The sequence below is a fragment of the Crocuta crocuta genome, unplaced genomic scaffold, assembly GCF_008692635.1.
Source record: "Crocuta crocuta isolate KB4526 unplaced genomic scaffold, BGI_CrCroc_1.0 scaffold26, whole genome shotgun sequence".
Taxonomy (NCBI): domain Eukaryota; kingdom Metazoa; phylum Chordata; class Mammalia; order Carnivora; family Hyaenidae; genus Crocuta; species Crocuta crocuta.
This window is the reverse complement of record NW_027532249.1, coordinates 3,868,687-4,012,865: the sequence shown is the minus strand read 5'-3', so window position 1 is coordinate 4,012,865 and position 144,179 is coordinate 3,868,687. Positions and strand designations below refer to the sequence as shown.

At 37.9% G+C, this 144,179-nt stretch overlaps 2 protein-coding genes across 5 annotated transcripts in view; both read left to right on the top strand.

Moving 5' to 3' along the window:
- The window catches only part of ANKRD12 (ankyrin repeat domain 12), a 123,081-nt gene extending 88,409 nt beyond the window's left edge, over nucleotides 1-34,672 (top strand). For all 3 annotated transcript variants that reach the window (XM_077778170.1, XM_077778167.1, XM_077778169.1), the window contains 5 exons: nucleotides 12,400-17,102; nucleotides 25,229-25,327; nucleotides 28,962-29,105; nucleotides 32,752-32,847; nucleotides 33,405-34,672. In XM_077778170.1, the coding sequence (XP_077634296.1) occupies nucleotides 12,400-17,102; nucleotides 25,229-25,327; nucleotides 28,962-29,105; nucleotides 32,752-32,847; nucleotides 33,405-33,590 (5,228 nt within the window). In that variant the 3' untranslated portion in view covers nucleotides 33,591-34,672. The remainder of the gene's footprint in view (nucleotides 1-12,399; nucleotides 17,103-25,228; nucleotides 25,328-28,961; nucleotides 29,106-32,751; nucleotides 32,848-33,404) is intronic.
- Nucleotides 34,673-59,219: 24,547 nt separating this feature from the next.
- TWSG1 (twisted gastrulation BMP signaling modulator 1) lies at nucleotides 59,220-133,959 on the top strand. Of its 2 annotated transcripts, none has more exons than XM_077778224.1 (5): nucleotides 59,220-59,487; nucleotides 61,178-61,331; nucleotides 101,088-101,187; nucleotides 127,829-128,095; nucleotides 130,688-133,959. In XM_077778224.1, exons 2-5 carry the CDS (start codon nucleotides 61,209-61,211, stop codon nucleotides 130,867-130,869), a joined length of 672 nt encoding a protein of 223 aa, XP_077634350.1. In that variant the 5' UTR covers nucleotides 59,220-59,487; nucleotides 61,178-61,208; the 3' UTR covers nucleotides 130,870-133,959. The 2 variants fall into 2 exon arrangements, with proteins under 2 accessions (XP_077634350.1, XP_077634351.1); XM_077778225.1 differs by lacking the exon at nucleotides 59,220-59,487 and adding an exon at nucleotides 59,679-59,914.
- Nucleotides 133,960-144,179: the final 10,220 nt, after the last annotated feature.

The following is a 144,179-nucleotide window of genomic DNA, read 5'->3' as shown; positions in this document are numbered from 1 at the left end:
CTTAGGACTTTTTAATGCACTTATTCATATCTAAAAAAATAACACATATAAGCAAACACCATTCCAAATGTAAAGTTTAATTTTTTTTAAGAAAGTATTCCTTTGTCAAAAGAATACTTAGTTTTGGTTAAATACATTACACACATGCAGCTTTCAACATTGTAGAGATTTTGGTAATGGAAATCAAGTCATAAAGCATTTTTTCCACTCTTTTTGAAATGGCTGTTCAGTAATAAAAGCTGAGATTTACTACTCCGTATTATCTAGGTTCGATCCCTGAATCTCTAATTGTGAGCAAATTTAGTTAACCTTTATGTACTAAGTTCTACATCTGTAAAATAGAGACTGAAATGCAAACTTTATGAAGATGACATAAACAAAGGTTAAATAAATGAATACATGAGTGCACATAGAATATCAACTAGCAGAGTTAAACACTTGATAAATGTTAGCTTTAAAACTAGTGAAAATCTGAAATAAATTGTTTATCACATTACACATGCCCAATTATTTAAAATTAAATATTGAGAATCATATAATATTACAGCCTTGTAATCTCTAAATTGAAAATGTCACTTTTGGGGTGCCCAGTTCCTTCAGTCGGTAGAGTGTGCAACTCTTGATCTCAGGGTTGTAGGTTCAGGCCCCACATTTGGTGTAGAGATTACTTAAAAATAAAATCTTAAAGAAAAATGTAAAATCAAGAACATCATTTAAAAAATAAAAACTAGAATGTCATTTGTATTTACCATTATAAGGATGGGAAATCAAACCAAGTTCATAGATTTATAGTCATATAAGGTAGTTGCAGCATGGCTGCTTTTATTTTTTATGTCTAGCTTTATTGAGATAAAATAGACTTACTAACATTGCATAAGTTTACAGCATACAATGTAATAATTTGATATATGTGTATATTTTAGAATGATTACCACAATAAGGTTAGATGAGGCATCCATAACCTCACCTAGTTATAGTTTTGTGTGCATGGTGTAAACTTTTAAAATGTACTTTTAGCAACTTCGAAATAGGTAACAGTATTGTTAACTATAGTCATCATGCTATGCATTATATTTTCAGAATTTACTCATAAGATAACTGAAGTTTGTACCCTTTGGCTATCTTCATTCCCCATCCTCTTTTTTTCTTCTATAAATTGTGTTAATAGTCATGAGTGAGGTATTTTTAATCTCATTTCATATATTTATGGAAAATAAATCAAGATATTGGTATCTAAGATGTGACTATTTCAAAATCAAGTAAAGAATAGATAGCAGTTCATGTTTGAAATTCAACTTTAACATCAGGTGGGTATGTTTAATAGCACTATGTTATTTTCTTAATTTACATCATTTCCATACAAATTAACAGTAAGTCTCATTTAATATATGCTTTATTGTAGAGCCCAGGTTTTTGTGGCAGAGTTGTTTTCTTGGTGTACTCAATCATGAAATAAACTTAGAAGTAGAAGGTATTCATATGAATACTTACAGATTATGACATAGTTGTACTGGGTTGTTTGTATAGTTCATCTTGACTATATTTAGAGTTTTTTATATACTCAGAAGTGACAGCATGATGGTTGTGAATACCATTATTAGAGTCAGAGAAACTTGGGTTTGAAGACCTAGCTCTGCCACTCATTAGCTGTATGGTCATGGATAAATCTGTTATTAATTAACATTATTACATAGTATCCTAGACATACAAGGTGGATACAGAAAGAATGAGACATTTTATAGATTTGCGTTAAATATGGTGTTCATTTTAAGCTTTCTCAAACATGGATTATTTTCAGTAAAAAGTTCTCATCTACTTATTAAGTTGTAGAAGAAAAGAAATTTTTTAAACATCGTATACTGGCATTAAGTTGCAATTAGCAAATGAAACGGTTTATATCATTGTGTCTCTTCCTACTGCCACCATCCCTGTTCCATTTTCCCCTCCCTTCTTGGGGAATACTAAAAAATACTTTACATAAAGGGTTGTCAATTAAGACTAGTACTTTTATGTTTAAAAATATAAATACCATCAAGCACTAATATAAGATAGTTGTTGCTTGGTTCCCTCTGTTTCTTCTTTGAACCCCTCACTGCCTCCACTTGCCCCTCTTCTTCCCCCCAGGAGAAGTCTATGCATATGTCCATTTTTTACTTGAAAGACTGGTGGTTTCCATTGCCCTCATTCTAAAGGACCATATACCTCTGCTGTAACCTTGTAATAAGTGAAATAAGGGCCTTAAGTCAGCTTGAATCTTTCTATCATCAGTTTTCTGATACTCAGTTAAATAATGAAAAGTTATGGGATTTAATTTTGGCTTTTCAAGTTAACATACACTTTATTGAATTTGGCATGTTAAGTGTACATTTTTATTTAAGTGCTTTCTAATTTAATACATTTTTCTCTTTTTAAGCAATGAATGAGTTAATATTTATCATATGTATGTTGTGTGCCAGGATATACTAGGCACATGTGTAAATTTATTTAGTACAATAGCTCTGTGAGTTAATCCCTAATAATAGATTTCTGACCTGTTAGGTGGCAAAGATTCAAACTTAGAGCCAATGACAGACCTTGTATACTTTTTCCATTATATCTTTCTGATTGTCATTGGGTGTGAAGAGTTCAGAGTCTGATGATCCTGATACAGCATAAAATCACAATGAATTTAGTGTATGTTTGTTTGACTTAATGGTAAGTGTTACAGTATGTGCCATGACCAAACTCGTATCCATTATGTTTGAGGGGAGCACCTTCTGTTAGCCAGAAAGGGTTCCGAAAAGGAAATAAAATAGCTAGTGTTTTTTGCTATAGAGTCTGCCATTCACTAATTAAAAATCTTTAACGAAAGTTTACATTTTCATATATAATGTATTGCTGAAAATGTGCTTACGTGTTACCTGATTTTGTACTAAAAAAATTAAGAAAATTATTTGATTAAAAAACTGCTTAAGATATATGTTTAGGGTTTTTATTCTGTATATTGCATAATGTTTTTGTTTTAAAAAACCTTTTAAAATATAATGTAATTATAAGAAAATTAATGATTTTACCCTTATTATCAAATTTTTCATATATATGCAAGAGTAGAAAGAATACTATTATGAACCCATAGATATTTATTAGCCAGTTTTACGGATTACCACCTTCTGGCTAATCTTGTTTGTCTCTCTCCATTCTTCCATACCCGTCGTTTAGAAGTCAATTCACTGGAAAATGTTTTAGTAGGTATCTATAAAAGGATAGGATTTTTTTTTCTTTACTTTAAACATAACCATAATACCATTATCATACCTAAATTAACTAAATGTTTCTTACTGCTAAATATCCAGTCACTGCTCCAAGTTGTGATTGCCTCATAAAATTAAAAGGTTTTTAAAAAATTTTTTCAATCAGAATCCAGACAGAATCCGTATATTGCAAGCATAGTCCATATATTGCAAATTGGGTGATATATCCAAGTATCTTTTAACCTTATAAATATCTCTTTCATTTTTTGTTAATGTTTGTTTATTTTTGAGAGAGACAGAGTGTGAGTGGAGAAGGGACAGAGAGAGAGAGAAGGGAGACAGAGACTCTGAAACAGGCTCCAGGCTCTGAGCTGTCAGCACAGAGCCTGATACGGGGCTCAAACTCAGAAACGGTGAAATCATGACCTAGGCCAAAGTCAATCACTTAACCAGATGAGCCACCCAGGTGCCCCCCTGTTTCATTCTTATGTTCTTACAATTTTTTATTGAAATAACCAGATCATTTGCTGGTAAATTTTCACTTAGTCTGGATTTTGCTCATTGCATCTCCATGATTTCATTTAGGGAAAATTATTTTTCCAAGTATTATTTTCAAATTTTCTTAGTTTACCTTCAGTGAGTTTAATGGTAAGCTGACTTTAATGTTGAGAAGGAAAATTACAAAGAAATTTTGCTGGAGATTGAGCACATTATTTTAATGTTTCTGATCATTTTTTAAATTTTTGTCAAAATTAGGCTTCTTTTGAAACTAATTTCTGGGGCACCTGGGTGGCTCAGTCAGTTAAGTGTCCGACTTTGCCTCAGGTTATGATCTCGCAGTTCGTGGGTTCAAGCCCCACATCGGGTTCTGTGCTGGCAGCTGAGAACCTGGAGCCTGTTTAGGATTCTGTGTCTCCCTCTTTCTCTGCCTCTCCCCCGCATATGCTCTGTCTCTCTTTGTCTCAAAAATAAATAAAACTATTTAAAAATTTCAACAAAAGAAACTAATTTCTAGCAGTATTGGCATAAACTCTTCATATAAATTATTAAAATATTTTACATCCTGATTTTGTCCATAATTTTAAAATCTTATTTTCATCATTACTTTTCAAAATGTCAATACATTGTACATATATGTAATAACTTTATATGGGTTCTCTAATTTTCGTCACAGTTGAACAGTCTTCATTTCATTGAGCTGCTGAAGGAGGCTAAAGATTTGCTACTTTCATTACATCTATTCAGTTTCCATGTTAACTGTGTTATTACCAGTATCGGCAGTTTTTCAGTTTGCATAAAATACAAACAAAATGCATAACTATTATAAATGCTATATGAAAATTGTGCCTTGCTTAAAAGTAAATTTCTGGCTGACTAAAAAAGTTCAGCAAATGATGTGCAAGAGCATGAGCTCTATATACGCATGTGAATGACATATTTGCCACCTCTTCAAATAGCTGAATTTAAAGGTGACACCAGCAATGAATTACCTACATAGTAGTCAGTGGCAACATCATTTGCCCCCTGGATACTGTACAGACTTGTTGAGTGGATAAATTTGTATTGTATGTTTACATCCCTTTCTACAGTCCTCCTATTCTACCCTGTGCACCCACCCCCACTTGATTACTTGATGTCGTATAATTCTAAATTATCCTATTTGTATATTTATTACACATTAATTAAGTACCTAGTATATGCTAGTTACCATGTAAGTTCGTAAGTATAAGTCATGGACTTAATATTTGAAGTATCTGTTGAATAATGTGGAAAACGAGCAGAAAATTACAGCTACCTCGCTTAAGGTTACCTTCCCACAGAAGACTCTCAAATTCCATAAGTTGGCTTTTTTTTCCTTCAGTAAGCACGCTACCCTTCCTACTGTACTGTATTCCACAAATATAAAATACAAAAGTTTTTCATTCTCTGGGTGCTATAGATTTAGGTAGATGCTGTTAATAAAGTCATAGATTTTTTTAAATGTTTTATTTCTTATTTTTTATTTTTTTAATGTTGGTTTATTTTTGAGACAGAGAGAGACAGTGCAGAGAGAGGGAGATACAGAATCCGGGGCAGGCCCCAGGCCCTGAGCTATCAGCACAGGGCCCTACGCAAGGCTCAAACCCACGAACCGTGAGATCATGACCTGAGCCAAAGTCAGACGCCCAAACGACTGAGCCACCCAGGCGCCCCTAAAATTTTATTTATTTCTGAGAGACCACATGAGCAAGGGAGGGTCAGAGAGAGAGGGAGATACAGAATCTGAAACAGACTCCAGGCTCTGAGCTAGCTATCAGCACAGAGCCGGACACGGGGCTCAAACCCATGAACTGTGAGATCATGACCTGAGCTGAAGTCCAACGCTTAACTGATTGAGCCACCCAGGCACCCCAAGATTTTTGAAGGTTTACAGGTTTTGAATCGTGTGTGTGCATGTGCATGTATTTAAGCACTTACTAATCTAGAATAGGTGGTATGCATTGAAGATTTGTGGGACAGGTAGTCTTCCCTTTGCCTCTTGCCTTTTTTGGGAAACATACAATCTTTAACCTCCCATATCCCAGTGATGAGAATAACAGAGACTAAAAATCACTCCTTTGGAAGTGAATTCCCAAAGGATACATGAGAAGTTAAATTTATCCGCTTCCAAACCCCTCCAAATAACCATGTAATCTCCATAAATACCAATTCAGATAGCCTCAAAACACATCCCCTATCCAATACCCTCCCTATAACAGGCGACTACCCCAAGCCCATACTATGTATAAATTCTTGAAGTGCTCCTTCCCCTGACCATTAATCTAAAATATCTTCTAGTTAAGTAGCTGGGAAATAATAAAGAGCAGCTGATCAGAATCAATGTAAATATGCATGTAAATTTGAGGAAGAGTGAATCATATACTGATATGGCTAATGTGAATAACAAGCAAGAAGAAATGAGAGATGGGAGACAATGTAGGAAATGCTATGAAGTCAGACAAAAGAATCGTGGGCTATATTCCTAAGAGTGAGGTAACCTTGGACAAGCTACTTCCTGGATCATACTCTGTTTACAGGTCTCTGAAATAGGAATAATAATTGCTATTAGGGATGATACCTAATCATCTCTGGAGTTTCTACTTTATCCTAGAGTAGGGAGCCCTCAGACGAGATGAGACCTAATATGTTCTATAATGTTGGCCACGTTGTGGTTTAAGGTGAGAACTGATCTAGGCAAAAATAAAAAAAAATGATGAGACCCTGAGCTGGGACAGTGGTAGTGGGAATATAATATAGATTTAAGAGATAGTCCAGAGATAGAAACTCTGAACAGTTACTGTGGAAGTTGAGGAATTGAGAGTGTTAAAAATAGCTCTGAGGTTTTCATTTGAAGAGGGTTGATTGGTATGCTCCAGAAATGGGAAATAGTGGCTTAAAGCAGCAAGAGGAAACAGCTCTGGAAGAGAAGGTAATGAGTTGAGTATCTTCAGTTTTGAGTTAGGATAAAAAGGTGTCCAAGAAGTCCAAGTTAGGCAGCTGAAGCTCAGAGGAAAAGTAGAGACCTGGACTTGAGTATAAAATCAAGTTTAGGGTCATGGTGCATCTAGTTTTATAACATCATCATCCAGTCCCAGAATATATGTGACCTTAGAATAATTATATTTCCTAAAAGTTAATATAATCATAATTCAAACCATTTTAAAAGCCCAGCCTTAGTGAATTTCTTTTTAGGCTTATGAGATGTAATTGGTTTGTCAAATGCACAGTGATAGTTTTGCAGATTTGCTTGATAATACTATCATCTCCGTGTATTGGTCACATGTGCTCTGTTTGCTGCCTTTTTTGGATACTATACAAGAAGAGATGGAAATCTCAGTAGTCTCAGTAGGGAAAAAAGTCAAACCTAAGGGTAATAGTGACCTCAAATAACTAACATTTAGCTATTCTGTAACTGTCACTAGCATTTGTTGTAAATATCTAAATGTAGTTTGAGAAGGACTAGAGTGAATTTCAAATGTATTTAAGTGTTTTTCGTCAATTAAGCTTTTTTTATTACTTAGCATTTTTTTTCTTTCATAGTTCCTTGTCAAGTTGGTTTCCATATACCACCCAGTACTCAGCCCAACTAGTGCCCTCCTCCATGCCCATCACCCCCCCTTCCCCTCTCCCCCATCCCCATCAGCCCTCAGTTTGTTCTCACCATTCAAGAGTCTCTCATGGTTTCCCTCCCTCACTCTCCCCAACTATTTTTCCCCTTCTCTTCCCCCATGGTCCTCCGTTAAGTTCCTCCTAATCCGCCTGTAAGTGAAAACCTATGGTATCTGTCTTTCTCTGCCTGACTTATTTCACTCAGCATAACACCTTCAAGTTCCATCCATGTTGCTACACATGGCCAGATTTCATTCTTTCTCATTGCCATGTAGTATTCCATTGTATAGATAAACCACATCTTCTTGGTCCATTCGTCAGTTGATGGACACTTAGGCTCTTTCCATGATTTGGCTATTGCTGAGAGTGCTGCTGTGAACATTAGGGTACATGTGCCTCTGTGTATCAGCACTCGGATGGTATTTATCCCTTGGGTAAATTCCTAGCAATGCTATTGCTGGGTCCTAGGGGAGTTCTGTTGTTAATTTTTTGAGGGACCTCCACACTGTTTTCCGGAGGGGCTGTACCAGTTTACATTCCCACCAACAGTGTAGGAGGGTTCCCGTTTCTCCACATCCTCACCAGCATCTATATAAGTCTCCTGATTTGTTCATTTTTGCCACTCTGACCGGTGTGAGGTGGTATCTCAGTGTGGTTTTGATCTACATTTCCCTGATGAAGAGGGATGCTGACTATCCTTTCATGTGTCTGTTGACCATCCGGATGTCCTCTTTGGAGAAGTGTCTGTTCATGTCTTCTGCCCATTTCTTCACTGGATTATTTGTTTTTCGGGTGCGGAGTTTGGTGAGTTCCCTATAGATTTTGGATACTACCCCTTTATCTGACATGCCATTTGCAACTATCTTTTCCCACTCTGTCAGTTGCCTATTAGTTTTATGGATTGTTTCCTTTGCCATGCAGCAGCTTTTTATCTTGATGAGGTTCCAGTACATTTTTGCTCTTGATTCCCTTGCCTTTGGGGATGTGTCAGGTAAGAAGTTGCTGCAGTTGAGTTCAAGAGGGTTGTTTCATTTCCTGCTTTCTATAGGGTTTTGATGGTTTCCTGTCTCACATTCAGGTCCTTTATCCATTTTGAGTTTATTTTTGTATGTGGTGTAAAAAAGTGGTCTAGTTTCATTCTTCTGCATGTTGCTGTCCAGTTCTCCTAGCACCGTCTGTTAAAGAGGCTGTCTTTTTTCCATTGGATACTCTTTCCTGCCTTGTCAAAGATTAGTTGGCCATACATTTGTGGGTCCAATTCTGAGTTCTCTATTATATTCCATTGGTCTGTGTGTCCATTTTTATGCCATTAGCATTTTTTTATGAAGAAGAAAAATGCTTTAGTGAAAAGCTGCTTGAATGATTGCTTAACTTTTTTTTAAAGGAACTTTTATCAGAAATAATTTGATAAATGTTTTAAATACAAATTCAAATTTAGTGATTAAATAGATAATTGAAGACTGAAAGATTGGTACAAAATTGAAAATAACAGGATAATGATAGCCATAGTAATTTTCACTATGAGAATTTGAGGAAGTGATCATGTCTTAAGAAAGGCAAAACATTTAAGTTACTACCACACTACAGTCGCAAGACCAGCTTGCTCTGTGTAAAACAAAAGGTTTAAGGTTGCCTAGGGAAGCACAGAGATGTCAGCCTAGTATGCAAGTGAAATGATGTCATGAAGGTGCAGTACCTTTGCTGAAATCAGACTCCCCAGCTTCATGAAAGCGCCACAGCGTTTTTGCCACCAGCTCCTGAGAACCACCATGGAGCAAGCCCAGTGACCACACACAACTCAGCAACCAGAGCCAGGTTACAGTCCTTTACTGGAGTAATTCTGCCCTCTCATCATGGACATTAATTAGTGTTAAACTAACCGGACTCACTGTAAAACTGACATGTTTTCCTTTTAAAAAAAAAAAAAAAGTTGTCTTTGAAAAAGAACCATAGGAAAAAAGTGTTAACTGCATTGAGGAGTGTTGCTTAATTTAGGTGATGAGTCAGGAGCACAAATGATAAACCTAGGGTACACATGTATTATGTGTAATTCCCTTAAGGAATTTGCATTTAACCTTGGTAATGCAGTTGGTAAGCACTATGATATAATCCAAACATACATGAGATTATTACATGTAGTGTAATTTGAGTCATGTATTAATATACATAAACAAAAGAGCAGGATAAAATTGGCTTAAGAAATTATAAAGTAACAGTACACAGGAGAAAATCCAAACATGGCAAAATGAGCCATACCAATAATTTAAAAAATAGTGATACTATTTTATATCTACTAGTGAACTTTTTAAAAAAAATTTTTTTCTGATTAAAAATAGTATCTGTTATGCTAGAAATTGGGAAAACAGAAGCTTGAAGAAGAAAATAAAAATACACACACACACATAAATTGATACATTGCTGCTGTCAAGTAATGGATAACAAATTTTTTTGCTACATTATTAGGTTATCTGTAATAATCAAGTAATTGGAAACAATCCAAATGTCTCAGTAGAAGAATCCGTTTAAATGGTTACAGATTAATTCAATGTAGTATGTAGCCTTTAAAAATAGTAATGGAGAAATTTTAGTTGCAGAAGAAAATGTGATCTGTTCAGTGGATAAAAGCCATATATAAAATGGTATAATGCTGTGTTTGGATCTGCTTGTTTATGTCATAGTACTTTCCATGCCCTGAAATCATACCTGAAATCCCTGTACATCTTTCATGCCTCAGCTTCAGTGCCACTTCTTTGAGAATCTTGCTTTCTTATCTAGTTCACCCAAGTGCACCCTTTCAACCTAGTATCCATTGCTTTTTTTTTTTTTTCTTTAGCAGTTATCAAGTTGTATAACTGATAAAGAGGTAGGACACTCTTTTCATCTTGTCACCCCCTAGCACCTTGAACACTATGTGCCTGGTGGAACAAAATAAACATTTGTTGAAGACTGATTTCTTCGTGTGGAACTGAGGGTTTGAGGGATTTACAAAGGAAAAACAATCCTAATTTCCAATAAAACTAATCATCTGATGAGAACTATAAATAGGATAGTTACATATACCCCACACGGGCTGGGAACTCACAAAGCCGTGAGATCGTGACCTGAACGGAAATCTAAGACTGTTGGCCAACTGAGCCACCCAGGTGCCCCCAATATTTGTTCATATATATATATTTGAAATAATTCCGTAGTTACAATTATTTTATGTTCTCATTTTTTTCACGTAATAATAATGTTTTCATGTTGGTTAGAAACAAAAAAGATAGTTACATATAAACCATAATGAATTAAATCCATGAAAACTACACATAGACATCAGTCCTCAAGAACAAATAATAAATATAAGTACATATTCTTGTATTACCTTAATCAAGACCAAAATAAACACTACTCCCAAAATATGTGTTCGTTTTTGCAACATAAAAGTTCTGTAGTTTGATACTATGTATTGAAATATTGGTGGGTAGGAATGGAGAGCATTTTCAACATCTGTACAACCAGTTACAATTCCAAAAGTTCTTTTTTATACCATGTGTCAGTGTAAGCATATCATTTAGAGTATTCCCACCTCATCTGCAAAACTAAGATTATGATCTCTCCAGAGCTCTTATACAGTGTTTCTGGAATTTGAATTTTTATGAGAACATTTGGGAACTAGATCATTCTATAGAAGGCTTAATGTATTAAATTAACAATTCTAATAAATACGTAGCAAATAAAGTGTTTATCATTTTTTATCTTTTTTTTAAGTTTGAGAGAGAATCCATGTGAGAGAGAGGGGCAGAGAGAGAATGAGAGAAAATACCAAGCAGGCTCTTAGGAACTGTGAGATCACGACCCGAACCAAAATGAAGAGTCAGATGCTTAACTGATTGAGCCACCCAGGTGCCCCTAAGTGTTGTCTATCATTTTTATAGTAAGTTTGGTTTTAACCCTTGGTAAGAGGCCTCAGTTTTCTTTACTTTTAGGTAGGAGCCTGAGTTTTCTTTTTAGAGAAAGGCCTATTGTATACAACATACATTTCAGCTAAGGAAAGATGCCCACCTAGGAAGAAGAAAAAATCTTGTTCTTAAAAATGATATAATGAAGTAAAATTTAGCAGTGTTTTGGCTACATTTATACAAATTGGATTCAACTAAACTTTTCATGTACTTAAAAATAATTTTAACATACTTAAAAATGTAGAAATTGGGATGTCTGGGTGGCTCAGTCAGTTAAGCATCCAGCTTTTGATCACAGTTCAAGTGTTGATCTCAGGGTTGTGCGTTTGGGCTCCATGCTGGGCATGAGGCCAACTTAAAAAATATCTAGAAATTGAGCCCATTATTACCTCCATTGTATTAGAGTATATATTAGTATCAAGTCTAAATTAGAGATAAGAAAACTTAGGAACATAGTAGCTTTCTTCAAATTACTTATGTATTCAGTTTATAATCTTGATTACGTAATTGTGGGATACATCTCCTTTTAAGATTTTTTTTAAAACCAGGTAGTCTGTATCTTGTATGGACAAAACTGTTCACCTTTAAATTACTATACTTCATGAAAATCACTTGATTCCTTATGATTTACAAGAATTCTGAAACATAAAACTGATATTTACTTAACTAAGCCCTCTGTTTTTGCATCAGAGAATCTTACTTAGATATTCTTTCTCTGAAAAAAATGTACATATATTAAAATTTTACATAACATTAGCAGCCAGTGTTTCCTCTGAATTCAGTCCCCTGGATTATAAACCTCTGCTTTATATTATACATTTTTATATTATATTATGTATCTTTGATATATGAATTGTGAATTCGTATATTGTTTGCTTTTGGAAGTATCAGGAGATCTCATTTTGAAGCGTATTATTATAAAGGTTTCCCACAGTACTGTAGCAGAGTTCTTAACATATTTTTATTGCAGCATTCTCATATAATTCTGAAATTTTCTTTCTGAATTGAAATAGTTACTATATATGCTATGTTTTTCTCATAGCCTTATTCTTCTGACAGTTGTCTCTTAACCAACAACAGATTTTCTTTTCTTATTCTAGATTCTGAAGAGGCTCAGTCTGTAAATCCTTCTAGTGTTGATGAAAACATTGACTCTGAGACAGAGAAAGACTCTCTCATCTGTGAAAGTAAACAGATAATTCCCAGTAAAGCACCTCTTCCATCTGCTCTTGATGAATATGAGTTCAAAGATGATGATGATGAAGAAATAAATAAAATGATTGATGACAGACATATCCTTAGGAAAGAGCTACGAAAAGAGAATGAAGCTGAAGTAGAAAAGAACAGTTTATTTGCAAAACAGGAGAAAGCTTTCTATCCTAAATCATTTAAAAGTAAAAAACAAAAGCCATCTAGAGTTTTATATTCAAGTTCTGAAAGTTCAGATGAAGAAGTTCTTCAGAATAAAAAGGTTTCTGCTCCATCTTCTGTCCCTGAAACATCAAATTCTGACGCACAAACCAAAAAGGAATATGGAGTTTCAAATGAACACAAACAAAAAGGCAAAGTTAAAAGAAAATTAAAGAACCAGAACAAAAATAAAGAGAACCAAGAGCTGAAGCAAGAAAAAGAGGGGAAAGAAAATACCAGAGTAACAAACTTGACAGTTAATACTGCACTCGATTGTTCAGAAAAGACCAGAGAAGAGGGGAATTTTAGGAAATCTTTTAGCCCAAAAGATGATACTTCGTTACATTTATTTCATATTTCCACTGGTAAATCTCCTAAACATTCTTGTGGACTAAGTGAAAAGCAGTCAACACCACTAAAACAAGAACATACTAAAACATGTTTATCACCAGGAAGTTCTGAAATGTCATTACAGCCTGATCTTATTCGGTATGATAACACAGAATCTGAATTCTTGCCAGAAAGTTCAAGTGTAAAATCTTGTAAGCATAAGGAAAAAAATAAACATCAGAAAGATTTCCACTTAGAATTTGGTGAGAAGTCAAATGCCAAAGTAAAGGATGAAGATCATAGTCCAACATTTGAAAATTCAGATTGCACACTGAAGAAAATGGATAAAGAGGGTAAAACATTAAAAAAACATAAATTGAAACACAAAGAAAGGGAAAAAGAAAAGCATAAAAAAGAAATTGAATGTGAAAAGGAAAAATACAAAAATAGAGATAGTGCTAAAGAGCTGCAGCGCAGTGTAGAATTTGATAGAGAATTTTGGAAAGAGAATTTTTTTAAAAGTGATGAGACCGAAGATCTGTTTTTAAATCTGGAACATGAGTCCCTAACATTAGAAAAAAAATCAAAGTTGGAAAAAAACATAAAAGATGATAAATCAACCAAGGAAAAGCATGTTTCAAAAGAGAGGAATTTTAAAGAAGAACGAGAGAAGATTAAAAAGGAAAGTGAAAAATCTTTTAGGGAGGAAAAAATGAAAGACTTAAAAGAAGAAAGAGAGAATGTACCCGTAGATAAAGAAACAGAATTCAGTTCTTTAGGAACAAATGCCATTGAAGAATCTGTAGGGTTACATTCAATGGAAAAGGAAATAGAAATTGAAAAACAAGAAAAGCATATAAAAGAAATTAAGGAAAAATCAGAAAAGCGGTTTCAAACTAAAGAAAAGGATGTTGAAAGAAAAAATTCTGAAAAAGAGAAAAAGATCAAACATGAACATAAGTCAGACAAAGACAAATTAGATCTTAGTGACTCTGTTGACAGAATAAAAGAAAAAGACAAGCTGTATTCACATCACACAGAGAAATGCCATAAAGAAGGTGAAAAGATAAAAAATATTACCACTATTAAAAAAACAGATGATAGAGATAAAAGTAGAGAAAAGGATAGAAAACATGACAAAGAAAAACCTGAAAAAGAGAGGCATCTAGCAGAAAGCAAAGAAAAGCACTTGATGGAAAAAAAAAACAAACAGTCAGAAAATACTGACTATACTAAATCAGAAAAAAGCAAAAATAAAGAAAAAGACAGGGAGGTAGATAAAAAGGAAAAATCTAGAGATAAAGAAAGTGTAAATATAACTAACTCCAAACACTTCCAGGAAGAGAAGAAGTCAAATATAGCAGACAATAGTAAAGCACAACATGAGAAAACATTATCCCTTAAAGAAAAAACAAAAGATGAGCCTTTGAAAACCCCTGATGGAAAAGAAAAAGATAAAAAAGACAAAGATATAGACAGATACAAAGAACGAGACAAGCACAAAGATAAAATTCAACTAAATAGTTTATTCAAACTAAAATCTGACGCAGATAAGCCTAAACCCAAGTCATCACCAGCATCAAAAGATACTCGACCTAAAGAAAAGAGGTTAGTGAATGATGATTTAATGCAAACAAGTTTTGAACGAATGCTAAGCCTTAAAGACCTAGAAATAGAGCAGTGGCACAAAAAGCATAAGGAAAAAATTAAGCAGAAAGAAAAGGAGCGGTTGAGAAATCGTAATTGTTTAGAACTTAAAGTAAAAGATAAAGAAAAAACAAAGCATATACTAGCTGAGTCTAAAAATAAAGAACTTACTAGGTCAAAGAGTTCAGAGTTGACTGATGCTTATACCAAGGAGAAACAGTCTAAAGATGCAATAAGTAACAGATCACAATCTGTTGATGCCAAAAATATAATGAATTTAGGGAAGTCCTCTTTTGTTTCAGATAATAGCTTAAATAGATCTCCCAGATCAGAAAGTGAAAAACCAGGTCTCAGCTCTAGATCTGTATCCATGATTTCAGTTGCTAGCTCAGAAGATTCCTGCCATACTACAGTGACAACCCCCAGGCCTCCAATTGAGTATGATTCTGACTTTATCTTGGAGGGTTCAGATTCCCAAATGTCCTTTTCCCAGTCACCTTTTTTGCCAATTGCCAAATCTCCTGCCCTTCACGAAAGGGAATTAGATAGCTTAGCCGAACTGCCAGAGCGGATTAAGCCACCGTTTACAAGCAGACTTTCAACATCCCATCTCCGATCATCTTCTGTAGAAGATGTTAAACTAGTGATAAATGAGGGGAGATCATCTGTAGAAGTTCGAAGGTGTAGCATGCCATCAGTCATTTGTGAACATACAAAACAATTCCAAACAATATCAGAAGAAAGCAATCAAGGTGGCTTAGCTGTGCCAAGAGATAGCTGTCCTTCTCCCAAACCTGAGGTGTCCTCAAGTGTGCCTGAAAGAGAACTTTCAAATTTGTCTAACATACATTCCAGTTTTGCAGCCTCTCCAACTAGATCTGTAAACAGCAAATATATTTCATCTGATATAAATGTTATCAAGAGTACTGTTCCAATGGGCACTTTAATGGACAGTCCCGTGCATTTAGAGCCATCTAATCAGGTTGGTGTGATCCAGAGTAAATCATGGGAGGTACCTGTTGATAGTAGACTGGAATCCTTAAGCACTAATGATTTTATCTGCCCAAATTCTGGTACACCTGATCAAGATTCTTCTGTTCAAGGCTTCTGTAATTCTGAAAACAAAATATTGAAAGAACAGAACACTGATTTTTTATCCCTGCACCAGACGGAACTGCCAGGAAACTCTTGTGCTCAGGACTCCGCGTCCTTTCTGCCTTCACAACAACCTTGCTCTTTCCATAGCCAATCACTTTCAGATGCTGATAAACATATGTCTGTGTCATATGTTGCCAATCAAGATCCAGGTATTTTACAACAGAAAAACGCAGTTCAAATTATCAATTCTGTTTTGGATACTGACAGTGAATCTACAAAAGAGATGGAGAATACTTTTGTCTTAACAGATGTTCAAAAGACAGATGCCTTTGTCCCGTTGTACTCTGAAAGCACTGTTCAAGAAGCATCACCAAATTTTGAAAAAGCTAATACTTTGCCTGTATTACCATCAGAAAAAGACTTTAGTGGAAATGATGCCTCTTCCCAGCTAAATACACATTATGCATTTGGCAAATTAATGTATAAGTCTTCCAATGGCCACGAGGTTGAGAGCAGCACTTCTGATATTCATGTTATTTCACATGAGAAAGAAAAACTGGAGAGTTTGGTATTAACTCATTTGAATGATAAATGTGATTCTGATTTATGTGAAATTAGTGCAGGGATGCCAAAAGGAAACCTAAATGAACAAGATAATCCAAAACATTGTCCTGAAGGTGAAAAGTGTTTACTTTCCATTGAAGATGAAGAATCACAACAAAGCACTTTATCAAGTCTGGAAAACCATTTGCAACAGTCCACTCAACCAGAGATGCATAAATATGGTCAGTTAGGTAAAGTAGAATTAGAAGAAAATGCTGAAGATGATAAGACTGAAAACCAAATCCCTCAAAGGATGACTAGAAACAAAGCAAATACAGTGGCAAATCAAAGCAAACAGATTCTTGCTAGCTGTACACTACTATCAGAAAAAGACAATGACTCTTCATCTCCTAGAGGAAGAATAAGATTAACTGAAGAAGATGATCCTCAAATTCACCACCCACGGAAAAGGAAAGTGTCCCGTGTACCTCAGCCTGTGCAAGTGAGTCCCTCTTTACTACAAGCAAAAGAGAAAACTCAGCAGTCTCTGGCAGCCATTGTAGATTCTCTGAAACTAGATGAGATTCAGCCATACAGTTCAGAGCGAGCAAATCCGTATTTCGAATACTTGCACATAAGGAAAAAAATTGAAGAGAAGCGCAAATTGTTGTGTAGTGTTATTCCTCAAGCACCTCAGTATTATGACGAATATGTGACATTTAATGGCTCATATCTGCTGGATGGAAACCCCTTAAGCAAGATTTGCATTCCGACAGTAAGTAACATCACTCAGTATACATCTGCAGTGCTGTCAATAGAAATATAATGCAAGTCGCTTTTGTAGTTTTAATTTTTTTAGTAGCCACATTTAAAAGGTAAAAAGAAATAGGTAAAATTAATTTTAACATTTTATTTAAACCCAGTATACTCAAAATACTATTTCAAACTAAATCAACATGGAGGCATCTGGCTGCCTCACCTGGTGGAGCATGGAATTCAGGGTTTGAGTTTGAGCCCCACGTTGGGTACAGAGAGTACTTAAATAAATCTTTAAAACAAACAAAAATAAATGTAGAAAAATTGTTAATGGATGAGACATTCTGTGTCTTTTTGTACTAGGTACTTGGAATCTGCTGTACTTCTGATATATCTCAGTTCAAACTAAATGTGGCTAACATTTCATTAAGTGTTCAATAGCCATATGTAGCTGTTGGCTACCCTAGTGATCAGCACTGGTCTACAGTATTTTCTTTTTCCTTTTGTCCCAAAGGAAGTATGCTTTTCTATCTTTGAAGGGTAATTCATGTACATGTGCATTATCTCCCCCTATTAGCCTTTTTTGGCCACCCACTCCAAACATATTTAGGTCTCCTTCATGCTGTGGAAAAGAAAGTTATCCCATGACTATGCCAGTTTATCAAACTCTCCCTCTCTTTCTTTCACCACCTGATGCTTTCTCTGTATCACTTCTGATCATCTCTTAAACCTTCTACACTGCCACAGATCACCAGTGAGCCTGTAATGACAGATTTGTTGGCCTGTTTTTCTTTCTGCTTGATCTTTGTCACATTTGACATTGTGACCATCTTGTTCATGAAATTTTCCTCTTCTTGGTTTCATGATGGTGCTCTTTTCTGGTTCCTTTGCTCTTTTTTGCTTTCTTTTAATGACTCTTCTACCCACCCTTAAGCATCAGAGTTCTCTAGGAATCAGTTGAAAAAAGTCAACTTTTTGTCATGGTGGTCTTAACCTATTCCTGTGGTTTTCGGCAGTCTTCCATGTGCCAGTTAGTCCCCCAAATTCTTACCTAGTCATGTCCTCTCTGATGACCTCCAGAATCAAATGCAGGTGCCTCCAGGCAGCATACCTGTCATAGGTTCAGTTCTGCAGGAAGTGGACCCTGAGACTATGCACAAGAGGCTTATTGGTGAGTGCTGTCAGGAACAATGCAAGTGTATGTGTGGAGGAACCAGAATTCAGCAGAGCGAGAAGTGGAACTGAAATGTAGTTGCAGCGCTTCTATCAGCTGAGCCCACAGAAGGTCTGGAGTGGGATGGCTCTTCTGACAGGTCGCTTGCACCCAGGAAGGAAATGAGGCCTGGCACATTTCCCTTCCAGTGTTCCTGCTGCCATTTCCTAGAGAGGAACTCCAGTGAGAGCTGCCAGCCTCCTAGGACCTGGGGATGGGTGCCTAATTCCTGAAGGAGGAGTCCTTGTGCCAAGCATCTGCTCCAACCTCAGACTTCCCCAGACCAAAAGAAATTTCTCTCACTTGCTCAGAAACCAATTTTTTTCAATTAGTGATGACACCAGAGTAGTATCCTATCAGTTACCAAATTCTAACCTTTCTACTCTGCAACTCTCCAGAATCTGTCCCTTCTACCACTGCCTTGTTTTAGGACCCTCATCATTATCTCTCACAACAGTGCAGCCACTTCTTCGCTTTTTTTTCTCTACTCTCTTTCTGCAGAAGCATTCTCTTTTGTTTTTAAACTTCTACCCTTTTTTTTTTTTTTTTTTCTAGGAGAGAGAGAGACAGCGTGAGCAGGGGAGGGTCAGAGAGAGAGGGAGTCACAGACCGAAACAGGCTCCAGGCTCTGAGCTGGCAGTCAGCACAAAGCCCAACGCGGGGCTCGAACCCACGAACCGCGAGATCATGACCTAAGCGAAAGTCGGACGTTTAACCGACTAAGCCACCCAGGCGCCCCAAACTTCTACCCTTTTAAAAACAATAAAGGGGTGCCTGGCTGGCTCATTTGGAAGAGCCTATGACTCTTGATGTCAGGGTCCTGAGTTCGAGCCCCACCTTGGGTATAGAGATTACCTAAATAAATAAAACTTAAAAAAAAACAAAAAAACCTGTTTCCCTACTTAAATATCTTAGCTGTGATTAGCTGGCTTTCCGTTGCCTACAGCTTAAAATCCACATATAGTCATGGCATAACCATTCATTTTGTAATCTGATCTCAATCTACCTTTCCAGCTTCATTTTCTCACTACTACCAAACTCACCCAATAATTCAGCCATATTTAATTCACTCTTCAATGGAAGTCTCGTGTTTACTACTTCTGCTACTTAGTACTGTACCTTCTACCTGAAATAATTGTTCTTGCCAGGCCTCTTTTTCTATCCTCTTCCATGCCTTTGTTTCAGCTGTGTTGTCACCTCTGTGCAAAATCTTGTCAAAGCAGAATTGTTTGTGTCTTCCTCATACCTCCCACACGATATCATAGTTAACTATTTACATGTCTACCTGTAATCTGATTAAGGGCTAGGACACTATCTCTTGTACAATGAATCCCAAATTAACTTCAGCTCTGAATACACTAGTGATTTCCATAACGGTGTTTCTAGCTGCTTGTGAACATCACCTGAGTGTACCACAATATCCATAAAATCATTAAGTCCAACACTAAGCTCATTTATCTTATCTCAGAAGTGCTTTTTTTGTCTCCTCTAATTTACTTACTATCATTACCTGCTCTTTCATTTCCCAGACTGGGAACCCAAAATTCAACCTCCACCTCTTCCCTTCTGCCTTCCCACCACATCAGTCACTAACTCATGTTGATCCATCTCACTTTCTTTCCCCTTTTCTCTCTTACCAGTGCAAGGGCGACATTAGCTCCATAGACAATTCACTCACATATGTGAATATTGCATAATTAAATATTCACAACATTACATATTCAGGTAATTTATAATCACATGCTAAGCATTGTGATAACTAGATATCAGAAATCAGCAAAGTGGGCACCAGGGTGGCTCAGTTGTTTGAGCATCTGACTTGATTTCAGCTCGGGTCATGATCCCTGAGTTGTGGGATCAAGCCTCATGTTGGGCTCCATCATGGAGCCTGGTTCATTTTCTCTCTCTCCCTTTGCCCCACTCCCCCACTTGCACTATTTCTCAAAATAAGAAAAAAAGGGGTGCCTGGGTGGGTCAGTTGGTTGAGCATCCGATTTTGGCTCAGGTCATGATCTCACTGTTTGTGAGTTTGAGCAGCACATTGGGCTCCGTGCTGATAGCTGGAGGCTGGACCCTGCTTTGGATTCTGTGTCTCCCTCTTGTCTGCTCCTCCCCAACTCATGCTCTGTCTCTCTTTCAAAAATAAATAATAAAAAAGATTTTTTTAAGAAATCAACAAAACCAGCATTCTGAATAGTTGTCATAAGTTCTAGTCTAATCTCTTATGTCAATCTAGCCTTCTTACTGTCTAGGTACCTATGTATACCTCAGATCTGATTATGTGACTACCTGGTTAAACATCTTTAGAGACTGAATTTTCTAAAGACCAAAGTCCCCATCATTGTCTACAGGTCCTCCCATACCTTTCTAGGCTTTTCTAGGTAGTTACTATCCTACGATACATGATGCTTCCCCAGGATATTCTGTGCTGTTTCACATCATGCCTTTGCATATGTTCATTCTTTCAAAGCCCAGTTCAGAGAAGAACAAAAAGTTAGGAGAAAAGGTAGGTCTTCAGTCCCACATCCATAGAACGTACCTGATGCTAGCTAGTGCCCTTTAAATCTTGAAAGACAGAGATTTTATTACTCTACTACTAGTAAACAGTAATAGTAATTTTAAAAAAATTTTTTTAGTGTTTTATTTATTTCTGAGAGAGAGAGCATGAGCAGGGGAGGTTCAGAGAGAGAAGGAGACACAGAATCTGAAACAGGCTCCAGGCCCTGAGCTAGCTGTCAGCACAGAGCCCGACGAGGGTCTCAAACCCACGAACTGCGAGATCATGACTTGCGCCGAAGTCAGATGCTTAACCGACTGAGCCACCCAGGCTCAGTAATAGTAGATTTTAAAAAATAGAATTGTAAATAAATTTGTCATTTTTCAAATTTTTTCAGCAAAATAATTTAATAACTTAAAGAATATAAAGCTAATCATTTTCTTATTTTCTTTGTTTCCCCTTACAGGGTAAAAAATTTGAATTGAAATATGTTGTATCATAGGCTTAAAATATAGGTAAAAACATAAAGAACCTATTTAAATTAAACTTAGCATACATACATACATACATTTATCTCAGAAGTGCTCTTTTTGTCATCTCTGATATATACAATTTAAATTAAACTTAGTATACATACATACAAAGTAGGTCACTAAAAATAATTCTAATAAGTCATGTCAGGTTGCCTTTTTAGTGCTGCCTATTGAGATATATATGTGTATATACAGTATGACACACATACTTGTATATATATTTTGTGTGCTTGTGTTTGATTACCTTTTCTTATTGCTTTGAAGATGATGTAATACAAGTTTATTTTCCTTATAGCAGTTCTGGGGATACAGCTTTGATTAAATCAGAATTTTGTTACAGTAAATGTATCAAAAAGGACTGTAAATAGAGCTGAGAATTTTTTCTGAGTGTAGTAGGTTATTTTTTGTTCGTTTTTAATGAGAATTATTAAAGAAACACACAGCACAGAATAGTACAAAGAGCAGTAGATTTCTAAGTAGTATACATAAGTTTGTTTGGATTTTGCTGCAAAACCAGCCGTGTGATCTTGAGTAATTCCTTCATTTTTCTGATTCTTAGTTTTCACATCTGTAAAACAATGCCTACCCTACCTCAAAGCGGGTTGAAATAGTATATGCTGTAACCCATTAAAAATTTTTAAACATTATATAGATTTAAGAGGTTACCGTTATTTTATCCAGCTCAAAATAAGTTTAAGGTTCATACTTAACTAGAGTTAATATGCAGCCCCCCACCTTTTTTTCATAAAAAGTTACTTTTGAGTTTATTGGACTAAAACTCATTTGTTCAACACTTAGTTCTAAAAAGTAAATAAAGAACAGGATAACAAAGATCACTTTTATATACATTATTTGTGGTAGTTTCCAATATGATTTTATTCGATTGTTTCCTGTCAGCTGATTGCCATCTTATTGAATTTCCACATTCATGTGATCTGTTTATAGAACCCATTAGAAATGTAGTGAAACATGGGGCGCCTGGGTGGTTTAGTCGGTTAAGCGTCCGACTTTCGCTTAGGTCATGATCTCGCGGTTCGTGGGTTCGAGCCCCGCGTCGGGCTCTGTGCTGACTGCCAGCTCAGAGCCTGGAGCCTGTTTCAGTCTGTGACTCCCTCTCTCTCTCTGACCCTCCCCTGCTCACGCTGTCTCTCTCTCTCTCCTAGAAATAAAACATTAAAAAAAAAGAAAGAAAGAAATGTAGTGAAACATCTCTAAAGTCAATTTTAAGTGTTTGTTCTTCTATCATATATTTTTATCATAATTTAACCAGAATGCTGCTGTTTTTCCAGAGGAAATCAAAGGAAGAGAAGCAAAATCATAGGTCAGGTTCCCAAAAGGCAGATGAACAGGGGGGAAAATAAAAGAAAAGACTTGTCACATCCTGGTATCCACTGTGGTCACTAGTGCCAACACACAGAGTCGGGGGGCGGGGGGAGTGGATAGAAAGAGCATCCCTGGAAACTGTTCAGAGATTTTATATCTTAGAGACTCCTGGGACTCACAGATCCTAAAAGGCAAAATCTCTAAGCATGATTTACTTAAAGATGAGGAAAACAGCAAAAGGAAAGTTTCCTCAGAAACCCTCTGTATATTCCTTTGGTGATTTTACCATTTCTCTGTACATCAGTAGTATGTTGGAAATCTCCAGATTTATGTATTCTGCCCAAACCTCTCTCCGGCTGCTTTTTTGCTAACTGGCTAGCTCCACTTGGATGTCCATGAGTTCCACAGACTTAACATGTCAGCACTGAATTTCTCCAAAACCGTATTTCTCTTTCCTCTTTTCTCCTCCTGAGATATCTCTTCACCAGCCATCCAGCCCTCATGCTGAAGGACCCACAAGTATCCTTAGCTACTCCCTCTCTTTTATTCTTAATCACTGTATTTTTAGACCCCATTCCTTCTATTTTCTTCTTCTCACACCAGTGTCACAATGATTTGCTTCCTTAATTCCTTGCCTGCAATCTTGTCCTCCTAATATCTATTCTGCAGACACAGCAGTGAGCTGTAAGATCTTTCATTGATTCCCCATCACATACAAAATTTACACTGTGTTAAACATACTATGTTTCACAGCATGTTAATTAAATACATGGGGCTGGGGCAGGGTGGGGAGAGTTCATGGTCAAATAAATTTGGAAAATGAAACACTGTTAATCTAAAATAGGTTTCTTCATTCCAGAACTTCTCAGAACCATTTAATTTGTTAATTGTGAGACACCTAAGTGAGTACATGTGTACAATGTTTCTCAAACCTACTTGTTCTTAGAACCATTTCTTATAAGTCATCTTCATGGGTTCAGTGTTCTCTGGAACACACTGTAAGAATAGCTAGTTAAAAAAAAAGAAAAGGTTTATAGAACCACAATTACTTTGCCCTGCTGATCTCTCCCTCCTCGTGTCCCACCATTTCTTCCCTCAAAATTGATGTCCCAGGAATTCAACTTGTAGTTGTCTCCTGACACCCTCCTATCTCTTTGTTTCGTGTACTTGATTATGCCATCTTCTGGCAGTTACCCTCCCCTCTTTCCCTTCTTATTTTCCCCACAACTCATTTCCCTTAACTCTTGATTTTGGCTCTTTAAGATGCAGCCTCAGGCACTAACCCTCTCCAAGAAAGTTTTTCTGACACCCCAGGCTGAAAGGAGTAGATACTCTTCCTCTGGGCTATATAAAGAAGGTCTTAATGATTTTGGAAAACTTTAAAACCATAGCACTAAACTTTACTGTTACTCTTGTTAAATTTAAAGATGGTTATAAGACATAGAATCAAACAAATGTATTATTGCAGTTAGAGGCATGAGAAATAACCCACCCCAATAATTTGTCCTGTAGAATTTTCCACCACATTGATTCAATTGAGTGACTCCTTGTGATGTGATTTAACATCTTTTTTGGTTTCCCATAATTCCTGTAAATTGTTCACTGATGATAGAGTCCCAGGGAGATCCAAGTTTGATTCTTTGGCTAGAGCTTTCTGTATATGGTGTTATATAATTCCTTTAGCACCACATCAGGAAGCACATAGAATCTGTGTGTCCCACCTTCTGAACAGTCAGAAGAATCAACTAAGTTATCATATGGTGCCAAAACATACTGAGATACCTTACCTTGCCCCAAAATGCTGACAGTAGTTAGAAGCTGGTCAGGGGTAGGGAGAGGAATATAGATACTCCAAGGGGTAGAGAGAGAATATTAAAGGGATCACAGATGTTGCTTTGTTTTAACAGTGGTGCACATGCATAGAGGGAGTTGGCTTCCTTAACCTCCAGCTTCTAACAGAAAGCAGTCCACTTTAATAGTCAAATAGAGATGAACCAACCATAAGATTTTTGGAGTGTATAGACAAAGTGGGTTATTGCATGCAAATAAAGAAGTTTGAAAACCACAAATCTGTTAGAAAATAATACATCTTTTTATAAAGGACTTAATTCAATAAATGTAAAAGCTCAGCACTTTAGCATTTGATTTTTATGTCTACAAAGAGACTTACTATACTGAGACTCAGACTGCTGTAATCCTTACGACTATTTGCTTGGTGGTTTTTATGTTTTTGTGACCCCACCCCTCCCTGTATGTGAGCTGTCACTTATTGATGCTCTAAAATGTGTCTCTGTAGTCAGAAACTTGCTTAGTCCTTCTCATTTGCTCTTTGAAACTTGTTCTTGCCTAAAAATTAAAACATCTGTGCTTACCAGATATTTATGTTCTGCTGTGTTTCAGACCACTGAAGTTGGGAAGTAACAACCAGTTGTATAATCATTACTGTATTATCTAATTCAGAGAACATCAGAACTCATGTTTTCATTAAATGATACACTAAGAAGTTTAATTTTATAAGAATAGCTCATTGTTGTAAACAAAACCTAATATTTTTAACTATATATATATTTTTTAATTAGATTACACCACCACCTTCACTATCAGATCCACTTAAAGAGCTTTTTCGGCAACAGGAAGTTGTAAGGATGAAACTACGTTTGCAACACAGTATTGAAAGGGTAAGAAATGTTTAAATTTACATTTATGCTGAAAATAACATTTATGTTTAAAATATTTTAACAATAGATTCTAATGACCTACATTACACATATACATATATACACATGTACACAAAACACCCACATACACACACCCAGTTTTCTCAGGAGATTTTCCTTATTTAGAACCATTTTTGGGAAATGGGGGATTTTGTTATCTTGTGCCTGTGCAGGTAGGTGGAGAATTTTTAAACCTGTTTTAGGTTAGCTGCTCCTGTGTTATGGTTCACTCTTAGTGTATTTTTGATGTATAAAAATCTCTAATAATTTCTTGTTATCATTTGTTGAACTAAAGCAGTGAATTCCTAGTAAGACATTTGAATTCCAGGTTTTAGAATTGTTGCTTGGTACCAGCTCCTTTAGTGCAGAATACTTTAGACAGCTGTACTTAGTGTTCCTTATAGGTCTCCTTTCATATTCTAGTTGTTAGTCTGGGAGTAGAATGACATGAAAAACCTGCCTATTTAGAGAAATCATGAAAGTCATGAATTTCACTTGAATTGACAAAAATATAATGCCTTCTTAATCTTTTGGGAGGCTAAGGACTTCTGGAACTTGAGACGAGCTGTAATCCTTCAAAGAGGTATATACATACTCATACGAACAAAAGTATGCAATCTCTTTGATTAACCCATGATTGATTTCCTGGGACTGAGGTTTTTAACCTTTTTGTGTCATGGGACCTTTAGCATTCTGGTAAATATAAAACCTTTTCTCAGAATTATATGTTTAAATTCGTAAAATAAACTTCTAGCATTGCAAAGAGAACAATAAATAAAAGAAGCACTGATACAGATCTTATATTGTGCATGACCTGTGTCAGTGAGTGGTTTGTTCTCAATAAGAAGTTAGGTCATTAACATGTCAATACCTGTTTGAACCATCAAGTGAAGCCACTTGATAACATATTTTCATCTCTGTATCTATCTATGTTATAAAAGCCATGCTGCCTTACAGAAAATTAAGAATTCTCATTTGAACAGTACAATTTTCCAAACTTTAACAAATAGTAAAACATGACTCACATCCTTTCATTTATTGACCAACAAACAATTTAGCATTGCAGAGTACTAGAAAGCAACTTAAAATGCCTGACCAACGTGACAGCAAACAGTGATACCATTTGGGGGCAATATCTGCAACAATTACGAATTGAAAATCCTTGTGATTTCTGTGGATGGCAAAGTTGCAAATACTTCTGAAATTACTGTGGTCTGTGGCCTACGTTTATAATGGAAAGAAATGCCAGTTGGCAGTTAGTAAAAATAAAGATATAATTTTTCCCATCTGAGTTCATAGAGGACCCTCTAGCCCCAGTCTATCCACAGGCTTCTTGGGAATGTTAGAACCCCCGGTCAGGAACCTCTGTTCTAGGGTCTTTTTTTCCCATCAAAAATTGTGATAACACTTGATGCTATACTGAGTGAATGAACACATCTTATACATCTTGGCCCTATCCTCATGCCCTACTCTGCACTTTGGGACATACATAATGCATTCTCTAAAGACATTGTTTGAGAAGCTGTATTCCAGAAGTTCAAAGACAAAACGTTAAGAACAATGGCCTATAGTGGAATATTTAGGCTATCATTCACATAGCATATCTCTGTTAAGTATTTTAGGAGAAGGTGTCTGCCTTCAAATAATATTTTTCTTGGGACACCTGGGTGGCTCAGCTGGTTAAGCATCTGACTTCAGCTCAGGTCATGATCTCATCATTTGTGAGTTCAAGCCCCACATTGGGCTCTCTGCTATCAGCACAGCACTTCAGATCCTCTGTCTCCCCCCACCCCCATTCATTCTCTCTCTCTCTCAAAATAAATAAACATAAAAAGATAATATATTTCTCATATAGTATTAAGGGATTTTTGGTTATTGGTCTTAATCTCTGTACAACTGCAACCAGTTTTTTAGGAAGCCTTTTCTTCTAGCTATGTTTTCTTAGTATCTGATCATTTTTGGGGGGTTGGTTATTTTATCACTTAAAGTCCCACCTTAAACTTGTACTTAAATTAATCCTGAGTGTTAGACTTACCTCTTCTCTTTTGAATATCATTTGTCACATAGAATTTAAAAGAAATTAAATAGGTCTGTGTTTGTCTTTTCACTAAATTATAAATACAGTAAAACTCTACAGCAATACATATTTGTATATAATGAGACCTGCATGCTCCAGTAGGGGAAGGATAAAATTCTTATCATTGTTAAGTTGAGGGAGAGTGGGGAACATGGTGGGAACAAGACCAGCCACACCCTTGATATTCCCTCAGGCCAGCCTGCCAGACAGAACCAACAAAATGATAGACATCTTTTAATGGGAGGAGTCCTGGACTCATTACCTCTGTCCTTGAAGTTCCAGCCATCCACAGGTCCCAGAGTTGTCCCCATTGATGTTTAAGCCAAAGAAGACCATTACCACCAGATGGCACAAGTCTATAACCAGTATCATGATGGGTTGGGATCTGTAGCTACACCCTAGGAATTCCCAGTCTCCTAAATGCAAAAGATCACCTACATCATTTCATTAACTTTATGATAGGGTGACTCTGTATATTACATAATTGGAAGTTTTGCACCCCACTTAACACATTTTAAATCAGGATTGTACTGTCATTGCTAGAGGTTTAAAAAAAGCATCAAACTACAGTGTTCGTTCCTGTGAAAATATTTATTGTAAAACACAAGCTCTTACCATAATGGCAGACCACTTCACACTCATTAGAAAGGCTATAATTAAAAGATAACAACAAGTGTTGGCAAGGATGTGAAAAAATTGGAACCCTCATACATTACTGGTGGCAATATAACATGAAACAACTGCTGTAAAGAACAGTTCGGCAGTTTCTGTCCAGGTTAAGCATTAAACTACCATATGACCTAGTAGCTCTACTTCTAGTTAATTACCTAAAGAAATAGAAAATATGCATCCAAACAAAAACTTAGAGCATGAATGTTCATGGCAGCATAATTTGTGATAGCACAAAGGCAGAAACAACCCAAAAAACCATCAGCTGATGAATGGATAAATAAAATGTGGTATGTTTGTACAATGGAATATTATTTGGCCATTAGATGGGATGAAGTACTGATAGATGCTGCAACACAGATGAACCTTGAAAATATGTGACATGAAAGAAGTCATTCATAAAGTACCACATATTATATGGATCCATTTGTAAGAAATGTTGAGAGTAGGTAAATCCACAGTAACAAAAGTAGAGTAGTGGTTGCCAGGGGAAGAGGAGGAATGGGCCATGACTGGTGATGGATATGGATTTTCTTTTTGGGGTGATGAAAATGTTCTGAAATTAGTGGTAATGGTTGAACATCTTGATGAATATACAAAAAGCCACCATTGTGCATTTTAAATAATTTTTAAAAAGAGACTGGCATTTTTGTAAAGAATATTTACTTAATACTTTTAGAACACTTGGAATTCTCAAATCACTCAAGCTTTCTGTAAATAAAAACTTCTCTGAGATTCAGGTTCTTTAGTACATATTAAGAGATTTTATTTTATTTGAAAAACAAGTGATTGAAGAATTGTGTGGGTTTTGTTCTGTTTTTTTTTTTTTTTCATTCTTGGTTCAACTAGGAAAAACTCATTGTATCCAATGAACAGGAAGTTCTACGAGTTCATTACAGAGCTGCAAGAACATTGGCAAATCAAACACTGCCATTTAGCGCATGCACCGTTTTACTGGACGCAGAAGTATACAGTGTGCCACTGGACGCTCAGGTAAGGTGCCAGTGATACAGTTAAATTTTTCCTAAACACAACGTAAGTGTTTTTTAATCTATTTCCATAGAAGAAACTTGAATTCAGCAATCAGTAAAACTCAAATGAGAAAAATACAAAATAAAGCACTTCCAGATCACCTGATCCTCTATTTTCCAAAATCCTCTAAACATTAGCCTTATCTTATAAAAGCAGATATTTACAAAACTGATATATGTGTTTGGAATAATGCCCTTGAACATAATTTGTAATTTGTTTCTAAAGTGGATGTTTACATCTTCAAGCAACTGGAAGACTACTACAGGCAGATTAAATATCTAGATTGTGATGGTGCTAAAATAGGGCCAAGCTTCTGTTTCAATCTTGAATATTGCTGGAATAAATAAATGTAGTTGTGAAGAAAACTGTAGCTACGTCTTGAATAAAGTTTAATGCCACATCTAAATTATAGGAATTTAAAACCAGACATTTCAGTGGTCACAATTTTTTGTGCCTTTCAAACCAGAATGAAATTCATAGGTCATAAGAGAGAATATAATGATTAAAATAAAGAGTATAGTACAGAGTGAAATAAGTCAAGCAGAGAAGGACAGATACCATATGTTTGCACGTATAGGAGGATTAGGAGGAACTTAATGGAGAACCATGGGGGAGAAGAAGGGGAAAAATAGTTGGGGAGAGAGAGGGAGGCAAACCATGAGAGACTCTTGAATGCTGAAAACAGTCTGAGGGCTGATGAGGGTGGGGGAGAGGAGAAGGGGGGGGTGATGGGCATGGAGGAGAACACTTGTGGGGATGAGCCTGGGTATTGTATGGAAACCAACTTGACAATGAACTATTTTTTAAAAAAAAAGACAAGGATTATCACAAAAAATACTAGAAAATGCTGTTTTAAGTCAGACATACTAGAAATACAAATGATACAGGGTATATTACAGAGAATATTGCTTAGTTCTCTCTGGGCTTTATTTTTCTCAGCTGTTTAAAAATAAAGATTAAACTAGATCAGATTTCAGAGTTTCTTAAGTCATCAACCATTTTTATCCAAATGAACTTTCAAATTCAGAGATATTTGAAAAAGCTATTAAGAATAATTGGATCTTAAGAAAGAACTGTTTGAGGAAGTAAACACTGGAAAGGCCACTAAGAGACTGTACGTAATACAGCTTTAATGAATTTAAACGGAAGAATGAGTGATTTTTTGAAACATTTTTTAATGTTTTATTTATTTCAGAGAGAGAGAGACAGCATGAGCAGGGGAGGGTCAGAGACAGAGAGAGATACAGAATCTGAAACTGGCTCCAGGCTCTGAGCTAGCTGTCAGCACAGAGCCCGAAGCGGGGCTCAAACCCACGAACCATGAGATCATGACCTGAGCCGAAGTCAGACGCTGAACCGACTGAGCTACCCAGGTGCCCCAAGAATGAGTGATTTTTAATAACTGAAATGAGCAGTTTAATTGTGTTACTGAAGACTGAACTAGACCATCTAATATCTTGAGGTCTTTTTAAGTTGCTTGCAATTACAGAGTAATGAAATCGATTTAGGAATGAAATCAATTTAGGACAATGTAAATCAAGCTACAAGGAATGTCCCTTGAAGATTTCTAGTTCAGAATGGTTGGGTAAACATACCTGTTTATTTTTTTATTTCTCCCAAAACTCATTGAAATGACAAAAGACATGTCAAAATAAAAACCAATCCATAGCAAAACTGGAAATCAAGATGGAAGGCCACTGGACCAGAACATAATGACATTTCTGATAAAAAGACAGATGAGAGGGGCACCTGGGTGGCTCAGTCAGTTAAGCATCCAACTCTTGATTTCAGCTCAGGTCCTGATCTTGAGGTTCATGGAATTGAGCCCCATGTCAGGGCTCTGAGCTGACGGTGCAGAGCCTGGCTGGGTTTTTCTCTCTCACTCTCTGCCCCTCCCCGACTTGTGCGTGCACACACTCTCCCAAAATAAACAAACAAAGACAGATGAGAACATACTGATAGTAAAATATAGCAGTGTTGAGGAATCTATACCCTAGATAGGTTATAAAGAGAACTTCAAAAATGAGTGAATTTTCCTAGTAAACACTTAAAATGATCCCAAAATCAGAGACTAAAAGAGGATCAGGCCATAATCAGCCTAATAATTAAAGGACAGAAGAACATAATCATTCTCTTGAGGAAAACTATGAAACTCTTATCTGTCCTTTTACAACTGCCTTCAGAGTAGTAGTTCTGTCAGCTGGGTAGTAGGCTTCTATCAGAATAGCCTCCAAAAAACAAAGGAAAAGGGAAATAAACAATTCTGCCTTTCCTGGCTAGGGGCTTGGATCATACATTAGCCTGTTTTCTCATCATACTTCTTCCTTTTCAAAGTAAATCTGTAATATTAATAAGATTCAATAATAGGNCACTTGTGGGGATGAGCACTGGGTGTTATATGGAAACCAACTTGACAATAAACTATTTGTAAGGAAAAAAAAAAAAAGATTCAATAATAGGGGTGGCCTGGCTGACTCAGTCAGTAGAGGATGCAACTCTTGATCCTGGGATTGTGAGTTCAAGCCCCATGATGAGTGGAGAGATTACTTAAAATCTTTTAAAAAATAAAAAAGTTGAACAATAAAATTTTAAATACACAAAAATCTTATGAAGGATCTAGGAGGAAGGGATAGTGGCTGAAAATGTGAGCATCCACCTGATGCCTGCATGGCACTTGGATGGCACTGGTGGTGATAATAGCAATAGTAGTAATTACTGCAGATATTTAGTAGAGTGAGTGCTGCCTGTATGCCCAAGCATTCTGGTGAGGACTTCAGAGACTCTTAATCTTGTCAAAACAAGATTAAAAGAGGTAGGCATTTTGAGGTGCCTATGTGTAGCTCATTCAGTTAAGCATCTGACTCTTGTTTTCAGCCCAGGTCATTATCTCACGGTTCGTGGGATCAAGCCCCCATGTCTGCCGTTAGTTCAGAGCCTACTTGGGATTCTCTCTTTACCTCTCTCTTTACCCCTCCCCTACTTGTGCACACACACTCTCATAATAAGTAAACATTTCTTAAAATGTTAAAAGGTACTCCTTCCATTTTACAGAATAGAAAATTGAGAGTACGTAATTTGTTCAAGATCACACAATAAGACACAAAGCTGACATTTGAATATGGCCTATCTTAATTCCAAAACTGGTGTTCTTAAGAGTTGATCCAGAATTTCTTTATGATCACTCCAAAATATTGGTCCTGGAAAAAATGTTGGCCTCAAAATCCTGCCTCCCACCTTAACACTTTCTCCCTACATACAGTAAACGTTAACATTAAAAGGAAATAAGAAGTTAATTATACTTTAATAAGAATGTCATAGGTGTAATACTTAATATGACATGCCTTTTTGAGAACCATCTTTGACTCACAAAGCAGTAGGATTTAATAACTAAACTCAGCATCCTAGAAATCCTAATAATCTGTCTATTTAATATAGAACTAAATGCTTTATCAAGTTTCTTAAATATCCAAAATATAAGATTATCATTTTTCAAAATCTGTTTCCATCATTCCGTCCGTCATTCTATCACACCATAGAACAGTGGGATGGCGTATAGGTTTTAAAGTGGGTTATTGGGTAGTATTAACTTCTTAACGTTCTTTTTCAGTCTGATGACAGTAAAACCTCTGTGAGGGATCGCTTTAATGCAAGACAGTTCATGTCTTGGTTACAAGATGTGGATGATAAATTTGACAAATTAAAGGTATGTATGTTTAGAAATTCAGTTTAAATGGATGCTTCCCCCTTAAACAGAAATTGCAGAGCTCTGTTAGGAGTGACTAGGGAAAGGAGATAGCAAAGAGGCGTCCTCACCCCAGCTACAGTCAGGAGGTAAAAGAAAAGACCACATGTCCATTTTTCAGGACCAGTGTAGTAAAAGGTGAAACTGTCACAGAAGCAGCTTCTAATGGGCATCTTCATGCTTACTATCCAAAATACAAGTCTGGCTTTAGTTCTAACATGTGAAAGAATGGGAGAGCAATAAGGAAAAGAGAACATTTTGCAAAGTAGTTCATAAAGAAAATTATTTGTTTTGATAATTTGAAATCTCACTATTTGAAAGAGCAGTTTCAAGTTAAAGTCTGTGAGATAAGACAGTTGTGAAGTTGCAGACTCAGAAATAGCATATAGATATAGACCAGATAAAGCAGAAATGGGTGTGTATCAAAAAAATCCCTAAAGAATCTATGGATGATACTAATTTTTAAACAAAGCATATTTAACAGAGTAATCTATTAACTCTTCTCTTCTTTCCAATAGACCTGTCTTTTAATGAGGCAACAACATGAAGCTGCAGCTTTAAATGCCGTCCAGAGATTAGAATGGCAGCTCAAACTCCAGGAACTTGATCCTGCCACCTATAAATCTATCAGCATTTATGAGATCCAGGAGTTTTATGTTCCCCTCGTTGATGTTAATGACGATTTTGAATTGACTCCTATATAGCAGCCGTTACTTCCGGTGGTGTCGTCTTAAACTGATGTGGCTCAAGAGTATTAAACTGTGGAACACTGCCTTTTGAAAAAATACTGATAATTCTGCCTTTACAGTTGTTTAGTAAAGTTTGACTAAAGTTGGTTATGTAGTAAACACTGTCATTTAATAAACAATGAAAAGAATTATTTTGGATCCCAGATCCAAATAGTTTCTAACTGAAATCTATTATTTATATTGGTGAGAGGTAACTATTGCATTAGAGCATGTTGGCCGACTGTGGGAGATACTTTAAAAGTTGAGAATCTGCTGACAGCACTGGAAGTTGTTAGCACTCCTAAGTAACAAGGTAACCACTAGTATTCAAATCTCTTTCAAGTTTTATTAAAATGTACCGGTGAACTAAAAGGTTCAGTTCCTACCAAATAGTTTCTAATGTGGAAGAAAAACGTGGCACAAAATTTCTTCAGTTTATTTTATCTGTAAATTAATTGTACAGCTTTCTTTTCAAAAGTTTTAATATTGTCTTCCTTTTTAATAACTTATTTTATACATATTGTGCAGATGTAAATCTTGTAATTAACGGTCAAAATGTATACAAAGGGATTGGTAGTCAAAACATGTGCAAAGAAATAATTGTAAAACTGTTTTGTCTGATGTTTTATTGGACCAAAGTTGTAGTTTGTATGGAGTGTAGTAGTAGTGTGTTCACGTAGCAAAACTTTTAAATAAGGCATGCGTGTGTTTGAGTTAGCTTGTTTTCATCACCATAACTGTAAAGGTTGTGACTTAGTTGTTCTGCATGCTTCCTATAATTTAACTCTCTTCATAAGCGATGCCTAAAGTAGCGTAGGGTGTTTTCATGCCAGTCTCCTGGGATAGTACCTATGACTCACTATGTTGGACATATTATTTAGAATTAGTCATACAAAGAAACAGCTCTTTTTTCATCTCACAGTAGAACCTATTCCCCTCTCCCAAAATGCCTTTGAATGAAAATTCTGAAATTGTAAATGTCTATTTTAATACTCAAGTATGAAAGAATCTGTGAATATATGTAAATATGTTTAATAAATTTTATTGGTCATGTTAAATCATTGTAAAACTTTTTTACATTGCTTAAATATAAGGTTTTAAGCTTAATAACCTTTGCACTTTTAAAATAAAAACAGAGTACTCAAATCAAAAAAGAGATGCTTGGTAGTCAAAATAAGTACAAGAAACAGGCATATTCCGATCAATCTCTGCAATGTTTATGAAAAATTGATTAATATGTTGTATTTTTTTCCTTGTATCAAGATGCAAAACATAATTTTCAGAATTTTATAATTAAGATTTGGTATGCTGTTTTTAATAAAATAATTAGCAATATACTTAGAAAAAGTCCAGTGTCTCCTGTACAATGAGGTAGATTAAATATTCAGGAATATTTCAGATCTGAAATCTGCTAAACTTCTTAAACATTTTTGAAAGGAAAATTAGGTTAAATGTAAAAGTGAACATAAGTGTATGAGGTAAAATTTACAAAACTTTCCACAGTACTTTCTTGAATTATAAAATAATACTGGATGTTTTTTACTCTGATAGAGAAAAGTAAAAAGAATATATGAGGAATAAAGTGACTTAAACTCAGCATGCAAGTTGGAAATCCCAGCTAACGGGAGAGAATGTAAGAATTGAAGTTTTTGAGTGCAAAGGTATATATTAAGCTTAGAGGTTTTTGAATTTTTACGTCAATTTATATTTTAATTCATACTGTACTTGGCATGCGCAATAAAGCAGCACGTGTAAAAAGTACACAGTGCAAGGACTTTATTATAAAAGTTGGATGTAGTGTTCTTTAGAAATTTAGATGAGAGATTTGGGCCTTTTTTTATTGGATAAATGGGGCCAAGAAAGGCAGGGTAGATTTTGAAGCACTGGTTTTGTTGAAGTTAAGTTTATTAAGGCTGGGAACATTAAAAGCTAATTTATAAAAGCAATACTTTTTAATATGAAAAACGTAATGCAAATTTTGTGTGTACTTTTGCCTAAAAATAAAAAACCAGATTATTGAGCATTGAAGTCATAGAAAATATGAGAGGGATAAATGTATTTTGTTCTGAAGGTCCACCTGGAAAAGGGGGAGAAAAATCACCACTCGGCCAAACAGAACAAGCTGCAGTAGAGAAAAAGCAAGAAAGCAGGAATCTGGCATATTTTAGTTGTCCCAGCTTTTTAAGTACTAACTCCAGTTCTCACCCTCTTCCATGGTACCTCAAGTTGCTGGAGCCTCTCTGCCATGATTCTCCTTCTGCAGGTTTCCTTTGTAAAGTGACTCAAAGCTAATCGGATATAGCTTAAAAGAAAAGTGAATGTCTTCTTGGTGGAAATTTATACCTGAGTAGTTAAGAGCTTTGATATTAAAGATTTTTCTGAAGCTCTGAAATGCTAGAAAAAAACTTGGGGTATATACCTAAAAAGACTTAGGATTCTGAAAGAGAAATAAAGGATGGTTAGTTTAATCAGTGATTTTTTTTTTAACTATTCAATATCATGAACAAGATACTAAATTGTACCTAAGGATTTGTATTTCTTTAAATCTTGTTCTAAATCATATCTGTTTAATAAATGACTAGTTGATATTTGTGCATGTTATTTAATAAAGAGTTATATTTTTATAGAAAAATTAAGAGTGAAATGTGTGCTAAATGTTTTTTACTTTCCATTCCCATGTGACTCTAAGCCAAACACCAGTGTTTACCTGGACAGTAGCAAAAATGCAGAAATACTCATTTTGGGGAAACAGGCTTGGAAGAATAGTTCATGTCTATTCAGTAGTCATGTCTCAAAAATGAATTTTAAATGTTAGATATGCTGCAAACGTCATAACCACAAAAATCTCAAGGAAAGCCCCATGTGGCTCATTTTAATTGACTTAAGAATTACAAATTATACATTTATTCTAGAAATTGAGTGCAGTGCTAAATATATATTGTCCTTAGTTATCTAGAAAGTTAGCAATATTTTTTATTCTATCTCTGACACAAAACTCCAAAATGTTTTATAATAGGAAACTGACTTCAAAACTCATGAGATAGTCTTATCTTTTACTCTTTTAAAGAGGGTATTTTCATGATTTTTTAAAAAGTCCTCAGATATTTAAGGCAAATAAACTGTTAGTCAGTCATCTTTGGGAAAGCTTGTGTGAAGTTTAATAGATTAAATATCTTGTGGATTCATTTTCTTGGTGGTTCTTTGACACTGTAGTTCCCATTGTACCTAAAATGGAGTTACAAAGCCTCTACAGTAGTAGTTTCCAAAAATATTTCCAGTCAGTAAAACCGGAGTTCATAGGACAAACTGAGGCAAATACAATTTAAATAATTCTCTTCATCAAAATAGCAAAAAAAAAAAAGGAACCCTAGAATTATAAGTATTAGCATAAAAACTGAAAAGTGCATCTAGAGAGGTGGATTTTTTTCCAGTGATTAAATGTTAAATACACAGTATCTGCAAATAATGTAAATTTTTATCCGTGTGCATATCTCCGTAAGAGAAAATAGCATAAGAAAATTATTTACTTAAAAGTAAACACAGTCTTCGTTGCAAGAGGACTCAGTTTTATTAGATGGGTTAGTTACACAGAATTTAAGATTATTTATGAAACGCATTTAACTCTATTGATGACTTTTTCAATGCCTTAAAAAAAAGCTATATGCTATATCAAAATATCTGAGTAGTCCTAGATAAAAAGCTCTTAGGTGGCCACCTTTTTCTCCACTTGTAAAGAAAACTCTGCTATTGATACACAAAATTAGGCATATGTAGCATATGTTTACCGACTAAAGAGCATCCTTGTGTGCCCATCACTCAGCTTGAGAGATCATTATCAGTACGCTTCTTCTGCTTTTGTTTTTAAACTGACTTAAATCCAGTTTAAAAAAAAAAAAACATCTTAATTAGGCAGTGTGTTTTGAGAAATCCTGACAAATGTATACAGTCTTGTTACCATTGCCCAAATTGGGATTATTTCCAGCTTCTTTCCATCACCACAGAAAGTTCCCCTGTGCGCCTTTTGAGTCAGTGGCTCCCTACCCCAGAAGCAATCACTGTACTTCCCATCACTATATATTGCTTATACCTGTTCTTGAACTTCATATAAATGGAATCAAACAGTATATAGTACTTTCTTGTGTCTGCCTTCTTTCTCTCAACATAAGGTTTTGAAAATCATCCATGTTGCATATACCAGTAATCTGTTCCATTTTCTTAATGAGTAGTAGTATATTGTACAAACTTGTTTATTCATTCTCTTGTTGGTAGACATTTGGATTGTTTCCAATTCAGGGGCTGCTGTAAATAAAATTGTGAACATGAAAATATTTTTGTAGACATATTCTTTCTTTCTTGGGTACATACCTTGGATTGTTAGGTTATAGAGAATAGTTGTATGTTTAACGTTATTAGACACCAACAGTTCTCAAAAGTGATTGTACTGTTTTATACCCCTGCCTCTGAGAGACCCAATTGTTCTGAATCTTCATCAATAGTGGGTTGTCAGTCTCCAGTTTTAGCAATTTTGGTGGGTGTGTGGTGGTACCTTGTGTCTTTAATCTGCAGTTCAATGATGACCAGCGAGTTGAACATTACTTTCCATATGCCTTTTGACCTATACATATTTTGTGAAATGTCCTCAAGTGTTTTTGCTCATGTTTTATTGGGTTGTCTCTGTTACTGATTTGTAGGAATTCTTTATATATTCTGCATATAAGTCCTTTGGTCAGATACATTTGTCCTGTGGGGCACTTGGGTGGCTCAGTCAATTGGGTGTCTGAGTCTTGATTGTCTCAGGTCATGATCCAAGGATCATGGGATTGAGCCTCATGTTGGGTTCTGTGCTGGTTGTGGAGCCTGCGTGGGATTCTCTCTCTCCCTTTTTTTTTGTCCCTCCACCCACTTCTGCGTGTGCTCTCTCAAAACGTTAAAAAAAAATTTTTTTCAATCTTAAAATCAAACTGATTCCAGGTAACTCAACTGCATGACTGAACCTAATCCATCACTAAAGGAATACAACAAAATCCAGTAACCAACAATGGAAAAGTGACAATGTCTAGCATCCAACAAAAAATGATCAATCATGTAAAGAAGCAGAAAATTATGACCCTTAACTAGAAAAAAATAGAAACTGAACTAGAAATAAAAGCGGTAGAACTGGCAGACAAGTTTGGTAATAAAACTATTATAGTCTTTATGTACAGAAAAGTAGAGGAAAACATAACCATAATAAGGAAAAAGTGGACATAAAGTTTTAAAAACCCAAATCGAAATTCTTGAGAAATGAAAACTATACTAGGTGCGATAAACTGATGAGACACTGCAGAAGTAAAGATTATTATATTTTAGAACATAGCAATAAGAAATTGCCTCAAATGAGAAATGGAAAGAAAAAAGATTGAAGAAATGAACAGAGCATCCGTTAGCTGGGAGGCCATATCAAGTGGCCTAATGCATGTAATTGAAGACCCAGAAGGAGAGGAGAGGGAGTGGTAACAGAAAAAGAATTTTAAGAAATAACGGCTGGGGAAAATCTCTATCAACCTAGAATTTGTATATGCCAAAAATATCTTTGAAGAATAAGAGCAAAATAAATTTTTACCAAAGCTGACAAATTTTGATATACACAAAGGAGTGAAAACATCCAAAATCGTAAAAATGTTTGTGGGGATTAAAAAACTTTACAGCATATGTAAAAGTAAGATGCATGACAATGGTACAAAATTGGTTGAGGGGAATAGAAGTATGGTGTTGTAAGTCCTCATAAAATGAATGAAGTGGTGTGATATTAGTTGATGGTAGATTGTGATACATTTTAAGAAGTACACTGTAGGGGCACCTGTGTGGCTCAGTCAGTTAAGCATCTGACTTCGGTTCAGTTCATGATCTCATAGTTCTTGGGTTCAAGCCCCACATCAGGCTCTGCACTGACAATGCAGAGCTTGCTTGGGATTCTCTCTCACTCCTCTCTCTGCTCCTTCCTGACTTGTGCTTTTTCTCTCAAAATAAATAAAAAAACTAAAAAAAATTAAAGATGTACCCTGTAAATACTAAAGCAGCCACTAAAGGGAAAAAAAGACATACGACTAATACGATAATAATTGAGATTAAATGGAATCACACAAAGTATTTCATCAAAAAGAGAGAAGGAGAAGGGGGAAAATGAAAAACAGGAGAAAATAGGAAAGAAATAGCAGGGCTGCAGATTTAAACTCAACCCTATGGATGATCACATTAAATGTGAATTTATACTTCAAAATTGAGATAGTTGGAGTAAGTAAAAAAGCTAGTCCCAACTATATGTTGTCTATAAGAAACTCTAAGTGTAATGACAGACAAGTTGAAAGGATGAAAACAACAATGAGATGTCATTACACACCTATTAGAATGGTGAAAATCCAAAACATTGACAACAAATGCTGGTGAGAACGTGGAACAATAACTCTCATTCATTGCTACTGGGAATGCAAAAGGGTACAGCCACTTTGGAAGATGGTTTCGTGGTTTCTTACAAAATTAAGCATACTCTTACCATATGATCCTTAGCATTTACCAAATGAGTTGAAAGCTTAAGTCCACGTAAAAACCTACATGTGGTGTTTATAGTAGCTTTATTCATGATTGCCAAAACTTAGAAGCAACCAAGATGTCCTTCAGTAGGTGAATGAATAATCTGTGTTACATTTAGACAATGAGACATTATTCGGAACCAAAAAAAAAAAAGTGAGCTATCAACCAAATGGACATGGAGGAATCTTAAATGCATATCACCAAGAAGGAAGCCAGCCTGGAAAGCTACAGGTTGTATGATTCTAATTATATGACGTTCTGGAAAGGCGAAACTATGGAAACAGTAGATCAGTGGTTTCCAGGGATTTGGGGGGGGGGAAGGATGGGGGAGCACAGCGAATTTTTAAGGCAGTGAAACTATTCTGTGTGATACTATAATGGCGGACATAGGTCATACATTTGTCGAGATCCATACAACACACAGGGTAAACCCTAATGAAAATAATGGGCTTTGGGTGATCTTGTCATGCATCAATCAATGTGTTGATGTTGGTTCATGGATGGTAACGAATGTACCTCTCTGGAGCAGGATGATGATGATGACGGGGAAGAGTGAGTGGAAGTGGTGGCAGTGTATACAGAATGATACAGAAGATGTGAGCAAGGTCAACCAACTTTCTCTAATGACATTGGTAGAACATACCCAATAATAAAACAACACACATTCTTTTTAAGTACACATAGAACACCTGCTAAAGTTGACTGTATTCTGGTCATAGAACAAGTCTCAATAAATTTAAAAGGATGGAAACCATACAATGTATAGTCTATGAGCATGAGAAAATTTAATTAGAAATCAATACAAGCGAGGCTCAAATTCCTAATGGTTGAAAATTAAACAACACACTTCTAAATGATCCCTGTGTTAAAGAAGATACCACAAAGGAAAATTAGAAAGTATTATGAACTGGATGAAAATGAAAACATAAAAATTTGTGGGCCACTAAAATATTTAAGGAAAATTTATATCATTAAACATTTTGTTAGAAAGGAAGGAAAAAAAAAAGGAAGAAAGTACTGAAACCAATTATCTAAGTTTCCACTTTGAGAAACTAGCAAAACAGAAAAGGGGTATCTGGGTGGCTCAATTAAGCATCCGACTCTTGATTTCAGCTCAGGTCACGATCTCACATTTCAGTTTATGAGTTTGAGCCCTAAGTCTCATCTCTGCTTGGGACTCTCTCTCTCTCTCTCTCTCTCTCTCTCTCTCTCTCTCTCTCTCCCCGCCCCCCTCAATAAATAAATAAACTTAAAAAAAAAAAGGAAACTAGAAAAACAGAAGAAAAGAAATAATGATAAAAGCCCAAATCAGGGGCGCCTGGGTGACTCAGTTGGTTAAGCGTCCAACTTCGGCTCAGGTCATGATCTCACCGTTCGTGAGTTTGAGCCCCACATTGGGCTCTGTGCTGACAGCTCAGAGCCTGGAGTCTGCTTCGGATTCTGTGTCTCCCTCCCTCTTTGTCCTTCCCCTACTCATACTCTGTTTCTCTCTGTCTCAATAATAAAATAAAACATTTTAAAAAAATTTAAAGCCCAAATCAGTGAAAGTAGAAATATGGAAAATAATAGAAAAAAACCCCAAAACCTGACTCTTTCAAAAAGCTAAGATTGATAAGCCTCTAGCCAGTGATCAGGAAAATAAGAAGAAAAGATACAAATAATCAATATTACACATGAATGACCAGACATGACTACAGAGTCCACTGACATTGAGAGGCTAACAAGAGAATATTTTGAATTTTATGCCAATAAAGTCTATAAATGAACAAATTCTTTGAAAGATGCAATCTGCAAAACCTCACTTAGGAAGAAATAGATAACCTGAATTATCCTAGATCTATGTTTATGATTTATGATTTCCATTCTATCTAGCAAACCCAGAGCAGACAAGTCCAAAGGTAACTTTTAAGATGCCTCTGAGCTGAGTTAAACAAAACAAAAACAAATACAAAAGAAACTGTTCAAAGAATCTTGGGTATGTGGGATCTGGTGGACTGTATTTTCCAAAAATGGCAGCTGCATCATCTCCCATCTTACACGCCATTCTTACAATGACATGCCTTTCATCTAGGAGTGCTTGGGACACAGCACAGCTCTGTGACTTCCAAGGTCAGGTCATAGAAGGGTGTGCAACTCCAATCTAGTTCTCCTGAAACACTCATTTGGAAGCTTGAGCTGCCATGTAAGCAGTGCAACTGACCCTAGGCCACCATGTTGTGAGGAAACTGGAACTAACTCACATTAGCATTCACCTGAGAGAATTTGAGACTCCAGAAAGCAAGAATAATGCCCAGCCCATGTCCAGCGGCCCCAGCTCCCCAGCTCCCCTCCCTTCTCCTGACTGTAGCCTCCATCTGTGGTACCAGCATGAAAGACTCTGAGATGGGAACCACCCAGCAGAGCCCTTCCTGAATTACTGCCCAGTAAGACATCTGACACAACAGAATGATTGTTGCTGCTTCAAGCCACTGAATTTTGAGATGATGTGTTATGGAGCAATAGTAACTTGAACATGGGACATGCAAGCAAGGAAATCTGAGACGCTTCTGAAAACTGAAGTAAGATGGGGCTAGATTGTCCTTGACCAGAGATTGATTTACTAACTAAAATTAAAATGCTAAAACTCTTTACTGTTACCAAGGTTTTGTGTGTGTGTGTGTGGGGGGGGGTGTTTTGGCTTTGTTCACAGGCTTAAATTATTTTCCAGATTTGGACAGGGTTCATGTGTGTATTTGTAGAGATTTCAGTTCATTAAAATACTTGAGTAACCATCTTGTATCAGGCTCTGGGCTATATAATCATGTTCTCAGTATAGGATGTAACATTCCCACATTTTTGTACCTATATTCTGGTTTATTCAGCTTAAAGATATAAAGAAACCAAAAAGGTAGTCAATATAGTTTGGAGGGTAGGAACTACCATCAGGCTTGGCCCAGAGAAATGATTGTAATGTGACATTTTTGGTTTGAAGTAAAAAAGTCCATGTACCAATATGATTCTGAGATTTTTTTAAATTATATTTTACTGTCAAGGTGGTTTCCATATAACCCCCAGTGCTCATCCCAACAAGGGCCTTCCTCCATGCCCATCATCCATTTTCCCCCTCTCCCCCACCCGCCATCAACCCTCAGTTTGTTCTCAGCATTTAAGAGTCTTTCATGGCTTCCCTTCCTCCCTCCTCTTAACTATTCTTCCCCCATCCTGTCCCCTGTGGTCCTCTGTTAAGTTTCTCTGTTCCACATAAGAGTGAAAACATACAGTATCTGTCTTTCTCTGCCTGACTTATTTCACTTAGCATAACACCCTCGAGTTCCATCCACGTTGCTACAAATGGCCAGATTTCATTCTTTCTCATTGCCATGTAGTATTCCATTGTATAGATAAACCACATCTTCTTGATCCATTCGTCAGTTGATGGACACTTAGGCTCTTTCCATGTTTTGGTTATTGTTGAGAGTGCTGCCTGCTATGAACATTGGGGTACATGGGCCCCTATGCATCAGCACTCTTGTATCCCTTGGATAAATTCCTAACAGTGCTATTGCTGGGTCATAAAGGAGTTCTGTTGTTAATTTTTTGAGGAACCTCCACACTGTTTTCCAGAGGGGCTGCACCAGTTTACATTCCCACCAACAGTGTAGGAGGGTGCCCGTTTCTCCACATCCTTGCCAGCATCTATAGTCTCCTGATTTGTTCATTTTCGCCACTCTGACTGGCATGAGGTGGTATCTCAGTGTGGTTTTGATCTGCATTTCCCTGATGAGGAGGAATGCTGAGCATCGTTTCATGTGTCTGTTGGCCATCTGGATGTGCTCTTTGGAGAAGTGTCTGTTCATATCTTCTGCCCATTTTTTCACTGGATTATTTGTTTTTCATTCATAGCCATGGTTTCCTTGTTGATTTTCTGCTCAGATGATCTGTCCCTTGCTATAAGTGGGGTGTTGAAGTCCCCTACTATTATGGTATTATTATCAATGAGTTTCTTTATGTTTGTGATTGATTTATATATTTGGGTATTTACACGTTGGGGTCATAAACTTTATAATTGGTAGATCTTCTTGGTGGATAGACTCCTTAATTATGATATCGTGCCCTTCTTCATCTCTTGTTACAGTTTTTATTTTAAAATCTAGTTTGTCTGATATAAGTATGACTATTCCAACTTTCATTTGACAACCATTTTCATGGTAGATGGTTCTCCACCCCCCTTGATTTCAATCTGCAGGTGTCTTTAGGTCTAAAATGGGTCTCTTGTAAGCAGCATATAGATGGGTCTTGTTTACTTATCCATTCTTATATCCTATGTCTTTTTATTGGAGCATTTAGTCCATTGACATTTAGAGTGAGTACTGAAAGATATGAATTTAGTGCCACTGTGTTGCCTGTAGAGTTGGTGTTTCTGGTGATGCTCCTTTCTAGTCTTTGTTGCTTTTAGTCTTTTTTGTTTTGTTTCGTCTTTTTTCCACTCAGAGAACTCCCCCTTAGAACTTCTTGCAGGGCTGGTTTAGTGGTCATGAACTTCTTTAATTTTTGTTTGTCTGGGAAATACTTTATCTCTCCTTCTATTTGGAATGACAGCCTTGCTGGATAAAGAATTCTTGGCTACATATTTTTCTGATTCAACATGTTGAATGTATCCTGCCACTCCTTTCTGGCCACCAAATTTCTATGGACAGGTCTGCTGCCAACCTGATCTATCTTCTCTTATAGGTTAGGGACTTTATTCCCCCTTGCTGCTTTCATGATTCTTTCCCTGTCTATGTATTTTGTGAATTTGACTATGATATGCCGTGGTGATGGTCGGTTTTTATTGAATCTAATGGGAGTTCCCTATGCTTTCTGGATTTTGATGTCTGTGTCCTTCCCCAGATTAGGAAAGTTTTCTGTTATAATTTGCCTACCTAAACCTTCAGCCCCTTTTTCTCTCTCTCCCTCTTCTGGGACTCCTATGATTCAGATGTTGTTCCTTTTTAATAAGTCACTGAGTTCTCTCAGTCTTGTATCATGTTCTTTTGTCTTTATTTCTCTCTTTTTTTCTTGCTTCATTATTCTCAATAATTTTGTCTTCTGTATCGCTGATTTGCTCCTCTGCTTCATTCATCCTTGCTTCATGGAATCTATTTAAGATTGCATCCGGGTTTTAGCATTTTTAATTTTGTCCTGACTAGATTCTTTTATCTCATAGAAAGAGATTCTATGCTTTTTTCAACCCCAGCTAGTATTCTTATTATTGTTGTTCTAAATTCTAGTTCAGACATCTTGCTTATTGATAGCTGTATTGATTAAGAACCTGGATGTCATTTCTTCCTGTTCATTCTTTTGGGGTGAATTCCTTCATCTTGTTATTTTTGAGGAAGAAAAAATTAGTTAAAAAATAAAAATTAAAAATTAAATAAATGAAAAGCAAAACAAAAATCAAATAAAGGAAGCTAGATCCTAGGTGTCTTTTGGTCTGCTTGTTGAAAGAAGCTTGATGTAATAGACAAAAAAAGGTAAGAAAAAAATTAAAAATCAAAAACATTTTATATAATAAAATAGGATAAAATGAAATAGAATAAAAAATGTAAAAAATAAAAACTAAAGTAAAAATTTTTTAAATAATAAAAAGAAAATTAAAAAAGAAAATAAAAATAAAACTTTCTCTTTCTGCTTCCAAGACATAGGAAAGGAAGGGGGGAAAAGCAGGGGAAAAAAACAACTTAAACAAAAACAGAAGCAAAAAAACCCGAACTAATATTGGATCCAGCAAACAGAATGAAACCTAAATGAAGATACATCTAGTTTCCCCTAGAATTGAAACTATGAAGCCCTCTATAGCTCATACACTAATCTGGTGGAGTGGCTTGTGCTGGTCTTCTACTGGATACGCTTGAAGGGCAAAATTGGGCACGGGTTGGTGTAAAGCCTCCATTCTCCACTAGATGGCACTGCTTAGCTTACTGGGGTGGATCAGTGTGGTACTTCAGGCACGTGTGCAGAAGAGGTGGAAATGGCTTCACCCAGCTCCCTAGTCGCTGGCACAGAGACTTCAAGTTCTCACAAATCTGCGATCAAACACTCCTCCTTTGTCTCAGGCCTCTATCCACTCCCCGCCTCTACCCTGTCCGTGTCTAAGCTGTCCACCTGCCAGATGGCACCTCCCTCCAGAGTTTTATCTCAGATGGGATTGTATTTCAAAACTCCACACTCCAGAGATTCCTGTGGCTTGGACCCATGCTGACTCTCTGGAGGAAGGTCTCTCTGAGCAATGCCTGGGTACCTGCCATGCTATGAAAAATCATAACACAGCTGGAAACAGGTTTCTCTGCACTCTGGTGTCTTTGTCCCAAGACCAGCAAATGTGACTGCTCTCTGGGGTCTGCTGGGGAGGCCATATGACCTCTACCCAATGCACTCAAAACAGGGGAACCACTTCTCCCCATATAGCATGCAGGCCCCTCAGACCCTGCTACCTGCTCCTAGGGATTTGACCTACTTCCTCACCAGAGCACCGCCTGGCACTGAGCTTTGAAACTCCAGACTCTGTGCTCCACTGTTTATAGAATCCTGGTGGTATGGACACCCTCTTCTTTCTTCCTGTCAATGGTTTGGAGAACAGATTTCTTGTTCAATTCCCTGCGAGTGTTTTCACTCTCTCTCTCTTTCTCTCCAGCTTATTTTTGGGGGAGTGTTTTCCTGCACTCTCCTGATGCACTGCACTCCCCACCTTTCTCTGTCCTCTCTATGTAAAAACATCTCCCTTCCCTCGTGGCTTTTCTCTCCCCCAGTGCACCTCTCTGTGCCGTGTACCTGCCGAGTTCTGTGGGCTCAAGTTATGCAGAGTGTTGTGTTAACCTCAGATCAATGTTTTAGGTGTGCAAAATGGTTTGGTGCTGATCTAGCTGCCTTTCAGGGATGAGACAAGCTTAGGGTCTCCATACTGCTCTGCCATCATGAGAGAAATCCCCATTCTCTCCTTTGTTACCAGTTATTATTTGTTTGTAGCTCTCTCTCTCCCTCTCTTCGTTCTCTCTCTCCCTCACTCCCTTTCTCTTTTTGAAATTGAGATACAATTAGCTCTCTGTCCCCTCTTGTCATCTTCTGTGCCCCGCCTGCACAAGACACATAGTTGGTGCTCACTGAGTGCTTGCTGAATGAATGAAACAGCATTGGGAGGCCTGAATCCCACCGCTATGTTTACCACAACATCCCCCAGCATCCTGGGGGTCCACTTCCTCTGCTGCGCAGTGAAGAGTTTGGAGGCCCCATCAGTCCTCATGCATTTGGAAGCTCGCCATGAAACCATCCCATCGCTGTTCTGATTACGGTGTGAGTGCTCCTGACACGCCTCACACATCTCTGCACTCCTTCTCACCTGCTTCACCCACTCTTTAGGCAGTGCTGCTGTTTGCACTTTCACTGGAACGGCTTCAAAGCCACCCCTTTTCATTGTGATAAATTGTAGTTGGAACCATTGTTAGGAGGTGTCTGCTAGCATTTGCATTGGAGCCAAATCATCATAGCTGCTTTTTCTGATGATACAATATCCACTATCATGTTGCTGACATCAGGAGCATAACTCCAGATGTGCACTTCCCCAGCAAATGTGCAGAAGGGCTTGTCGAAGGGCTTGTCAGCCATTACTGCTGAGCCCCAGAGCCCTGATTTCCACGTGCAGGATTAAAGCCACACGTGGGATGCTCACAGCGAGGCAAGTGGTGACAGTAGGAGCAGCTGTCTCCATAGCTTTGTCTCTAGCTTATGTTCCTTCCAGTGTCTTTTCCTTATTCCCTTTTTTAATGTTTGTTTATTTTTGAGAGAGAGAGACAGAGTGCAAGCAGGGGAAGGGTGGAGAGAGAGGGAGACACAGAATCAGAAGCAGGCTCCAGGCTCTGAGCTGTTACAACAGAGCCCGACACGGGGCTCAAACTCACGAACTGAACCGGGAGATCATGACCTGAGCTGAAATCAGGTGCTTAAGCGAGTGAGCCACCCAGGTGCCCCTCCAGTGTCTTTTTCAATGTCTTCCCCATGTAGACCTGGGCTTTTAAAAAAAATAATCAACCTGTAATGTGAGCTAAGGAACTGATCTTAAGAAAGTAGAAGACTCAGTGGGGCGCCTGGGTGGCTTAGTCGGTTAAGCGTCCGACTTTCGCTTAGGTCATGATCTCGCGGTTCGTGGGTTCGAGCCCCACATCGGGCTCTGTGCTGACTGCCAGCTCAGAGCCTGGAGCCTGTTTCAGAGTCTGTGTCTCCCTCTCTCTCTGACCCTCCCCTGCTCACGCCGTCTCTCTCTCTCCTAGAAATAAATAAAAATATTTAAAAAAAAAAAAAAAGTAGAAGACTCAAGTATAGAGAACTGAATCATCTGAGTCACATTATTTTGCCCCCTCAGGGAAGAGCTCTATTCCTGTGATGGTTAATTTTATGGGTCAGCTTCACTGAGTTAAGGAATGCTCAAAGAGCTGGTAAAACATCATTTCTAGGGTTGTCAGTGAGGGTGTTTCTGGATGAGATTAGCATTCGGTTGAGCCGCTGGAATTGAGCTACTCTTACCTGTGTGGGCAGACTCCTTGCCACTGGGGGTCCAGAGAGAACAAAAAGGTAAAGGAAGTGCAAATTCTCTCTCTTCTTGAGCTGGGAATTCCATCAACTCCTGCCTCAGACACTGGGGCTACTGCTTCTCAGGCTTTCAGATTTAGGGACTGAAACCAACAGCCACCTCCTCTTCCTGGATGTCAAGTCTTCAGACTTGAATTATTCCACCAGCTTTCCTGGCTCTCCAGACTGCAGACAACTGATTGTGGGACTTCAAGTGTCCCTAACCGTGAAGCCAGTTCCTGTAATACATTTTTTCTTTTTCTTTTTTTTTTTTTAATGATTATTTATTTTTGAGAGGGGAAGATAGGGGCAGAGAGAAAGGGAGACAGAAGATCAGAAGTAGCCTAGTAGGCTCTGTGGTGACAGCAGAGAGCCCGATGCAGGGCTCGAACTCATGAACCGCAAGATCACGACCTGAGCCAAAGTTGGATGCTTAACCAACTGAGCCACCGAGGTGCCCCGATAAATTCTTCTCTTATTGAACCTTGAACAACATAGGTTTGAGTTGTGCGGGCACTTACATGGGAATTTTTTTCGATAAATATAGTAAAGTACTGGTAAGGTATTTTCTTTTCCTTAGGTTGTCCAACTTTAGCTCAAGTCATGATCTCACGGTTCCTGAACCCCACATCAGGCTCACCACTGTCAGTGCAGAGCCCTTTTCAGATCCTCTGTTCCCCTTCCCAGCTTGCTCTCTCTCAAAAATAAATAAAACATTAAAAAATTTTTTCTTTTCTCCAGCTTACTTTATTGTAAGAATACAGTAGATAATACACATGGCATACAAAATATGAGTTCATCGACTGTTTATGCTATCATTACGGCTTCCAGTCACCAGTAGGTCATTAGTAAAATATTTGGGAAGCGTCAACAATAAGCCCACTTGCCAATCAAAGGAGGGACGCGGAGACTCCGAGCACAACGAAGAGAGGCTTTAATCAAGGCTCTTGCAAGAGCGGGTGTCTGATGGACAGGCATACTTGGGGCAGTTACAGCAGGCAATTTATCTCCTAGCGTGCAAGTCCCTCCCCTGATTCCTCATTGGCTGCGTACAACAGAGGTTACAGCCTTACCCAGAAGTCACCTATGCCCATGTAAGGCCAAAAAGCAGTCTGATTGGAACAAAATGTATATCCCCTGAGGTTCTGCAGAGACTTCAGTTCTTTGGCTCACGCTCACCACGAAGCCCACAAAAAATAAGCCCGAGAAATGGAGAGGGGAAGGAGAGCCAGGAAGTGAAGTGTCTAAGGGTTTGGGACTCCATTGTGGGGAGGAGGGGGGAGGAGAGGTTTGTACGTATTTCCAATAGATTGCGAATCTATTGTTAACCACCACAGCTTTTACTTGGTATTTCTGAAAATGGATCATCTCACTTCTTTCTCACGGGGACTCAACAGTTTTTGTGGTGGAGTCTGCACCCCTAACTCCCACGTTGTTCAAGAGTCAGCCATATGCCCTCTAGATCTTCTATTAGTTCTATTTTCTCTGAAGACGCCTGACCAATGTACCCCTCTAGTTAGGAATGCTTTCATATTTTAGGCAAGGAACCAAGGAAAGGGTCTGCAAGTCATGTAAGGATCCTGAATAGGCTCCTCCAACTTGCCATGACCCATACTCTTGATCTCCTCTCCCAAACCTGCTCTTTTTACCCCCTTCACCAAATGGCACCACTCACAGTTCGAGCCAGAAACCTGGGACTCATCCTCTATCTTCTTCTCCCTCTGCCCTACCTTTTCTCATTTCCGGTTTGTCACCAAGTCCTATTATTACTGCTCCAACATATACCTTACGTCCATCCACCTCCACTGCCACCACTGCAGTCCAAACCAGCCTCAGCTCAACAGCGTGACTGTTTTCCCTACTCTGTCCTCTCCCATTTCAAACCCAGTTCCCACCGACGTATACATACCGCTCTGCTGTAAAATCTTCAGTAGCTTTCCCTGCACTTAGACTCCTTGCCAAGTTTCCAAACCCTGTGCGATCTGACACCTCCTGTATGACTTTTTAATCACACATCCTCTTTCTCATCTTAGAGCCTCAACACATGCTATTCCCTCTGTCTAGAATTCTGCCCCTTATGCTGCACATGGTTGACTCTGGCTTAAATACCTCTTCACAGAGAAACCCTCCTTACCACCTGGTCTGAGTGCCAGTCTCCCTTGTTATTCTCTCTTCCAGCATGCTTTTAAGTTCCTTCAGTGAGCTCATCATGTTTTGTAATTATAGATTTCGTTGTCTATTTGTTTATTTTCTGTCTCCTTCCTCCCCTGACACGCACTGAACTTTAAGCCTCAAAGAGTAGGTAGCGTCTTCATCACCATTGTAATGACATTTCTTGAAGCCTACTTTGTCCCAGGAGCTTGATATTATCTTATTTCACCCTCAGAGCAATCATATCAACTACATACTATTTTTTTTGGTTACAAAGCAGGAACAATTTCTTTTCTTTTTTCCCCAAATTTTTATTTAAATTCTAGTTAGTTAACATATAGTGTGATATTGTCTTCAGAAGTAGAATTTAGTGATTCAGCACTTACACACAACACCCAGTGCTCATCCCAACAAGTGCCCTCCTTAATGCCCATCCCCCATTTAGCCCATCCCCCCCCCACCTCCTTCCACCAACCCTCAGTTTGTTCTCTATCCTAAAGTGTCTCTTATGGCTAGCTTCCCTCTCTCTCTTTTTTCTCCCCTTCCCATATGCTCATCTGTTTTGTTTCNATAAAAATACTAAGTAGTATATATATATATATATATATATATATACCCATATATATATACCACTTCTTCTTTACATATTCTTCAGTCGATGGACACTTGGGTTCTTTCCACAGTTTGGTATTGTTGATAAACTGTGCACTAATCTTATTTCCATTTTATAGAGGAAGACCCTGAAACATGGAGAAGTTAGGCTACTTATCCAGAATCAGAATAATCATGAATAATAGTCCGTGCTTAACCTAGAGCTCAGCACATAATAGATCCTCAACCTATTTGCCCAATATATATTTCTGTTGAATCATTCAGTGCATTTTTTTATGGGAACCTATGGGAGAAATTTCTCTCAAGCATGAATATTAGATAAAACAGTATTCTAGTTCATTTTTATCCTACTAGTACCATGGATGTTCTTCCTTTGCCTTCACTGTGAGAATGCTTAGGATCAATTTGTTGCCTTTATCTCAGCGAGTCATTTTGCGCCACTCTGTGCCCAGTGTTACTCTCCTTCCTTTCAAAGTCGCTGTTTATTTGACGCTTGCTGTATCATTCATATTTTTGTAAGCTTCTTCCAATCCTTCCTAGAAAAAGCGAGACATAAGTACATGAAAAAAATAAACAGGCACAACAATGAGATACCATTCTGTGCCCACTGGGATCCCTATAATCAAAAAAATGGAAAATACAAATGCTGGCAAGGATGTGGAGAAACTGGAGCTTTCATACATTGCTGGTGAGAATGTAAAATGGCACAGCTGCTGAGGGAAGCAGTTTGGTAGTTTTTCAACAAGTTAACGACAGAGTTACCGTATGACCCATTCCACTCCTACTTATATACACAAAGGAATCAAAAACAAGTGTTCAAACAAAAATTTGTACATGAATGCACCTGGCAATACTATTTACAAGAGCGAAAAGTAGAGACAACCCAAATGTCCATCAGCTGATGACTAGATAAACAAAATGTGGCATATCAGGGTGCCTGGGTGGCTCAGTCAGTTAAGCGTTCAACTTCAGCTCAGGTCCTGATTTCACAGTTCGTAAGCTGGAGCCCTGCTACAGCAGAGAGCCTGCTTCAGATCCTTTGTCTCCCTCTCTCTGCTCCTCCCCACCCTGAGCTGGCTCTCTCTCAAAAATAAAAATAAAAACACTCAATAAAAAATGTGGTGTATCATACAATGAAATATCATTCAGCCACAAAAAAGAATGAAGTTTTGATAGATGCTGTGACATACAAACCTTGAAAACATTATGCTAAGTGAGGAAGCCAGATACAAAAGGCCACATATTGTCTGACTCCATTTATTTATTTTTTTAAATGTTTATTCATTTGTTTTTGAGAGACAGAGAGCACAAGTGGGGAAAGGGCAGAGAGAGGAGGAGACACAGAATCCGAAGCAGGCTCCAGGCTCTGAGCTGTCAGCACAGAGCCTGATGCGGGGCTCAAACCCACAAACCTTGAGATCATGACCTGTGAGCCGAAGTCAGACACTTAACTGACTGAGCTACCCAGGCACCTCTGTCTGACTCCATTTAAATGAAATGTCCAGAATAGACAAACCTATAGAGACAGAAAATAGACTAGTGATTGCCAAGGTAGGGGTGAGGTAGGGGGTTGTGATGGCTAAATGCATGCTGGGTTTCCTTTATGGGATGAGAGAAATGTTCTTGGAATTTGATAGTGGTGATGGTTGCGTAAAATTGTGACTATACTAACTGCCACCAAGTTGTATACTTTTAAGTGGTTAGGATGGTAAATTTTATGTTACGTGAATTTAACACACACACAGAGCATTAATTTCCTGGGTACTTGGAGCTCCTCACTTGTAAGGTGGTGTGGCTCTGAGGTTCTCTTGGGTGGTCTGCTGCTAGGACATCCCTCCTCTCAGGCAGCCACCCGGCAGTCACTCACCTCCCCAAAGTCTTCCTCTCTACCTTTGCAGGTCTGACCTCCCCTTCTGACCAAGCAAAGCTTTCAGGAAGTCTTTCTGATTATTTTAGCCCCACTGATTTCTGCTTTTCCTTGTTTCTTAATTACTTTAAGCTCTTGACTCTATGCAGCCTTATCTTTTTCACTAATTGTTTTTCACCTCTTCATTACTATTGTCTTTTTTGGCTAATACAGATGAAGTCACAGGTCCTAGTTTTCTTTTTTTTTTTTTTTTAATTTTTTAATGTTTTATTTATTTCTGAGAGAGAGAGAGAGACAGCATGAGCAGGGGAGGGTCAGAGAGAGAGGGAGACACAGAATCTGAAGCAGGCTCTGAGCTGTCAGCACAGAGCCCGATGCGGGGCTCGAACCCACAAACCGTGAGATGATGACCTGAGCCGAAGTCGGGCGCTTAACTGACTGAGCCACCCAGGCGCCCCCACAGGTCCTAGTTTTCATGGACCTTCCAAGAGCCTCAGAATCCATGCACACAGTGAAATGATACATTAATGACATAATTCCTGCCCTAAAATTAGTTAAGGAAACAAAACATATATGCACTAATTGTGAAATATCAGGGCAAATAAATGCTTTAAGAGCTCAGAGCTATTGAGGACTTGAGCCAGGGAAGCCATTCATTTAATCAATTATTCACTGAGGACTTACTATGTGCCAGGCACCATGTGTTGAACCATGGAAGGTGATTTTTGGTATCTGATAGAGTAATATTTGAACAGGTTTTAAAGAGTGGGTAGGATTTATGTAGCTGGAAAAAAAATAAGAATCCTGTTCTGAGCAAAAAGAATGTGCAGAAATACAAGATTGGAAAAGTATGAAGTGTGAAAATAGACCAGCTTGACTTATGGAGAGGATTTGTGGAGCATCAAAAAAGATATGCATATACTGGCATGAAAAGATGGTCTAGATATGCTAAGTGGAAAAAAGCAACTTGTAGTGAAGTATTCCTAGCATAATTTCATTTTTTTACAAACATATATTAATGTATGCTACTAAAAAAAGACAGAAGGGGCACTGTCTGGGTGGCTCAGTCGGTTAAGCATCCAACTCGTGATTTCAGCTCAGGTCATGATCTCATAGTTTGTGAGTTTGAGCTCCGCATCGGGCTCTGCACTGACAGTTTAGAGTTTGCTTGGGATTGTCTCTGTCTTCCTCTCTCTCTGTTCCTTCCCTGCTTGTTCTCTCTCTCTCTCTCTCTTTCTCTCTGTCTCAAAATAAATAAACTTTAAGAAGAAGACAGAAGAAATATACACAAAGCTAAGAGCAATTGCTAGGGGCTAAAATGGTCTTATGAAGTCCCATAACTTAAAAAATTTCCCCACCTAAGCATGTATTATTTCTGTGGTGGGGGCAGGGAAAGTAAATGAAAGTCAATTAATAAATATTTTAAATAAATAAGCTACAGAGCTTGGACCTAATTTGGTAGGCAAGTGTGAGCCTACTAATTACACTTGTAAATATTGAATTTTGGGAAGCCTTAGGGGCTTTTGAGAACATTTTATAAATATCTCAATAGCTCTTGATAGTCCTTTGCAAATCTCCTCTGGAGAAATAGTATCTTCTTCCAGCAGATATGGTCGGCAAGCTTCNTCTTTTCTTTTCTTTTCTTTTCTTTTCTTTTCTTTTCTTTTCTTTTCTTTTCTTTTCAGAGAGTTTGTGTGAAAGCGTTGGGGAGGGGTATGGTGGGGAGAGGAGCAGAGGAAAGAGAGAATTCCAAGCAAGCTTCATGCTCAACCAACTAGCTACCCAGGCACCCTCTTTTTGTTTACAACAGGAAGAATTGAGAGGCCTTTACAAGAAATCCATTTCGTTTCTTCATTCTTTAGATAGTTTTGCAGTAGACCATAACAGACCAGGGAGGAAGGATGGAAGGGGGAGAGAGTGATGGACAAAGGAGGAATCTCCTCAAATGGGCCTTCCATTCTCAGAAGACCTTCCCTCCCAAGAGCAAGCTGGCAGACGGATGAACTGCGGCTCACTTAAATTCAAATCTGTAAAACCAGATCAGCTTATTGAGTTGAGTTACCCAAGTTGAGAGACATTAAGAATGGGATAGTGGGCTCCAAATCAGAATCTTCAGACCCCGAAGTGCTGGCCCTTTGGCAGACAGCCTGCTTTTCCTGTGCCCACTGGGCTGGAAGGTGCACAAGATGGGAGCCTCCTCCCGCCATGCCTGAGCTTCCCTTCCTGGGCCCTTGCCCGGCCTCCCGCCCGTGAAGACAGGGGCCCCACCCACTCTCCTTTAGGGAATCAGCAACGTGAAACTCAGAAGTGGAGAATCCAAATCAAACTGGGAGGGGCACCGAAAACCTGTGCGTCAGGCTGTCTCTTTGCTCCTTTCTTCTAGGGAAGATGCGCAGGGTGAGGCGATGCCCAGAGGTGAGAGTATATAACCCACTACATAAAGGATGAGTTCTGGACCAGAAGTTTACAAATTATAATTTTCCTGGTTATACCTCTGTGTTGGGCAGAATAATGCCCCCACCCTCCCCTGCACACTACACCTCCCCAGTCCAGTCCACAAAGATGTCCACATCCCAGTCCCTAAACTCTGTGGATGTTAATTACCTTCCACAGACAAAGGAACTTTTTGCAGGTGTGATTAAATTAAGGATCCTGAGATGGGAAATTATCCTGAGTTATCCGGGTGGCCCCAGTGTAACCAGAGCGGGCCTTACATGAGGGATTCAGGAGGGTAAGAGTTAGAGAGGGAGATGAGACTATGGTAAAAGAGAGAGACACAGAGAGAGGAAAAGAGAGAGAGAGAGACAGAGAGAGAAGGGAGGGCTATTGACTCAAAGATGCCATGCTGCTGGGCACAAAACAAGGAATCAGGTGACTTCTGGAAGCTAGAAAGGCAAGGAATGGATTCTCTCCTAGAGCCTCCAGAAGGAACACAGCTCTTCTGATTCCCTGATTTTAGGACTTCTGTCTTCAAGAACTGTAAGGTAACAAATTTGTATTGTTTTACAGCAGTACATTTATCGTAATTTGTTAAGGCAGCAATAGGACACTAATACATCCCTTTACTGCAGTTGGCTGAGAGTCATATCTGAGTGAAGGTTAGGTGATTCAGTGATATTTGACCCTTTAATCAAGCCCAATTACGGGCTTTTAAAAAATGTTTATTTATATTTGAGAAACAGAGTGCAAGTTGGAGAGCGGCAGAGAGCGATGGAGACAGAATCTGAAGCAGGCTCACAGAGCCCAACACCAGGCTCGAACTTATGAGCTGTGGTGAAATCATGACCTGAGCTGAAGGAAGTTGGATGCTTCACCGACTGAGCCACCCAGGTGCCCAATAACCCAACTAAGAGCTTTTATTGCACTGATTATAAAGGCTTCTGATAAAATAAAATAGCCACTGCAGTATAGGTCTCAGATTCCCAAACTGCTAACCACAGAGCCAGAACCACTTGATGTTCACCTGGGGGCTCAGTCACCATTTGACCTTTTAGGATGTAACAAAGAGGATCTTTAACTTAAATTAAAAATAACTAAATTTGGGGGGCTCCTGGGTGGCTCAACTGGTTGAGTATCTGACTTTGACTCAGGTCATGATCTCATGGTTCGTGAGTTCGAGCCCAACATCCAGCTTTCTGCTGTCAGTGCAGAGCCCCGTTTGGATCCTCTATCCCCCTCTATTTCTGCACCTCCCCTGCTTGCACACTCTCTTTCTCAAAAATAAATTTAAAATGTTTAAAAACCTGTATTTTTAAAGATCATGACCAAAGTAACAGAAGCAAAGACATCAGAAAATGCAGATGAACGACAACAACAAAAAAACACATCAACAAAAATCATTTGTAATCTCACCAAGAAATAACCAATGCTAACACCATGGTTCTTTTTCCAGACCTTTTTTAATAGCTGTCTAACATTTTTTAAAGTTTGTTTATTCATTTTGAAAGAGAGAGAGAGAGCAGGTGAGGGGCAGAGAGAGAGGGAGAAAGAGAGAATCCCAAGCCCACTCTGCATTGTCAGCTCTGAGCCTTACTCATTAGGGCTTGAACTCATGAATCATGAGATCATGACCTGAGCAGAAACCAAGAGCCGGTCCCTTAACTGACTGAACCACCCAGGTACCCCTGTATACACAATTTTTAATATTAATCGTTCTAAAAATATGTATACCACTTTAAAATGTTGACATATAACGAATATCTTTCCATGCCAACAATATTCATCTGCAATAGTAGTACTCGAAGTGTAATCTAGGGACCCTAGGAGCCCCAAGACCCTTTCAGGGGGTTCATGAGCTCAAATTTTTATTTTAATTCTAATACATTATTTACCTTTTTCATTCTCCTAAGTTTAGAGTAGTCCCCTAGAGGCTACATAATACATGATATTGCAGCAGTTTGAATGCAGAAGCAGATATGAAAATCCAGCTGCCTTCTATTAACTTTGACATTAAAGAGAATAGCACAAATGTAAAATAATGCCATTTTTCTATTTCTTTGTTTTGGAATACATACTTATTTTTCATAAAATATGTCTTTCATGTTACTTTACAATAGAGTCTATTATTTTTAAGTGAAATAAATGAATAAATAGTTCTTAAATTTCTCAGTTTTAATTTCAAAAGTTTTGACAGATGTAGCACATATAAAACCTCCTTGGAGCCCTCAGTACCTTTCAAGAGTGTAGAGGGGTCCTGAGACCAGTAAGTGTAGAACTTCTGACCTACAATACTATGTTTTAATAGCTGACTTAGTCCATTGCACTGGAGTGTCATAATTCATTTAACCAGTAAGTAATGCCAAAGGATAAGACCTTAAAGTTAAATTTGTATATATTCTCAATTATTTCTTTAAGATAATTTTCAGGGATGGGGCGCCTGGATGGCTCAGTCAGTTGAGCATCCAACTTCAGCTCAGGTCATGATCTCGCAGCTTGTAAATTAAGTTCGAGCCCCGCATCAGGCTTGCCTTTGTCAGCACAGAGCCTGCTTCAGATCACCTGTCCCGCTCTCTCTGCCCCTCTCCCACTCATGCCCTCCCTCTCAAAACTGAATAAGAACATTTTAAAAAGACAAATTTCAGGGGTGATTTTTTAAATGCATATTTAGGGGCGCCTGGGTGGCTCGGTCAGTTAAGCGTCTGACTTCGGCTGAGGTCATGATCTTACAGTTCGTGGGTTCGAGCCCCGCGTCGGGCTCTGTGTTGACAACCAGCTCAGAGCCTAGAGCCTGTTTCTGATTCTGGGTCTCTCTCTCTCTCTCTCAGAAATAAAACCTTAAGAAAACTTTAAAAAATAAAATAAAATGCATATTTATTTACTTACTATACAAAAATGGACTAACATCATTAATGTAATCCACGCCCTTGGCCAATCAAGTCTTTCCATCCGTTATTTCCGTTTTCTTCCAAGCAACAAAGGGGAATATAAGGCATTTAAGCCTCCTACTAGCTTAAAACTCTTATCACTACTATGTCACCATTTCCAAAGGGAAAGTGCCTTGTGGATGATCTAGCCCAATGGGCTCCAACTTAATCACTGGAATCTTTTTAAAAAGCAAATTCCTAGGGTTGTTGGAAAAATCTGAGCGCAATTCCCAAATGCCTTCCTGTACATGCTAACTGTTGATGGAAGGAATTCCTTTTCTAAAGTACAGGCTGAAATGCGTGCTGCGTCATCCATGCTCAGGGAGCCCTCTCCTACTTGGGGTGGTTCGCTGTAACCATTTGTCTAGCTGTCTGTCCATCCTCTCCCAAGCCCAGTGGCCTCCTTCCCGGCCAGCACCCGCCTTGCCTCCTCTCTTCTATTTCCAGTGCTAAGCACAGTGCCAGGCACTCGCCAAGGACGCAGCAAAATTCAGCGAACTGCTGAACGAAGGTTCTGCCCTAGCAGATCCTTATTCAGCAGGCCTGAGACAGAGCCCAGAAACCTGCCTTTTTAAGAAGTCCGGCCTCCGACGTGAGATAACAAGAGTTCGAGTGTCAGCTCTGCAACAGCGGGCTGGGCTACTCGACCACTAGGTGCCTCTGTCCTGCATCCCCAGAGCGGGACAATCACAGCTGCCTCCTGTGGTTGCTGTGCAGTCTCTGAGCTCTGGTACGTCAAATTCTCGGCTGCGCGACATGCACTTGCTAAGCCCGGAGACTGGGCCTCACAGAGGGGCCAGGTGGGCGGACAAAGAAGCCTGAGATGGGGGCGGGGNGGGGGCGCCGCCCGGTGGGTGCTGGGCGCGGGCGCGCAGGCTGGCGGCCCCCCTGCGGCCCCGTCCCCTGCCTCGCGGGTCAGCGGCGCGTGGGTGAGCGAGGGTTGAAGAGCCACGGTGGCCTCTGCCTCCTCAACCGGCAGCAGGGGCTCCTTCCCGCGGCACAAAGGCTGCTGTCAGTGCCGTCCCCCTTGGGGACCACACACAGGTCGCCAGAGCCTGAGAAACTGGTCCCGACGCAGGAAAACAGTTTCGATGCGGCATCGTTCCTGACTCCTTAGGGAAAAAGGAGAAGCCCTTTAAACAATTGTTACCTGCTTTGTACGTGCATTTACTTGAATACTTTTGCCAGTAAGGTTTGGGGAGTAGGATGAAGACAACCATATGAGATGGGGGGAAAAATCCCATTTTTAGTGAGTGTAGGATGAAAACTAGTTCTGGAAAAAAAAAATCACGTTTCAAAATACCTTCTTTGGCCTCTACGAATATGTACTGGCGGCACCAGAAATCATCCGACTGTTAATATGTGCTGTTAAATAAATGAGAAAATTGGGTTATTAACGGTCTTTAGGAACACTTTGTGGGCCTCAGTAACCATCGCCAGGGCTTTCTCTTTCAAAATTGAGTCATACCGGGTGCAATGCTCTTTATTCTTGTCACATTCTTATTGCTTTTGCCTTATTGTATTTTGTAATACTTGGAGTAAAAGTTTACAGTAATCATAAAGGCACCATAAACTCACCTTTTATCTACCTTACATCAGTAATCATTTATTTTAACTGATTCTATGGGGGGGGGCTGTGTTAACTGTAAGAAGTTACATCTTTTCAAAAAGCTTACTAACCATGTTCGCTTAACCACTGTTTAACCACTATCAGGATTTGTGCTGGTCTTGTTTTCCTTTTCCTTTTTAAAATGTACCCTCTTCTTAATAACATTGTAGAATCTGTGGTACCTATGGTATAGGATTAAAAGAATATCTTCACATTTTAATAAATTACTCAGAGTTCTTAATGCAGTTGGTAATTTACTACCCCCTGTGTTATTTGCTAAGTTATTTAAGAAGTGACTGGCAACTCTACTTCTTTCTCTGAGTTGCTTCAGCCCATAGCTTCTGGACAAATATGTGAAGACATAAAACGAGATAGTCATAAATAATCATTAGAAAAATTTTTTTAAATTTGTTAAGTGTTGTATATTAGACTATATTAATAGGGTTTATATGGGTTTAAAGTTGAATAATGGGCCTAAAACTAAAGTTGAATAGTAGCGGTGCAGTACTAAAGCTAGTTATTTGCTTCAGTAACCTGATGGTTTAAATATGTGTGTGTGTGTGTGTGTGCGCGCGCGCGTATTTACAGTTTGCTGACAAGACATTACTATATAAAAATTGTACTTTGTTTTTACTGTTTAACCATTCATTGAAAATGTCCTTTAAATGATCACTCAAAAGTCATTTAATACAAATAATGAGTCTTGGTTTATTTGTTTTGCTTTTTATTTCTGTATTTGTTCTTAACCTAGCCCTCGCCTTTGAATTAAAGTTTTGTTTTGTTTTGTTTTTCTTTTTGTTCGTTGGTTTAGCTTCCTGGGAGTTGATTGCCTTTGAAGAATCATGAAGTCCCACTCCGTTGTTATGCTTTCTCTAGCCATTCTGGTGTTCCTGACTTGGATCCCTGAGTCACTGAGCTGTAACAAAGCACTCTGTGCTAGTGATGTGAGCAAATGCCTCATTCAGGTAGGATTAAGCATACTTTTTATTAATATTAGAAGGTGGGGGCACCTGGGTGGCCCAGTGGGGTTGAACATCTGAGTCTTGATTTTGGCTCAGGTCAGGGTCTCACAGTTGTGTGATTGAGCCCCGAATCAGACTCAGTCCTGAGTGTTGAACCTGCCTGGGATTCTTTCTTTCCCTCTTCTTCTAACCCTCCCCTGCTTGTGCTTTCTCAAAGTAAATAATAAACATTTAAAAAAATGTAGAGTAGATACAGAATGCATCTATACAAGTATAGAGCATATGTATATTACAGAGTATTACAGAGTAAGGCCTGAGTATTGGGTCTGAGGTATTGAACCATGTCACAGAGTCTGGGTTTTTAGCCCCATAGTTTTCTTGCATATGAGCAATGTCAGATTCAAGAAGTTTGGTTTTGAAAATAATATCCAGCTTCATAATATGCCATTACAAAGTGATGAGCAGACCGTTCAGATAAAGAAAAGGGTTCCCTTGTATTATCTAATTTATATACCAAAGAAGTTCAATTGCTATATTTAGAAAAAAAAATAGCTAGTCAAATAATAGACACATTTTTCCTTTATATAATAGTTGTCTATTCTGTGCAACAAGTTACCCAAATGTAGCAACTTAATGCAGCAAACATTTATTATTTCCAGCAGTGTCTGAGGCTTTGGAGTCTAGGAGCAAGTAGCTGGGTAGTTCTGGCTCAGGGTTTCTCACAAGGTTGTAGGCAGATTGTCAGCTGAGACTGGAGAATCTGCTTCGAAGGTACTCAGCAGTTACCTCTCTTTCAGTCATCAGGATAAGCCTAGTGGTGTAGCTACTACTTTAATTTTTCTGAAGAAAAAAAATGAGGTTAAGTAATTTGGTTAGGTTCGTATAGCTAGCAAGTGGCTGTAGAACCAAGTCTTTGACTCCAAAGCCCGTGGCCTTCCCACTAAACATACTGGTTATTACTCCATAAAGTTGTGTTAATTAGTGGTGAACTTCACGTCTTATATAGCTGTTCTCTTTTTCCCCCCATCTTATTAGGCCGTCAGCAGTCTTGTGCCTTTTGTGTGTCTGTGTTTATTAGCCTCCTATTCAGTTATTGGCTGTTGGCTAAGAAATCCAGTAACCACACATATTAGAATTCTGTGTAATGTATGAGTCAGCTATGTCTTGGCTATGATCCCAACATGGAGCAGTTGGGTGTATGTACTCGAAGAGGTAGGGTTTTTATAGATTTGAGGCATTTTGTATTTATTTTGGATATTTTGGTCCTTCTCATTAATAGTTGAAAGTCTAGGAAGCCTGGCCTTTATCTGGGTGTAGTTTGCCATTGTCTCACACTCTCTGCGTTGCATTTCAAACCAAAACATGTAAATATAGAAGTTGTTGGGTTTTTTTTTTTTTCAATTTTTTGACTGTGGACATTTTCAAGCATAAGTAGAAGAGAGGAGTATAATGCACAGTAGTAACAGCAGTCATTAACTCAGGGCTGCCCTTGTTTCATCTGCATTCCCCTATACTGCCCACCCCAGCTACATCTTAACTTTAGGCAAATTCCTGGTACTATTTTATCATAATTCTAATCTCTACATTTTAGAGCTAAGAACTCTTTAAAACATGTAGCTGTTTTAAGGGATGCCTGGCTGGCTCAGTTGGAAGAGTATGTGACTTCTTTTCTTTTCTTTTCTTTCTTTTTTTTCTTTTTCTTTTTCTTTTCTTTTTCTTTTCTTTTCTTTTCTTTTCTTTTCTTTTCTTTTCTTTTCTTTTCTTTTCTTTTCTTTTCTTTTCTTTTCTTTCCCTTTCCCTTCCCTCCCCTCCCTTCCCCTCTTCTCCCTTCCTTTCCCTTCCCTTCCCTCTTCTCTTCTCTTCTCCCTTCCTTCCCTTTCCTTCCCACCCGACCTTAAAGCAGACTCCACACTCAGCACAGAGCCTGATGCAGGGCTCAATCTCATGATTCTGGCATCATGACCTGAGCCAAAATTAAGAGTCAGACACTCAATTGACTGAGCCACTCAGGTGCCCTGGAAGAGCATGTGACTTGATCTCAGGGTTGTGAATTTGAACCCCATGTTGGGTATAGAGATTACTTAAAAAAAAGTTAAAAATTAACAGTAATTTTAAATATCATCTAATTTTTATACATGCAAGTTTTGATACTGTATGTCTGCTTAGGCTTATGCTAGCAGAACATTTTGTAGCCTGTACATGAAGTCCAGCTTTGTGCTCTGGTCTGATGGGGAAGCTGTGCTGCTACTTCCCAGGTTGTTTCAATGTAGCTTCATAATTGATCATTAGAAATAGAGTCTCATGGGGCATCTGGGTAGCTCACTCCTTTAAGCATCCAACCCTTGGTTTCAGCTCAGGTCATGATCTCACAGATCATGGGATCGAGCCCCACATTGGACTCCGTGCTGACAGTGCGGAGACTGCTTGGGATTCTCTCTCTCCCTCTATCTGTGCTCCTCTCTCTCTCTCTTTCAAAATAAATAAACTAAAAAAAAAAAAAGGAAATAAAGTCTCTCAGTGATTGTTATAATCATGTTTAGGTGGAAATTCACTTAAATCCCAAGTTATTTTTGACTCGCCAAATCTATAATTTCCATTAGATCAAGTGATTTATTTTAAAAACATTTTTAACATTTCTTTATTTTTGAGAGTCGGAGACATAGTATGAGCAGGGAATGGGCAGGGAGAGAGGGAGACACAGAATCCAAAACAGGCTCCAGGCTCTGAGCTGTCAGCACAGCCTGATGCAGTGCTCTAGTTCATAAACCGTGAGCTCATGACCTGAGCCAAAGTCAGACGCTTAACCGACTGAGCCACCCAGGTGCCCCAGTTCAAATAATTTAAAATTGGTTTTTAATTAAAATGAATTGCTTGGTAAAATAGTATTTTTAAAAGATACTTTTGGGTGCCTGGGTGGCTCAGTTGTTAAGTATCTGCCTTTGGCTCAGGTCATGATCTCATAGTTTATGAGTTTGAGTGCCACAGTGGGTGAGCCCAAGGCCCCGCTTCAGGTAAAATACAAGCCCTGAGTGAGCCCCACCTCTCTCTCTCTCTCTCTCTCTCTCTCTCTCTCTCTCTCTCTCTCTCTGTTTGCCCCTTGTGAGATTTTCTCTCTTTGCTCCTTGTGGTCTCTTTCTCTCTCTGTCTCTGGCTCACTTATACCGTCTCAATCAATCAATCAATCAAAAGATAGCTTTTGGTTGATATTGAGAAACACCATCAAAGGTTTTTGGTTTGTTTCTTTTGCTTTCAGGTTTAAAAATATGTAATATAGGGGCACCTGGGTGGCTCAGTTGGTTGAGCATCTGACTTCAGCTGAGGTCATGATCTCACGGTTTGTGGGGTTGAGCCTCACGTCAGGATCTGTGCTGACAGCTCAGAGCCTGGAACCTGCTTCAGTTCTGTGTCTCCCGCTTTCTTTCTGCCCCCTCCCCCCACTCATGCTCTGTCTCTCTCTGTCTCTCTCAAAAATAAACATTTAAAAAATTTTTAAAATATGTGACATAAAATACTTAAAAAAGTAAAGGGTACTGTGTGAGTATAAAACTGGAAAATCAAATGAGCTTCACCTGTTAAATGGTGACTCTAGTAAATTCACCAGAAAGAAGCTAGGACTTGTTTGCTTTACCATTGATTTCACGATGCTAACATTTCTCAGGATCTTATTCCTTCAGAGCCATTGATTTCACGATGCTAACATTTCTCAGGATCTTATTCCTTCAGAGCCATTGATTTCACGATGCTAACATTTCTCAGGATCTTATTCCTTCAGAGCCATTGATTTCACGATGCTAACATTTCTCAGGATCTTATTCCTTCAGAGCCAGGAATCATCAAACCTTTTTCTAGAGTAGCAGAGACAACGCTTCTGGTGCACAGTGGCAAGTATTTGAAATTAAAAATATTGTGGGCGTGGGGCACCAGGGTGGTTCAGTTGGTTAAGTGTCCAACTCTTGATTTCAGCTCAGGTCATGATCTCATAGTTTGTGACTTTGCACACTGCATCAGGCTCAGCATGGAAAGCCTGGTTGGGATTCTCTATCTCCCCCTCTCACTGCCCCTGATGTGCATACTCTCTTTCTCTCTCTCAGATATAAATAAATAAACAGTTTTTAATAAGGTAAAACAAAAACATTGTGGGCTCAAGAATCGGGCGTTTTCTTGTTCATTTATTCATAAGCACTTATTGGACTTTGAAGTAAAATGTGGTTATTCCCAATATTTGACTGATTTTGTGGACTCCAAAACTCCAACAGATTATTCACATTCTGAGCTTTACTTTCCTTGTATTTCTCTTATTATGGCTCTGTAACAAACCACCCCAAAAATCAGTGGCTGAAAACAACATTGATTTTGGCCATGAATTTGCATTCTGCAGGGCTTGATGGGATAGCTCATCTGTGCACCACACAGCACTATGGCAGATTGAAGACTGGGGAACGGAGTTATCTGAAGCAACACTGTTCTCTAAAACGTTCTACAAGATAGAAACAGTCTAAACCTGCCCTGTCCAGTGAAGTAGAAGCTAGCAGCTATGTGTGGCTACTGAGCACTTGAAATATAACTCGTGTGATTGAAGAATAGATTTCTAAATTTTGTTTCATTTTACTTAATTTATATTTAAGTAGCTACATGTGACTGGTGGTTGCTGTACTGGATCTCACAAATCTGAAGGCTCACTGATAAGCCTAACACTTGGGCTAGAAAGATTCTTCAGCATGCTCATTCTGTCTCTCTCCCTCTCCCTCTCTCTCTTTCTCCCTCCCCCTCCCTCTCCCCCTCCCTTTCCCCTTCCCCCTCCCTCTCACTCACTTTCAGTTCTGTCTCTATATGACCTCTCTAGTGTGCTGGTTTAAGACTAGCCAGTATCTTACATGTTGGCTCAGGGCTCCCAAGGTATGTGTATCATAAAAGAGAGCTGGAGGAATCTGTATTACCGTTCGTGGCTTCAGCTGAGAGGTTCCGTACTGCTCCTACCATAGTCATAAGTCCTCCTGGGTTTAAGTGGAGGAAACACAGGCCCTGCCTCTGATTGAGGAGCATAAGAAGTACATGGATGTGGATGGCATCCACATGGATGCATGGGCATCTTTGGATGTATTAAGTGTAAAATAAATTGGCTGGCTAGGAGATCTCAAAGTTTTCTTCTAGTTCTTTTTTTTTTTAAGTTTATTTATTTATTTTTATTTTGAGAGAGAGAGAGCACAAGCAGGGGAGGGGTAGAGAGAAGGAGAAGCAGAATCCCAACCAGGCTCCATGCCATCAACCCAATGCAGGACTCTAACTCTCCAACTGTGAGATCATGACCTGAGCTAAGATCAGGAGTCAGATGCAATTAGGTGTCCCAGTGTTTTAAGATTTAATTTAATTTATTTTTGAGAGGGACAGACAGAAACAGAGTGTGAGTGGGGGAGGGGCAGAGAGAAGGAGAGAGACAGAATCTGAAGCAGGCTCCAGGCTCTGAGCTGTCAGCACAGAGCCCAACACAGGTCTTGAACTCATGAACTGGGAGATCATGACCTGAGCTGAAGTCAGACACTTAACCGACTGAGCCACCCAGGCACCCCCTACCCTCCACTTTTTAAAAAAATCAGAGTAAGAAGGCCTTTTCCCCCTCTTTTTCTTAATCAAAGTTTAATTGACATACAGTGCAGCATTAGTTTCAAGTGTACAACATATCAATTTGACAATTCTCTATATTACTCAGTGCTCATTATGATAAGTGTAGTTACCATCTGTCACCATACAATGTTATTACAACATTACTGACTATTTCCTATACAGTACTTTTCATCTCTGTGATTTACTTATTTTATACCTGGAAGTTTGTACCTCTTCATCCCTTTTATCTCTTTTGCTCCCCACAACCCTCTCCCCCCATTAGTTTGTTCTCTGTATTTAAGAATGCTTATTTTGTTTGTTTGTTTGCCTTGTTTTTTTAGATTCCACATGTAAGTGAAATCATATAGTATTTGTCTTTCTCTGTTTGACTCTTTTCACATAGCATAATACCCTCTAGGTCCATCCATGTTGTTGCAAATGGCCAAGTCTCATTCTTTCATAAGCCTTAGTAATAATATTCATGTGTGTGTGTGTGTGTTTACATACTTCTCTTCTTTATCCATCTATCTGTGGACTCTTAGGTTGCTTCCATATCTTGGCTTTTGTAAATAATGCAGCAATAAATATGGGAGTGCATATAGTGTTTTCCTTTTCTTTGGGTAGTGAAATTATTGGATCATATGGTATTTCTATTTTTAACTTTTTGAGTAACCTCCATACTGTTTCCTACAGTGGCTGTACCAACTTACGTTCCCACAATAGTACATGAGGGTTCCTTTTCTCTACATCTATGCTAACGCTTGTTATTTGTTATCTTTTTGATGATAGCCTTTTTGACTGGTGTGAAGTGATATCTCGTTGTGGTTTTGATTTGCATCCCCCTCATGATTAGTGACATTAAACATCTTATCATATGTCTGTTGGCCATCGGTATGTCTTCTTTGAGAAAATGTCTCTTTAGGTCCTCTTCCCAGTTTTAATTGGATTATTTGGGGGTTTCTTTTGTGTTAAATTGTATGAGTTCTTTATATATTTTGGATATTAACCCCTTATCGGATACACTATTTGCAAATATCTTCTCCTATTCAGTAGGTTGCCTTTTTTTGTTGGTGGTATTTTCTTTCACTGTGCAGAAGCTTTTTATTTTGGTGTAGTCCACTCGTTTGTTTTTGCTTTGTTTCCCTTGCCTCAGGAGAAGTATTTAGAAAAACGTTGCTAAGGCTGACGTCCAAGACATTATTGCCTATATTTTCTTTTAGGAGTTTTGTAGTTTCAGGTCTCATATTTAAGCCTCACGTTAAGTCACATTTATCCATTTTGAGTTTACTTTTATGCATGCTGTAAGAAAGTGGTCCAGTTTCATTCACATGTAGCTTCCAGTTTCCCCTGCACCATTTATTGAAGAGACTGTTTTTTTCCACATTGTATATTCTTGCCTCCTTTGTTGTAGATTAATTGACCATATAAGTGTGGGTTTCTTTCTGGGCTCACTATCTTGTTTCATTGATCTGTGTGTCTGTTTTTGTGCCATTACCATATTGTTGGGATCACTACAGCTTTGTAATATTATTTGAAGTCTAGAATTGTGGTGCTTTTCTTTTTCAAGATTGCTTTTTCCCTTTGCTTTTCTTTTTCAAGATTGCTTTGGCTATTGAGGGTCTTTTGTGATTCCCTACACATTTGAGTATTATTTGTTCTAGTTCTGTGAAAAATGCTGTTGGTATTTTGATAGGGATTGCTTTAAATGTGTAGATTGCTTTAGGTAATATAGACATATAACAATATTTGTTCTTTCAGTTCATGAGCATGGAATGTCTTTCCATTTTTGGTGTCTTCTTCAGGTTCTTTCATCAGTTTCTGATAGTTTTCAGAGTATAGCTTTCTCACCTCTTTGGTTAAGTTTATTCCTAGATATTTTATTCTTTTCATGTAATTGTAAGTGGGATTGTTTTCTTATTTTCTTTTTTCTTCTACCTTATTATTAGTGTATAGAAATATAATAGGTTTCTGTATATTAATTTTGTATTCTTCAACTTTACAGAATTCATTTATGAGTTCTAGTAGTTTTTTGGTGAAATCTTTAGGGTTTTCTGTATATAGTATCATGTCATCTGCAAAAAGTGATTTTTACTTCTTCCTTACCAATTTGGATGCCTATTCTTTCTTTTTCTTGTCGATTGCTACACGTAGGACTTCCAGTAGTATGTTGAATAAAAGTAGTGAGAGTGGACATCCTTGTCTTGATTCTGATCTTAGAGGAAAAGCTTTCCATTTGTCACCACTGAATCTGATTTTAGCAGTGGGATTTTTATATGTGGCTCTTTTTATGTTGAAACATTTTCTCTCCAAATCCACTTTGTAGAGTTTCATCATGGATGTACTTTGTCAAATGTTTTTTCTGCATCTACTGAGGTAATCATATTGTTTTTATCCTTCCTCTTGTTGATATGATGTATCATGTTGATTGATTTCCAAATAGTGAAGCACCCTTACATTATTGGAATAAATCCCACTTGATTGTGGTAAACTATTGTTTTTAATGTATTGTTGAATTTAGTTTGCTAATATTTTTTGAGGATTTTACATTCTATGTTCATCGCAGATACTGGCCTATAGTTTTCTTTTTGGGGAGTATCTTTGTCTGGTTTTGGTAGCAGGCTAATGCTGGCTTCCCCTTTTATTTTTTGGAATAGTTTGAGAAGAATAGATATTAACTCTTCTTTAAATGTTTGTTAAAATTCACCTGTGAAGCCATCTGGTCCTGGGCTTTTGTTTGTTGGGAGTTCTTTGATTACTAATTCAATTTCCTTAGTAGTAATCAGTCTCTTCAAATTTTCTATTTATTTCTGATTCACTTTGGAAGATTGTATGTTTCTAGGAATTAATCCATTTCTTTTTAGGTTGTCCAATTTGTTGGCATATAATTTTTCATACTATAATCCTTTGTATTTCTGTGGTGGTGATTTATCCTCCTTCATTTCTGATTTTATTTATTTGAGCCCACCCTCTTTTTTTCCTTGATGAGTCTGGCTAAATATTTGTTTTTTCAAAGAACCATTCTTGGTTTCATTGGTGTTTTCTGTTGGGTTTTTTTGGTCTCTATTTTATTTATTTCTGTTCTAATCTTTATAATTTCCTTCCTTCTACTAGCTTTGGGCTTTGCTCCTTTTTTAAGCTCCTTTAGTTGTAAGATTAGGTTGCTTATTTGGGATTTTTTTGTTTCTTATGATAAACCTATATTGCTATAAACTTCCCTTAGGAACTGCTTTTGGTGCATTCCAAAGATTTTGGACTGTTATGTTTTCATTTCCATTTGTCTTCATGTATTTTTTGATTTCCTCTTTGATTTCACGATTGACTGATCTGTTCTTTAGTACCATTTTGTTTAGCTTCCATGTGTTTGCAGTTTATCCAGAATTATTTCTTGTAATTGATTCCCAGTTTTCATTGTGGTTGGAAAAGATGTTTGATATGGTTTTAGTCTTCTTAAATTTATTGATACTTGTTTTGTGATTTGTTCTGGAGAATGTGCCATGTGCACATGAAAAGAATGTGTATTTTGCTGTTTTTGGGTAGAATGTTCTATGTATGTTTGCTAAGCCCTTCTAGTCTAATGTGTTGTTCACAGCCACTGCTTCCTTGTTAATTTTCTGTCTGGATGATCTACCCCCTGATGTAAGTAGGGTATTAAAGTCCCCTGAGGTAGTTGTATTGCTATCAGTTTCTCCCTTTATATCTGTTAATATTTGCCTCATGCATTTAGGTGCTTCCATGTGGCATTCATAAATATTTATAATTGTTACATCTTCTTGTTCGATTGATCCTATTATCATTGTGTAGTGCTTTCTTTGTCTCTTGCTGTTTTGTTTGATAAAACTACTGCTACTCTGGCTTTTTTTCATTTTCGTGTGCATTGTGGGTGTGCTTTCACCCCTTCCCTTTCAGTCTTTACATATGTTTAAGTCTGATGTGAGTCTCTTATAAGCAGCATATAGATGAGTCTTGGTTTTTTGTTCATTCAGTCACCCTTTGTCTTTTGATTGGAGCTTTTTAAAAACGTTTTTTATTTATTTTTGAGAGAGGGAAAGAGAACACACATATGAGAGAGAGGAGGGGGACAGAGGATCTGAAGCAGGCTCTGCACTGACAGCAGAGAGCCCCATGTTGGGCTCGAAGCCATGAACCATGAGATCCTGACCTGAGCCGAAATCAAGAGTTAGATGCTTAACCGACTGAGCCACCCCGGTCCCTCTTGATTGGAGCTTTAAAGTAATTATTGATAAGTATGTACTTATTGCCATTTTGTTCATTACTTTCTGACTGTTTGTGTAGTTCCTAAAGGTCTCTTTTTACAAAGTCAAATTGTTAGAAGGATGCATGATGAAAAACAATTCCTTGCATGATACTTTCTACTCTTCATTTTGTTATTCAAGTTGAACCACTTTTAATCTTCCAAGTGGTAGCTTCGATTTTTACTTCTTTTTTTTAATGCTTATTTATTTATTTATTTATTTAGAGACAAAAGAGACCATGTGCATGTGTGTGTGTGAGTGGGGGAAGGGCAGGGAGACAGAGAGAGAGAATCCCAAGCACACTCCATGCTGTCAGCTCAGATCCCCACATGAAGCTCAATCCTACCAACCTTGAGATCATGACCTGAGCCGAAGTTGGACACTTGACTGGCTTAGCCACCCAGGTGCCCCAAAATAAATAAACTTAAAATATATATATATTTATTGGGGCGCCTAGGTGGCTTAGTCAGTTAATATCCATCTTCAGCTCAGATCGTGACCTCATGGTTTGTGGGTTCAAGCCCTGAGTTGGGGTCTGTGCTGACAGGTTAGAGCCTGGAGCTTGCTTCAGATTCTGTCTCCTTCTCTCTGCCCTCCCTTGCTTTTACTCTCTCTCTCTCTCTCAAAATTAAATAAAACATTAAAAAAACAAATTTATATATTTATTTATTTTGAGAGAAAAAGAGTGCACATGCATGATCAGGAGAGAAACAGAAAGAGAGAATCCCAAGTAGGCTCCACACTGTCAGAGCAGAACCCAACAAGGGGCTTGAACTCATGAACGATAAGATCATGACCTCAGCCAAAATCAAGAGTTAGATGCTTAACCGACTTAGCTATCCAGGTGCCCCTACATTTCCTGTCTTGAATGACTATTGTTCTTGAATTTCTAATTGTCTTTTTTGATTTGCATCCTTAATCATTAACATCTTATGTTGTTTTAAATTCTTAGCCTGTTCTCCTCCCAAGGGAGGGAGGCTTCAGTGTTGTTTCTATACTTAACTGATTGCTCTCTAGGTCTGATTCAAACTGTCCTATAGTGCATCCCCATTGTTACTTTCCCAAGTTGGTTTCATTATTTCTTTGATTCCATGTCTTATTCTTTCTAAATTGACTCTCATTTTGTTGTAACAAGCCTTAGAGTATCTTCTAACAAAGGCAATATTGGGAGGTCACATTTTGGGTGCTGCCTCTCTTAAAAATGCATTTGTTCTCAGGGCGCCCAGGTTGCTCATTTGGTTAAATGTCTGACTCTTGGTTTCAGCTCAAGTCATGATCTCACAGCTTTGTGGGTTCAAGCCCCGTATCAGGCTCTGCTCTGGCATCATGGAGCCTGATTGATATTCTTTCCTCTCTCCCCTCCCTCTCCCCACTCACACTGTCTCTGTCTTTCTCAAAATAAAGAAATAAATTTTTAAAAAGTGCATTTATTCTCTCACCTTATTTATAACTGATTGATGATTTGCCTGAATAAGAATTCTATGTTACATTATTTTCTCTGGGAACTTCAAAGACATTTCCTAACTATCTTTATGCTACTGGCATTGTATAATAGTAGTAAGAAGTCTGATACCAGTCTGGTTTTTATTCTCTGTAGGTGACTCTGTTAGTCTGTTTCTTCTCCCTGGAAATATTTAGTTTCATCTCCTTATCCTTGGTGTGAGTCTTTTGTGTGGGCGGAGTGACAGATACCATATGAATTTTTTTAGGGAACAGGGGTTTTGTTTTGAGCTTAAAACTGGAATATTCTGGGGCACCTAGATGGCGCAGTCGGTTAAGCGTCGGACTTTGATTCAGGTCATGATCTCACAATTCATGGGTTCGAGCCCCATGTCGGGCTCAGTGCTGACAGCTAGCTCACAGCCTGGAGCCTGTCTTTGGATTCTGTGTCTTGCTCTCTCTCTGACCCTCCCCTGCTCATGCTGTCTCTATGTCTCTCTTAAAAATAAATAAAACATTAACAAAAACTGGAATATTCCCTCTTATTATTTTTATATACAATATTCTCCTTTTTTTCCTACAATTCTGGTTACTATAAGTCTAAGATAGATCCTCTAAGTCTTAGTTTTTTTAAAACAGCTTTTTTGAGATATAATTCTTTTTTTTAAAATTTTTTTTTAATATTTTTATTTATTTCTAGGAGAGAGAGAGACAGCGTGAGCAGGGGAGGGTCAGAGAGAGAGGGAGTCACAGACTGAAACAGGCTCCAGGCTCTGAGCTGGTAGTCAGCACAGAGCCCAACGCGGGGCTCGAACCCACGAACCGCGAGATCATGACCTAAGCGAAAGTGGGATGCTCAACCGACTAAGCCACCCAGGCGCCCCTACTGAGATATAATTCTAATACTATAAATTTTGCCATTTAAATGTGCAACTCACTGATTTTTTGTGTATTCACTGAGTTATGCAACCATCACCACAATCTACCTTTAGAATATTTTGATCACCCTAAAAAGAAACCTCATACTCATTAGCAGTCACTCCCCATTCCTTCCTCCCTACCCCTAGGCAACCCTTGTTCTACTTTCTATCTTTCTGCATGCCTGTTCTGAACATGTAATATGAATGGAATCATATGATGTGTTATCTTTTATGTCTGGCTTCTTTTATTGAGCATAATTCTTTAATGACTCATCCATGTTATTATAACTATCAGTACTTCATTATTTTATGGTCAAATAGTACTGTACTGAATAGATATACCACATTTAACTAATCCATTCATCAGTTGATGAATATTTAGATTGCTTTCACTTTCTGGCTATGGTGAATAATGCTGCCATGAGTGTTTATGTACAAGTTTTTTAATATGGATATATATTTTCATTTCTTTTGGGTTTATACTTAGGCATGGAATTTCTGGGTCATATTTTCTGTGTTTAACATTTTGAGTAACTGCTAAAGTATTTTCCATAGTTACGTTTCCACCACCGATGTATGAGGAGTCCAGTGAACCTATGCCCATTTTTAAATTGGCTTATTTGTCTTTTCATTGTTGAGTTATAAGAGGTCTTTGTATATTATGGGTACAAATCCCTTATCAGAAATATGAGTTGCAAGGAATTTCTCTGATTCTGTGGGTTGTCTTCTTACCTTCCTGATAATATCATTTGCAATACAAAAAGTTTAAGTTTTGATACAGTTTTATGTGTCTATTTCTTTCTTTTGTTGCTTGTACATTCAGTGTTTTGGATAAGAAACTATGGGCCTAACTCAAGGTCACAAAGATCTACTTGCATATTTGCCTCTGAGAATTTTATAGTTTTAGCTCTTATATTTAGGTCTATGATTTATTTTGAGTTGATTTTTGTGCATCCAAGTTTATTCTGTTCCAGCACCATTTGTTGAGAAGACTGTTTCTTCCCTGTGGAATTTTCCTAGCACCTTTGTTGAAAGTAATTTCACTAAAAGGATAAGAGTTTATTTCTGAACTTTCACTTCTATTCCATTGATTTATATGTTTATCTTTATGTTCTCTTAATTAGTGTAACATTGTGGTATATTTTGAAATCAGGAAGTATGAATTTTCTAATTTTGTTCTTTTTTAAAAAAATGTTTATTTATTTATTTTGAGAGAGAGAGTGTGTGTGAGGGAGGGGCAGAGAGAGAGGAGGCAAGAGAGTCCCAAGCAGGCTCTGTACTTTTAGCACAGATTCGAAATTGGGGCTCCATCTCATGAATCATGAGATCATGACCTGAACCAAAATCAAGAGTCCAATGCCTGACTGAGCCACCCAGCAGCCCCCTCCCAATTTTGTTCTATTAAAAGATTGTTTTGACTATTTTGGGTCCCTGATACTAACCTATGAATTAAAAAAAAATTTTAATGTTTATTTTTGAGAGAGAGAGAGAGACAGAGTGTGAGTGGGGGAGAGGCAGAGAGAGAGGAAGACACAGAATCTGAAGAGGCTCCATGCTCTGAGCTGTCAGCACAGAACCCAACTCAGGACCCAAACCCACAAACCACAAGATCATGACCCGAGCTGAAGCTGGATACTTAACCAACTGAGCCACTCAGACACTCCTACCATATGAATTTTAAAATCAGTTTGTCAATTTCTGCAATAAAACAAGCCTTGGATTTTTTTCCTTAAATAATAGACTTTCTTTTTTTTTTTTTTAATGTTTTATTTATTTCTAGGAGAGAGAGAGAGACAGTGTGAGCAGGGGAGGGTCAGAGAGAGAGGGAGTCACAGACTGAAACAGGCTCCAGGCTCTGAGCTGGCAGTCAGCACAGAGCCCAACGCGGGGCTCGAACCCACAAACTGCGAGATCATGACCTAAGCGAAAGTCGGACGCTTAACCGACTAAGCCACCCAGGCGCCCCTACACTTTCTTTTTTAGAGTAGTTTTAGGTTTACAAAAGCATTGAACAGAAAGTGCAGAAAGATCCAGTATATTCCTTTCCCCTGCACACACCCACTGTTTCCCAATTATTAATATCTTGCATTGGTTGGTACATTTGTTACAAATGATGAACCAGTAATGACACACTATTATTAACTAAAGTCCATTAGGGTTCACTCTCTGTGTTATATAGTTCTGTGAGTTTTGACAAATGCATAATGTCATATATCTGAGGTTACGGAAGAGTTTCAATGTCCTAAAAATGTCCTGTGCTTCCACCTGATCCTCCCTTCCTACCCCTCCCGGAAACCCCTCCCTAGCCCTTGGCAACCATTAATCTCTTTTACGGACTCTATAGTTTGCTCTTTCCACTTTGTCCTATAATTGGAATTATATAGTATATAGCCATTCCAGATAGCTTTCTTTCACTTAGCAATATGCACTTAGGGCTTTTCCATGTCTTTTTGTGGCTTGATATCTAATTTCATTTTATTGCTGATTTATATTGCATTTTATAGATATACCATAGTTTGTCCACTGTTTCCAAGTTTTGTCAATTAAGAATAAAGCTGCTACAAATATTCATGTGCAGATTTTTGTGTGGTCATAAATTCTCAGCTCGTGGTAAATATTAAGAAGCACAATTGCTACATCATATTCTAAGAGTATGTTTACTTTTCTAAGAAACTGCGAACAGGGTACCAGGGTGGCTCAGTTGGTTAAGCATCTGATTCTTGATTTGGGCTCAGGTCATGATCTCATGGTTCCTGAGATCAAGCCCTGGTTGGGCTCTGTGCTGACAGTGTGGAGCCTGCTTGGGATTCTCTCTTTTCCTCTTTATCTTTGTACCTCTCCTGCTGTCTCTCTGTCTCTCAAAATAAATAAAACATTTAAAAAAAAGGAGAAACTGCCAAACTATTTTCCAAAGTGGTTCTATATCCTTATCAATATTTAGCATTGTCAGTGTTTTGAATTTTAGCCATTCTGAAAGGAGTATATTAGTGTCCCCCCCCCCCCTTTTTTTAATTGTCAAATCAACTAACATAGAGTGTAGTCTTGGGTCAGGAGTAGATTCCTGTGATTCATCATTTACATACAACACCCATAGCTCATCCCAACAAGTGCCCTCCTCAGTGCTTATCACACATATACTGTACCCTCCAACCCTGACCCCATCAAACCTCTGTTCTCTGTTTTAAGAGTCTTTTATGGTTTGCCTCCTTCTCTTTTTTTTTTCTTATTTTTCCTTCCCTTCCCTTATGGTCTTCTGTTAAGTTTCTCAAATTCCACGTATGAATGAAATCATATGATATCTGTATTTCTCTGGCTGACTTACTTTGCCTAGCATAATACCCTCCAGTTCCATCCACTTTGTTGCAGATGGCAAGATTTCATTCTTTTTCATTGCTGAGTAGTATTCCATTGTATATCTATACCACAGCTTCTTTATCCATTCATCAGTTGATGGACATTTGGGCTCTTTCCATATTTGGCTATTGTTGATAGCACTGCTATAAACATTGGGGTGCATGTGCCCTTTTGAAAAGCACTCCTGTATCCTTTGGATAAATTCCTAGTAGTGCTATTGCTAGGTCATAGGGTAATTCTATTTTTAATTTTTTTTAATGTTTATTTATTTTTGAGGGCAAGAGAGACAGAGTGAGCAGTGGAGGGGCAGAGAGAGAGGGAGACACAGAATCTGAAGCAACCTCCAGGCTCTGAGTTGTCAGCACAGAGCCCAATGTGGGGCTTGAACCCACAAACCATGAGATTATGACCTGAGCTGAAGTCAGACGCTTAACCGACTGAGTAGTATTTTTTGAGAAACCTCCACACTGTTTTCCAGAGTGGCTGCAGGGATTTGCATTCCCAGAAACAGTGCAAGAGGGTTCCCCTTTCTCCACACCCTCGCCAACATCTGTTGCTTTCTGAATTGTTAATTTTAGCCACTCTGATCAGTTTGAGGTGGTATCTCATTGTAGTTTTGATTTTTATTTCCCTGTTGATGAGTGGTGTTGAGCATCCTTTCATGTGTCTGGTAGCCATCTGGATATCTTCTTTGGAAAAGTGTCTATTCATGTCTTCTGCCAATTTCTTCGCTGGATTATTTGTTTTTCAGGATTTGAGTTTGTTAAGTTTTTTATAGATTTTGGATATTAACCCTTTATCTGATATGTCATTTGCAAATATCTTCTCCCATTCTATCAGTTGCCTTTTAGCCAGTTGAAGTTTCCTTTATTGTGCAGAAGCTTTTTATCTTGATAAAGTCCTAATAGTTCATTTTTGCTTTTATTTCCCTTGCCTTTGGAGACATGTCAAGTAAGAAGTTGCTGTGGCTGAGGTCATAGATTGTTTCCTGTCTCACATTTAGATGTTTCATCCATTTGGGGTCTATTTTTGAGCATGGTGTAAGAAAGTGATCCAGGTTCATTCTTCTGCATGTTTCTGTCCAGTTCTCCCAGCACCATTTGCTAAAGAGACTTGTTTTGTTTTGTTTTTTTCCCATTGGATACTCTTTCCTGCTTTGTCAAAGGTTAGTTGGCCATATATTTGTGGGCCCATTTCTGGGTTCTCTATTCCATTGGTCTATGTTTCTGTCTTTGTGCCAGTACCATACTGTCTTGATGATTACAGCTTTGTAATACAGGCTAAAGTCCGAGATTTGTGATGCCTCAAGCTTTGGTTTTCTTTTTCAACATTACTTTGTCTATTTGGAGTCTTTTATGATTCTATACAAATTTTAGGATTGTTTGTTATAGCTCTGTAAAGAAAGGTGCTGTTTTGATTGGGATTGCATTGGATGTGTAAATTCCTTTGGGTAGTATCGACATTTTAACAATATTTGTTCTTCCAATTCATGAGCATGAATTGTTTTTCCATTTCTTTGTGTCTTCTTCAGTTTCTTGCATAAGCTTTCTGTAGTGTTCAGCATACAGATCTTTTACCTCTTTGGTTAGTTTTATTCCTAGGTGTTTTATGGTTCTTGATGCAATTGTAAATGGGATTGATTCCTTGATACCTTTTTGTTGTTTCATTATTGGTGTGTAGAAATGCAACTGATCTCTGTACATTGATTTTATATCCTGCAACTTTGTTGAATTCATGTGTCTGCTCTAGCAGCTTTTTGGCAGAGTCTTTCAGGTTTTCCATGTAGAATATCATGTCATCTGCAAAGAGTGAAAGTTTGACTTTTCTTTGCTAATTAGGATGCCTTTTATTTTGTTTTATTGTCTGATTGCTGAGGCTAGGACTTCCAACACTATATTAAACAAAAGTGGTGAGAGTGGACATCTCTGTCCTGTTCCTGATCTCAAGAGGAAAGCTCTGTTTGTCCCCATTGAAGATGATATTACTTGTGGGCCTTTCATATATGGCTTTTATGATGTTAAGGTATGTACCTTCTATCTTGAGTTTCCTGAGGGTTTTTATTAAGAAAGGGTGCTGTATTTTGTCAAACGCTTTTGCTGCATCCATTGACAAGATCATATGGTCTTATCCTTTTTTTCTATTAATACGATGCATCACATTGATTTATTTGCAAATATTGAACCAGCCCTGCAGCCCAGGAATGAATCCCACTTGATCATGGTAAATGATTCTTTTAATACACTGTTGAATTCATTTTTCTAGTGTCTTGTTGAGAATTTTCACATCCATGTTCATCGGGGATATTGGCCTGTAATTCTCTTTTCTAGTGGGATCTTCATCTGGTTTGGGAATCAAGGTAATTCTGGCTTCATAGAATGAGTCTGGAAGCTTTCCTTCCATTTCTGGTTTTTGGAGCAGCTTGAGAAGAATAGGTATTAACTCTGCTTTAAATATCTGGTAGATAAGTGTCCATCAACAGATGAATGGATCAAGAAGATGTGGTTTATCTATACCATGGAATACTACATGGCAATGAGANATTTAAAAAAAAAAAATAAAAAAAAAAAAAAAAAAAAAATATCTGGTAGAATTCCCCTGGGAAGCCATCTGGCCCAGGATTCTTATTTGTTGGGAGATTTTTGATAACTGATTCAATTTCTTCCCTGGTTATGGGTCTGTTCAAATTTTCTGTTTCTTCCCGTTTGAGTTTGGGTAGTGTATGAGTGTCTAGGAATTTGTCGATTTCTTCCAGATTGTCCAATTGGCATATAGTTTTTCATAATATTCTCTAATAATTGTTTGTATTTCTGTGGTGTTGGTTGTGATCTCTCCTCTTAATGATCTTATCTATTTGGGTTCTGTCTCTTCTTTTTGAGAAATCTGGCTAGGGGGTTATCAATTTTGTTTATTCTTTCAAAAACTCAGCTCTTAGATTCTGTTGATTTTTCTTTATTCTATATTGTTTATTTCTGTTGTAATCTTTATTATTTCTCTTCTTCTGCTGGCTCTGGGGTTTGTTTGCTGCTCCGTTTCTAGTTCCTTTAGGTATGAAGTTAGGTTGTGTATTTGGGACCTCTTTTGCTTCTTGAGATAGGCCTGGATTGCAAAGTATTTTCCTCTTATGACTGCCTTTGCTGCATCCCAAACTGTTATGTTTTCATTTTCATTTGCTTCTATATATTTTTAAATTTCTTCTTTAATTTCCTGGTTGACCCATTCATTCTTTAGTAGGATGTTCTTTAACCTCTATGTATTTGGGGGCTTTCCAATTTTTTTCTTGTGGTTGATTTCAAGTTTCATAGTGTTGTGATCTGAAAATATGAATGGTATGATCTCAATCCTTTTATATTTGTTGAGGGCTGTTTTGTGACCCAGTATGTGATCCATTATGGAGACTGTTCTATGTGTACTCAAGAAGAATGTGTATTCTGCTGATTTTCAATGAAAAATTTTGAATATATCTGTTAAATTCATTTGGTCCAATGTGTCATTCAGAGCCATTATTTCTTTATTGATTTTCTGCCTAGATGATCTGTCCATTGCTGTAAGCAGAATATTAAAGTCACCTACAATTACAGTATTATTATCAATAAATTTGCCCATGTTTGTGATTAATTGACTTATATATTTGGAATCTCTCATGTTGGGGCATAAACGATTACAATTGTTAGCTTTTTCTTGATGGATAGACCTCTTAATTATGATATATTGCCCTTCTTCATCTCTTCTTATAGACTGTGTTTTAAAACCCATTTTATCTGATAAAGTATGATTACTCTGGCCTTCTTTTGACCTCCAATGGCATGATAGATGGTTCTCCAGCCCCACACTTTCAATCCACAGTTGTCTTCAGGTCTAAAATGAGCCTCTTGTAGACAGCAAATAGATGGCTCTTGTTTTTTTTGTGTTTTTTTTTTTTAATTTTTTTATCCATTCTGATACCCTATGTCTTTTGATTGGGACATTTAGTCATTTACACATTCAGAGTGATTATTGGAAAATATGGATTTAATGTCATTGTCTTATCTGTAGGTTTCATGCTTGTAGTGATGTCTCTGGCCCTTTGTAATCTTTGCTGCTTTCCACTCACAGAGTCCCCCATAGGATTTCCTACAGGGCTAGTTTAGTGGTCATGAACTCCTTTAGTTTTTGTCAGGGAAAGCCTTTATCTCTCCTGTTCTGGATGACAGCCTTGCTGGATAAAGGATTCTTGGATGCATATTTTTCCTATTCAGCACTTTGAATATTTCCTGCCCCTCCCTTCTGGCCTGCCAAGTTTCAGTGGACAGGTCTGCTACACCCTTATGTGTCTACCCTTGTAGGTTATGGCCTATTTTCCCTAGATGCTTTCAGATTTCTCTCTTTGTATTTTGCCAGTTTTGCTATGATATATCATGGTGTTGACCTGTTTTTGTTGATTTTGAAGGGAGTTCTCTGTGCCTTTTGGACTTGGATGCCTGTTTTCTTCCCCAGATTAGAGGAGTTCGCAGCTATAATAGAGAAGTTCTCAGCTATAATTTGTTCAAATAAACCTCCTGCCCCTTTCTCTCTTTCTTCTTCATCTGGAATTCCTATTATATGGATTTTATTTTGTTACATTGAATGGCTTAGTTCTCTTATTCTCCCCTTATGGTCTAGTAATTTCCTTTCCTTCTTTTTTTCAGTTTCATCATTTTCCATAATTTTATTTTCTATTTCACCCATTCTCTGCTTCTTCCATCCTTGCTGTCACTATATCTAGTGTATTTTGCATCTCAATTACAGTATTTCTTAATTCAATGTGACTATTTCTTAGGTCTTTAATCTCTGCAGCAATAGATTCTCTGTGCTAACAGCAGAGAGCCTTAAATGGGGCTCGACCTCACTAACTGAGAGATCATGAATTGAGCCAAAATTGGATGCTTAACCAACTGAGCCACCCAGCTGCCCCCAGAAGTTTTTAATTTTAATGATGTCCAACTTATCCATTTTTTCTTTCATGAATTGTGCCTTTGCTGTTGCCAGCTGGGATTCTGACAGGGACTGCATTGAGTCTGTAGGTCACTTTGGAAAGTCTTGTTGTCTTAACAGTGTTAAGTCTTCTGATTCATGAACATGGAATGTCTTTCCTTTATTTAGATTTTTCTTTAATTTCTTTCAACAATATTTTGTAGCTTCTCAGTGTACAAGTCTTATACTTCTTTTGTTAAATTTATTCATAAGTATTTTATTTTTGAGGGAGAGAGACAGAGTGCAAATGGGGGAGAGGCAGAGAGACAGGGAGATACAGAATTCAAAGCAAGCTCCAGGCTCTGAGCTGTCTGCACAGAGCCTGACATGGGGCTCAAATTCACACACCATGAGATCATAACCTGAGCCAAAGTCTGACACTTAACCAGCCGAGCCACCCAGGCCCCCTGGAATTGTTTTATTAATTTCATTTTCAGGTTGTTCATTGCTTATAAAAATACTGTTGTAGATCTTAAATCTTTTCTCACCTTCCTATTCTGCATTCTGTGAGATTTCCTTGACCTTACCTTTGAACTCTTTGAATTGAATTTTTAAGTTTTAGCAATAACTCTTAAATTTCAAGAATCTCCTATTTTCTACTTGTCAGTTTTTTACTTGCTTTTGAATGCAATATTTTCTCAGATAGCTCTGAGGATACTTATTACAGTTTTTGTTTGCAGAGGTGAAAGTATGTATGTTTCTCACCTCCCTCCCCAGTTTGTTACCTGGATTTCTTTTTCTTCTAAGATTGTTTTTTCTTTTAGTTTAGATCTCTTTCATGTGGCAGGCTTTCCTCAAATGTATGGTATTCCTTAGCTGTCTATTATAGTTAAGAATGAGGCAATAAAAGCCTGGTTGGGAGACTGTGTGCATTGGCAGGGCTGACATACATAGACTGGAGGGTATCACTTCAGGGACAGGGAACCTCTTGGTGCTGGAATGTGTTCTCTGCTCTAAGGCTGATCATTTTCGTGAAAAGAAGTTTTTCATTAGTTAGTTTTGATTGGCTGGTTTTCTTGCTGTGTTTGTGATGGGTGGGTAATCATTTCTCATCTTTTTGCTCTTTTATGTGTGTGTCGGGGGGGGGAGGGTAACCTGACTTGTCTGATAGAAACATGAACTTTAATGTCCTCTTTTATTCCGTTTCTCTTAAGTTGAAGAACAGATTGGCTACTTATGTTTCATGTACCAAGAATTATTAACTGGGGTCATTGGATCCCTTGAAGGCTTCATGGGATACCCAAAATTATATTCAAAATTGTATGTATACAGTTTTCTTGGAAAAAATGTCCATACCTTTCAGGAGATTCTCAAAGTGGCTGATGGCCCTAGAAAAGTTGAGAATTACAGGCATTTTGCTTTCCATTGCACATGCTAAGTTATCATTAGTGTGCTTTCTAATTCAGCACACTACGAGGCATGTTGACATTTTAGATGACAATAGTAACTTTTCTTTTTAAAGTATGGAAGAACAACAGGTAAGAAATGAAGGTGGGAAATAAGTACTCTAAAAGTGGCAATGCTATAGAAGTTCAAAGAAAGATATTACTTCCCTTGTCAAGGGAATTTAGGTACTCTTTTTGTTATTTTGGTTTGGTTTGAATGTCATCTGTAGTGTTGAAATGATGTGCTATCAGGATAAGTCAGAACATTTGTTTATGTTTGAGCCTTCTGCATCTTCAGCTCATGAAATAACCAAGTATAAAACATTTTCCCTGGAAGCTCATGGTCATGTAAATATTTTTTACCAGCATGGTTGCAAGGCAGCATGGTCATTCCTGCCACTCCTACGAGTTGCTATGCAGAAGGGTGGTCCCTATATAAATATTTATTTTTTGCTTCTGGCAGGACAGAAAACTAACTTTAAACGTCCAGAAAGTAAAATTGTTGTCTTGGTGTATTTCCTTGCTCATGTAATGAGTGGTTTAGCTGTACTATTTCAGGGGAAAAAGTGGTCATATAAGATTTTGTTTTTAACAAGATCTCTACTAGTTTTTCTTCTTCTGTGAAAAGAACATTTAAAATTTGTATTCATAGTATGCTTCTACCCCAGTAATCTCAAGACCTATTTTGTATTATGAACAGAAACTCCCTTTTGACTTGTGAGTGCTTTTTGGCTAATATTAATGGTCATATTGGACATGATATAAACATTGTTTCATAAAAATACTCAAACTTGGGGCACCTGGGTGGCTCAGTCAGTTAAGCATCTGACTTTGGCTCAGGTCATGATCTCGCAGTTCGTGGGTTCCAGCCCCGCATCAGGTTCTGTGCTGACAGCCCAGAGCCTGGAGCCTGTTTCAGATTCTGTGTCTCCCTCTCTCTCTGACCCTCCCCTGCTCACGCTGTCTCTCTCTCTCTCTCTCAGAAATAAATAAAAACATTAAAACATTTAAAACAAATACTCAAACTTGTGTTCAGAGATCACTGATGCATTATTTTAGCACTTTACTGGTTATCTGAATATTTTGCACTTTCATGTACTAAGTCAGCAGTATGCTTTTTATTCTAAAAATTGATTTAACTGTCAAATCTTAGATTTTCTGAACTAAGTTATGATTTTTAAATAACTTTATTTTTTTAAAAATTTAATCTTTTTAACGGTATTTTTGAGAGACAGAGAGGGACAGAATGCAAGTTGGGGAGGGGCAGAGAGAGAGGGAGACACAGAATCCAAAGAAGGCTCCAGCACAGAGCATGATGTGGGGTTCAAACCCACGAACTGTGAGATCATGACTTGAGCCAAAGTCAGACACTTAACCAACTGAGCCACCCAGATGACCCTAAGTAACTTTTTATTAATTTAGTTTCTACAAGTGTATTTTGTCCTACATTAAAAATATAAGTAGTTTAGAGACAACGGGTGGCTCAGTCAGTTAAGAGCTGAGACTCTTGATCTCAGCTCAGGTCTTGATCTCAGGGTCATAAGTTCAAGCTCTCTGCTGAGCATGAAGCAGTATTTTAAAATATATATAAATTTACACATACATATATATGTGTATACACACACACATATGTGTAAGTACTTCAGATAACTTCAGGTCTTCTTAATCACAGTAAACTAAAAAAATTCTCTTTCTCTTCCTTGTTTTTTTATTCAGTGCTAAATTCCACATTAGTCTCTTGCTACAGTTACCTTGATTTTTTACTATACTAGTAATATTTTGGTTTTCATTATACAGTGTTTTTTCTTTCCTCAAAAAAAAAATTACCTTATTTCCCTACAGTGTTTTTTCCTCTTCTGCTTCACTGCTCTTAAAAGTTATGGTGGCAAATCATTTTGTACTGTTATTGTCAAGTTAGTTAACATACAGTGTATGCAGTGTGTTCTTGGCCTCAGGAGTAGATTCCTATGATACATCCCTTACATACAACAGCCAGTGCTCATCCCATCAGTGCCCTTCTCAATGCCCATCACCCATTTTCCCGTCCTCCCTCCCCTTATTAAACCCTCAGTTTGTTCTCTGTATTTAAGATCTCTTACAGTTTGCCTCCCTCTCTGTTTGTAACTGTTTTTTTCCCTTCCCTCCCCCATTGACTTCTGTTAAGTTTCTCAAATTCCACATATGAGTGAAAACATATGAGATCTGTTTTTCTCTGACTGACTTGTTTCACTTAGCATAATAACCTTCCAGTTCCATCCACACTGTGGCAAATGGCAAGATTTCATTATTTCTCATTGTCAAGTAGTATTCCATTGTATATATAAACCACATCTTTTTTTTTAATCCATTCATGAGTTGGTGGACATTTGGGCTCTTTCCATAACTCGGCTGTTGTTGATAGTGCTGCTATAAACATTGGGTACATGCGCCCCTATGAGTCAGCACTCTTGTATCCTTTGGATAAATCCCTAGTAGTGTTACTGCTGGGTAGTACTGTTTTGCTTCAGTTAAAACCTTATGGAAATCTTTGAAATTAATGTCCAAAAGTAATGACTTAGGCCCGATGTAATTTAAGTGAAGAATAAGTCATTCTTTCTCTTCAAATGTTTAATGCAGTTAAGAGTAGCTACAAAAATGAACTAAATTTTATTTTCATCAGCCTTTTCACCTGTTGAATTATTATATTAAAACAAAGATGAGGATTTCATTGATACACCTGGAAATGTTCAAATATGCACAAAATAGGGAATATAGTAAAATACCCCCCATACCCAGTTTACTTATCAATCATCTTCAACAGTGATCCACATGTAGCCAGTCCAGTCTCTTTTGACCCCATCTGGATTATCTGAAAGACATTTAGTGCGGTGCTTTTAAAGTAAGTAGGATTAGGGGCACGTGGGTGGCTCATTTGGTTAGGTGTCTGACTTTGGCTCAGGTCATGATCTCACGGTTCATGGGTTCGAGCCCCGTGTCGGGCTCTGTGCTGACAGCCAGCTCAGAGCCTGGACCCTGTTTCAGATTCTGTGTCTCCCTCTGTCTCTGACCCTCTCCTGCTCATACTGTCTCTTTCTCTCGCAGAAATAAATAAAACATTTTTAAAAAGTAAAAGAAAAAAAGTAAGTAGGATTAAAATTTTGTGACTATGTTTCTTTATATAAGAAATGGGTGCCATTAGATATATTTAGGTAGTTCGTGTACATACATAAACTTGTTTGATGATTTATTTAGCCTCTAAAAGAATGAATTCTGTTTCCATTAGTGTTTCACTTAAGTTTCTGTTATTTTCAGGGGAAAGGTTTACAAGTCAAAATTTATAAAGAGCACCATGATAATAAGATTCAGTTTAGATATTTCTGTTCCAAGTTTGAAAGTTTGTCTGATGTCCTCCTTAAAGAGTGCTAATATATTGAAACATTTATTGTAACCTAATAATAATTATGCTTATTCTTTTGAATAAAAATTAATTTTTTGAGAATGTTTTATTTTATGTATTTGTGTTTAAATATCCATTTGTCCTAATAAAGTTTGTAACAGTACTATCAGCATAGGTACAACTCAATGTTTTGTTGTAACTGGGGGTGCTTGGGTGGCTAAGTCGGTTAAACATCTGACTTCGGCTCAGGTCTGATCTTGAGGTTCATGAGTTCAAGCCCCTCATTGGGCTCTGTGCTGATGGCTAGAGCCTGGAGCCTGCTTCAGATTCTGTGTCTCCCTCTCTCCCTGCCCTCCGTCATGCTCTCTTTCTCTCAAAAATAAACATTAAAATTTTTTTTAAAATCTTTGTTGATTACTAATGTTTACATGCTATGCATTTACTTAATTAGCTTTGTTATGTTGCTGGAGGGGTATTTGCTATTTTTATAATTTTTTTAAAGTTTAATTTCAGTATAGTTAACATACAGTGTTAGTTTCAGATGTACAATATAGTTATTCAACAATTCTGTACATTACTCAATGCTCATCATGATAAGTGTACTCTTAACTCCCCTTCAACTAAATCACACCCCTCACCCACCCACCTCTCCTCTGGTAACCATCAATTTGTGCTCTGCAGTTAAGAGTCTGTTTTTTGATTTGTCTCTTTTTTTATTTGTTCATTTGTTTCTTACATTCTGTGTAGGAGTGAAATCATATGGTATTTGTCTTTCTCTGACTAATGTATTTCACTTTGCATTATATTCTCTAGATCTATCCATGTTGTTGCAAATGGCAAGATTTCATCATTTTTATTCCTGAGTAATATTCCAGTGTGTGTGTGTGTGTGTGTGTGTGTGTACTGCATCTTCTTTATTCATTCATCTATCAGTGAACACTTGGGTTGCTTCCATATCTTGGCATAAATAATGCTGCAGGGGGTCCCCTGGGTGGCTCAGTTGGTTAAGTGTATGACTAATTCAGGTCATGATATTATGGTTCATGGGTTCAAGCCCTGTGTCAGGCTCTGTGCTGACAGCTTGGAACCTGGAGCCTGCTTCAGATTCTGTGTGTCCTGTCTCTCTGCTCTTCCCCCCCTACTCTTGCTCTGTCTCTCAAAAATAAATAAATGTTAAAAATATTTTTTATAGTTAATTGTCAAGTTGGTTTACCTATAACACCCAGTGCTCATCCCAACAAGTGCCCTCCTCCACGTCCATGACCCCCTTCCCCTCTCCCCCACCTCCCCTCTGCCCTTAGTTTGTTCTCAGCATTCAAGAGTCTTTCATGGTTCGCATCCCTCCTTCTCCCCAACTATTTTTCCCCTTCTTCTCATGCTTCATCCTCCATTAACTTCCTCCTAATCCACCTATATGTGCAAACATATGGTATTTGTCCTTCTCTGCCTGACTAATTTCGCTCAGCATAACACTCTCTAGTTCCACCCGTGTTGCTACACATGGCCAGATTTCATTCTTTCTCATTGCCATGTAGTTTCCATGGTATAGATAAACCACATCTTCTTGATCCATTCATCACTTGATGGACACTTAGGCTCTTTCCACGTTTTGGCTATTGTTGAGAGTGCTGCTATGAACATTGGGTACATGTGCCCCTATGCATCAGCACTCCTGTATCCCTTGGGTAAATTCCTAGCAGTGCTACTGCTGGGTCATAGGGGAGTTCTATTGTTAATATTTTGAGGAACTTCCATACTGTTTTGCAGAGAGGTTGCACCAGCTTACGTTCCCACCAACAGTATAGGAGGGTGCCCGTTTCTCCGCATCCTCGCCAGCATCTAGAGTCTCCTGATTTGTTCATTTTAGCCACTCTGACTGGCGTGAGGTGGTATCTCAGTGTGGTTTTGATTTGTATTTCCCTGACGAGGAGGGATGCTGAGCATCGTTTCATGTGTGTGTTGGCCACCTGGATGTCCTCTTTGGAGAAGTGTCTGTTCATGTCTTCTGCTCATTTCTTCACTGGATTATTTGTTTTTCCTGTGTGGAGTTTGATGAGTTCCTTATATATTTTGGATACAAGCCCTTTATCTGATATGTCATTTGCAACTATCTTTTCCCATTCTGTCAGTTGCTTACTAGTTTTATTGATTGTTTCCTTTGCCATGCAGAAGCTTTTTATCTTGATGAGATCCCAGTAGTTCATTTTTGCTCTTGATTCCCTTGCCTTTGGGGATGTGTCAAGTAAGAAATTGCTGCGGTTGAGGTCAAGGAGGTTGTTTCCTGCTTTTTCCTCTAGGGTTTTGATGGTTTCCTGTCTCACATTCAAGTCCTTTATCCATTTTGAGTTTATTTTTGTGTATGGTGTGAGAAAATGATCTAGTTTCGTTCTTCTGCATGTTGCTGTCCAGTTCTCCCAGCACTATCTGTTAAAGAGGCTGTCTTTTTTCCATTGGATGCTCTTCCCCGCTTTGTCAAAGATTAGCTGGCCATACATTTGTGGGTCCAATTCTGAGTTTTCTATTGTATTCCATTGGTCTATCTGTCTGTTTTTGTGCCAATACCATACTGTCTTGATGATGACAGCTTTGTAGTAGAGGCTCTCTTTTTGGTGCAGTTATAAATTTTCTTAATTTCTCTTACTTATACTTCATTATTAGTGTATCAAAATATAACAGATTTCTGTATATTGATTTTGCATCCTGACACCTTCTGAATTCATCTATCAGTTATAGCAGTTTTTTGGTGGAGTCTTTAGTGTTTTCTATGTATAGTATCATGCCATCTAAAGAGTAAAAGTTATACTTCTTCCTTACCAATTTGAATGCCTCCTATTACTTCTCTTTCTACTCTAATTGCTGTGGGTAAAACTTCCAGTACTGTGTTTGAATAAAAGTGGTGAGACTGGACAACCTTGTCTTGTTCCTGATGTTAGGGGAAAGGCTCTCAGTTTTTCACCACTGAGTGTGATGTTAGCTGTGGGTTTTTCATGTATACCCTTTATTATGTTGAGATATATTTCTTCTCGACCTACTTTGTTGAGGGTTTTTATCATGAATGGATATTGTACTGTGTCAAAAGCCTTTTCTACATCTATTAAAATGCTCATATGGTTTTTATTCTTTCTCTTGTTGATGTGATATATCATGTTGATTGATTTATGAATATTGAACCAGCCTTATATCCCTGGAATAAATCCCACTTGATCATGGTAAATAATTTTTTTAATGTATTGTTGGTTTTGGTTTGCTAATATTTTGTTGGTAATTTTGCATCTGTGTTCATCAGAGATACTTGCCTATATTTCTCTTTTTCTGTAGTGTCTTTATTTGGTTTTGGTATCAGGGTATAGCTGGCCTCATAGAATGGATTTAGAAGGTTTCCTTCATCTTTTATTTTTTGGAATAGTTTGAGAAGAATAGATAATTAACTCTTCTTTAAATATTTGGTAGAAATCACCTGTGACACTGTCTGGTCCTGGACTTTTGTTTGCTGGGAAATTTTTGATTACTTGATCCTGTAATCAAGGTTGATTCCTGGCTTCCTAGCATTGTCGTTGGAAAAGATGCATGTATGACTTAAATCTTTTTTAATTTGTTGAGACTTGTTTTGTGGCCTAATATATGATCTGTTCTGGAGAAAGTTCCATATGCACTTGAAAAAAAATATTATATTCTACTGTTTTAGGATGGAATGTTCTGAATATATCTTTTAGATCCATCCAGTCCAAAATACCATTTAAAGCCACTGTTTCCTGGTTGATTTTCTGTTTGGATGGTCTATTCATTGACTTCTCTGGGGTATTAAAGTCACCTAATATTATTGTGTTATTATTCATTATTTCCTTTATGTTTGTTATTAGGTGCTTTATAAATTTGGGTGCTCCTATGTTGGATGCATAAGTATTTATAATTGTTGTATCTTCCTGTTGGATTGTTCCCTTTGTGATTAAATAGTGTCCTTTGTCTCTTGTTATAGTCTTTATTTTAAAGTCTATTTTGTCTGATATAAGTATTGCTACCTTGGCTTTCTTTTCATTTACATTTGCATGATAAATGCTTTCCCGCCCTTTCACTTTCATTCAATCTGCATGTATATTTAGGTCAGAAATGAGTGTCTTGCAAGCAACATGTAAATGAGTCTTGCTCATCCATCACCCATCATTCCAACACCCTATGTCTTTTGACTGGAGTGTTTAGTATTCCATTTATTTTCAAAGTAATTGTTGATCGGTATATATTTACTGCCATTTTGTTTCTTGTTTTATGGTTGTATTTGTAGTTCTTCTCTATTCCTTCTCTTACTCTTTCACAGTTTGCTGTCTTTCTTTAGTGAGATATTTAGAGTCCCTTCTCTTTGTGTTTTTGCATATCTATTACTGGTTTTTCATTTGTGGTTATCATTAAGTTTGCATGTGACATCTTATGCATATAGCAGTCTATATTAAGTTAATGACCACGTAAGTTTGAACTCATTCTAAAAGTACTAAGTGTTTCTTCCTCTTCTCCCTATTTTAGGTATATGGTATCATACTTGTCACCCTTTTATTTTGTGAACCCCTTGAGTGATTTTTATTGACATGCTAAATTTTGCTTCTTTTATGCTTCCTACATATCGTCTTTCCTTTCCATTCAGTTAGTCCTCTTTAACATTCCTTGTAAGGTTGGTTTAGTGGTGATTAATTCCTTTATCTTTCGTTTGTCTGGGAAACTATTTCACCTTTTATTCTGAAAGATAGCCTTGCTAGATAGACTATTCTTGGTTGCAGGGTTGTTTTTAAGTTTATTTATTCTGAGAGAGAGAGAACTAGCGAGTGAGCAGGGGAGGGACAGAGAAAGGGAGAGAGAGAATGCCAAGCAGGCTTCACACTGACAGTGTGTAGCCCAATGCAGGGCTTGAACTCATGAGCTTGTGAGACCATGATCAGAAGTGAGATCAAGAGTTGGACACTTAACTGACTGAGCCACCTCTTTCAGCACTTTGACTAACTATATCATGCCATTCCCTTCTGGCTTGCAAAGTTTCTTCTGAAAAATCAGCTGATAACTTTATAGAATTTCCCTTGTATGTAACTATTTTCTATTCTCTTGCTGCTTTTAAAATCCCTTCTTTATACCTACTTTTTGCTATTTTATTCACTATGTGTCTTGATATGGACCTCCTTTGAGTTGATTTTGTTGGGGGCTCTCTGTGCCTTCTGAATCTGGATTTCTGTTTTCTTCCCCAGATTCAGGAAGTTTTCTGCTATTTTTTCTTCAAATAAATTTTCTGTCTCCTTTTCTTTCTCTTCTTTTGTGATCCCAGAGCAGTGTTAACAATGTTTGATGGGGTCATTGAGTTCCCTTAATGTATTTTCATTTATTATTATTTTTATTTTTTCTCTCTCCTGTTCATTTTGGTTGCTTTCCAATATTCTGTCCTTCAGGTCACCGATCTGTTCTTTTGCTTCCTCTAATCTACTATTTATTCTATCTGAAATATTTTTAATTTTAGTTAGAGTACTTCATTTCTGATTAGTTCTTTTTTATGTTTCTTACGTTTTGTATTTCTTTTTATGTTTCTGTCTCTTTGTTGAGGGTCTCACTGAGGTCATCTACTCTTTTCTTAAGTGCACTGAGTATCTTTATGACCATTACCTTAAATTTTTTTTAGTGTTTATTTATTTTTGAGAGAGAAAGAGTATGTGTGAGCAGGGGAGGGGCAGAGAGAGGGAGATACAGAATACAAAGCAGGCTCCAGGCTCTAAGCTGTCAGCACAGAGCCCAACATGAGGCTTGAACCCAAGAATCATGAGGTCGTGACTTAAGCCAAAATCAGATGCTCAATCGACTGATCCACCACGGTGGCCCATTTATGACCATTACTTTAAATTCTCTATCAGGTATATTACTTATCTCTGTTTCATTGAACTATCTTATATGATTTTGTCCTTTCTTTTTTCATTTGGGACATATTGCTATGTCTCTTCATTTTGACTAACTCTTGTGTCTATTTCCACGTGTTAGGAAAGTCAGCTATGTCTCCTGCTTTTGAAAGTAGCAATCTTATGAAGAAGAGGTCCTATAGTGCCCTCCAAGGCAGTGTCCCCTGTTCATCAGAATTTGGTACTTCAAGGGTATCTCCTGTGTGTGTTGTATATGGCCTACTGTTGTGACTGAACCATTTTTATTTCAATCCAGTGGTTTACAATGGCTATCTTTGCCTGTTGTGGGCAGAGTTTGGCCCCTGTGTTGTTAGTAGGCCATTCTGGAGCTGCCTTGGGCTTGAGTTAAGTCAGACCAGACATTTGCCAGAGATGCAGTAGCACCAAACTGCCACATTCTTTTCTTGTGTTGTCCCCTGAGAAGCTTTCGTTTTCTTTCACTGGGGCTGCAGTCTGGTGTGAGGTTATCTTCCCCTCTCCCCTGGGCAGGAGTCACTGTGGAGTGGTGGTGGCCCCTGTTAGGGCTCTTTGCAGACTGCCAGGCTTGTGGCACCATTTTGGATGGGCTCCAGTCAAGGGAATATTGGAGGAGGCAGGTCTGCAGGAGATACAAGTTAGCTGGAGAGTGTTGTCTTATGCTGGTTCTTGCAGATGTCCTTGCAGGTGTCCTCACAGGTGTCCATGCATCTTGGCTGGAGGGAGCTCCAGCTCTTTTGTTCTTGGTGAAGCCTCTCAACACATCAGCTCCTTTTGCACTGGCTCTGAGATTAGTAAACAAATCTCCCTTTCTTATACCCCAGACATTTTTCAAAGCACTGCTTTTTATTGTATCTGTAAGGGCAGCAACTCAATTTCCTATGCCCTTTGTCTTTTTCAGAGCTGACCCCACTGGTTTTAAAATTCCAGATATTAAGCCTCACTAATTATAAGAACTCACAAAATTGGGGTGCATGGGTGGTTCAGTCAGTTAAGTGTCTGACTCTTGATTTTGACTCAGGTTGTGATGTCAAAGTTCATTGGGTTTATGCTGACAGCATTGAGCCTGCTTGGAATATTCTATCTCCTCTCTCTCTCTCTCTGCCCCTCACACCATCCATAGATGCTTTTTCTCAAAATAAATAAACTTCAAAAAAACCTCATAAAATTATGCCCCTCTGGTTTTCAAATCCAAATGTTTTAAGGATTTGTCTTCCCTATGAGGGTTCCCTGTGCCTAGGGTGATTGGCCTGAAGGTCTGTTTCTGTCCCTTCTCCACACCCACAGCAATGCTCCCTCTTGTGGACAGTCTTCAAAGGTCCATTTAGCTGCCCACTGTCTCCCACCCTTCCTGTTCTCTTCAATGTAGCTTCTTCTCTATATTTAGCTGTAGAGAGTCTGTTACGCCAGTCTTCAGGTCATTTTCTGAGTTATTACACTGATGTGGATGTTATCTAGTTGTATCCATAGGATGAAGTTAACTTAGGATTCTCCTACTCTGCCATCTTCCCTGGAAGTCCTGGTGGGGTGGGGGTTCAGATCAAGATATTATAAATTCCTAGAGTTGGCTTAATTTAATATTTAAGAATCTTGGCTTGTGTTCTTGACTATCCTTTGTTTTTTTTATTGTACAAACATTACACTGGCTTAAGAAGTCATAGTACCCAAATAAATTAAATGTTTATTTGCCATTATAAAAATATTTTTATACTCACAAAATGGGAAATTATTTGTGAGGAAATTCACAAAATACATTGAAGTAGAAAAAGGAAAGTAAATCATTCATTGTACTATTTTCCAAACATTGACTATCTTTAATACTTTGTTATAGCCCCTTCTAGGTTTTTATTGTATGTTTAGGTGATCTTTTTTTTAAGATTTTTAAATTTTTAAGTAATTTCTACACCCAACATGAAGTTTGAACTCACAACCCCAAGATCAAGAGTTGTGTGTTCTACCACCTGAGCCAGACAGGAGCACCTGTTTAGGTGATTTTTAACAATTATATATATATATTTTGTGTTTTCCATCTTTCACTAGCGTTGTTTTAGGTTTCTTGTAAAAAGAAAAGTATGTTAATTTAGACCAGTTTCATTTTAGCCTAAACGTAAAATAGAGAAATACGTTTTCAGAGTTAGAAGAACTGTCTTCTCCACTGCTTTTTAAAATACCAGCTTGCATATATTTTGAAATCAGGTTTATCAAAATAAGAAACTTATTGGCCACATTATACCACACTGGTTTTTCAAAGATGAAATATTCTCTTACCTGTATCAGGTTATTGCTGAGTAACATTTCAGTATGTGGATGTGGATGTACTAACCATTCACTAACGGATGCACATTGAGTTGTTGCCAGTTTGGGGTGATTATGAATAAGTTGATATTTACTTTCACTTATAGGCCTTTATGTGGTCATATGTTTTAATTTTTCTTGAGTAAATACCAAGGAGCGGGACTGCTGGGTCACCAAAGCCCTTTGATAGATCTCACTTGGATGCCAAAGCCTATAAGGGAAAATCTAGCAGTCCCATCCCCTTTTTATGACTGAAAAACTAAGACTTGCTGTTACACGCGACAGTTTATGGGTTAGGACTTAAATCTAGATCCTGTAAATCCAAGTCATTTCCTGTCTGTGGCTTTCGTGTTCTCTTCGGTGATGATGTTTCCCAGTGCTAATAGAATTCCAGATCTTGGCAACAGAGAATGGAAATATTTATCAGTATCAACAGCAGGATATAAATAAGATTCTTCCTCAAGTTATTAGCTTTCACTGCTGGCCTGGAAATTTGGAAGTTCGTAAAATAAATTTTAACTCTTCAAGTCTAGTCTTAGATGAATACTACCCTGTCTCCTCATTTATTTTGCATAGAGGATTAAGGTCTCACCAAAACCTTTATTGTGTAGACAATAGACTTGATTGACTCTTGATTGAATAATTAGATAAAAACCTCTGAATTCCGGTGCTCAAAGATTTGAAATTCTCTGAGATATTCAAGATGTTTCTAAAACAGAGGTAATAAAATGCATTTGAAACCATTAGACTCTTTCCCGAAACTTTTCATCCCGCCAGATTTCCATTTCATATAAACTTTTTAAGCAGCTGACCAAATTCTGGCTGAATACTCATGCTGGTCAATATAGGATAGCCTAAATATATACATTTCTGTTTCCTCATTAGTATAAAGTTTTGATTTTTTTTCATCATAAATTTATTGGGCAGTGTGATTATTTTACTTTATGAATATCTAGCACAGTACTTTACGCAGAGAACAGATGTCTTATCCTATGTTACTCTGACTCTAGCACGAGCAGTGCTGGTAGAACAGCCTGGAGTCAGAAGACCTGATGTCAGTGCCCAGTTGTGGGAACTCAGACGAATCGCTAATCTATTCCTTCTCAGCCTTCTCATCTGTACCATGAGCAACATCCACACTTTCTCTGAGACTTGCAGTCTAGGGAATCAGATGATTAACTAGCTGAAGCAACAAAAGAATTAAGTATTAAATTCCAACTCACTGGTTTTGCAACTCTTAGCCAGTGATACTTACTTTACCTTTACAAACAATGATTAAACTTGGGCAATAGCACTTCTAATTGTATTCAGGTAGAGAGTGAAAGATATAATAATGCCTTTGATTGAACATCCTAAAGGATTATCTAAGTTTAATTATGGGTTCATTCTCTCTAAGAAAGTAATAACTATAATTATTGAGATGCTAAATTAATAAGAAATAAGCTTTGTAGTTCTCATTGCAATGTTTAAAAAGCAAGACTAACCAAAACTGGGGTCAAATCTCAGCTTCTTACTATGTGAACAGTATACAAATTTTATAATCTTATTTTAAAGATTATAATAACTGCCTTGAAAGGGGCTTTATGAGAGTTGAGATAATGCATATAAAATGCTTATTAGCACAGTGCCTGTTATTGTCACATAAAACCTGCTTAGGACCTTTAGGGGAGGTAGTACTTCCACTAGTAAGCAAGTGGAAGAACTGAATCAGTCTTTATTTTGGACTTCTGTGAACTTTGTGTTAGGCTGTGATCATATAATCCATTCAATTGAGTGGTACTCAAGTTTGGCCAGGTAAGGTTAGTAAAATATGTAAATAGCCAGTCCAAACAGAAAACTTCCACATCTGAAAAGTCAACCGTATTTTCTGCTTAAGTACCAGAGACTTTAAAATAATAGGAAAATAAAAGATAGTGATAAAGTTTTTGATAAAGAATACGAAATTGGGACCCCTGAAGAGGTCCCACGTGCATTTGCATCTGCATCTGCCTGTGCACTGACTCCTGGGAGCATTGTTTACAGAGACTCCTGGACCTTCTCGACCCCCTTGACCTACATGTGGGGTCATTCGAGGTGTCTGGGCCCCAGGCCGAGCTGCCACGTGGTTCTGGAGGTGCTGCACCCTCGTGGCAGGTATTAAAAACAATAACACTTTAAATTTAAAAAAAAATGAACAAGATGTGGAAGGGATCGGGATTTAAGGTCTATTTCTGAATTTGGGTACATAGAATATAGTGTTATATTAAATTACGCTGCAGAGTATACTGCAATTATTAAATTATATTGACAGATTTTTACAATAGGGAAATGCTTATTGTTTTTTTTTTTTTTTTTACATCAGGAGAGTATACAATCATTATTTTGCTAGAAATGTGTAGGAATTTGCCAGAGTGGGTGGAATTTGGGTGTTTTTCCTTCTACTCTGGTATATATTTTTCAGTCTTTTATAATTTAAAAATGATTAAATCTTTTAATAGAAGTTTTTGGGGAACCTGGCTGGCTCAGTCAGTTAAGCATCAGACTTTGGCTCAGGCTCAGGTCATGGTCTCAGGGTCAGTGAGCTGGAGCTGTGTGGGGCTCTGGGCTGACAGCTCAGAGCCTAGAGCCCGCTTTGCGTTCCCTCCTTCTCTCTCTCTGCGCCTCCCCCACTCACACTCTGTCTCTGAAAAAATAAACAAACATTAAAACATTAAAATCTTTTTAAATGTTTACTTATTTGTTTTGAGGGGGTGGGGGGCAGAAAGAGAAGGAGACAGAGAATCCCAAGAAGGCTCTGTGCCAATACGGGCCTTAAACTCACAAACAGTGAGATCATGACCTGACCTGAAGTCAGAAACTTAACCAACTGAGCCACACAGGTGACCCCAAAATACTTAAATTTTCTTAAAGCATCTCTGTTATCTTTACTGTAGCCTCTTTGGGAAAGCCTTTCTGGTTACTGAAGATTCACTTATGTCTTCATAACTAAAACTGTTAAAGGTAAATGTTTCTTTTTAAGTGAGTAAGACAGCTTAATTTAAATGGAATTTTTAATGGTTTTCTGTGATCCTTGATTCATCACAGAATTACATACTGAGTTGATTTTTTTTTCTTTTGTATTTCTGATACTTGGGTTCAAAGCACTTTAGAAGTGCTTTTTATATTTAGAAACATTCATCCTAACCATAGTTTTCTTGTGCTGTCAAGAAAATTATAGTGTACATTTCCAAAGATGTTTATGACCAAACATTCAATAATGTGATTTTGGAAGACATGTAAAGTGACTAGGAAAGAATAAATTACTTGGTGAGCCACACATGGTTGTTATTCATCATTATTTACACATGGAAAATTCATTGCTGTTTTTCCTTGACTTAACAATAGTCATAAAGCAAATGGTTTCCATATATGTTTGCTTTCTTGACCTGAAGTGAGGTTTTTGAAATCCTAAATGCCATATATTAAATTTGCCTGGAATTTTCTCCTGGAAAATGAGAACTTAGGTCTGTGTTTGAAAATTGAAAAGGTATAAATGCTGAGTAAAAGGTTGGTTTGAGTATCTGATCTCATTTTCTTTATTTTTCAGTCTCCTGAAAAGAATGTTGACATGAGCTACGAAGAATAGAAATGTTTTGATATATTTTGAGCCTATTTGCTCTGTAAAATCTCTTAATTTATGTAATTAAGTTTGTTTTATTAAGACAAGGACTTTTCAGTCATTTATGTAGAAAGATGGAAAGAAAGAAAAATGTTAGCTGGCATATTGTTACTTGGCATTCAACCAATTTTAGCAGTAATTTTTACCAGGAAAGTCTTAGCCTGCATTTGTGTTATTTTAATAGTGCAGAAATAAAGCTTATCTACAAGTTATTTCCCTCATGCTTTGGCTTCCTATAGCCTCTCCCTTTATATTCTATCAGTAAATTATAAATCAGTAAGCATATTGCTAGAGTACCTTATTACATCACACTGACATGTAAAAGTATACAGGCATCTATCTATTAAGAGGGTGTGAAATAGATTTAATCTTGAGGGCTACATAATCCAGGCAAGTTAAGGCAGCTTTCAAATGACTTAGTTTTAGCCTTCCATTAGTTCCCAGTAATCTTAAGGTATCACCACCCTTTCATTCCAGTTTAAAACACCTTGCAGATACCTGGCAGTAAAAAAGCATAATGAATACTTGAATGACTCAGACTGGAAGCCATTACATTGACATTCATTTTCACATTATTTAGCATGATATACAGTAATTCATTTAATAAGCTACTATTTGGAAGCTTCCATATGTAGAAAAAGGAGAGACTTATTCTTTGAATACATTTGTTACTTTCTAGTTTGCTTCTCCTGAACTAAATGGTGTAGATACAAAGGACATTATGCATAATTAAATTAATATTTGAAAGAAGCTTTATTTCTCGTGACTAAGTGGCAACCTTTCTAAAAATAAAAAATAAAAAGTATCCTAAAAACACCATGTGTACTCCGAAAATGTTCTCTCATTCCAAAGACAGGACAGACAGGTTTTTATGGAGAAAGCAGTCACAAAATAGATCTTTGGCAACTCTGATTTTCTAGATTTCCAAGCATATTTGAGCTTTTCTGGACCAAGCATCCCCAGTTCTATAATGAAGCATCTGTACTTCTCAGGAAGTCCCTTCCCTTTCAGTCCTTCTCTTTCTAATAGGCCTAGCAAAGTTACCTAAGGTCTGCAGTAAATGAATTCAATTTGATTGTACAGAGTTCCGAAGAACTAAAATACTACTACTTGCATATATCATCAGGTCATAGGTATACATTGATATCAAACTAATGAATTAATTAGAAAATAGTACAAGTGTTGATTCTTGAAAATACTGTGAAATAGCTAGGGGACTTTTAGAGAAGAAGAAAAATGGAATTAAATATCAATGGTGCAAAACATCATATCATATTAGAATGATGGAGTGACTCCAGTAGTCTAGAAATATAAGAAGATAAATTTAATAGGAATAAATATTAAGTGCTATGTTTAATTTTTTTCAAAATGTATGTGGTATCTTTGGGGCACCTAGGTGGCTCAGTGGGTTGGTTAAGCGTCCAACTTTGGCTCAGGTCATGATCTCATGGTTTGTGAGTTCGAGCCTGCTTCGGAGTCTGTGTCTCCCTCTCTCTCTGCCCCTCCCCTGCTCGCACTCTGTCTTTCTCTCTCAAAAATAAGTGAATAAATAAAAATAAAAATATATATGAGATCTCATAATCCAGAGAAAACTAAGTAGGCAATGGTGGCTACAGGAATTCTCTTCAAGTTGGGTTTGTTTAGGAGTGGTTGTCTGGTAGCAAGGGCTAGAGGAATTACCTTGAAGCTTCATTTGGGAAGCAAGCTGTATTAATTAGCTTTTGTGGAGTAACAAACGACTCCAAAGTTTCGTGTCTTAAAACAATAACCATTTGTTTAGCTCTTATTTCTGTGGGTTGGCCATCTGGGCCTATATCAACTGTATGGTTTTTCTGGTCTCCTTCTTATGTCAGCTGCTGGTTGGTTGGAGGCTAGATGAGAGAGGAAGGCTTCCAGTGGACCGGCTTGCCTATGTGGCCTTCTTCCAGGCTACACATAGCAGCTGGGAAAAGTTCTAAAAGGAAGAGTAGAAGCACTCAGTGCTGTGGAGACCCAGACTCAGAACTGACATGATGTCATTTCCACCAACTTCTGCTGATTAAAGCTAGTCTGGAAATAGACACTGTCCCTTGATCGGAAGGGCTGCAAAGAGGGTGGGTGGACATAGGGAGGAAATAATTGCTGCCTTCTTTTAAATAGTCTTCCACACCAAGCATACTCTTTTAATATGCTGTAGGTCAATAAAAATAGCAGTTTTTGAAAGATGCTTTTATTCATACTCCACATATTGAGAAAGCACAGCTCCAGCTACAAGCTGGCTATTCATTTAATTTGGACAATGAATCTGATAGCCGAAAAGCAGGTTTTGTGCTTGTGCTGAACTATTTTTCAAGGTAACATAGGGGGTAAAGTAATGGGCTATAAAAAGTTTCCTTTGGTTTCACAATAAGATAAAAGCATCCAAAATAGATCACTGAATGCATCCAAAAGAAAATATAAATCTACTTGACATTGTAGATATTTATGTTCTTACAAGGAGTTAATGATCTTGAATAAAAATTGTGTAAAAAGTAAATGACCATAAACGCAAATGGAGGGGGTCATTGCAAAAAACTAACAGTTTAAAATATAGTTGTTTGAAATTTTAAGTTTGCACATCTATCTGTTTCCAGGAGCTCTGCCAGTGCCGACCTGGAGAAGGGAACTGTTCCTGCTGTAAGGAGTGTATGTTATGTCTTGGGACCCTTTGGGATGAGTGTTGTGATTGCGTTGGTAAGTTGACATGCACTAAAGCTTAAAATTTATCACAGAATCCTTGACTTTAAGAGACTTTAAAGAATGTAAGTGTTGGGGGTGGGGGGGAGTGGAAGGGGGAGATGGGCATGGAGGAGGGCACTTGTGAGGATGAGCACTGGGTGTTAAATGGAAACCAACTTGACAATAAACTATTAAAAAAAAAAGAACGTAAATGTATCTTATGTGTATAGACTAGTGTGGGTATAAGTTGTAGTAGATGTATAGAACATTACTGTACTTGCTTGTGTTGAATAGAATTTACAAATACGTGCATTTTTATTTTTATAGAAAAAGGTCTGGAAGGAAATCCAAAGTGCTTTATTTTGGGGAGGTAGGAGTGGAGGAACAATGGAAATTCTTTTACTTTTTATTTTTAATTTTTCACTGTGTTGAATTTTTGATAAGCATGTGTTGTAGTTGCAAATAAAAATAAGTACTTAGTGTATATTAAAAATAGATATCTTCCTTTTATGTAAGCCTTCAATAAAAGATTGTTGAGAAACTAAAAGCTTTTTTTTTTTTTTTAGAAATAAACTATTTTTAAGGGCTTTCTGAGGAATAGTTTCCAAGATGTATTAAGTAAAATAAAAAGCAAAATGTGTGAAAGTGTGTTTATGAAATGATATCACTTGTGTTTTAGAAAGAAAACTTACATGTATAGACTGTTGATAGGAGAAGCATTCATCATCCTCCAACCTGTGAACCCTTTTCCATCCTCTGAAANGAGACAAGATCCACTGTGTTATTCAGATTGTCTGCTTCTGTTGGGTTATGTATTGCTTGCTACTATAATTGTTGTTTTGCATGTCTCTTCTAGCAGTATACACTCCTTCAGTTCAGGGATGGTGTCATATTGATCTTTTAAAATTAACCTCTATTTTTTTTAATGTTTTATTTATTTCTGAGAGGAGATAGCATGAGCAGCAGAGGGTCAGAGAGAGAGGGAGACACAGAATCTGAAAGAAGCTCCAGGTTCGGAGCCAGCTGTCAGCACAGAGCCTGACGCGAGGCTTGAGCTCACGAATCGTGAGATTATGACCCGAGCCAAAGTCAGATGCTTAACCAACTGAGCCACCCAGGCGCCCCAACCTCTGTTTTTATCAAAGTGGGATCTATGCACATAACCTGAGGTACATGCGCTAAAACAACCCCCTGCCATCTTCTTCCCAATCCTTTGATCTCCCACATCAGAGAAAATAGCTTCTGGCTCTTTGGTATTGTTTTATTTCCATAATTTAAAATAAAGTCCTTATGCTGTTCCCTTGATTCTTTAATTTTAGAAACTACTCGCTGACTTCTTATTATGGTAGATGATGGTTTAGCTCTCTTATCTCTTTCTTCCCAGTATAGTTCTATCACTACTTCTAGTTAAACCAGTGATTACTTTAGCAATCCATTGAATAAATTAGTGCTACATATTAGTTTGATGCATGATAGTATGAAAACTCATTTATCAAATGGATAATCCTATTATCTGTCTTTTTGTATTGAAGTATACTTCCTGAATGGTTTCTTAATCTTCTAGACTTCATATTAGTATTTGAAATTTTGGCTATCATTTTTAATTTCCAAGAACCCTTCTCTGCTTGTCCTTTTTGGGAGCACATTTTTCTTGTTTTATTTATTTAATATTTAATTTATTTCTGAGAGAGAGAGACAGAGTGAGCAGGGGAGAGTCAGAGAGAGAGGGAGACATAGAATCAGAAACAGGCTCCAGGCTCTGAGCTAGCTGTCAGCACAGAGCCTGATGCGGGGCTCGAGCCCACAAACCGTGAGATCATGACCTGAGCTGAAGTCGGACGACTGAGCCACCAAGGCGCCCCTATTTTTCTTGTTTTATAGATCAGATATTTTTCTTATCTTCCTGGGACTGTTAATTATAGAGGTCAGCTGTTGTTGAAGTTTTCCCTTCTGCTCTTTGCATGGTTTCCATTTCCTCAAATGCCTGCTGATCCTTGGCCATCTACTGATACATATAAGTTAGGTACTCTAGTGCTAACTGGGAACCTTGTGCTCAGAGGGCATTGAATCTAGTTTGCCTCATCCTCAGATAGTTACAGGCTTTTTCACTGAGAAACCCTCTGCCTCAGGATCTATAGAGTTTTCTCTTTGGCATTATGCAGGTTTTCAGGGGACGAATTTTTGAGTGTCTTGCCTGGGGTAGGAGTGGGTGATATGGCTGGCTGCAGGTGTTCTGGGGTCCTGAGGGGGTGATGTCAGTATTCAGAAAGCAGACTAGCATTCCCTTTCCTTATTCCTTTCCACCCTCATCTCCACCTTGTACAGTTTTTGGTACTCCCGGTCCAAGGCCTCTTTATTTTAACTTCTCTAGGGAATAACTGTCTCATCTTCTCCAGTTGTGGGAGAAGAGAGGCAGGGACCAATTGGGAGGCATAAGTATCCTCAGAATAAGCTTGCTTCTGCCTTACCTGTATGTCTGCAGCTCCTGAGTCTTCCCGGAGTTCTGTGGTGTCCACGTATCTGCCTGTGAGGGAGACTGCTTACTCCGCTACACTGAACTCTCAGGTCCGTCCAAGGTGGAGTTAGCGTTTCACTTTCTTGTTTTTCCTTATTATTTTGTAATGAATTCTGAGAGAACGGGGTCAGAGGTGTCTTTTCCTCTGTGTCTTAGATTCGTCTTGCGATCTCTAACAACTGGCGTAGTGTTTGGCACATAGAAGAAACTCCAGTGTTTTACGACTGTCGAATAAATGAGTTTTACTGCATTATTCTCCCAAGATGGACAGTTTATGCCCTTGATAGTCATAATTTTTTAAATTTTGTCAGGGGAGAAAAGAAGCTTTGAATTATTTTAGAACATTAAATATAAGTTTATTTAATGTACAATAAAAAGTAAAAAAGAGACCACAAGTCTTTTAACCCCTAAATACATATATAAGCATTTAATTTAACATGGATACTAAATACACAAGTACACTTCTAGCATTGCCTAAAATAATGTGTATGTGTATATGTGTGTTGTGTGTGTTTTACACATCACACAGTGATAACAGTGCCATTCATCTTTTTCTTTTTTTCTTTAAAGATTTTTTTTTAACTGATCACACCCAGCCTGGAGATCAAGAGTCATGCTTGGGGCACCTGGGTGCCTCCGTCAGTTAAGGGTCCAACTTTGGCTCAGATCATGATCTCACAGTTCAGGACCTGGAACCAGCTTCAGATTCTGTGTCTCCCTCTCTTTGCGCCCCCCTGCTTGTTCTCTCTTTCTTTCTCAAAAATAAATAAATAAGCACTTAAAAAAAAATAAAAGTCTCATGTTCCACCAGCTGACCCAGCGAGGCACCTCCATGCATTTAGGCTCTTCCTCTAGAAAAAGAGTTCTGTAGTTCTTCTACTGAGAGAGACTACTTATACATGGCTCATATCTCTACAATTCTAGAAGCAACTAGTGTGCTTCTGGGCTAGTTCCCATTTAAAAACATATACTATTTACCTGTAAAGATTTAATAACTAGTGTTAAACTTTGAGTGAATTCATAATGTAACTTTACCTTTCTTTTTTTTTTTTAATTTTTAAAAATGTTTTATTTATTTCTGAGAGAGAGAGGGACAGCGTGAGCGGGGGAGGGTCAGAGAGAGGGAGATACAGAATCCAAAGACAGGCTCCAGGCTCTGAGCTAGCTGTCAGCACAGAGTCTGACAGGAAGCTCGAACCCACAAACCATGAGATCATGACCTGAGCTGAAGTCAGACGCTTAAACTGACTGAGCCACACAGGTGCCCCTACACTTCATTTAAAATTCAGTTAATCTTGGGGTGCCTGGGTGGCTCAGTCAGTTGGGTGTCTGACTCTTGATTTCAGCTCAGGTCATGTTCTCATGTGGGTTTAAGCCCCGCATTAGGATGGTGCAGAGCCTGCTTGAGATTCTTTCTCCCTCTCTCTCTGCCCCTCTCTCCCAAATAAATAAGTAAACTTAAAAAAATTAAAATAAACTTCAGTTAATCTTTCTGCTCTCTAGGAGAAAATTTCTATATTCTAGTTCTTTTTGTACAGCAGCATCTCTTCCTTATAGGCAGTTCTCTTCCATACTAGGCTCTTGTGATGTCCTCAATAAACTTGTGACCGCTTCTCCCTTCTAAGTTGAAACACTCTCCATACTTTACATGGGTGGGGCACAGGCCTCTGAGAGGACCCAAATTAGAGTGCAGCCTTCTCTTACACTCTTGTTCTGTGGACTTTAGCACATACTTTGTCTAGCAGGCTCTCTCCTCCAGCAACCTTGTATAAGAGAATTCGTTTCTCTTTTCCAATTTCCCCTTAAGTTTCCTTAAGAGTAACCACCACATCTCATTTTCATCCTTGCTCTTCAACATATTCCTCAAATCCTGTGGTTTGGGGATCATAGATCCCCTACCTACAGCTTTTGTGTTGTCTTGTTTTCATGTTTGTTTTGTTTTTACTTTTCCAAATACACACAAAACTGGAGAGTGCAATGAACTGCTGGGTACCTGCTCCCCAGCTTCAGCAGCCATATTGGTTTCATCCTTTCATTCATCTGTCTGTATCTCTCGCCGCCTCCCCTCCTCCCTTGCCTTTTGTTGTTGGACTATTATGAAATGATTTCACGACATCTCCAAAGTGCCTTAGTTATACATCTCAAAAAAAAAAAACAAAGAGTAAATTTTCTTATGCAATACAATGTCGTTACCACATCTACAATAACCAGCAATACTTCCTTAACACCTAATACCAGTCCCTATTCAGATTACGCTAATTGACTAAATGTTGTTTATAGTGGTTTTAGTCGAGGCAAGGTCCTATAATCCTATTACTGTATTAAGCTGTTAAGTTTCTTATGTTTCTAAGCAGGTTTCTTATGTATTCTAAAATAATTCTTCCTTCCCTCATCACCTTTTAAAATTCCATTGACTGGGGTGCTTGGGTGTCTCAATCAGTGAAGTGTCCAACTCTTGATTTCAGCTCAGGCTCATGAGTTTGGACCCCACACTGGGCTCTGCACTGATTGTGTGGAGGCTGCTTGGGATTCTCTCTCTCCCTCTCTCTCTGCTCTTTACCTGCTCACTTGTGTTCTTTCTCTCAAAAAAATAGACTAAAACAAAAAAGAATTTTTTAAATTCCATTGACTTGTTGAAGAAACTCGTGAATTATGAAGGAGAATATATCACAGTTTGGATTTGATTGATGGCTTCTCATATTTATTTAACTTCTTATTTTGTCCTATTTCCTATAGATTGGAGATTAGATCTAAAGACTGATTAGATTCAGATTCAGTTTTGGGGAGGAATATAGTGGTGAAGTATATGCCATCATATCTTGTTGTTCTTAAGTGATGTTCAAAACGATTGGTGGGTTCAGATGATGAAAATCTGATCCTTTTGTGGTAAGTTTTTCATCAGTCTTTCACTTGGTAGTTTCACTCTTCAAATTGATAATTATCAGTTTCATTAAATAATGACCATCTATTATTATCTTTCCTTCTGCATTTATTAGCTGAAATTATTCTGTACAGAACTTTCTTAAATCTACTAGAGTCCTTTTGTTACCCTGAGATAAAGGATATATAAACAAAATGTAAGAGAAATACATAATTCTCCATTTTTGTTCATCTTCACAATATTGACTTTATGCCCTAGCAAATTCCAATAGTGTTTAATACATTTTGGCTTTGCTTTTTGTTAGGTTTTGTAGGGTGGGGGTGTTTTAAGTATCATTGTAAACTCATGATTTTTCTGATATATTTAGTGTTTTAATCAGTTGCTGTCATTCTTTTACTCAAATTGTCTCATCTTTGGTTAGTAGGAACCTCTTTAACTTCGCTCTTGAGTCCTTTTGATGATTTTTGTCCTTTTTGTTAGCTTCCTGGGCTGTCCTGGGCTCATGTTATACATCTTCTGCCTCAATTGTGGAATTAGCCATTTCCTGGGGGGTGGGGTGGGGGGCTTTGGTTTCCAATAGAAAAAGATAGTAGGTAGAGACCACAGTCTTGGCAATAGGACAACTTGTTGCTACTATTAACTTTCTTCTAGCCCTTTTTCGTGGACAGAGCTAATACATAGCTACAAGGGAAAACTTTTTTGAGTTTGTAGTAATATTGCCAATTCAAATTTAAGATGATAGGATCTTCTTTTGATTTTACATCTGTAACCTGTGCTGAAATTTTTGGTTTCTGACAACATTAATAGAATTATTTCTATGTTTTATTTATAATACATTAATAAGACTATTAATTGGCAGTTAAGATTGCTTTTTCCTTGCGTATACAATGAAGATGTAAGCCCAAATACTGTCGTCCAAAGTCAGAGTAATTTTCTGAGTGGTTACATGACCAACTTGATATAAAGTTAGGTTCATTTGCGTTAGTTTTCAGTTTTTAGGGATTGTTTATTTCCTTTTTTAAAAGTTTATTTATTTATTTTTGAGAGAGAGAGAGAGAGTGTGTGTGTGTGTGTGTGTGTGTGTGTGTATGAGTGAGCATGGAGGGACAGAGAGAGAGGGAGAGAGAGGAAATCCCAAGCAGGCCCCACACTGTCAGCACAGAGCTTGATGTGGGACTTGAACTCATGAACTGTGAGATCATCACCTGACTCATGCATTTAACTGATTGAGCCTCCCAGGTGCCTCTGTTTATTTCCTTTTTTGAATTTGTTTGTGCTTTGATTATGTAAAATATTTACACAATTAGAAAGACAAATGTATATAACAGTGGCAAAATGGTTCATTTCCATCTCTGTCACTTCCACTCTATTCCTTTCCTCAACTATAGACAAGGTGACCACATAATTTTTTGTCCAAACTCGGACAGTTTTTTAAAAGTTTATTTATTTATTTTGATAAATAATAGGAGAGAGAGAAAAAAATGGGGTGGGACAGAAAGAAAGAGCGAGAATCCCAAGCAGAGCCCTCTCTGTCAATGCACAGCCCAGTGCGGGGCTCAGTCTCACCAATACCAAGATCATGACCTGAGCCAAAATCAAGAGTCAGATGCTTAACCAACTGAGCCACCCAGGCACCCCTCAATTGAAACCTAGACTACGACACTTTTGAGAGTTAAACTAGGGCAGTAGGATAAATCTGAGCTTGAATTGACCTGACTTGGCTTAAGGAAACTGGGATGAATGGTTTTATCCTATCTATAATCATTTTTAAAAGCTTTCATAGGCACTCATATTTGTTAAACAAAACATTAATTTGTTACATAAAACATTATGCTTCATGCATGCTTTTTTCTTTTTGTTTTTTCATTTTTTAAAAGTTTATTTTTTTATTTATTTAAAAAAAGAGATTGAGAATGAGAGATCATTTGGGAAAGGCAGAGAGAGAGAGAAAGGGAGAGAGAGACTCTCTGCTGTAAGGGCAGAGCCTGATGTGGGGCTCGAACTCACAAACCAAGAGATCATGCCCTGAGCCAAAATCAAGAGTCACTTAGCCGACTAAGCCATCCAGGCAACCATCAACTTTTTCATCTTTGAACACTTTTTTTTTAAGTTTAGTATTTATTTTGAGAGAGAAAGAGCGAGTACACTAGAGGGGGAAGGGCAGGGAGAGAGAGAAAATCCCAGTTGGGCTCCATGGTATCAGAGCATCCCACATGGGCCTGATCCCATGAACCGTGAGATCATGATCTGAGCTGAAATCAAGAGTTGGACACAGGGGCACCTAGGTGGCTCAGTCGGTTAAGTGTCAGATTTCTGCTCAGGTCATGGTTCATGGGTTCAAGCCCCGAGTTGGGTCTGTGCTGACAGCTCCGAGCCTGGAGCCTGCTTCGGATTCTGTGTCTTCCTCTCTTTCTGCCCCTCCCTGGCTCATACCCTGTGTGTCTCTCTCTCAAAAATAAACATTAAAAAAGAAGAAAAAAGTTGGATGCCTAACTGACTGAACCACCCAGGTACCCCTCTTTGAACACTTTAAACAAGCGAGATACTAAATATATCTCATGGAACACTGGAATTCAGTGGTGCACTGTTTGGATAATGTTGATTTGGAAACACTAGATTCTTTCTGATACTGAGGGGTCACTTCCAGTACTTAATGAAACTATTATGTGCAAAATAAAACAAACAAACAAACAAAACAAAAGGTGCCTGGGTGGCTCAGTCAGTTAAGCATCCAACTGATTTCGGCTCAGGTCATGATCTCAAGGTCTTGAGATCTGGCTCCATGCTGGGCAAGGAGCCTGCTTGGGATTCTCTCTTTCTTTCTCTCCTTCTGCCCCTCTCCTGCTCACCCTCTTTCTCTCTCTCTCTCAAATAAAAGAAGTGTTACAGGTTCCAAGACTAGGCTGGGAAGCCTGCTGAAAAACTGCTTACTAACAAACAACTCATTGAGTGTTAAATGCCACACCATTTCAGAGATACCAGATCTCACCCAGGTGAGAGAAAAGCCTAAGGGAAGGACAAAAGAAGGTAGAAGGTGTCAAGTAAGAGGCAGTGCCTGAAAACCCAGGGAAACAAGATTAGACAGCTATGCACTTGATACTTGGAACACAACATTGAGCTTTAAGATAGGCTCTGCCACCCTGTTGATCACGTTTCTTCTGCAACTCTGCTTCTTTATTTGCCTTATGAATTCCTTGAACTCTGACTTTGAATTTCCAGCTACAGTTCTAGCACCAACTTTACTGGATCTTGACCTCTTTCTTTGGGGAAATCCATGCTTTTTGTTATGACTGCCTTTAAAAAATTTTTTTAATGTTTATTTTTGAGATAGAGAAGGAGAGAGAGAGACAGAGCATGAGCAGGGGAAGGCAGAGAGAGAGTTAGACACAGAATCCAAAGCAGGCTCCAGGCTCTGAGCTGTCAGTGCAGAGCCAGACATGGGGCTTGAACCCATGGACTGCAAGATCGTGACCTTAGCCAAAGTTGGAGGCTTACTGACTGAGCCACCCCTGCGCCCATGACTGTGACTTTTATAGCACAGATCAGATCAAAGTGTACTCTTCGGCTACCACACAGAATGGACTTCTGTGTTGCTTCATACCAACACATTACTTTCTAATATTAAAGAACATAAATGTGCTAAGCATTCAACCAAAATACAAGTATAATAAATACTAGTATAATAAATTGGAGGTTTTTATTTATTTTTTATTTTTTTTTTAAGTTTATTTATTTATTTTGAGAGGGAGAGTGTAAGAGGGGCTGAGAGAGAGGAAGAGAGAGAGAATCCCAAGCGGACTCCATGCCATCAGCACAGAGACGGATGCTGGGCTTGATTTCACAAACCATATCATGACCTGAGTTGGAACCAAGAGTCAGACGATTAACCTACTGAGCTACCCAAGCACCCCCTTTTTTAAGTTACTTTTAGGCACAGTCAAATTACATTCCTAGTTCAGGAAGACATGAATAAAGTTAGAGTACAGCACAAAGTGCCTTGGTTGAAAATAAAGGACTTTAGTACCCTACCCTGTGTTATTGTTTTTTTGTTTTAATTTTTATTTACTTATCTTTTATTGAGGTGTAGTTGACACACAGTGTTACATAGTTTCAGGTGTACAACATAGTGATTTGACAACTCTGTGTTATGCTATGCTCACCACAAGTATAGCTACCATCTGTCACCATACAATGCTATTAAAATACCATTGACTATATTCTCTATGCTGTATCTTCATCCTTGTGATTTATACATTCCATAACTGGAAGCCTGTACCTGTCACTCCCCTTCACCCATTTTTGCCTGTCTCTCCACCCTTCCCTCTGGCAACCATCAGTTTGTTGTATATATTTGAGTCTGTTTTTGATTTTTTGTGTTTGTTTGATTTTTAGATTCCACATATAAGTGAAATCATATGGTATTTGTCTTTCTCTGACTTATATTTTATTTAGCATAATAACATCTAGGTCCATCCATGTTCCAATTCATTTTCATGGCTGAGTAATATTCCATTGTGTATATGTGTTTATGTAGTACTGTTCTTCATCATTTATCTACCAGGAGACACTTGGGTTGCTTCTGTATTGTGGCTATTGTAAATAATGCTGCGATAAATATAGGGGTGCATATGTCTTTTTGAATTAGTGTTTTTGTTTTCTTTGGTCCAGTAAGTAGAATTACTGGATCATCTGGTATTTCTAATTTTAATTTTTTGAGTAACCTCCATACTGTTTCCAACAGTTGTACATCAATTTACATTCCCAGCAACATTGCATGAGGGTTCCCTTTCCTCCACATCCCTGCCAACACTTATTATTTCTTGTCGTGTTTTTTAAAGTTTGTTTATATATTTTGAGAGAGTGCATGCACATGCAAGTGGGAGAGGGGCAGAGAGAGAGGGAGAGAGAGATGTGACATGGTGCTTGATCCCATGAACCATGAGATCATGACCTGAGCCAAAATCAAGAGTCAAATGCTTAACTAACTGAGCCACCCTTGTCTTTTTGATAGTAGCCATTCTGAGTAGTATGAAGTGATATCTCATGTGGTTTTCATTTCCATTTTCCTAATGATTAGTGATATTCAGCATCTTTTCATGTGTCTTGGCCATCTGTATGTCTTTTGTGAAAAAATGTCTCTTCAGATCCTCTGCCTTTTTTAAATTGAACTATTTGTTTTTTTGGGTGTTGAGTTCTATAAATTCTTTATATATTTTGGATATTAAACCCTATCACTTATATTATTTATAAGTATTATCTCCCATTCACTAGGTTGCCTTTTTGTTGATGGTTTCCTTTACTGGGCAAAATCTATTTATTTTTGTGTAGTCCCACTAGTTGTTTTTGCTTTTGTTTCCCTTCCCTCAGGAGACATATCTAGAAAAATGTTGCTAATGGCAATGTCCAAGAGATTATTGCCTGTGTTTTCTTCTAGGAGCTTTCTGGTTTCAGGTCTCACACATAGGTCTTTCATCCATTTTAAGTTTATTTTTGTGGATTTTGTGAGAAAGCTAACCAGTTTCATTCCTTTGCATGTACCTGTCCAGTTTTCCCAGCACTATTTATTGAAGAAATTGTCTTTTCTCCATTTATATTCTTAACTCCTTTGGTTGTAGATTAGTTGACTACATGGATGTGGGTTTATCTTTGGTCTCTTTACTCTGTTCCATTGATCTATGTTTCTGTTTTTGTGCCAGTATCCTATGATTCTGATTACTACAGCTTTGTAGTATGTCTTCAAATCTGGGATTGGGATACCTCCAGCTTTGTTCTTCTTTCTCAAGATTGTTTTGGCTCTTTGAGGTCTTTTGTGGTTCCATACAAATTTTAAGATTTTAGTTTTGTGAAAAATACTGTTGGTATTTTGATAGGGATTGCATTGAATCTGTATATTGCTTTGAGTAGTATGGGCATTTTAACAGTATTAATTCTATCAATGCATGGTTTATTTTTCCATTTATTTGCCTCTTTTTCAATTTCTTTCATCACTGTTTTATAGTTTTCAGAGTATTAGTCTTTAATCTTTTTGGTTAAGTTAATTCCTTGGTATTTTATTCTTTCTGATGCAAATGTAAATGGAATTGTTTTCTTAATTTCTCTTTCTGCTTTATCACTATTAGGGTATAGAAATGCAATAGATTTTTATATGTTAATTTTGTATCCTGCAGTAAATGTTTATTTTTAAATCCTTATTGACAAATATGATTTTCCATTTTCCGGAAAATTTCCATTTTCTATTTCCTTTTAAAATACTAAGAGTATTTACGAAAACTATGCATCTTATTTAGATACATCATGATCTCCACCAGATCCAACCATTTTAACTGTTGCGTTTGACTTAATACATATGCCAGAATTGATATGTGAAGGGACATAGGCTTTTTTTAAATTTGGTTTTATTTTGCTAATAATGTTTGATTGGCTCAGATGTTTATAATTGTTACCCAACAAGTAATTAAGGACACTGAAGATTAGAGTCATATGTGCTTATTCAGAGTTCACTTTTAAAGCTGATTTATTGATTTAGAAAAGTAATAAGTAACAAAACTGAGTTTAATTTATCCATGTGACAAATAGCCCAGGAGCTAATCCCAAAATGACTCCAGTCACAATTTTCTGTTAGTAATAGTAGCTGCTTCTTTAGTGTGAATTTTCTTCAGTTTTCTTCTTCATTAAATATCCTTTTCTTTCCACACATTATAATCTGTTACATATATCAAATATGAGTAATAGAATAATATCCAGGAACAAGTTCAGTTACCTTTTTTTCCAAAATAAGCTATGCTAGGTAATTGTTTTCTAATTAAGGTGGTGTTTGGGGGTGTTTTTTTGTTTTTTTTTTTTGTTGTTGTTGCTAAAATGGAATAGTAATTGATTAATTCAGGGTTTTTTTTTTTTTTTTTTGAGAAGTTGAATAGCTATACCTTTATCCCAAATTAACCTTTAAAAAAAAAGATTCCCTTTTGTGATACCCATTGGACTATTATTCTTAGAAATAATAATTGGTCCCACATTTCTAGAGTAAATTGCTTATTATTTAAAAGTCCCTTAAGTTGTCATAAAAACAGGTTTGTGAATTGGGAATGAAGTTACTTTGCTTTTGTATTTGTATATGAGCCCCAGACAAAGCAAAGAGCCTGCTTTGATTTAAGGAATTTTAAAATCACTTATATGTCCGTAGTTCACCTTCCTTATCTAAGAAAAAACTTTGAGTTTGTTTGTTGTGTAAGTCCTGTATATCTTCTGCCTTTTAAAAAGACATTTAAAAAATTTAAGTTTATTTATTTATTTTAATGATGAGGTTTTTGGAGTGATAGTGGGGTTCATGGGGTCTGGAGCTGGTGACCAAGAAAGAATTCTTGAAGACGTCTTTGGTGCAAAAAGGTGGTTTTATTGAAGCACAGGGGCAGGACTTGTGAGCAGGAAGAGCTGCCCAAGACCATGAGGAGAGACTAGTTATATACTATGGAGTTGGGGGCGGTACAGTCCAGGGGAAGTTTCCAGTGAGATTTTCATATGCTAAAGAAGATTCATAGGGTAGTGGAGACCTAGCTATTGTCAAACAAGGTTGTTTTCCCTCTAGCAAAGCATTAGCATTAAGACAGTAGGGAGTTCCCAGCGAAACATTTTGCTCAGCCTGCCTCAAGTATTCCTCCATGGGCTACAGGTTATAAGGGAATTTAGTTCCATCTGCCATTTCCCACATCACTATGGAAGGGTGTTGGAGACTTAGGTCCTGCAGGTCTATGATCTCTATCAGTTAACCATTTGTTTTTCACCTTTGCTTTGTTCGTGGGCANATTGAGAAAGAAAAACAGAGAACATGAGCAAGGGAGGGGCAGAGAGAGGGAGAGAGAGAATCCCAAGCAGGCTCTGCACTGTCAGCACAGAGCCCGGCATGGGATTTGATCTCGTGAAGGGTGAGATTGTGATCTGAGCCGAAATCAAGAGTCAGACACTTAACCTACTGCACCCAAGCACCCCTAAAAAGACATTATAAAAGAGTATACTGCTCCAGTACAATGAGCACACTTTGCACTCAGATTTTGGTTTCTAATATCATTCTCCAATAAGAGACTAAGAAACCAGACTACTTGGAGAAACAGCTGGCTCTAACACTGAGGCAGGAAATATAGAAGATAAGCCTAGAACATACTACAGTGCCGAAAGATAAGGAAGTGCTAAAAAAAAAAAATATCCAAATTGATGTGTGAGTGTCAAATTTACACAGGAGCCTGAAAGAGCTCCTGGTGGCTAAAGCTGGAAAAAATAAGCAACAAAATAAAGTAATATTGGATTATACCTAAGAGTATAAAATAAATATTCATGACTCTATACTGATATAAATATTTGATTAATAAGTTAATTAGTGGAAGAGAAGAGACAGATCTCCAAGGCAGAATTCAAAATAACTGTGTAGATGCTCTGCCCACAAGGAGCGGGAGCAGAACTGCGCCTTGCATAGGCATGGGCTGCTCATAGTCACTTCCCTCTAAATGGTGTGGTGGGGAAGTGGGGGGAGAGTAACTTTGCAGTGGAGAAATCTTCCATACACTATTTTAGCCAGGGGGTCAAGGTCAGCATCAGCAGTCATAAATCTTGTTGGTAGTGTGTACCTTTGATTTAACTTGATGAAAATTGCACTAAACCTCTGTGGCCTCCCTCCCAGTAACCCATAACCTGAATCTTATTTTGAGAAAAACATCAGACAAATTCTAAAAGTGGAGAGTTCCACAAAATACCTGCTTGGTACTACTCAAAATTGTCAAAGTCATCAAAAAGTAGGAAAATTGAGAAACTACCACGGCAAAGAGGAGCTTAAAGAGACATGATGGCTAAACACAGTGTGACATCCTAAAAGGGATCTTGGAACTGGAAAAGGATATTAGGTAAATACTATAGAAATCTGAATAAAGTATGGACTTCATTTAGTAATAATGTATTAATATTGGTTCATTAATTATAAGAAAAGTACCATACTATTTAAGACACTAATAATAGGGGAAACTAAGTGTAGGGATATTAGTTATACTCTGTACCATGTTTTCAATTTTTCTGTAAAATTATTGTAAAAAAGTCTGTTAAGACAACAAAAGTAAATAAAAGGCAACAGAATTGGTAGAGGAAATCAAACTTTCACTCNGAGGAGGGCACTTGTGGGGATGAGCACTGGATGTTATTTGGAAACCAACTTGACAGTAAACTATTTGTAAAAGAAAATAAGTCTGTTAAACAATAGGTTACAGAAGAAAATAGCGTGGACGGTATGATCTTATATAAATTTTATTCATGCATCTAATTATCAAAATAAAGGACTTTATGTCAACATGGAGAAACCTTAGGAGTTTTGTTAGGCATACACTAAATTTACAGATACGTTTTTGGAATGTGTAGATATAGCTTTTTTTTTTAAGTTTATTTATTTATTTTGAGAGAGAGGCTGCATGCAGGAGAGGGGCAGAGACAGAGGGAGAGAGAGAATTGCAAGCAGGCTCCACGTTATCAGTGCAGAGGCTGATGCGGGGCTCAATCACACAGACTGTGAGATCATGACCTGAGCCAAAATCAAGAGCTGAATGCTTAACTGACTGAGCCACCTAGGTGCCCTGGAGGGTTAATATAGTTTTAATATTGAATCTTCCTACCCATAAGGATGGTATTGCTTTCTATTTAGTATCTTTATGTCTTTAATGTCTTTCAGTAAAGATTTATTGTCAAAACAAAAAAATTAAGTTTAAAATGTTATTCAGTGAATTAAACAAAGGAGAGTAGTTTTGTTGATACTGTAAAATTTAGAGATCAGATGAGATTCTGCTGTTGAATGAATTAATTATAGACATTTGTAACTTAGTGCATCTTTAGTTCAAGATGTCTTGAGTCTTAGACCACACATTCCATATGTACTATATGACTCTTAAAGAGTTTTGTATAGTGGAACACTTCTTAATTCTTTAAAAAAATGTCAGTGTTGTAGTATCTAAATTGGATTACTAGTCAGTCAATGAATACTTTCTAAAAAAATAATAGCTAATGCTTATATAACATCTTTATATGTCAAGTACTTTCCATATATTATTTTGGCCCTTAAAACAAACCTAAGGAGTATGAGAATGTTATTATCCTTCATCTATTTGACAGTTGAAGAAACAAGCGAGAGAGTTTAAATGACCTCCCAAGGTTAGACAGCTAGTCTGTAAGAAAGCTGGGACTCAAGCCTGGTAGTATGGGTTTCAAGTCCATGCTCTGTGACCTGTTCTGCTGTGCTGCTTCTTGATGTTACACATTATATGTTTCTTGGCTTCTGGTCAAGATGAAGGCAAAGATGATGTCATTCTAAAATCATATAACACAGTAGCTTTCATTTGTAGCCATTATAACTATCACTTTCAAGGTAGTATATGATGTTGGATTTAGTAAATAGTTATTTACAAACTACTACTTTTTCATGATCTCTGTAAAGGTAATTGGGCTCAGGCACAAAGCTGTATTCTGTGAACTCCAAATTTTCTCTTAGATTTAGCCAGACCATCTGAGAACTGTATACTTAGACTACATTGTTAATGGCTCTCCATAATGCTGTCTCTGCCCTACCAGCCATTATGTGTTGAGTCTGCATTGAAAGGCTTCCTATCGCTATGACAACTCTTGACAGGACAGATGGCGGTGGGATTTTTATATTTATGAAAGCAGGGCATGGGTTTTAAAAGATTAAGAAAAGCCGCTCTAGACAACGCATGTCCCTGTTTCTCAATTTCAGTCATTATTTGTCTCACCAGTGTCCTTTTTTGCATCACTGCATCTTCTACATATCATCAGACAAATTCTTTCTTTCTTTCTTTTTCTTTCTTTCTTTCTTTCTTTCTTTCTTTCTTTCTTTCTTTCTTTCTTTCTTTCTTTTTCTTTCTTTCTTTCTTTTTCTTTCTTTCTTTCTTTCTCTTTCTTTCTTTCTTTCTTTCTTTCTTTCTTTCTTTCTTTCTTTCTTTCTTTCTTTCTTTTGGTAAGCTGTAGTTTGAAAACAATAGGAGTTTGTTTTCAGAAAACGGTAATTATAGTATTAATTGACGAAGCATCAATTCTTTTTAAAACTGTATGTACTCACTAGGGATTCTGATTTACTGCCTATCTTCATGCTGAGGAAACTAAGAGATGAAAACTTCCATCCACTCTTATTGCCCTCTCAAAATTAGGTCTTTTTGATCATGAAATACATTCTGCCTTAGAGATCTAGCAGTAGTGGCTACAGTCTCTTAACATATGTTCCTTTAATGCAGCTGTTCCCAAACTTTTTTAAATCTCAGAACCCCTTTATACTCTGAAAAATTCAATTTTTAGTGATTCTTTGTGTGGTTGAAACCTGTGAAGAAAATCCAACCTCACACAACTATATAATTGGAAAAGAAAAAAGTATTTTAATAGCTTTTCCAGATAATTGTGTATATTCCTCTTTGATTTTATACCCAAACTGGACAGGTAATAATTTCTTAAAGGTTAGTTACAAAGTGGAATCTAAAACCAGATTCTTAAATTCTTTATACTCTGTTACATAAAAATCCATTGATCTGTCTTGGACTTTGAATAATTTTTTTTAATGTCTTATTTATTTCTGAGAGAGAGAGAGACAGCATGAGCAGGGGAGGATTAGAGAGAGACGGAGATACAGAATCTGAAGCAGGCTCCAGGCTCTGAGCTAGCTGTCAGCACAGAGCCCGACATGGGGCTTGAACCCACGGTCCGTGAGATCATGACCTGAGCCAAAGTCAGACACTTAACTGACTAAGCCACCCAGTCACTCCAAGCTTTGAATAATTTTTACCCTGTATAACTTTCTAACATTATGTATCAGTCATTTGGAAGATTATGAGTTCACTGAATTATGTAGATTTTCCAAATATTGACACATACATTATACAATATAAAAAAAAAACCCACATTAGTTTATTTTACCACCAATCCCATCAGAAAGGTATGGAAGTATTGGGAAACTATCAGGTCATAGTTCAGATAGAAGTTCTCTAAAATTCTAATTTTTGTTTGAAAACTTGTGTTTTATCATCACAAACAAACACTGAGTTGTATCCTTGAAGTGGTATGTTTACTTCATGCATTTTCAAGAAAATGTCTGCTACATACACAATTCTTCACAGTCATAGTTTGTCTGATAGTCATTTTTCTTACATGAAAATAGTGTTCCAAGGAAAAAGTGGCTAGTTCAGCTTGCAACTCAACAAGTGATTTCCTGGAGACGGGTGTCATACTTAAGTATGCAGCAAGTATTTTCTGTGTGGTTCCTAGTTTGTCACACAGAATATTAAAAAGTCATGTACTCAAGGGTCTCTATTTAAAGAAACTAATAATTTTTATTTGCTCCATTAAGCATTGTCTTAAGTGAAATGAGCCCTTTAAAAACACCCAACACTTTATTTGGTGGTGAAGAACACAATGACTGCTGGTAACAGTTTGGTACCACTGCCTTGATTCAAGTCAAGTTGCCAGATGTTCTTCTCATCATTGCTTTTGGACCATCAGTGCCAGTGTCAGACCTGTAAAACAAACAAGTATTATGAAAATTATTTTGATGGTATGACTCTGAAAGGATCTTGGAGACTCCACAAACTTCTTAGACTATTCTTTGGGAACTGCTATTCAAATGTATCCTTTTTTAAATATCTGAAGTATTATATTTATATTCAGTTTTTAGAGAAAACTCCTATTGAAGTAATAATTTTGCATATCCAAGTAGGTTACTTAAGGTGAAAGTATTGTGTTGAATTTTAGGAAAATAGAGAAAAGAAGGACCTTCAGTATCAACTACTATTCACACAGCTGTATTTTCCTTTAAAATATAATTTAAAAACTATAATTACTATTTTACATAGAGTATTTACTATGTAGTTACTATGTAATACTATTTACATACAGTAAATTCAAACAATATAACAAAGTATATATATGAAATGTCTCCCTTTCTTATACGACCCATCCCTCTCCCTAAAGTTAAATATTTCTCATACATACTTCCAATAAAGGCATTTTATTTAATAAAAGTATAATAAACAGAATCCAAGATAACTTTAATTTTTTTAATGTTTATTTATTTACTTTTGAGAGAGAACACAGGCAGGGGAGGGACAGAGAGAGACAGAATCCGAAGTAGGCTCTAGGCTCTGAGCTGTCAGCACAGAACTCAACGTGGGGCTCAAACCCACAAACTGTGAGATCATGACCTGAGCCAAAGTTGGACACTTAACCAACTGAGCCACCCAGGCACTCCTGAATCCAAAATACCTTTAGAATAATATTATTTTTACTTAGAGCAGAAGGCATCTTTTAATACTTTTTTCATTTAGGGAAAACAGGTGAATGAAAAATCTCAAAGAGCTTTTGTTTTCTCCTTTTGTTAGTACTGGAAAGTTCTAATTTTTTAGAGTTAAAAAAAGTCTGTCTCCACCAAACTCTAGAAATGAGTAACTTTAGTTAACCACCATCAACAAAAGAGTGATGTGAACTGCTTAATATAGCAACTTATGTTTTAAGTGCAGTGACTAAAGATCCAAGTTTGAAAACAGATCAGTATGGCTCAGTATTAGTGATGAAGAGGAAAGGTGGAGGGAGATGAATGCATGAGGTGGGTAAGGATTAGGCCTTGGAGCCCAGTAAGGGAATTTGGATTGCACCCTAAGTATCCTAAGTATAATGGAAACTGACTAGAGAGGATACATTGGTGATATCTGAATTACATTTCTTAAATGATCATTCTGGATACTGTATGAAAGACAGACCTTAGGATATGAAGAGAAGAGATGGGGATCAGTTAGAAGGCAGTTGCAGTAGTTGAAGTAATAGATGATAGTAGAGTAGACTAATATCTAGTAGACTAGATATTAATGGAAATGGTGCAGCTCAAATTCAGAGAATATTTTGGATGTAAGTTGTCAGAGTTTGGTTTGACTTGGATGTAGGATATAAGGAAAGAAGGGAATTAGGGCTAGAACTATGAGTTGAGTGACTGAGGTGGGATGGATCTACAAATCCTATCACTAAGGGGGTCTAGCAACAAAAGACCAGGGTATTAGGTGGATTTTCAATGTGCATATTGAAATTGTCAAGAATGACAGGGGCGCCTGGGTGGCTTAGTCGGTTAAGCATCCGACTTTCGCTTGGGTCATGATCTCGCGGTTCGTGGGTTCGAGCCCCGCGTCGGGCTCTGTGCTGACTGCCAGCTCAGAGCCTGGAGCCTGTTTCAGTCTGTGACTCCCTCTCTCTCTGACCCTCCCCTGCTCATGCTGTCTCTCTCTCTCTCCTAGAAATAAATAAAACATTAAAAAAAAAATTTTTTAAAAAAAAAGAATGACAATGGGTCTAGGGGTGGAAATGAAGAGGTGATCCAGGTATTGAAGTTATTGGTTAGTGATGAAGAAGTATGACTGAGTGTACAGAAGCTAATAGCCAAAAGGAGGGATAACAGATAGTAAAATTCAGTAACATGCATTTTAAAGGTCTGGAGTTTCTGAAGGAGAATGTGAATGTAAGGGCGCCTGGGTGGCTCAGTCGGTTGGACATATGACTTCAGCTCAGGTCATAATCTCACAGCTCCTGAGTTCGAGCCCCGCATTGGGCTCTGTGCTGACAGCTTGGAGCCTGGAGCCTCCTTCAGATTATGTGTCTCCCTCTCTCTCTGCCCCTCCCTGACTCGCACTCTGTCTCTCTCTCCTTCAAAAATAAACAAACATTAAGTAAAAAAGAATGTGAACATAAAATTAAAGCATTTTGGGACAGGGGCGCCTGGGTGGCTTAGTTGGTTAAGCGTCCGACTTTCGCTTAGGTCATGATCTCACGGTTCGTGGGTTCGAGCCCCGCGTCGGGCTCTGTGCTGACTGCCAGCTCAGAGCCTGGAGCCTGTTTCAGAGTCTGTGACTCCCTCTCTCTCTGACCCTCCCCGACTCATGCTGTCTCTCTCCTAGAAATAAATAAAACATTTAAAAAAAAATAAAAAAATAAAGCATTTTGGGACAGCAAGAACTCTGAAGTGTACTTTGCACATACCATATTTGATATGATATCAAAGAAAATAAGGCAGAAGACCAAGAAAGAGAAAAAGATGGGTTGAAGGAAATGATAGCTTTAACCAGGAGGTGATTTAAAGACAGAAGATGATAACTACACAGGAGGCTGTTCTGAGGTCAGTCAGGTATGGCCACAGGAAAGGCTCAATGAGGAAGAAAGTTCTTTATAAATCACAGGTCTCAGGGGCTCCTGGGTGGCTCAGCACCGACTTCGGCTCAGGTCATGATCTCATGGTTTGTGGGTTTGTGCCCGTGTCGGGCTCTGTGCTGACAGCCCAGAGCCTGGAGGCTGTTTCAGATTCTGTCTCCCTCTCTCTCTGACCCTCCCCTGCTCACGCTGTCTCTCTCTCTCTCTCAGAAATAAATAAAATATTTAAAAAAAAAAGGTCTCTTTAAAAAAAATAAATAATTGACTAACCTAGGAAGGAGCAGTCTCTTCCCAGCCACAAAGCTTTTTCTAAGATGTCAAAACATCGTAATTTGCAGAAAATTAAAAACATAAATAATACAGAGGCTTAAGAGACAACTATGCTGCCTGAAGCAATAAGTGAGGGCCCTGAGAACCCTATCTCTGAGAAGAGAACGAGTTCCATAGTTAGCATACACTTGAGAAGTGGAATAGTTTTTCAAGATTTGTTGTAAGCTTGTTATCTGTGGTGCACACACACACCCCCAAGACAATTCCTAGCATAGAAAGTACACTACAAAAGTTCAATAAGAAAATATTAGTCCTAGGAATTAAATATAGCAGTTAATTTGCTCATACAAAAATTTTCATAACAGAGAAGTAGAGTAGTATGATGAGTTCCTATATACCCATCACTGGACTCAACAGTTATGAAAAATATGCGACATTCATTTTATCTATCCTTTCCTTCCTTTTTTTTCTTACTTGGCACAGAATATTTAAAAACAAACTATAGACAGTAAATAATTTTTACCTCTGCATTCTTCAGTTTCAATCCCTAAAAGAAAATACAGACATTTACTTTTTAAATCATAATGCCATTATGAAACCTACAATATTAATAATTTCTTGGTATATCCTAACATTCCAGTTCATAATGAAGTTTCTCTGTTTGTTTCAAAGGCGTGTTTACATAGTTGATACGTTCAAGTTGATCCAAACAAAATGCTTATATGGTGTCTGGTTATGTGTTGTTTTTTTTTCTCATGCCATTTGACATATTGAAGAAGCAGTATCAATTTGCCTGTAGAATATCCCATATTCAGGAATTGACTGTTTACTTCCTTGAGTTTGTCATTTAACTCGTTCCTCTATTCATCTGTATTTCAGTAATTTGAAGCTAGTTGTTAAAAGTTTGACTGGATTCAGTTTAAAATTTTGGGCAAGAAGACCTGATATAAGTAGTGCTGTGTGAAATATAGCTGCTTTTCAGTATTTTATGGAGTTCGTGGAAAAAGATCATTTTATCTTAAAATTAGAAGTATTTTCCTCTGATAATATGGCACTGGACAAGGAAATCCTATCATACTGTCTGTTTTTCAGTGAACAATATTCATGGGGTCATGTTAAGGCAAACTGCTGTTTGCTGGTTTTCAACTTTCAAAATCAATGTATATTAAGACAAGAAGACTTCATTGTATTTAGGCAACAGAATGTTGTTATTAATTTTGTCAACATAAGTTAGGAGAAGTTGGATGGGGAAAGTGGGAAGACACTGCTGGCATCCTTAGCTGCAGGATAAGAGATATGGAATAAAAATCAGAAGCTTAAGTATTTTTCAGACTGCAAAGGAAACAAATTATAGTATTAGAATAATATAATTATTAGAAATACAGGGGAGAGAGGTTAGTGTGAATGAACTTAATCTTCATCTCTCATATAAGAGGATTAATAGATAAGGTCTAAGGTGTTTTTACTGCTTCTGGTAAATTAATCATTATTTAAATTCTCATGGAGGTAACCACCAGAGAAACTTAAGAACAGACTTTTTTTTCTTTTTTAATGTTTATTATGGGGTGGGGGGGGGCAGAGAGACAGGGAGACAGAGGATCCGAAGCAGGTTCTGTGCTGACAGCAAAGTGCCTGACGTATGGGGTTTGAACTCACGAACCAACTTGCAGGATCATGATCTGAAATCAGACGCTTAACCAACTGAGCCACCCAGGCCTCCAAGAACATTTTTAAAGTGGCTGTGTCTGGGGAGTGGAATTAGGGGTGGGAAGAGTGGAAAGCACTGTTGCTTCTTTGTTGTGCATTTTTCTGGACTCTTGTTGCTGTTTAACCATGCATATTCATTATTAAGGAAAGTAGCAACTTTCCCCCTTAGTCTTGATAACTACCCTAAAATGTGGTTTCATCAAGTAAGCTCTACTTTAACATTAGTTTTCAAAGGTATGAAGACTCAGGTCAGATATATAAAAGAATTAAGCACACATCAGAAAAATTCTTTGTACTTAGTACTTGTAGATCTAGAGCACAATAGTACTGAATTCTGGCTTGCTGAAACAAATTATATCAAAGTTCTCTGCACTTAAAGGACTTGAAATGCTCACCTTTTCAATGGTTGCCATTTGTTTCCTGATTTGAGGCCGCTCTGACTGCCGTGTGCAGAGCTAGTGTCTTTAAATTTTTAGTTTTTGAATTTCACTGTAGTGATAGAATGTCACAAAGTAACAAACTGCCTCAAGACAATGATCCTAAAGCTAACAATTATAAACTTCAGGATGATAGATGCTTCCCAGAGAAGTTTTCCTAATTATTTTAAGCTGTGAGTGGTTAGTAATTTTCTCCCCAGAAATTGATCCACCGTGCATAATGAATACAGACAACTAAAGAATTTCCAGGGATGCCTGGGTGGCTCAGTTGTTGGAGTGTCTGACTTCTGATTTAGGTTCAGGTCATGATCTCACGGATCGTGGGTTTAAGCCCTGTGTCGGACTCTGTGGTGACAGCGCAGAGCCTGCCTTGGATTCTCTGTGTCCCTCTCTCTCTCTCTCTCCTGGCCCCCTCACACACAGTCTCTCTAAAATAAATTTGTAAAATATTAAAAAAAAAAATAGCTTCCAGAAATTTTAAAAGGTTGCTTTTCCTGAGTGAGATAAATCCCATATACCATTGGAAGATCAGATTTCATAACTCCCCATGCAGAAAGAACACAGAATTTGAAGAGTGCTTCCAGCAAGAAATGGAGGGTCAAAATCCGCATTGCCTAAGAAGAGCCTCTAGTGATGATCTCTCTGAATGTAATCCTAGCTGAAAAGAGCAAGATATGTGAAAGCTTTAAAATCATGCCGTGAAAAAATAGTATCTAGCAAGCATTTACTTTATGTGTACTGGCTTTAATGCAGTGTATTCAGATTTAAATTACAAATGTTTTTGGCCTAAGTTTGTTAAATGCATAAAACTCTCCCCTCAAAACTTTTTTGAATGTAATGAAATCTCTGCTAATGAGCCCTGAAGTTTGTTTAAAGTCTCAGTAGATGTTGAGTTTAGCTCTTCCAACCATTGAACTCCGTTGTTTACCTTTTCGTCTCAGATTACTAATTTTCATTCATTATAGAACCTGGCAGAGGAATATATTATGTTTATTTTATAATTCACGTATTCTAAGTATTATTTGCTTTTCAAAGCCACTTAATGATTATTTATAGAATGTGGTTATTATAATCAGCAGCGGATATGAAATCAGACTGAATCATAATGTTGGCTCTAATCCTAGATTATATAATAGTGGACAAATAATTTAATATATCTGGGCCTATTTCCTCTTTTATGAATAAAGGGGTCCGATTGACCCTTTAATCCATCATTCTGTGTCACAGTGTAAATCATTAAGGTTCCTACATATTAAAAGATTTTATAAAGAATATAAACAGCCTTGTTATCCTCAGTTCTTGCCATGTTCCTTAAACTAATAAAGTGTGGAAAACATGATTTTTCCTTCCACCAAAATTTGTAAAATATAGGAATTTATATATTTGGTTTAACTGTTCAAAATTTTGGTCTGAGGAAAAAGAAAAACTCCATATTAGACCTAATAGATACTAAACCAAAATGCAATATAATTTAGTTTTTATTTATTTATTATTTTTTTATGTATTTATTTTTGAGAGAGAGTTAGAGACAGCGTGAGCAGGGGAGGGTCAGAGAGAGAGGGAGACACAGAATCTGAAGACAGGCTCCAGGCTCTGAGCTAGCTGTCAGCACAGAGCCCAACACAGGGCTCAAACCCATGAATCGTGAGATCATGACCTGAGCCAAAGTCGGACATTTAACCTACTGAGCCACTCACGCGCCCCTATAATTTAGTTTTTAAAAGTATGGTATTCACAAAAGAAAATCCAGAGGGCTCTGTTACAGTTATTACTGCTACGAAACAGCCTACCCTCAATCAGAGTGGCTTAAGACAGTACTAATCATTTAATTAGCTAAGAACCTGCATTCTAAGTAATTCCCTTCTGCTCCACAGCAGCTGGGTGTTGGGCTACTAAATGATTAGGCATTTTCTCAGCTCTCCCATTCATAACAAACATTTTCTATAGTCGCTATCCCTAATTCTCCTCTACTGTTTTTCCTTTTTAAGATTATTTTTAGAGGCACCTGGGTGTCTCAGTCAGTTGAGCATCTGACTTTGTCTCAGGTGATCTGATGGTTCATGAGTTCGAGCCCCATGTTGGGCTCTGTGCTGACAGCTCAGAGCCTGGAGCCTGCTTTGGATTCTGTGTCTCCATCTCTCTGTACCCCTCCCCTGCTCGCACTCTGTCACTGTTTCTGAAAAAATAAATAAATAAATAAACATTTAAAAAAGATTATTTTTAAAAATAATTCTTTTTCTTAAAATGTTTATTATTTTTGAGAGAGCGTGAGAGAGAGAGCGCGCACATGCGTGGGACAGTGGGGGAGGGGCAGAGAGAGAAGGAGACAGAGTCCCAAGTGGGCTCCATGCCATCAACACAGAGCCTGACATGGGGCTCAAACTCATGAACTGGGAGATCATGACCTGAGCCAAAACCAAGAGTCGGATGCTTAACTTACTGAGCTACCCAGACACCCCAGAAATAATTCGTTTTGAAATAATTTCAAATATAGAGAAAATCTGCCAAAAGAGTGAAGATTCCTATATCCCTCACGTAAATTCCCCAGTTACTAACATTTTATTGAATTTGCTCCATTGTTCAGTACTACTCCCTCTCCATATATGCATACCCAAAGGCGCATGATTATTCATCCTTTTTTGAACCTTCAGAAAACAAGCTTTATACATGATATACCATCATTACTAAATATTCCAGTCTGTATTTTCTAACTAGAACGTTCTCCCGTATAGCTAGCATGCTCCTTCCAAATAAGGAAGCCAACTTTGTTTCAGCATTGCCACCCCATCCACAAATCTCATTCATATGTTGCCAAATGTCTCAGCAGTATCCCTTGTGATACCTCCTCTGATCTAGGCTCCTATCCAGAATATGTGATCCATTTAGTTGTCATGTCTGTTTAGACTGACATTCAGTCTGAAACAGTACTGTGATCTTTGGTTTGACAGTTTTATTGAGTATAGACTTTGTGTAATATAAGATGATCCTAGACTCCTTTAGTATGTTCCTCATCTATAAGCTTTGGCATCCATTGATGGCTCCCTTCTGAATCAAACACCTCTATGATAATTGCCAGGTGGTGATTTTCTATTTCCTTCATTCCTTCTGTATTTATCAGTTGGGCACACTACTAAAAGAAGGAGCTTTTCCTTCATTCACTTATTGATAATATAAGGACTCATTAGTTCCTATTTTATTTATCGGGTGGTAATCAATCATTTTGACATTAAAATTGTCTATTTGGCCAGTAAGAGCCCCTTCAAGTTACATCCTGTGTTTTTTTGATATGTCCCATTATAACTGAGCATTTCCGTACTTTTTGGCATAGAAAGTATCCCAGGATCATTTTGTACTTTACCTGACCCAGCTCTGGAATCAGTCTTTTCTCAAAATAGCTCTGGTTCCTCTTAGTGGAGAGGATAGGTATTTAGAAAACAACATCTGGGCACATGATGTGCTCGATGCTGCAGGGGTGTCATCATTTCTAGGCCCTCTTAGCCAAGAAAGCTAGGAAAATATCTACATATATGTAGAAGCAGCCTAATTTTACTATGTTGGAGCTTTGATTGCAAGATAGTATTGAATGATATTACAGTTAGTGAGAAAAATTGACTTTATTTGCTTTGTCCCTTCCAGGTATGTGTAATCCTAGAAACTATAGTGACACACCTCCAACCTCAAAGAGCACAGTGGAGGAGCTTCACGAGCCAATCCCTTCTCTCTTCCGGGCACTCACAGAAGGAGACACTCAGTTGAACTGGAACATTGTTTCCTTCCCTGTTGCAGAAGAACTCTCGCATCATGAGAATCTGGTTTCATTTTTAGAAACTGTGAACCAGCCACACCATCAAAATGTGTCTGTTCCTAGCAATAATGTTCACGCACCTTACTCCAGTGACAAAGGTAACTGCCCACAGCTGACTCTCTATCTTGCCCCCTCACTTTCTGTGTGGTCTGTGAAACCTACATTATCTTTGAGTTTGTCTAATCTTAATAAATTATGGACTTCAATGATCCTAATCCCTGAGTAGATAAGGAGGCATGTCAAGCATATTATCACCACTCCTTCACAGTCACAGCGATAAAAGTTGTGTTGGAAGATAGATAACTTGGTTCTAATTTTGGTGTTTATTTGTGTTTGGCTTTAATTGTTCTTTCCATAAGATAGCAACAGTGCTGATTACTTAATATAGCATTGCACACTGTCAGGTAACATTCAGAGTGTTCTAGGAAGTTCTACATTTTTGTAATAGCATTGGCACTACAAATGATACTGAGGTCATCAGCTAAATTTCTTTATGAGCAAGTTGGTATTATAGACCTCTAATCTCCAGGTATAAAGTAACCCCAGTACTCTTGGTCAGAAGGGGAATGAAATGAAAGAATGATTTGAATAGCTTTGAGAACCATATTAAAGAATACTTACTAGTGAGGGTTGGTCATTCCTTAATGTAAAGGGCATGCAACTTTTATAATATCTTTAATATTTTCAAGTAAAAGACTCTGCACAATTTTACTGTGGAAGAATAAGGCAATGATGAAAATTTTATTTCTTAAAATATGAGATGAATTATGCATAAAAAGTATAATTTGTAGTCTTTCTTATTTGGCTTCTTGTTGTGCCCTCCATTACAATCCTGCCTATCTGAAATAGTATGACCTTTGGACATCAGCAGTAAAAGTAAAACAGCATTTGTTAATGATACACAGAGTAAGCATTTTTATTGATTTTTGGTGAGACTACTTTAAAAGACAAATTGTAGATTTGGGAAAACATCAGAAATATATGGAATATGCCTTATTAAGATATTTTGCTACCATTTTCTCCATTAAAATGTATTCAGTGTAATACATATTCAATAATAATTCATAAATTTTGTTGAAATATCATTTAATAAAATAATTAGCAGGAAGCCAAGTTTCCTGGGAAATACCAACTGTCTTTGAAGACAAAGTTCAAGTTTCTCCTCTTTGACACCTTCTCTAGGTGCCCCTGCTCCCAGGTAGAGCAAATTACCTCTGATTCCATTTCCCAATATTTGTGTTTCGGTTTGTTGTCTGTTTTTAACTTATAGGTCTACTGTTTAGTACTTAGTTCCTTGGATTCTCTGATTACTCTTTGAGTCCATAATGGCTATTCCATAGTAAGTGTTCCATAAATACTTGTTGAATAAATAAGTGAAAGAAAGTTGGTAGATACTAATTACCTGGAGAGTCAAAGCTCCCCTGTCCTGCTCACTGTCAGTCCCTAGTCTGCCTGGTCTCATGCTGTACTGGCCTCCCTGTTTTCCATCTTGACCTGACCCCATCTTCTATTCCCAACGGTGGTTCTGCTGTGTCTTGATGCCACCCATTCACTGTGGTTGGACTGGCCTCCCCTCCATTCCCCAGGCACACTACACTGGTCTTCTTGTGACTTTCCTTATTTTGTTACTTGGTAACTTTGCATTTAATTCTTCTTCCTAATACAAGCCCACTTTTTTCCATTAAACGTTTCCTTACTATTCAGGCACCTGGTAATTTACCCATTCTATAAATGGTTCTGTAAAATAACAGACTTTAATCATGCACTCTCTATTAATAGTTTTTATTGTCTTTTACTTATTTCATATACCTTGTCCTCCTGGCTAGGTTGTTATATGACATTAACCACCAGGAGAGCTAAAAATTGAAACAATCAAAAATAGTTGCATTCGAAAGCAAGACTAGAAATTGCTACTGATAATATGAGCATTTTTAAATAGCCAATGCGGAATTGTGCCAAATACTGCTAATAACCACTTTGCATCATTTGAATTAAGTTTGTTTTATTTATTTATTTTTTGTAAATTCTCAGTGTAGCTTTAGAACAGTATTTTTCAAACTTCTTTTAGCTGGAGAATTCTTTCCTCTAAGAAAATCTTATCAGAAATGCCCAATTTGAGGTGCCTGGGTGGCTCAGTCGGTTGAGTATCCAACTTTGGCTCAAGTCATGATCTCATGGTTCTTGAGTTCGAGCTCCTCATCAGGCTCTGCCCACTTCAGATGCTCTGTCTTCCACGTTCTCTGCCCCTTCTGCTTACACGCTCCTCCCCTCCAACTCTCTCTCTCAAATATAAACTTCAGAAGGGAAGAAAGAAAGAAAAAGGAAGGAAGGAAAGAAAGGACGAAAGAAAGAAATACAGACAGACAAGAAAGAAAGAAAGAAATGTCCAACTTATAAGGCACAGCTCTGAAGCATAGCAGTTGTTAAGCCCAGTAATCTTAACTTCAAGATCAAAGTCCAGAATCTGATAACCTGACTAAGGAAGCTTTTTGCCTTTTTCAGCTGGGGCGGGGAACTCTGGCTTCCTTCTCAATATAATTAACACATGTGATCTTTTTTCCTACACCTCATCCTTTGTCCTGTGTAGACTAGCAGTAAGAGAACCAAGAATAACTATTAATATCAGGCAGGTATTAAAGCATTTCCCGCTTTTCCTCTTTCTTGTTCTGAGCTCTTTTTTTCTTTTCCAGAACACATGTGTACTGTGGTTTATTTTGACGACTGCATGTCCATACATCAGTGTAAAATATCCTGCGAATCCATGGGAGCATCCAAATACCGCTGGTTCCACAACGCCTGCTGTGAGTGCATTGGTCCAGAATGCATCGACTATGGTAGTAAAACTGTCAAATGTATGAACTGCATGTTCTAAAGAAGAAGAATGCAAACCAAAGCAATCTAATCAACAAGAAAGATATGAGAAGCTATTCAGTGAGGTCTACTGGTTCCACCAGCATGCCACCTGGTTAAGAAGATACAAAGAATTTGGACAGAGTTAAAGTATGACAAATCCAGTAATGTGTCAAATTATAATTATAACTGCTCTGGTTGAGCAATAAGGCAATAAGCCCTTTCCTCTTAAATACTTTTACAACTTTGATTATATGAGAAGCAAGTACACAGAGAATTCCTTGAAAGATCTAAGGTTTTTGACATAAAACCTGATGTCATTTTTTTCCTTTGCATTCAAAAAGCCTTTGGTTTTGAAAGCATTAGAGCAGGTTAACATAAGTTACAGTTTCTTCATTTACTACTTACTCCTGGGACACTGAGTTTGTCCAGTCATACACCAGTCTTCATTCACTGTGCCTTGTCTCGTTTATCTCTCCTATAAATAGAGTCGGTAGTCCAGCATATCATCCTGAGAACTCACATAAAAATCACCATTAAAAGGTTAATTTCAAGCCTCGGAATGTGGGTTTTAGAAAGTAAATGCTTACTACATGTTACAATTTAAAACTCTTACATAGGGACACCTGGGTGGCTTAGTCAGTTAAGCGTCCGACTTCGGCTCAGGTCATGATCTCATGGTTTGTGGGTTTGAGCCCCACGCTGGGCTCTGGACTGACGGCTCAGAGCCTGGAGCCTGTTTCAGATTCTGTATCTTCCTCTCTCTCTGACCCTCCCCGCTCATGCTGCCTCTCTCTCTCTCTCTCAGAAATAAATAAAACATTAAAAATAAAATAAAACAAAACTCTTACATAGTAGAACCCATCCTGTCATACACATGCTGACAGAGCTTTGGGGAAAGTTTCTCCTTTTCTTATATTCCCCTGCCCAGAGTGCTGATGCAGGTAGTGATGAAGAATTCTGAACAAGAATCGCAAGGCACATTTATGACACTGCATTAAATATTCTGCTAGGGTATAAAGAATTGGGAAGTTAAAGCATTTCTCAGACTTAAGGTACCAGCTTACTGAACACTGGGAATGGGAAATACCTGCCAAATCAGACTCCGCTTAGAGGGCCAGGGAAATGCTTTGTCCCATTGTACAGAGAGCATGGGCAGAGCCACGTTCCCTAAGCTGAATGACAGGAGGAGATAAAGAAGAAGCTTAACAATATGAGCAGGGAAGGTTGAAAAAGCTGGCAGTTCTTACCGACAGTAAACTTAAAACTATTTACATGAATTATTTTGTTATAGTGTAATCTTTCCTTTAGGTTTCCATCTGGATCGAATGTTTTCACTACAAAAGTATAATCAGACAGTGGAAGGTAAAGGGTATGAAATTAAAAAGAAATCTCTGTTTAAGACAATGTTAGCTCCAAATACACTACAGACTATTTTGTTTTATATGTTTCAGTAATGATAAGCTTAATTACTTTGTGTCCTTCATCATAATAAAATCCCAGTGTTCAAGCATGAATCTAAAACATAAATATTTATATTCCAGAAATTCTTAACTATACAAAATTATTTTTCAGTACATTATGATTTATAAGTAACTTGTAGGAATATCTCTTTGTATGTCTAAGTATTTTAGTACATAAAAATAGATAATGCTCTTAGACACTTTGTATTTGTATTCATTATATGAATAGTAGTTAGTTACAAGATCATATGTAATATCATGATTAACTGTCATAAAATCTAAAGCCTTAATATCTTTCTGTTCTTTCAGACTACTCCAATGAGTACTAAAGGTACTTTAGCCTTTCCAAAAACTTATGGCCTTTTTTTTAAAAAGTTAAAATTTAGCCTCTTACATGTATTTTTTTCTTAATAGGAAAACATTGGGATATCTTTTTCTTACTTCTAACTAAAATGCCTCTGTTTAAAAGTGCCTTGACAACATTCTGGCTCCTATTCTTCAGTAGTGTCTATAAAGGTAACAGCTTTCTTAAAACCTTTTAAACTAAAAAAGAGAAAGTTTTAAAGGAATCTACATCCAGGTGCTTCATTTCCACTTTGCTATTCTTCAAAATAATTTCATATCTATAGAGAAATCCTTCTGTGTTTATTGACAGCAAGCTAATGTTGCCTTAAATATGACAACATTTTTTAACTGCAACTTATCATCTTTATTAGGCCTTCATTATTAAATTTTGAAATGTAATAGCTCTTCTGCCCTTATACCGGGAAGGTAATTTCTTGAACCATATTGTATTTGAACTGATTTTCCTTACATCTATTTCTCCCAATAGAAATTATCCCTAAATGTAATGGTTAATTTCATATCCAATTTTGCTTAATTTTTGTGGTTTATGAAGGGGTTGAAAGACAGAGTTTACCTAAAAGATTCCATTATCAGTTTATAATGTATTTCAGGTTTTGAATAACAATGTTTTCCAAATCAAAAGTATAACATTTCAGAAGCTAGTAACTCCACTAAACTTTAGAGCCTTTATTACCGTTCTAGGTATGATTTACTTCTGTTTTGAAACTCTGGTAAAAATTCTTTTTTTAATCAAAAATTAGGTTAACTCCTTTATAACTAGATCAAAAAAAACCCTAAATCAGTAGGTATTATAAAAGCCATATATAAAAGTTTCTTTCCTAGATTAAGACATGTCCCTGCTGGTTAGTTTTCCTGTCCCTCATTGTCCACATAACATCTAATTATTGCAGAAATTGTGCTCAAAATACTGGCACCAAATTAAATGATAATTCAAATAAAGTAAGTCTTTGTTTACATAGGATGCTATAAAAGAGAGGCTTTTATTTAGAAATAATATTTCTAAAGCTTCAGAAAGCAAAATGGGTAAGATATTAGAATATTTGAACAATTATTTATAAAGCAGAGTAGCATCGAAATACTGCAAAATGAGGTAAATATGAATAAGCCACATATTTAAAGTTTGTTTTTGTGAAAGCTTCTTTGAAGATTTTTTAAATCTATTCTACATTCCCCAGAGTCTGTGTTAATTGTATTTCACATGATCTACAACATGTAGAATTATGTAATTTTTCTTTGGTTGTCCCTATAAGCAAAAGAGTATTTTAATAAAAAATTGAAATGAGTGTGTCCTTCTTTTTGCTAACTTCAGCCTAGAACAAACACCAGAATAAATTTGACATTGCTGTCTAGTGAAGTTACAGTTTAAGGGAAGCTTGTCCCCTTCTTTCTGGATGTCCTTGCATATTATGTTGAAACAAAGGCTCTTTAATAGTTTGCTCTCTGCTTTTTCCTGCACTTTATTCCAATATGGGGGAATCTTTGAAATGAAATACTTAACATTCTCCTTGTTCTGTGAGCCTCAGGAGATCTATCTGATGGTTGGAAGGAGTTACAAGAAAGTCAAGGTAGGAAGATCACTCCCTGCTCTCCCACAGTGACCCTCATGGGATAATGTTATTAGAACTGAAAGCCATAAACTTTTGTGGTACCTTTATGGTGGATTCAGTGTTGTTTCCCAGAATCTACATTCTGACAGCCTGGTGGACAGGGGTTCTAGAGAGCGGAACATTCAAGAGGACAGGTTGCCAGCCGAGTGACTTAACGGAATGAGAAATCTAAGGAATTCGGGGGTAGAATTCATTTCAAGTAGGACCATACATTTGATGATGAAAGTTGTTCTTTCGCTGAAGCTGTCCAGGGGCAGTGAGTCATGTGACACTGAAGGCAAAGGGTCATGATCTGGAGATGCTCAGTGGGGAGCGATCCTCCCGCCCAGGGAAGTCAGCAGGCTGCAAGCTGCAGTATGGCAGGCCCACCCAGCAGCCCACCCCAGGCATCCTTTGAGTTCCTAAAGCTGGAAGAAACCCCACTGGCTGATAGGTGTTAGGAGTTATGACTTAGGCCTCTTTGATAGTTCCTAACCATTTGAAAAAAAAATCATTTTACATCTTTTTATTTCGAAGTCTGTGCTTAAAGGATTGAGTCAGCAGCGGCTCCAGGGTCCGGCTTTTGAGATGAGAATTCTCAGAGCAGAAGCAGAGAGAAAAATTTCTGCTCTCCCAGTGTGGTGCCGTGACTCAGAAAGAAGCCTGGAAAAGTGCAGAACCCTCATCCGTCACGGGGACCAAAATGTCCTCATCTGATTGAAATTAGCCACTGAATTTAGACACAGTCACCACTGAAGCACTTCTGTGGCAACAGTGATTGCATTGTGAGCCCTCCTGATGTACATGATGCTGCAGCCAGCGCGGTCATTCTAACACACGTGTGCAGGTAATAGCTCCCCCAACCCCAGTGACAAATCCCAGCGAACTGCAAGGCCTTTGTGCCTCTGCCTCAGGGGCTAGTGTTACCTAATCGGAAATAGGAGCAGACAGCCTGCCTTTTGTTTTCCAGCAGTTTCCTCTGCTTTAGCCGATTCTGCTAAATCGGGGTGGGGGAGGAATCAAGTGCGATCAAGTGCATTTGCTAGAAAATGGGAAAAGGCCTGGGTCTCCCAGACCATGCATGGGGACTGTGCCCCAGCCTCAGTGTGCCCTGAAATGCCCTGGTTCCAAAGTCAGCCGTTGCCTCCTTCAAGAGGTTTCAACTTAATGGCTGTTAGCAGCCCCGCTCGCCCTCAGTGTCTTGGTCCTCAGACTTGTCTCTAGGATCCTGTGAGATCCAGGGTAGGTACCAGAGTCTTGCTTTTGGCAGATGTCAGATGTGATAGGACACTGGGTCAGATTTTACTTGATCTGAAGAAAATAATGAGAGAAGACCTGTTGGTCTTGGGCTTGTGGCACAGCGTTTTCTTCTCTCAGCCTCATCCACTGGCGGCCTCACTGTTCTTTCCTCAGCCTCACACCCCCTTCCCTGTTCTCCTGTTCACTCCCCCGCTGGCCTTGCCCTCCCTCAGCAAACCACATTTATTCCGCCCTTGGGGATGAATTTGCATGAATTGTTTCCTCTGCTGCCCTCTGCTTTTTATGCAGACTTGGTTTGCTTGTTCTTATTCAGGTCTCAGCTCAAATATCTCTACCACCATCTCTCCAGTCGCAGTGTCTCCTCAGTCACTCCATCCTATTACCATTTTATTTTTTAAATATCGGGTAACTCTCTGAAAGTATTTATTGGTGACTTATCTATTCTCCTCTAACTAGCATGTGAGGCCCATCAGGGTAGGGAACTTGTGGTTTTTTTTTATCACTGCCTTGAACACAGTTGTCCAGCACCCTTAAGTGTGGGACATGGGGCAGACACAGATGTTTTAGGGATGAATGAATGATAGCAGACCCTCTCATACTTCTGCTTAAAATGGTGGCTCCTCAGATAAAGGTCCAACTCCTCGGCAGGCCTCTCAGGGCCCCATGGTCTGGTCCCGCTCATCCAACCAGGCCCACCTCCGACTTCTTTTTGATGCGTGGTCACTGAACGCAAAGGTCAAGAAAGAGTCTTGAAAAGGTAAGGTGCAACTTAGTAAGTTTATTTAAGTAACATAAGATCAGGACTTGGAGGCAGAAAGAACTACATGTGCTATGTGAGGCTGGTGTTTTCATACTTAGTAATCAGAGGGAAGGGGGCAGGCAGGAAGTGTCAGATTACAGAAGTTTCTTTACCTTTCTTTGACTTTCTATTTGTAAAACTACTTTTGCAAGATTCCTCTGGTGCTTGTCATTCAGTTCGATGTTAGCTATAGGTGAGACCCTTAAAGAATGTAGCAAGCAGCATATATTCAATGTTTATTGAAACTATGCAGGCTTTAGGCCCATCTTCTTGGCTAAGGGTAGACATTTTTCCTACTTCTGTCCCTCATCAATTTCACAGTCCTACTGAACTGCTTTCAGGCCCCTTGTAAATGAGGTTTTATCCGCCTGGAACACCTTTTCCCTTTGTGCCTACTCCTCTCGCCTTTCACAGCCGACTAAGGAAGGGCTCAGCTTAGCCTTTAACCTCAGGGGATTCCTCAACAGCATCCAGCCCTAGTCAGGAAGGAACCAGGTACTGTGAATTGCCACTCTGCCGGCCAGTGTTCGGGTTTTCATCGGGCCATGTGCAGTTGTTGCAAATGCATCTTTGTTGGGTGGCTTAGGGTCTTTCTAGACTGCTAGTAGTCTAGGAGAGTTTGGGGGCTAGGGGACTTCTCTAGCAACCTAGCAAGAAAACCATGCATATTGTTGATGTGAAGTTTTTTGGTATCCTTGAGGGGAATTTTTGTTGCAGAAAGGCCTAATCAGAAATTAATATGCATTTTAAAAATTAAGGTTTAATTTATTTGATTTACAGAATAAAAAAACTACCTCTGAGGTGCCTGGGTGGCTCAGTTGGTTAAGCGTTCGACTTTGGCTCAGGTCATGATCTCACGATTTGTGCGCTTGAGCCCCACACCAGGCTCTCTGCTGTCAGCACAGAGCCAGAGTGGAATCCTCTGTCCCCCTCTCTCTCTGCCCTTGCCCTCCTCATGCTCTCACTCACTCTCTCTCTCTCAAAATAATAATAATAATAATAATAATAATAATAATAATAATAATAAACATTAAAAAACCCTAGTTCCTTGAAAAGTTTTCAAAAACAGCAAATGTTATTGCTAACAGTTTAACAGTGTAGGTATATATTTAACAATCTGGTTTTCAAGGCTGTCCTTCAGTGTTTGCTGAGTACTTAAATTTATAAGTTGAACCTGTTGAAAGTTCCAATTCTACACACAAATTTAGGAAGATTTCAACTTCAATTTCTCAATTACACACTTCAGATTGAAGTTACGAAGCTTGTTCTATCTAATAAGTGAAATCCTCTCCAATTTGCAATTGAATATGCCAATCCTCATGCAATTAAATATGCCAATTCATAACACAAAAACACTTTTAATAATGGTTTTGATTCTTGCATCCTAGGTCCACTAAATCATTCCAAGGTTTAAAAAAAAAAAAAAGGTTCCCATTACACAAGACAACTAACTGAGGATTCCTATGACCTCAGTAAAAACAGATGCCAGAGAACCTGATAGCTGACAGAGGAAAGATGAGAAGTTAAGACTTGAGCCAAGATTTAGCCAAGGTGCCCTTAAAAACCATGTCCTTGGGGCACCTGGGTAGCTCAATTGGTTAAGCGTCCAACTTCAGGTCAGGTCATGATCTTATGGTTTATGGGTTTAAGCCCTGCTTCAGGCTCTGTATTGACAGCTTGGAGCCTGCTTGGGATTCTCTCTCTCTCCTCCCTCTGTCTTTGACCCTCTCCTGCTCATGCACACATGCTCTCTCTCAAAAATAAATTAACATTTAGGGGTGCCTACATGACTTAGTTAAGCATCCGGCTTTGGCTCAGGTCATGGTCTCACAGTTTGTGACTTCAAGTCCCACATTGGAATCTGTGCTGACAGCTTAGAGCTTGGAGCCTGCTTCATATTTTGTGTCTCCCTCTCTCTCTCTGTCTCTGTCCTGCTTGCTCTGTCTGTCTCTCTCTCAAAAATAAACCAAACATTATATTATATCATTTTAATTCTGTCACTTGTTATCTTATTGATCTTCTTTCTAATTGTTCTTGACTTATTGAAAGTTAGGTACTGAAGTCTCCAACTATTGTTGTATTGTTTATCTCTCCTTTCAATTCTGTCAACTTTGGCTTAACGTATTTTGGGGCTCTATTGTTAGATGCATATATGTATATAATTGTTATCTTTTCTTGATGGATTGACTTCTTTATTATTAAAAAATGTCCTTTCAGTAGCAATTTTTTTTTTTTGGCTTGAAAAACTCCTGACTTTTTATTAGAAATTATGGAGGTCCGATGACAATGGAACAACCATTTTACTATTTTTTTCTATTATTTTCTTTTTTAAAAAATATAATTTATTATCAAATTAGGTAACAAACGGTGTATACAATGTGCTCTTGGTTTCGGGGGTAGAGTCCCATGATTCATTGCTTACATACAACACCCACTGCTCATCCCAACAAGTGCTCTCAATGCCCATTACCCATTTTCCCCTCTCCCCTACCCCCACCTTCATAAATCCTCAGTCTGTTCTCTGTTTTTAAGAGTCTGTAAAGGACTTGCCTCCCTATCTGTTTGAAACTATTTTTTCCCCTTGCCTTCCCTCATGGTCTTCTGTTAAGTTTCTCAAGTTCTACATATGAATGAAAATATGATATCTGTCTTTCTCTGACTGACTTATTTCATTTGCACAGTACCCTCCAGTGTCATCCACGTTGTTGCACATGGCAGGATTTCATTCTTTCTCATTGCCAAGTAGTATTCCATTACATATATATAAACCACATCTTCTTGATCCATTCATCAGCTGATGGACATTTGGGTTCTTTCCATGATTTTGCTATTGTTGAAAGCATCTAGTAGCAGTTTTTTTAAGAATTGTTTTTTTCTGAATTTAGTATAGCCACTTCAGATTTCTTTTGGTTGCTGTTCGCATGATCTTTTTCCATCATATTACTGTCAACCTATTTGTGTCTTGGAATCTAAAGTGTGTCTCTTGGGGTGCCTGGGTGGCTCAGTTGGTTGAGTGTCTGACTCTTGGTTTCTGCTCAGGTCATGATCTCTCAGTTTGTGGGATCAAGCCCTGTGTTGGGCTCTGTACTGACAGCACAGAGCCTGCTTGGGATTATGTCTTTCTCTCTTTCTTTATCAAAATAAATAAATAAACTTAAAAATAAATAAAGTTTGTCTCTTGTAGACACCATACGGTAGGAGCATGTTTTTTAATCCATACTACAAAACTCTATCTTTTAACTGGAATTTTTAATCCATTTATGTTTAGTGTAATTACTGATAAGGATTTATGTCTGCCATTTTACTATTTCTTTTCTATATGTCTTATGTCCTTTTTTCTATGTTTCCTCCATTACTGTCCTTTAAATTTGGGGGGGGGATTAACTATGTATTTTCTAGACTCCATTTTAGTTCTCTTGTCATTTCTTTCACTATATACTCTTCTGAATGATTTTCTTAATGGTTGCACTGGGGATTACAATTAAAATCTTAATTTATACTGTATACTTTATCTACCTCAGATTAATGTCAATTTAATTTCAATAGTGTGCAAGAACTCCGTTTCTGTATAGCTCCACATCTTCCTCTGCTTTTCCTACCCTTGTAAAGAAAATGCTTGATTCCTTTACTCATTACTAAATGCCACTCTCAGTGTTTCATTTCTGACATGAGATGTATGAGGGTTTTCCCACACATCAAGCAATTTTCCAACTCTGTGGTATACACCAACTAGGTATTCTTACAATTCAGCTCAATTCTGACAATCTCTGCAGAGATAGCATTAGATCCCACACAGGTTGAGGGCTCAGTCATGCAGGATTGACCCCACTTCAAGTCCAGGCTGTGACTTGTGCCTCTGACTGGCTATAAATCAGGGATTTCCACTATACCCTCCTCAGATTTAACTAATTATTTAAAACAGCTCACAGAAATCAGGGAGGAAAAAAACCAGTTTACTTACTAAATTCCTGGTTTATTACAAAGGTTAGGGAATACGAATGAACAGCTAGATGAAGCCATACATCAGGTGAAGTCCAAAAGGGTCCCAAGCACAAGAGCTTCTGTCCCCATGGAGTTTGGGAGGCACCCACCACCCACCACCCCTGGCTACACATGGATCCATTCTTATTCACCAGTCCACAAACTCTCTGAATCAAGTCCTTTGGGGTTTTTATGGAGCCTTTATTATATAAGCAAGATTGAGTAGATCATTGACCATTGGTGACCATTGAGTTCAGTCAATCCAGCTGGTAGGACTGGAGGGGTGGCTGGGTGGGGAAGCCCCAGGTGCTTTCCAAAAAGTCATGATATCAACATAAACTCACCTGTGGTTGAAAGGAGTTGGTTATGAATGACAAAAGCCACCTTTATGGCTTTTATCACTTAGGAAATTACAAGATTTTTAAGACCAAAAAAATCACAATATCACATCCTTCTTTTCTGATGTTATTATCATACAAATTATACCTTTATTTTTTGTATGCCCATCAATACAGATTCATAATTATTCCTTTATGCATTGTCTTTATTGTTTAAAAATTTTTTTATTAATGATTTATTTTTTAATTTACATCCAGGTTAGCATATGGTGCATCAATGATTTCAGGATTAGATTCCTTAATGCTCCTTACTCTTTTAGCCCATACCATGTCCCACAACCCCTCCAGCAACCCTCTGTTAGTTCTCCATATTTAAGAGTTTCTTATGTTTTTGTCTTCTGTTTTTATATTATTTTTGCTTCCCTTATGTTCATCTGTTGTGTATATTAAATTCCTCATATGAGTGAAGTCATATGAGATGACTGAATGACTAATTTGGCTTTAGCATAATACCCACTAGTTCCATCCACGTAGTTGCAAATGGCAAGATTTCATTATTTTTTTTAACATGTTTATTTCTGAGAGAGAGAGAGACAAAGTGCAAGTGGGGGAGGAACAGAGAGGGAGACACAGAATCCGAAGCAGGCTCCGAGCCGTCAGCACAGAGCCCAGCGTGAGGCTCAAACTTGTGAACTGTGAGATCATGACCTGAGCCAAAATCGGCCACCCAACTAACTGAGCCACCCAGGCACCTCAAGATTTCATTCTTTTTGATTGCCAAGTAATGCTCCATTGTGTGTGTGTGTGTGTGTGTGTGTGTGTGTGTATACTACATCTTCTTTATCCATTCATCCATTGATGGACATTTGGGCTCTTTCCATACTTTGGCTGTTGTCGATGGTGCTGCTATAAACATTGAGATGCATGTGCCTCTTCAAAACAGCACACCTGTATCCCTTGGAAAAATACCTAGTAGTGCAATTTCTGGGTCATAGGGTGGTTCTATTTTTAATTTTTTTTGAGGAACCTCCACACTGTTTTCCAGAGTGACTATACCAGTTTGCATTCCCACCAGCAGTTATGCAGTTGTCTTTAAATCAGATAGGAGGAAGGAAAAAGACTTACAAACAAGAAATATATTTATGCTTTTTAAAATATATATTTACTTTTTTAGTTACCTTTATTAGTGTTCTTTATTTCTTCATGTGGATTCAAGTTACTGTCTAGTGTCCTTTCATTTCAGCCTAAAGGACTCCTTTTAGTATTTCTATAAGGACAGGATAGGTTGCAAGTGGCAAAAAATCAATTCAAATCAGCTCAAGGTCAGGGGGTGGGGAATGTTGGGAGGTTCACATACCCCAAAAGCTCAGGGATACCATGGCTACAGGAGTGGCTGAATACAGGAAATGGTCTCTCTTGTTTGCAGCTCTGTGCTAGGCTGGCATGCCCTGAGAGAGCCGCCCCAGCGGCTGGCTGAGTACTAGTCAGCAGTGCCAGCAGGAATTGCTCATCACTGTGCAGATAGCTCCGGAAGAGGTCCCAGGCAGCACTCCCGGGTCCAAGGGTGCCCTCCCAGATCACATGGACAGAGTGGGGGAGTAGTGGGTCTCCAAAGAAATATAGAAATTACCCAGAAAAGGGAGCTTGGGTAAAGTATACATAAGAACTAAAAGGTCTATATTGGGTCAACTCTAGGAAATATTTCAGCTTTATTAAGTAGTTGTCTTGACAAAAACGCTTTTATACAAGGCGGACTTTAGACTTAGAAATCCATTTTATTTATTTATTTTTATTTAAAAAATTGTTTTTATTTATTTCTGAGAAAGAGAGAGACACAGTGTGAGCAGCGGAGAGTCAAAGAGAGAGGGAGATACAGAACCTGAAAGAGGCTCCAGGCTCTGAGCTGGCAGTCAGCACAGAGCCCGACACAGGGCTCGAACCCACGAACCGTGAGATCATGACCTGAGCTGAAGTCGGATGCTTAACTGACTAAGCCACCCAGGCGCCTCAGAAATCTCATTTTAAATAACTGTATTTAAAAAAGAAAGGATGTGGGACACCTGGGTGTCTCAGTCAGCTGAGCTTCCAACTTCGGCTCAGGTCGTGTTCTCACAGCTCATGGGTTCGAGCCCTGCGTCAGGCTCTGTGCTGACAGCTCAGAACCTGGAGCCTGTTTCAGATTTTGTGTCTCCCTCTCTCTACCCCTTCCCTGCTCATGCTCTGTCTCTCTCTGTCTCTCAAAAATAAACAAACATTTAAAAATTTAAAAAGAAGGATGGATGGATGGAAGGAAGGAAGGACAGAAAGAATAGATAGTACAACATGTAGGAACTAAAGAAAAGGTCATTGCTTATGGATGTTTATAATGCCCTTTATTATAACTCAAAATAGACTTTTTTTATCCTCAGAAAATATATCACATACTTGGGATTCAAATTACCCTTCACAGAAGTTCTTTTCATATTTTAGCTAAAGGAGTACTTCTTGATTGATTTACTAGATTACATTAGGAAGAATTTTTTTTTAATTTTTAATGTTTTATTTATTTCTGAGAGAGAGAGAGAGAGAGACAGCGTGAGCAGGGGAGAGTCAGAGAGAGAGGGAGACACAGAATCTGAAACAGGCTCCGGGTTCTGAGCTGGCTGTCAGCACAGAGCCCGACGCGGGGCTCGAACCCACGAACCGCGAGATCATGACCTGAGCCGAAGCCGGATGCTTAACCGACTGAGCCACCCAGGCGCCCCCATTAGTAAGAATTTTTAACATCAGGGGGAAAAAACCCTGCCAGACCTCAAATTTTAAAAATTGCAGGTTGCTTGTTTTATGTTTTTCGGTTTTTTTTGTTTAGTCATGAATTTATTTTTAAAATAACTATATATTGATAACCCCATATAGGAGAGACTATACTGCTTATATATTAATATACTGAGTATATTATGGTGAACAAGATACATCTGTAACTTCAAGGAGCCAGCAATTACAACAAAGTATAAAGGCCATGAGGGAATGAAGAGAGACTTTTGAAGGAGTTGCAGTGAGGAAGCCTAAGACAGCTTCGGAGATGATGAAGGCTTCCCAGAGGAGATGAGACAAATAGGGACAATTGTGACTAGGGACAATTGTGACAAAGGTCAATTCAGAATGCACTAATTGTGCTGAAGGAGGAGAGTTAGGGAGTAAATTCCTGAAAGGATCAGCAGAATGCACCAAAATATGGAGTTGAGAGAGCTTGGAGCAGTCTGGAAACCTCATGTCTGTCTGTCTTAACTATTTTGGATTTGCCTCTTGTTTAGGCAGCTCTTCTCCCTGGATTATTGCTGAGATTTTCTTCTGAATACTGCTAGTATAATTTATTTTATTTTTTATTTTAATTCCAGTGTACTTAATGTAGTGTTCTATGTTTCAGGTAAAATTCAACAATTTTATACATTACTCAGGGCTCATCATGAGAAGTGTACTCTTAAAAACCACCTACTTCACCCACCTTACCCACCCTCTGGTTTATCAGTTTGCTTTCTGTAGTTAAGAGTCTATTTTTG

What these genes read in the sequence shown, in the direction of transcription:
- TWSG1 (XM_077778224.1), top strand. Translation starts at nt 61,209, where the DNA reads ATGAAGTCCCACTCCGTTGTTATGCTTTCTCTAGCCATTCTGGTGTTC. An exon ending in TGAGTGTTGTGATTGCGTTG is followed by an intron (nt 101,188 to 127,828) that starts GTAAGTTGACAT and finishes TGTCCCTTCCAG; the next exon opens with GTATGTGTAATCCTAGAAAC. An exon ending in ACCTTACTCCAGTGACAAAG is followed by an intron (nt 128,096 to 130,687) that starts GTAACTGCCCAC and finishes TTTCTTTTCCAG; the next exon opens with AACACATGTGTACTGTGGTT.